The sequence below is a fragment of the Perissodus microlepis genome, chromosome 4, assembly GCF_051167445.1.
Source record: "Perissodus microlepis isolate ML-2025 ecotype Zambia chromosome 4, ASM5116744v1, whole genome shotgun sequence".
Taxonomy (NCBI): domain Eukaryota; kingdom Metazoa; phylum Chordata; class Actinopteri; order Cichliformes; family Cichlidae; genus Perissodus; species Perissodus microlepis.
Genome location: NC_140464.1, coordinates 1550124 through 1651370, shown reverse-complemented (window position 1 = coordinate 1651370; position 101247 = coordinate 1550124). Strand labels below are relative to the sequence as shown.

The following is a 101247-nucleotide window of genomic DNA, read 5'->3' as shown; positions in this document are numbered from 1 at the left end:
CACACTTTATTAACAGCTCTCAGTCACAGTTTCTGTCTCTGCGGCTGAAGCAGCTGCAGTTCCTCTGATGTCCACTAGAGGCTCCTATAATGAGTCAATCCCCACAGACTGTACAGAGAAGATGGAAGCAGTGCCTGTGACATCACCCAGTGGTTTTTGGCCCCCACCCTCCTCCACGGCGAGCTGCTGATCAGCTTTGGCTCTAAGTCGGCGCGCCGTCACTTCCGACGCCAAAAACCAACGTCACAGTAACAAAAACACGAATGTTTCGAAACCAGAGGATGACGTGACAGTGGCCACGTGCATCTTTTATCTACAGTCTATGCAGAAGCTTAATGACTCTGGAATAAAAGTTACACAGAATAAACTCCTAGAGGATAAAACATGAAAAGACTTTTATTAATCGGCGTTCCCTGAGCCGAGGCTGACCCGTCACAGACGCACCTGTCAAAATAAAACCGTAAGCTGTGGTGCGGCGAGCCTCACCCTGTGCGGCGGCGTGTGGATCAGCGCTCGGTAGAAGCAGGTGGTCTGAGGGTAAAGGGCCAGCACCAGCTGGTCCTTACTGAACAGCGCCTCAGGGTCCGTCTCCGGGTTGGCTTTCCACTGCGGCAGAGGGATGATCCGCCGTCTGCTCAGCATGTGCCGCCTGCTCGCTCAGAAAACACAGAAGAAGAAGAAGGAGGAGGAGGAGGAGCAGATTAGTCACTTTTAGAGAACAAGCTGCTGAGATTCTCCCACAGAGCCCGGCACAGTTTACTCCTCTGTGGCAAGATCAACACACGTTTCGCGCACTGAAACATACGAGCCCCGCCCACAATCACTGCATTCATGAATGAGTCAGAGGCGTGGCAATCAGGTTTAAACCGTCCCATATAAACCAGCCTCTGATTTTAACGTCTGTACACTGATCTGAATAACGATGGAAACTGAAAATGGAGGAAAGTCCACGAAAAACAGGCGAAGGGACGAAAATCTGCAGCACGAGAACGACTCTAAGAAGAAAGACGAAGAGGAAAAGGTGGAGAAGGAAAACACTGAGAAGAGACGAAGAACCAGAGCAGATTTAAAATCCTATAAACGCTTGCTTCTGGCTAAAGCTGGGAGTCGTACTCGGCCTCGCTCACAAAGCCTCGCTGCAGTCCGAGCTGTAACGTGAAAGCCCATCACGTTGTTCCTGTCAGAGAACATAACGAAGAGGAACTCACTCTTTGCCCTCCTCGTCGATGTCGTCCACTTCGTACCTGCAGGGGGAGCAGAGGAGGCGTCAGAGGCTGATGATCGCATTACACCACGCAGGCGTCGCCAAAAACGGTCACGTGTTCTTACTTGTTGGTGGAATGGTTGTAGCTGACCACCTCAGCCAGGATCCACTGCTCGTCGCCCTCCACGCTCTTCACCCTCGCCGCCACCTTGTCTCCCTGTTTGGCCACGTAGTCGCTGCTCGCAGGGGTCGCCCCGCACAGAGGAGGAGGGCTGGAGAGGGAGGAGTCACAGAGAAGATGCTACCTCAGAAAGTCAGCCGGAGCACACCTGAGCATCGGGTACAAGCTACCGACAAGAGCCGGTGCCGCTCGCTGCTCATGGCGGGAACAGAAGAGACACACGGCGGATAAACGTGACGTCCTCGATTTTAAAGATAAGATGCCTCACCACCACCGTTTAACGCGATGGTGAAAGAAACGCATAAAAAGCCTGAAATAAAGACGTGACCTCACAGGAAGCCTGGGCGGGGACGCAAAGCTGCTCTTTAACACCATCTGAGGTGTTTCCATGGCGCTGTGGGGACGTCACTAGAGCCCAATATTGTGGCCACCGGCGTTGGGGCAGTACCACCTACCTCTCCCCCGGCTTCCCGATCCACAGAGGAAGTGTCATGGCCGACTGCTGGAGGAGCGTCATGAGGACGCCACGCCTCATCGTCTTCCTGGGAGGGTCACTGTCGCTGTAAACGCCCGCCATCTTTGCAGCTGCAGACAGACAGACAGGTGAGTTTTGTGTCACATGAAACAGGAAGTCCAGCTGCAGATGTGAGAGGCCGAATACCGGACACGCACCTATCCGCCGCTCCTCCAGCAAAGACTTGATTTCTGCGATCTTATCGAGGGCGTGACGCAGAATGCTGAGAGGCGGAAGGAAAAGACACAAAAGAAGAAGAAAAAGGTGATTTTTCACTCACTCTTAGTAAAAATGTGAAAACGAACAGGCTAGAAACGCGACATGAACGGAAACTGGAGCTCAGGTTGTTGGACCGCCTGTTCGTGCAGTGACCTCACAGCAGCCATATTACTGGTCACATGATGTCATTAAAAAGGCTCCAACAGCACAGTCTCAGTCTGTACTCAGAGGAAATTACTGCTTATTGCGCTTCAGTCATGGTGTTCATGCATCTGTCCCCCTTTATTTTTTCATTTTTATAACCTTTATTTAAACAAAACAGTAACAAGCTTGAGACTGGAAGTCTCCTGTATAACATATAAGTGACATCACCATGATCTTTAAGGGTTAAAGGTCATGCTCAGTGGCCTCTCACCTGCACTCCGCCTCAGCGTCTGCCTTGGCCGTGGTGTAGAGCCCCCTCAGCTTGGTGCGGTAGTACGGAGAAGCTGCAGGAGACACACGTCCACGTTTAGGACCACACGACAATTCAGCACATGTGCTCAAAGCTGCTGACACTCACTCTTGTTCTCAGTCTGCATCCTCTCGTGTGTTTTCTGGATGTTGAGCAGGTTGTGTTCACTGCGTGACCTCTCCTCCTGAAGCGGGCCGAGTGCAGGTAATTAGGATGTGATCAAAGCTTGACCTGATCAATCACAAAGAAAGCGGATCAATACTGACCTGTGTCTGTTTGATGAGCTGGTGGAGCTCAGTGAGCAGCTCCGCAATCTTGGGGTCAGCGGACATGATTTAACCTGTGAGGATGTGGAGCATCAAACAGCAGCGCTTAGTTACAACATACAAAACCTCATTTAAAAAACGTCTACTTTAAGGCGGTTTTAATGACGGTGAACACTTCACAAAGCACAAATAGTCTGAACATTTCGATCACCGCGGTCATAACATACTGCATATAAAGTTCCGAATCAATACTCGTATGTAACATAACTGAAGTCGTGCTCTATGTGTGTTGGGTGTTGCCTGGAAAACACGGGATGTCTTAAATAAAAGATTTCTGAACGGGGTTTGGTGTAAAGTTCGCTACAGACAAAAACGGCTCGGAAATGCTTCGTAACGCCAAAAATCGGATTAAAGAAAAACATTAGCAATATATATTCAACTCAGATAGATCAATGATCGGAATAAGCGTCATATTTCCCTCAAAACCAGCTCCCAAACCTCCTCACCGAGCTGCTTTCTTCTATTATTTGCGCTCAACACAGGAACCGCAGGTACTGGCCTTCTGTTCTTCTTCTTTGGTGCTAATCGTGTGCAGCAGTTTCGGTGAACACACTGCCACCAACTGGGCGGAGTGTGGTACTGCAGACACGGGGCGCTTAAAAAACGTAAACATTTTACTTTAAAAATTGTATTTTTTTTGTTGTACTTATGTGACTTTATTATACCCCTTTGTAGCCATTCATTATTTATCTGTAATTTATTTGTGTGCAGTTATTTTGTGGTTTTTAAAGATTTTTCCAGCTCTTTGCTGTTATTTTTTTGTGTACAAACATTTTGTCTCTTTCCCGTTACCTGTGCTGTTTACAGTTGCCTCTGTGGTAATCTAGTGTTTCCTTGGAGGAAATTTGTGATCCTTTGTCAAGATATAGGCTGGGGTAAGAAGAAGGAGACAGAGCGAGTTTAAAAATGGAAATTTACAAGAAAGAAATATTTAAGAAATATTAAAAAGAAAAATGAAAAAAAAAGAAAATGTGTGTGTTTTTGTGAACTTGCAACTATAATGTCACAAATTCCAGTTTCTTCTCTCCTAGCCTGACCCTGTATTTTGATTTATGTTTTTTTACTGCGTAATCTGAATCTGGAGTCTGTCCCTGCCGTCACAGGGCGAGAGGAGGGATAAACCTTCCACAGATCACCTTCATGTTAAAAAAACCTGCATTTTTTTTAAAAAACAGACCAGCCCGATACCAGGATTCACCATGGCTACGAGTATATGAAGAGCAGAGCCACGGTTTTAACCCCTGGACTGAGAAATGTGAGTCACTGTGGACGACAAACAGGGGAAAAGTCATTCGGACCTCTCAGTTGTCGTTTCCAGTCTCATGATAAAGATGGAGTCCAGGGCTTTAAAGATTCAGCCATAAACTGAAGATAAAGATCAGATTCAGTTTTCTGGTGGACGTGTGATCCATGTGATCCACGTGTTTGATAACTGCACACATTCACACTCTGCAGCCTCCATTAAAAGCATCAACGCTCTTGGTTTCCTCGGGTTTGTCTCTATCACTGCGATTGATTACAGTGATGGACAGATGCAGTGATTGATCGCTGATCAGTGTTTCTGGGTCTGAAGCTTCATTAAACTCTGATTCCAGCAGTGAATGTTTCACAGGAGCACGTGAGGTCCTCACATCGATCACTGATCGATCATAAATACAGTTCATTAAGATTTCAATGTGCGAGCAGATGAAGGCCTCTGATTGGTTCTTTGATATCAGCTGCATGAAAGAGGAATAAACTTGTTCCAGGCTGAGGACAGAGTCTTCACCACTTCTGAATAGAGATGTGTCGGTCGCGAACGAAACGGCTCTTAGAGCCGGATCTTTGAAGTGAACGACGCGAGCCGGCTCCTCATTGGGAGCCGTGTTTTTTCTTTTCTTTCTCTCACCCTCTCTCTCTCTCTCTCTCTCACACTTTTTCCCGCTTCACTCCGCACGCGAGCCTTGTGCTTTGCGCTGGGCAGAGGGGGGAGGGGCGGTAGTTACACTCAGTAGCACAGGAACAGAGCGGGAGGGAGAGAGAGAGAAAGAGCCAGGGACAACAACGTCACATTACAAAGGTATAGTAATCATACACAACTATTTTCAGTTGCGGATGATAAAGGATTCAGAAAGTTTGTTCATGCAGGTCCATATGACAGAGAATATGCATCTTCTTTTTGTTTTCATATTTTAATTTATATTTAATTGTGTTGTGGTTTGCAGTGTTTTGTGTTGTTTCACTTTAAATTTGTTTAAAAGGAAAAAGCTGAAAATTTAAATAGTTAAAAGTTGAAATGTAAATAGCTGGTTTTTGTATTATATGATTTATTTATTAGATTTTATGTGGAGTGAATAAATAAAGTATATTTACGGTGGCCCCTACAGACAAAACACGTACAAAAGACAACAGAAGTGCTCCAGGATGCTAGGGGGCAGTGTTGAGCTTTTGTTACCTAGAGGCTACACAAGCCAGCAAGTACCAACGACTGGATTTGGTGTGTGGTAGTAACAGGTAAATGAACATTTTTTTTCAAATTATTTGAATACATATGAGTGCTTGTGTATAAATACACAAACAATACACATATGCTTTCAATTGTGTAATTTAAGTGATCTAGGTAGCTCTGTTTTTAAGTTCAGTTAACGCTAGAAATGTGTTTTGGAGTTTGTACGTGTTTTGTCTCTAGGGGCCACCGTTTATATTTATATATAAACATATATAAATAAAACCATGTTTTTTTTTTTACATTAGTAATTCCTTTTGTGATTAATTTTATATTATTGTTAATAAATTAATTAAAGCAACAAAACAACCTGAAGAGCCGGTTCTCTAAAAAGAGCCACAATCCCATCACTACTTCTGAAACAGGAAACCTGATTTCCTCGTGTCAGGTCTTCTCTAAACCTGCTGTCTGATAGCGGCCCTTTCAAAATAAAATCCTGCTGACTGTTGTTTTTCTGTTAGAAGAAATGGGTGGTTATCTCTCAGGTGAGAGGAGGAGGAGCCTGTTGTTGGGCGTGTGCTGCTGGTGTCGTCCGACACTGACACGACTCTGCAGGTAAACATCCTGACAGTTAATCATTACCATCTGTGGCGAGGTGACACGTCACTCTGAGGTCAGAGCAGCAACGTGCAGGAGACACTCAAAGGAAAAGCGCCGCAGATAAACACAGCGACTCTCTACCTGCAATCCAGATGTTATTGGTTTTATTTATTGATCCCTGAAGCAGTCAGAAGGTCAGCACACACCTGACAGATAACCAAAGTGACGCCCATGAACAGCAAATATCAAGTCCAGAGTCAGGCTCAGGCAGAGCTGTGCTGTGTGCGCTGATGGGAACCACAAGCAAACCTTTATTTAAGCTGTAAAATAACAAGTCCAAACTGTCCAAGCATGCGAACAGGCACATCCTTAAACTCACAGAGGACTCGGCCATCATTAGTCCTCTGACTTCAGAGAATCTCACCCTGGACTGCAGTCCAACATCACGCGCTCAGATACTGGAGGGAACAACAGAAACACTTTGGGCCGTCGCTGATGTGGAAGCAGAGGTCAGCAGGAGCCACGAGGCCTGGGCTTTTTCTGATAGAAGAGAAATGACGTTTTTAACTTTTGTTGAATCAGTTTGAATATTTTCCTTCATTGGTGGAAATGTTGGAAACAAACTAAATACTGTTTACGAGCAGCAGGCAGAGCAACAGGCCCGAGCTGCTGTGGATTCTACCGCATGAGTGACAGCACCAAAAACCTCTTTAAATCCTTTTATGTGCCATCGGAGCCATCGCCGCACCGTTTTAGTGGGTTTTACACACAGTAGTGATTTTTTTACTGCAGGATTACGTGTCATGATTTTGTATATTTGGTGTATTTTGGATGTGGAGTTCTTTCTGCTCTTTGTGGATCATTTCTCGACTGTCTGTAAAACAAGTTTCCAGTCAGGATAATGAAACGCCTGAATCCTGCACACAGGGAGACACAGGTGATAAGAATCAAGGCCAGGAGAGACTACCAAAATAAAACAGGAAGTGAGCAGCAATAACTACACATGTGGGAAGTGACAAAAGAGGAAGAGACAGGAAGCACCGAGGTGAAAATATCGCTCCATTTCTTCATGACCATCTTCAGTTTGAACAAAAATGTTACGGTCCAAAGTTTGAGCGGCTATAATGTGCACGGTGAAATTTTAGCTTCATACATCAAACACATTTTACAGAGTGGGACATTTATATGGATACAGCGTAATAACATGGGAATGGTTGGTGATATTAAAGTCCTGTTTGTGGCACATTAGTATAAGTGAGGGGGAAACTCCTCAAGATGGGTGGTGACCATGGTGGCCATTTAGAAGTCGGCCATCTTGGACACAACTTTTGTTTTTTCAATAGGAAGAGGGCCATGTGACACATCAAACTTATTGGTAATGTCACAAGAAAAACAATGGTGTGCTCGGTTTCAACGTAACTTTATTCTTTCATCAGTTATTTACAAGTTTCTCTTTGTTCACAGCCATTGACATGTCGAAGAGGTTAACACGTGAGGAGCGGATCGAAATCGTGTTGATATCTGGTGAACGCAGTAACCGGGTCATTGCAGCAGGTTTCAATGCAAGACACCCTACGTAAAGTAATGGGATTACTTTCTTGGAGAAGTAATCAGTAACAAGTAACTGATTACTATTTTCAAGTCATTTGACCAACACTGTTCAGCAGCAGATTAATGAGGCGTGACTGATGTCATCAGGACCTGCTTATGTTCACATCAGCTGAGTCGTTTAGACGTCGCTGTTTCAATTCCAAACGTCCAAAAATCAGAAGAACTAAAACGTTCAAGGTGTTTGAAAAATCTGAATTAAAACTGTTCAATCATTTCACGTTAAAATGATGCTTTGTTTTACATACATGGAATTCTATTATAAAGCATTTAGAAATCATCACTGTTCGTCTTTTGCACCGTACATTTTTCATCCGTGTTTTTTCATATTTAACCCGTCAGCACAAACTTTGGGCCCCGACTTTAGTAAATCAGAGGTGGCTGTGCTGGTTTGAGACGGATAAAAACTGGAAACACTGGTTCAAAGAAGCTGTAAAAAATAAAAACCAAAATGACTCCAGTGCACGAGAGGACGCACGTACACCCCAAACCCTCAGCATGTCCAACGATCAGTGGCCTCTCAGGTGAAGATTTCCTGCTTTTCTTGCTGATTTTTAGGGACTTTGATCGATAAATGAAACAATTTCAGGAGATTTAAAAGGAAACGTTTACAGCTGTGTTAGTGCGTGTAACGTGCAGTAAAAGGATTCATGAAGATGAAAACACCTGAGCGAGTTTCCAGCTGCGGTTAATGTTTACCTGCCAGCTGATATCTGTGAGCTGTGTGTTCTCTGGCAGCGCGACACGCCTCGCACATGTGACTGCGCACACGTCTGCAGCAAAGAAAACATCCTGAGCTCACATCCTGCAGATTACACACTCGGTTTAAAATGCGCAAACATGCAGCCGTGACTTAGAGCTGCGACATAAACATGATAAAAGGTTGATTTCATAAAAAAAGTCAGTTATTCATGAAATATTTCAAACTGTGAGATAAACAGTCAAACGCGAGGAGACAAAGTTTCCCCGATTCAGCAGAATAACGAGATTTCAGCTCGACGTCTGACATCACACTGACGAGCAAACGTCAAAGAATCCTGTTTCACTGAGTCTGCAGCACGAAGACGTGATCGTCCACAGTTTGCTGCTAAAAACACAAAATCATCATCGGAAAGATTCGTGAGTCAGAAAAGATTAAAATACATTTATAACATAAAACTTACAAATGACGAACAAACACACGTGTGATGAGCTTAGATCTAAAAAGCAGAAAGGTCAATTCAAAGGTTAAAAGTGTGTGTGTGTGTTTGTGTGTGTGTGTCTGTGTGTGTGTGTGTGTGTGTGACAGAAAGCGACACCTGTGCTGAGCTGAAGTGTTTTACAGCTCAAATGTAAAAATGTGCTGAATCTCAACCACGAGCAGAGAACAAAGCGCTCGTTCTTCTGTTTGTTCCTCTGAGACGCTCAGTCCAAAGTTTGTTCCACACAGATTAGATAACTCAGATTAAATGTGAACACAAGGACACTGAAACAAAGCTAATATAACTAACTAACTAATATAAGTAACTGCAGCGGTCCTTTCATGCTGCTTTGGATCTTCAGTTTTAGCTGCACGTTTTTCCAATAAAGTAAGTTTTTAAACTGATATGAAAAACAAAAGTGAAAACGGTTACGATCGTGTCTGAAAGGACCTCTGAGTGATGAGAGGAAACAGACCGAGGAGCCAGGCTCCAAGAGTCACAGTGAAGCTTCTGGAGAAGAGTCTGGGTCACATTAATGGAAACATTTCTGCAGGATGACTGTGATCTGCTGTCACAGCCTGCAGCGCAGGTGGAGCAGCTTTAGATAAACACCATGAACCAGGTCAGGGTCATGTGACCACATGTGACCATTCATGTGACCACAGCAGCTGCTGATAACCAAAGAAAACAGACCTGGGATCATCCGGGGGAACCAAGGTCGGGTCTCACAGTGAGTCGCAGGACCAGAGACCACGTACACAGGTGTCAGGTATTCACTGCACACCTGAGTGTCAGCATGTGATGAAGATAACACAAGCTTCATGGTCAGAAACAGGACAGGTGAAGGAAAGTTAGGATACCTTGGTGGGTATATAAAGAGTACCAAAACAAGAGTATCCAGTCAAATAAGTGAGAATTAGCTGTAAAAACCAACGAGAGCTAATAACTATGTAAACAAAGGTTTAAAACTATGAGAAGAAATACTGAATGTGACTTTACAAAAATAAAATGTAGAAATATGAAACAAAAAGTTGTGTATTTGACACAAAGAGTGTGTTCTTGTTATCCAGAGGCTGCAGCTCTGTGGCTGATGCAACATTAGTGCAGATGAAAGAGGAGCCCTGCAGGAGGAGTCGGGAGGAGGAGAAGGAGGAGGAGGTGCATGCTTCTCATATATAAACACAGAAAGACGAAAAACAGACAAACCTGCGAACACTGAGGCTTACTGCGCAGACGCAAAGATCTCAGACAAACTTGTGGAAAAACAAACATGAGTCACGTCGACGTGAAAAACATGAAGCCCACCAAGTTTGAGGACGAGTACTACGACGAGTACGAGTACTATAACCTGACGGATAAATACGCAGGTGAGCTAACCTGTCCTGGTTCGGTCCGGTTCGTGTTCCGGGCCCGGGAAACTCACTGCTTTAGTTTTTCTGTTGCAGAAGGTTCGGCTCGGAAGGGCAGGACAAAGAAGGAGGCCAGCGACAACACCAACAGACACAACCCCGCAGGACATGAGCGCAAGATCGTGGAGAAGCTCCAGAACAGCGAGAAGAAAGACAAGGAGTGAATATTGAGGTAAACCCAGGAAAACCGTGTTTGTGTGTCAGTAACTGTGCGCCGAAGTAAAGCAGGAATGCTGTTTCAGTCAGAGCAAAGGCGTCTGACTCACACGAGTCCGTTTGCACTGACAGAGGCCATAAACACTTCAAAACGGGCAGATTTCTGAATGCTGTCTGGTCTGTGGTTGTTTGGAACGCTGGAACTGGGCAAATGTGACGCCAGACGCGCCGCGTGCAGAACTTGAATTTAAGCCTCTACCGCAGCACTTTTGCTGCCACGCTTTGACTTTACAGCCCTCAGAAAAAAGTCCAAAGTTTCTTTTTATATCGAGTCCTGCGCCGAATTTTAGACAGCGTGTTTCCTGTGTAGGAGGTCCAGTTTGAATCCATATTCTCGGTTTCTTTGCTCGAGGATCGGTCTGAATCTGAAATCGTCGATTTTTAAACGAATGTTTGGAACACAGGATACTGAACCACATCAGGCCTTTTCCTAAACTGCGCTTGCTCCACAGTTATTATTAATAATTAACTGTTAATTAACAGCTGAATTTAAAGCCAGCTGTTCTTGTTACAGTTAAGGTTGAGGAGTAGTGACGTCATGTGTGAAAAGACAGCATAGCTGTTGTTTTAGCTAAAATATATGTAATATATGTAGAATACGAATTCCCTCAGAACAAAACTGTTTATTAACTCCTGCCCTTCGCCTCCTGCACGTCATCACCAGGTCCATAGTTTGAATGGGCAGATTTCCAGTAGAAGTTTGTACACTTCTACAATCCTCCTCCTTCTTATCTCCTCCTGCTGCTCCTCTCTCTTCCTCTCCTTCTTTGCCCCACCCCAAGCCTTCTCCATCCATCCTCCTTCTTTTCCACATCCCCGTTCGTCGTCTTCATGTTCTCCCTTGTCCTCCTCCTCCTCCTTCTTCCTCATCTCTTTTCTTCTTACGTGTCCTCCTGGTGGCCTGTGCAGGTACTGCAAGTCAGTTAGAAACGATGCAGTTCTTACATCATTTTTAAGCTTTATTATGATTTAATCCTACAGGATAAACTCATAGATGTACCTGACAGATCACCTAATGAAACTGTAGATGAAGAAAAACATGGAAAAGTTTAATTTTGGATTTTTTTTTTTTAATTTTTAACACATGGTGCTGCTGTTGGTAAATAGATGCTTGAACTCCTCGTGTTTATTTATTTTAATTAATTATTTTATATTTTTCTTTTCCACTTCAGGGAATCTCGGACGGCTCATCCCGGAAACCGACCATGGCGTCCTTGGCGACAGAACGACACGTGCAGATGGCAGGAGCATCTGAGCTCCGATGGGCCCGCAGGTGTTAGAGAGCTCTCACCTGAGGCGGCGTGCCCCTGGGTCCCCGCTTGGACCGCGACCGCGCACCGAGACTGCGGTGGCGGCAAATGGCTCATTATTAAGGATGTTTTTTAAAACTTGTTTTTACGATTAAAGACTTGTTAAACTGAAATGAGAGTGTTTATTGTTTCTTCCTTTTAGGCCTCAGTGAAAAAACACAGCCTGTATATAAAAGATGGATGTAGTGAGGTGCCAGGAAAGAGAGCCTGGAAAGTTCAGAGCCACACTGACGTGTTTAAATACCAACGTCTGAGCTTTTGTGGATGTTCTAAATGTGAAGCACACTCTGACAGCTTGTTGAAACAAAGCACCAGACTCCACTGACAAAAACAGGAATTAAAGCTTTCAGATCACAGGAGTGATGCACTGCTGCTGAGTGCTGCTAAGGGATCGGGAGGACATCTCTTATGACGGGTAAACAGGTGAAAATGTTCTACATATAACTGTTGCAGTTGGTGGGCTGTCATTTGAAGCAAGAAAGGTTTTAAAGCTAACCAATCACAGCAGAAGCAGACAACTCAGTTTATGAGGTAAAACTCTTGTTTTTGTGAATGGAGTCTGGTACGGCTAACACCAGCTGCACTTCCTCAGGCAGAGCTGTTTGAATGCAGGTGAAGAGGTGAAAATGTGCAGGTTAAAGGTCAATCTCATCTGCAAAGTGATGAAACAAAGTGATTGTGACGTGTTACACACCGGCCTGGGGGGCTGGAGTGCAACACAAGAAAAATAATAAAAAGAAGTAAATCACACAGCCACAGCTTTACAATGACTAGTCGTTTTATTAACTTGACAGGTAGCGAGCGTCAGGGTGGGCATGGCCAAAACAACAAACAAAACACACTGGAAATGAATCAGAACTAACTTACCTATAGTGAATCAACCCCAAAAGAAAATACAAACCTCTAACCTGTCTCCCTACCCGAAACAGGAGAAAAAGGTTGTAAAAGAAACGGCTTCCCACCCCTACAGCTACCATGTCCAGATACGACTCTCTAAACTGTTTTTATTGCAGCCCAGCTCTGTCACACGCCACGAAGGGCCCCAAACGCGCAGCTCACTGGAAACAGGAAGTAGTAGGAGAGGCTGCCGGCCCAGTCAGGTCCCAATTTGTAGCTGGCCTCATTCCCTCTTCCACCAATGGTCAGCCTCCACCTGGAAACTTACATAACAGAGTACAAACAATGCCCCCGCATGGTGTGGCGAGTAACAACACCACACGGCAACAATGACCTGGGTCATAACAGACGCCACGAAGATGGAAACAACTGAGAACGTGCAGCAGCGATGTAACTTCACCAGCAGCACTCACACAGGGTTACAGTGAGTTATAGTTAGAGTAAGGGGCTACTGTTAACTAAACGAGTAAAGTAAAGGATTACTATTGCAAAAAAGGTAATTAGATTACTGTTACTTTCCCATAAGCACGCTGCGTTACTGCGTTACTAAAACCGTGATTTCTTTGCGAGAATGTCTCATGACAATAACCGAGTGCGACGTTCGTGACAACAGCTGTGTGCAGATCAACAATGGATCATATATCGAGTGCGGGAGAGAGTATGAGCGTGCAGCGTTTAAAGCGTGGAAGTACTGACCTTACTTTGAGTTTGATTCCATAAAAAGTGACAAAAACATTAGCGTCCGTTGTGCGTGGGAAGAAAACTTCTTTTTACAGCAAAAAAACCCCTAAACTTCCGAGCAAGCACCGAGTAGCTATCACGTAATGGGAAACTCACAGAGAAACTCGCGGATTCTTCCACTGACCGCTGCACACCTGCACCAGGGTAAACCTCCGCCTGCCCCACTCCTGCTTTACAGGTGAAAATAGAGCAACAGGACCGCTAGTCTGTGACTTTATTTATTTTCTGCTGTGTTTCACTTGCATCTATTTGAAAGACTGAGTGTAAACACACAAAATATTTTATTTTATGTGCTGGAATGTGCAGAAAATAGGTTTAAATGTTAAACTAATTTCTTCCAGTCAGAGAATGTTGCAGATAATTTAATGTTTGCTTGATGCATAAAGTTAAAAGATTAAAACTAATAAAACAAGTTTTAAAAAGAGACTTTTTCATTTGATTACATTTTGTATGATGGATTATGCAGAAAAAGTAGAATTGGGCTGAAAGATCTATTTATCACCTATATAGGTTGTAAATCGTGTTTTTAAAAAGTCACTAACTAAGTAATTAATTACTTTTGAAAATAAGTCATCAGTAAAGTAACGGGATAAATTTTTTGGGGAAGTAATCAGTAATTAGTTACTGAGTACCTTTTTCAAGTAACTTGACCAACACTGGTGGAGAGCATGGATCCTCCAGCAGGGGGCAGCATCTCTCAGCCATTGAGAGTCTGGTATGTGTGAAGTGTGTGAGGACTTTACAGGTCACAGTGATGTGTTGCCTGGCTCCACTTGGACTCTGGCCTTGTTGTTCTGTGAGCACAGACTTTGAGCAGGACTCAGAGAAAAGTGTCTGATCACACTGAAGTTTATTGTGCTGCAGTTTTAGATGCGAGCTTATGCAACAGTGCGCCGTTACGTAACGCAGACACTGAAGCTCAGGACAAGCTGCAGAGCTGTGAGCAGCAGCAGGTGATGAAACCGCACTCAACGCTCAGACGTCCCCGCAATCAAAGACGTCCCCACAATCAAAGACGTCCCCACAATCAAAGATGCTCCGACGACCTTTTGGGTTTTTATGTGGAGTAAAAATCATCCCACAGGTTTCTACACTCAGCGAGCACTTCATTAGGAATTAGCATAGCAACCTTCAGCTTCTCATTTTTAATAGCACACAAACTGTATATAAATGATGGACATAGGCAAATATGACGTCATCCATGTCCTGCATTAACATTTGATCGTGTTTGTGGGTTTTTGTTTTAACTAATGAAACTGTTCAGAAAGAAGCACACGGGGGTAAAGAGCCCAGTCATTCAGGAGGAGCTCGGTGTGGAGTCGCTGCCTCTCCACATGGAGCCCGTGGAGGTGATTCAGGACGTTCTGGGCAGACCTGAGAGTATGTCTCAGCTGGCTTGGGAACCCCTCAGTACTCCAGAAGAAATAGCCTGAGGACCTGGGCAGGAGAGCGATGTGGGCGTATCTATGCTCGCCATTGTGATCCCTGTTATCACCAACTGGGGTTTAAGTTTAAGCCAGCTAACACAGAGCAGCCGGGCTGTGCTGAACTTCTTTTGAGTGCCCAGCCTCAGGAGTCCAGAACAAACCGTCCACATCACCTCGACCTGTTTGGGACTCCCTCTCAAAGCTGTTTTATTCTTCCTCATGGAAACATTTCGGGTCAATAATTTTTTGTAACTAATAAAAGGATCAAATCAGTCTTCGCTGGCTGGCGAGATCAGGTCTGTGACAGCGATGGTGGGTTGTTGTTTGCTTGTTTTTATAAAGAAATGTTTGATTAGTTTGATTAGGTGACAGTTTAAAAAAAGCTTTTCAGGTATGAGCTGGGTGTGGTCATGTGACCTGCAGGTTGACTGTGTGTTTGCAGCTGTGCAGATGTTTCTGGCCGTGTGTTTATTAAAGTGAAGCGCCGCGTACCTGCAGCAGCTCTCCTCCGCTCACGTCGGCTGAATCTGAACCATCGCTGTGATTGGTTCAATGCCCGCCTCGCTCCGTGTGAGCGCAGATACGGCGTGAGGCGGGATGCTTATTGAACACAGGCACTTTCGTGTGTGCCGTCAGGGCTTCAGCGGCGGAGACACTTTTTCATTATTATTTCATATCTGAAGTCTTTCCAGAAAAAACAGGAGCTCGCTACTCTGTACTTTTCCTCATCTCAACAACAAATCTCACGTGTGGCATAAACCCAGCTGTGCTCTGCTTGACCTTTGTTTCTTTAACAGCCTTAAAACTGGACTCAATAGAGACCCCAATACTCAATACAGAGTAATTTGCTGCTTTTTCCTGATTGGTTCCCCTTTATTACTCTTGTTTTTTAAACTGCAAAAACTGTTAATAATAGAAGCATGTAGGCACCCTTCAACATTAGTGTTTTGCCATATTTAGACAAGAAGGTGGAGTGCTGTTATCAGCTAATTCTAGCTAGCTTGTTAGACTGTATCTGGTCTTTAAGTGATGACGTATGAACCCTGGTTCCAAACTACTCTGTGTTTATTAAGGCTGTTGTGTTTTTAACATGTTTTAATGTTTGTATATGTATATAACCTGGTATTGTGGATGGATTATCTCAGTTGTTCTCCTGACTGAAGTTCGTTTACAGCATCCTGCCATGCGACTGCATTTAACTGTGTTGTTGGTCAGATGATGTCACTAAAAATGGATGTTAGAGGAACCTACAGGTGGCTGTTAGCTACAGGTGGCTGTTAGCTGCTAGCTCTCTGCAAAGACAGCTAGCAGCTAACTGCTAGCAAAACTTGTTAGCATCAGTAGTAACTTGTGGAAACTTTAAAAGGCAGAACTCAGAAACCTCTGGGTCACGTCACCATGGCGACATATATCTTTTATAAAGGTCTCTATTGAAGGCCCAAAGTTTAAAGAAGTTGACAAGTCAGATCTATAATTTAACATCCAACTCTGCACCGGCTTCACTTGCCTCAGCTGAGGGAGTCGGGAGTTAGCCGGGCGCCGGGCAGGATGTGGAAACTTCAGAGACTGGAGGCTGATTTGTGTCAGAGTGAAAACAGAACACGTTTCATCAAATCTACACCTGCAGGCTAAAGGATGCTCATCCAACTTTTTATCGGTCTCGGAAAGATACCTGTAAATGATTTATAGTTCTAGGTATTTTTGCCCCATCCGTGGAAAAACGACTTTGCTCCCTTTTTAATGGAGGCCTTCTTCAGTAAGAGGCTGGAACAAATAAATGGCTCCGTATCATCAAGATGCCATCAAAGGGACAAAAACATTCAGATAAATCTATTTACTCATTCATTTATGTAAACGGGCATGTTTGGAGTTTACCTTCATATTTAATTTAAAATGTAGTAATTTTTTATTTATAGCTGTCTTATTTGTGATTCTCACAAAACCAAACATGTATTATTATGTTTTATATTTTTGATGCATTTGATGGATTATTTATTCCTGTATTATTCATGACTTTGGCATCGTCTGCCTGTCACAGCATGAACCCTGCCGCTCTGATCAGCTGAGGGATTTGAGGGTTTTTCGGTCCACGGGCTGACGCGCAGCACACCTGAACCGTCTCACCTGTTTGCAGATCATGACCTTCAGTCCGGAGCCTTCATGGGCCTCCTGCTGCCGGGAAACCAGATCCCGAGCATTTAGTGAGACAGGATCAGTTCGTGCGGTGCGAACGGGGCCAACTAAACGGTCTATTTCTGCTTAATCCTGACTTCATGTTTGGCTCCACCACCGTTGTAAGCGATGCTGCTGGAAAAATCTGCTGCTGCTGGACGAGCGGGGAGCAGGACGGCTCGGATCCCCCGCACACCTGCAGGATTTGGCTCTGATGTGGAAACAGGGATCAGGAATATTTATACACGCTTACATAACCAGCCTCACCATTCAACATCCAGATCAGTGTTTCTGTACCACTATCTCACACACAATACCTCCCCCATCACCTCCCCCATCACCTCCCCCTCTGCAGAGGAGATACCAGTGCTTTTAGAAACTCCCCTGGTTGCCTAGCAACTGGTCCTGAGGATTGCCAAAGAGACAGAGATCATTCGTCTGTTATGAGTGGGTAATATGATATTGTGTAAGTGGGGGTGTAAGCTTTCATGTCCATGTTTGTGAGGACCGACTGAAGTTTTTTTGGAACCAGAGCGCGTTTGAGGGCTCAGCTGTGATGAGTCGGGACGCCGTCCACGTCTGCCCTCGACCGTCACTCGGTGCACCACATGTTCTGCATGTATGTACGCAAATCAGACATTTCATGGAGTTTCTGTAAAGTTGGGACACATTTTGTGTATTGGGGACAAACGTTTATCAAATATTGAACCATTAAAGAAAAATATTCATGATATAAACTGAAACATAACCAATAAAGTAAATTTCCTTTGATGAAATCTGATTATTTTTACATTGTGTTTATATAAATGTATCTGTTTGGGTGTATGAAGCCTGTTAAGTAAACTTCCAGCTTCGTTACAATTTCATCCTCTTTTTGCCCCACAGTGACACACAGGAACATTTAGGTCGAGGCTGAGTACTAAAGGTTCAGTCCTGGTTACTAATCTGGCCTCCATGTTTGTGGACAGCAGGTTAACAGCGGTTAAAGGTCAGAGAGGTCGGCCTAAAGCACAAAAATCTATAAACCTTTGTCATACAGTGAAATGAAAACAAAACACATCGACCGGCGAGGAGTCCGTCTTCGCATCATAACGAATCTCATATCGAGGCCGACGGTGATAAACACGCTTTCAGACGTGATGGAGACTCAGGCGGTGACGAGGATGTGGAGAGCTGAATGAAATCAGCCCAGATCGAACTTCCTGCTGCCGATGGTATCTGCTGTGTGAGCTGCTGGTTTTATTACAGGGAACAGCGGGCGAGAGGGAAAGGTCGCCCTGCAGACATTGTTTTCTCGTTCTCAGCAGCCTGCGGGTCACAAATATCGACTAGGCCGCTTCCTGTTATACGAATGAAACCGTGTTCGGGAGAGAGGACGCGAGCAGGCGGGCAGAGGGAGCTGAACACAAATAAACTTTAATGTTACAGTTTGGCTACAACGAACACGTAACATACGTGAACTGTCTGCAGAGTTTATGTCCTGTTGGATCAGCTGCGGCACATTCAGCACGAAGCTCTGAGGCAGCTGCTGTTAACAAAGGAGGCAAGAAAGTAAAAGAAAAGAAAGAAAGGAGGAAGTAAAGAAACCTAAGAAAGGAAAATGAAGAAAAGATGGAAGGAAGGAGGCAAAGAATGGAGAAAGAATAAAAAAGAAGGAAGAGAAAAGGTAAAAAGAAAAAGCAGCAAACGAAGGAATATGAGGAATGAAAAGGAAAAGGCGGGATGGAGGAGAGGAAGGAAGGAAGGAAGGAAGGAAGGGATGAATTCCTCAACCACTCGTCAAATATGCAGGTTTCATTTCAAAAATAAAAACATTGCTATGACCTGTTTTTGCTTGCACCACCTACACACTGCTATCACACCTGATGTAGCTGCTTTCAGGGATTAGATTGGAGGTGTGCAGTGCTGCATACGCTCGCTGCTACACGAAGATGCAGCGTTACAGGAGGAAGTGTGGTGGTGGTTGGGGGAAGATAACCATTTACAAAATCATCAAGCAAGAACAAATCCACACAGGCAGGAACACAATCTCCTCCACCGCAACAGGTAAGTGAACGAAGGGAACAGACGTAAACAGACCGGTTCTCATCCAGCGCTTTTCTGCTCATTCACACAAGAACGTTTGCTCTTTCTCTGTAAGTGCTTTCTAACAGTCACACTCTGATGGATGCATCAGCAACTTGGGGTTAGTGTCTTGCCCAAGGATATGTGGAAGGGTTAGGCAGGCTAAGGTGTGGTTAGAAGCACAAACACAAACACAGCTCTCTCTCCAAATATAGCCCAAACCCACGGGAATGTTCTGTTTGTGGTGACAACAGAAACTAAGCAGGAACTAGTACTGATCCTTGGGGAACACCACAAATAAAAGAACAGATAAGAGGGAAACCAAGCAGAAACTTAGCAGAGCTGCATTTCTGCAGATGATCACTGAGGACTTTGAGTGTCTGTGCTGTTAACGGTAGATTGACTTTCAGAGGACGCGTCCGAGCTCGCCGGCCATCCGAGGCCCTCGTTTCGTTCAGGGCTGTAACTTTTCAGGCTGAAGAAGCGTTCCTGTTCTCCTCATCTGTGAAAAAACATCCTAAATATCTGCTGGAACCATTTAATCCCAGCTACGATCATTTATTTACATCTGATTTACACAGTTTAAGATTCAGTTTCATCTGCTGAAAAGTAAAATCAGTTTCTCTTCACAGCTTTTAATCTACTGCTGCTTCAAAATAATCAGGTTTAAACCTGTTTCCACTTCCAGTAATCGTGTCGTCTTCTCTGTATCTTATACGTCTATTTGTTTTCCTCGGATTCTTCTCATTTGCATTTTAATGATTTGCTGTTTTTTTAAAAAAGTGCTTTGAAATGTCTTCCTGTATAAAATGTGTTAAATGATCTCGCCGTGGCCTGCAGTGGTAACAGATGACCGCAGCAAAGGCCTGAGCGTCTGGGTCACGTCAGTTTTAACTTCAGTTGTGAATATCTGACACTGTAATATAAATATTTGTTAAAGAAAAGGAAAAGCATCATAAAGAGGAAACAGAGGTTATTCTGACTAAAATGTTCCCGCCCTGAGATTGGAGCAGCAGTCGATGTGAGTCTGCAGTTAATCTCGTCCACAGTGCAGCCTGCAGGTCTTTACAGAAGTCATTATGGCTGCTAATAATAAGATGTTATGAAATGTTAAGTTCACCGCGCAGCGACTCCCCACGAAAGCAGTGAGCTGACTTTGGTCTTAGTGGAACGCGACGATCCCCGAACATCGAACGCTCACAAACACACACTGACACCCGCTGACTCGTGCATAATGACGATGATTAGAGCACGAGAGGAAAAAAGCTCCGCTTGAAGGTTTGCAAAAATAAAAACGCAAAAAACGCATAAACTCTTTTTCGTGTGCCAAACACTCGGCGTCGTCAGTGCTAGAAAATTAGACTTTAACTGTTTGAAAGATGAATTTAAACTCAAAGGATGTTCATGCGTGTGTTTGTTGTGGTCCCGCCTTCAGAGAGAAGCGTTCTCAGCTCCAGATCGTTTACTCTGGTCTGAATCCTTTGAGTTTGTCAGTTTTTACTTGTGGTTTAGTTTCTTGTCCACAAAGAAAGCTCAAAGCTAACTGCGAGTGAACCACGATGCAGCACTGCAAACACTCAGTGGGCTGAGGTCACACAGACTGAGCGTATGGGGTTAAATGTCCAGAAGACAGTGGAGATTATTGTGGACTTCAGGAAGCACACAGCCCCACTCCCCCCCATCATCCTGACTGACACCCTCGTCACCTCTGTGGACTCATTCCGCTTCCTGGGTACCACCATCACCCAGGACCTGAAGTGGGAGCCCACCATCACCTCCGTCATAAAGAAAGCCCAGCAGAGGATGTACTTCCTGAGGCAGCTGAAGAAATTCAACCTGCCAACACGGACGATGATGCAATTCTACACCGCAATCATCGAGTCCATCCTCACCTCCTCCATCACCGTGTGGTATGCTGGAGCCACTATCAGGGACAAACAGAGACTGCAGCGTGTTGTGCTGAGAAGGTGATTGGCTGCAGACTCCCATCTCTGCAGGACCTGTACACCTCCAGGACACTGGGGCGTGCAGCTCGGATCACAGCTGACCCTTCTCACCCTGGACACAGTCTGTTTGACCTGCTCCCCTCAGGCAGGAGGCTCCGGTCCATTCAGACCAGAACCGCCATAAGAACAGTTTCTTCCCCTCTGCTGTTGGACTCAAGAACAATAACCATATGACTGTTCCCACCACTAACACATGACGCTACACTGTGTTCACTGCATCATTCCATGTTTGGTACTGATCACCACCTGCATTCATGTATATATCATGTATATATCTATCTACTTAGCACTTTTAATTCTTATTTTTATTTTTATGTTTATTTAAGCGTTATCTGACAGCATGTTTGCACTAAGTACCGCAGCAATTTCCTAATGTTGTAAACCTGCTCAACATTTGGCAATAAAACCCTTTTTGATTCTGATTCTGATTCTGATTCTGATTCTGATTCTGAAAGCGTGCGCTCATATGGTTGCTGGTGTTTCTCTGCAGGACTGTTTCAAGTTTACAAGCATCGGGAGATTTGGGGTGTTGACACAAACATTGAGAGTACTGACACAGGTATTGGTGTTGAATCGATACTACCACGATGGGAACGATGTTTTAGTTTCACTGTGTTGCTCATCAGAAAGAAGCTCCTCCCCCTGACTGCAGGTAGGCTGCAGCGAGTGACAGCGAGCAGCTTCACATGGAGATATTTGATGGCGTACATGAAGCAAAACTCGACTGTGACAAGACTCAGACCTGCAGCTCAGAGGTCAGAGGTCACAGGCAGTTCTTTCAGAGAGGTAAAGAATCTCCAGGTAACTGATGACGATAACAGCGATGCTTCAGTAAATGTTATCGGTCATCATGCTGGTTCTTCAGCAGACTATATTCACACAGTCCAATAATACATTCAGCCCTCTGACACCAGTGTGTCGTTTTATTAGAGCTGGAATCCTAACCTGAAGCTCCATCTATGAAAGTGTGTGAAAATAAAACCCTTCTGTGTTAACTGTCAGGTCCATTTTTATTTGAAGAGCAGAAGCTGACCCACACGTCTCTCATTCAGGACTCCAGTAGGTTCAAAACACGTGTAAACCTGTGAACGGTGTATTTGTAACAGTGAAGAACAGCAATCACATCATTTAGTGATCATTAACATGTATGCAGATTTAGTATACTGATGGTCATTCACCTCAAATTATGACACGCTGCTCTCCCCTGCATAAGCTGCATTTATAAGTTAAAAATATTAGTGCTTGGTATCGGACTGTAATATCAGACACTCTTCCAGAGGTTTCCAGGAGTCGCTGGCCGGCCTCTACACCCGTGTGACGGAGGAAGCAGGTGCCTTGTTTGTTTGTTTGGTCGACAACATGGAGGATCCTCCTGCATCCCAGAATGCAAAGCATATCTGACTTCAGGAAGGTTCTTTGGTCGGGTCACCGCCTCACCATAAACAGTCACTGGGAACTGGACTGAGACCACTCCCCTCACAGCTGTGGTTGCCTCGAGTTACACGCCACATCTGCACAAATAAACTGCAGCGAGGGGGAAAGACTAAGCAGCGCACGTGTTAAACATCCCAATGCAAACACGTAAGAACTCAGACGAACCCCGATGTGGCTTCACTGAGGATTAAAGACGATTTTATACCTGCTGCGTTGTGCAAACAGCGCCGTTGGATGTCTAACATGCAAGCACTTGGTGACAGTGGGAAGGAAAAACAACAGGAAGAAACCTCCCGCAGGCTCAGGGAGGGGCGGGGCCATCTGCTGTGATTGGTTGGGGTGAGAGAAGGAAGACAGGATAAAGACATGCTGTGGAAGAGAGACAGAGGTTAATAACAGATATGATTCAGTGCAGAGAGGTCTGTTAACACACAGTGAGTGAAGACGAAAAACTCAATGCATCATGGGAATCCCCGGCAGCCTACGTCTATTGCAGCATAACTAAGGGAGGATTCAGGGTCACCTGGTCCAGCCCTAACTATATGCTTTAGCAAAAAGGAAAGTTTGAAGCCTAATCTTAAAAGTAGAGATAGTGTCTGTCTCCTGAATCCAAACTGGAAGCTGGTTCCACAGAAGAGGGGCCTGAAAACTGAAGGCTCTGCCTCCCATTCTACTTTTAAATACTCTAGAAACAACAAGTAGGCCTGCAGAGCGAGAGCGAAGTGCTCTAATAGGGTGATATGGTACTACAAGGTCATTAACAGATGCTTTGTTGTCATCACACTCTGAGGTGTCCAGTATGTAAACTGCTCTCTCAGCTGTTACAGACGGTGTTTACACATCAGCACATGGAGGCGAGCAGCGGAGAGGACTGGTGTTAGCGGCCTCGTCGTCGTTAATAATGATGATTTCCGAGCTTAAATCACCACATTAGCTGAAAACCTGATTAAATCCAGGCGGAGCGCAGGGCAAGAATCAGGGGAACATATTAAAAAAATGACAAAGTGAAGGTGATAAGCAGCAGCTGCGACTCCGTGCACTATATCTCCAACTAACCAAATCCCGTGGCGTGGAGCTCATTTACATGCGATGGTGTTAAAAACTCGTAAATTCATCCATGAATGAAGCGTCGAGACGTGAAGGAAAGATTGGAAACTCTGAATCTAATCACATGGTTGCTGATGTTGGACGCGGCTGTTTAACTGGGATTTGTTGCCTAGTCTCTGCAGACTATTAAAGAAATCAATCTGCACGTGGACACCGACGAGGTCATGACTGAATCGGGGAGATACGACCCTGTGTGAGCAGATAATAAATAAAACACGACGAGGGCGCTTTTCCTCCATTGTTTCTCTGTTAGAAGCTTTAGGCGTCAGAATGAAATGCAGTCCTCCTAATAATAAAAAAGGAATCTGATAATTCACGCTGTCCAGCAGCGGAGACCCTCTGAGGGCCACGGCGAGTCGACAAAGAGCAGCAAAGCAGAGGCGACAGGAAATCCAGCCGAACACGAGCGACGTAATGAGGCTCGGAGGGAGCGGGCGCTCATCAAAGAGTTTAAGGCTCGTGGGCTCGCGACCCGGCACGCGGGCAGGAGGACGTAAACACTGGGGAGCGTTACAAATGATCCTGCTCGTCTCTGTACAGCCGCGAGCTTCAGCTGAAGCACGAGCACAAACTGAAGTGGGTAAATTAACGGTTCATTAGCTCATCGGGACCTTTTCAACGAGCAAAGATTAAACAGCAGGAGAAAAAATCCTTCTGTGTTTCGTCTCATCCTCTCGTGTCAGTGTAGCTGAGCTGTCTCACTTCCTCTTTTATGTGTTTTGGTTTAGTTTGACTTCCTCGCCTGTGTCACCATCTTTATCTCCACCTGTGTTTTGTTAGCCCGTTGTGTTGTTTCTGATTATAGCGCCGTCTTCCTTCCCGTCTCAGCGTCGTTCACACTGTTTCCACTTTGAGTTAACTCGGCCTTTCTCTGAATCTTGCATTAGGGTCCACAGTAGACGACACACGTGACTCTACATCAACACAAAGTGATCCCTATGAGTGTCACCTACTCCAATCACAGACATTATCAGCTGATGATGATACAAATATATAAAAAACATACAATTAATTAAATTAACAATGAAATGCAAAGCTGCAGGAAATCTAGTGGTTTAGCAGCAAAACATTTTAAATCCACCGAATGATTTTCTGGCTCAGAGCTGCTTTTTATTCTTTAAACTGACAACAACCAAAAGACACAAAAGGAGCACAAAAAATCAGATAAAAGAATAAAAACAACGACAAAGTAAGAAGTACAGCTCGACTCCACAGAGGAGCCGGCTGAAGCCGAGCCTGTGCTCATCGGAGAAATTCATTCTCAATCAGTGAGTTTCTGTTTCTGCTAAAATAAAGGCTGATGTACGAGCAGACCTTTGTTCTCTGGAGAAGCTCTGCTCTACAAAAAACACACACCGAGTGTCAAAACACACCCTCACGGTGCCAAATAAAACCTGACGGCATTAGTTTCTGTCACCATGTGACACAAACTGCAACCAAAACTTCCCACTCAAAGCAACATTTGGCAGCAGGCACATGAAACCCTCTCAGAGCGTACATCAGCTCTGGTGCCAGCAAAGGCTTGATGAGCTTTATGAAACAATAACAGGACACTTCTGGGCACTTTTAATCTCCCCTCTCCCAGATGATGTTCAACGTGTTGGTTACTGCCTCAGCAGACAGGAGCACACAGATGGAGTCTGAAATGGAAATGCAGTGTAAGGAACCTCTGACTCAGTGACATTCAAGTGTTTTTCACCAGTCTGTCACTAATGGCTCAAAGAAATGATGTTCCTACACCACCGAGCTGCTTCGTCAGGTAGAGACGCAGAAAAAGCAGGGAGGAAATGTTCTGAATGAAGCTTCACCGTTCAGAACGACATAGGGAGGAGGCTGGGGTGGAGGATGGGTGGACAAAACACATGAACTACACACCAGAGACTGCACTTCCTTCACCCATCTGAGCTGTAGGCAGCTAAAGATGGCGTTAAAGCTGAACGTCACCGTCCCCAAAAACTGCGACACAGAACAGACAAAAACAAAAACTGAGCTGCAAGCGGCTCTGCAGCCCTCCCTCCCCCGGAGGACTACGGGACTACGAGCTGTGTCGAAGGAAAGTGGATCACTTTTTGCCTGGCGAAATCACCATGGTAACTGATGATGAATATATAACCTGGTCTGGAGCAGGTGATGTTCAGAGTTTTGATTTAAAATCAGCTGCAGAGCTGAATAAATCCACTGAATGAAGCACAGACAGCGTTACGAGAATGTTCATGTTTTAACACCACCAGTACCTGTTCAACCAGTCGCCTCCATTTCACCCTGATCTGAAAGGTTGGAGGGTGAAGGTGGTGTGATACCTGCTGGAGGCTGCAGAGCTGCTGAGGCAAACAAAGACACATTAGGAACAGTGACCGAACTTCAGCAACGAGAACATCTGAGACGATCCGTCCCTCACGGATGAGCTGCTGCGGGTTTTCTCGCGGCCCCGCGTTCGGAAGCCAAACATCCCCGATGGTGTGATGAGGATCTCAGTGGACGTTTGTTTTCTGTCATCACTGCAGATGCTGTCGGCACCGTGAGGAACTTCTAACTGAAGTTTTCACCCAGAGGTGAAACCGAATCAAAAGGTTTATAGTTTTACTTTCAGCTTTTTTAACAAATCAAAGTCTTCAGGGTGATTATCAACAAAGACATTAGTGTGAATTAATTAAGGCATGAATAACAAATGCTGTCACACAGAGCCTTAATTTAGGGGCTTACCAGGCGGCTGTGGATGATGGATATGAGCTAAGGGAGCAAAGTTTCAGCCAGTATCTTCTGCTGAGGGGGGTTGAAGTGTGGACCCACGCGGTGAAGCATTCAAAGACAGTCGATGCTGAGCAGTCACTCAGACGTGAGCTGAATCTCCAACAAACCGAGTGAGATTCAGGCGAGAAGATGAACCGACACAAAGCAGGATAAAGGCTCCACATGACAACAGGATCACAACACACAACCCGAGTGAATTCAGACTCTGGGTATTGCCTCATGTCTTCAGGGCCATCGGGGTTAATAACACTCAATCTGCATAATACACAACAATCCAGCAGCACCGCATGTCTCTAAGGCAGAGATCGGCACACACGAGCAGGCCGGTTAACATTTTCAATTACCTGAATCATTATCATCGGTAATTAACGGCATTGTTGGCCAGGAGAATGACTGAAGGAGAGAGGAGAAAAAGTAGAACAGGGTGAGGAAGTTTATTATACAGTGTGACCAGGTTTCTGACTATAGGCACGTCTGTCAGAGGGCGGCTGGACGTGGCCCGACGATCAAATATTTAACAGCTCTTATAGCGGACATCCTTCGTCCTGCAGGGCAGACGTTCAGAGGACAGACCTGCTGGAAGAAGCTAAATGAATCCTGCCCTGCTCTTCTTTCTCTCTGAGGTTTCCAACATTAAATCTACTTTAAAAAACTACACGACATCCACGAGACTGCAGATGTATAAAATATGGAGGCAGAGCTTTTTACAGGTTCTCATTCCTTCCACCAGAATTAAGATGATGAGAAGCAGCCAGGTGCTAATAATGAAATGCACCTGATTGGCTGATCATCATCAGTGTGAGCGTTAAGAGCGACACAGTCTTCCCAGGAGTGGAAGTCGCAGCAACTTCAGCCCAAGCAAAAACCCAGGAGCTCCATCTGAGACTCCACAGGCCTCAGTCAAAGGTTAAAGTTCATGACACCACATTTAGAAACAGCCTGAACAAGTACAGCTGCAGGAGGAAACGTCCTCAACATGGTGCCAAAGTTGAACTTTGCAAAGCTGCATCTGAACAAAACAAAGACTTCTGGAACAGACGAGGCTGAAGCGGACATGTTTGTCTGTAACACACAAAGTGAAGAGGAAGCCTCAGACCAGCTGGCAGCATAGTGGTGGAGCGACGATGGTTTGGGCTCCTCGCGGTCACCGAGTGGACCGTGAACTCCTCTGAACACCAAAGTGCTGCGGTGGGATCTTCAGAGGCTGCTCGGGTTCATATTGTACCGTCGTTACTTTGCAGTATGAAGAATACGAGAATTAAAACAACTTAAAAAGCCTGCCACAAACGGAGTGTTCAGTCTGTGCATACACGGAGCTCATTATTAAAAACTTTATGTTTAATATCCACGTCTACAAGAGGAGCAGCACATATGTGACAGGAAGTGAGGAAAAGCAGAAGACGTTTACTTCAAGTTTTGGATTTTCAAAGTTTTCTTTGGATCAAAGTCCAGGAAACAGACGAGAAAGTAAACAAGGAAGCAAAAGCTCTTTAATTACCACATGTTCACCCTCTGCTGTCTCAGCAAACAGCTTCTTTCTGCACACATTTCTAAATTTCATCATCATAAAACCCCTGCAGCTCTCAACCCTGAATGCTTTTTAGAAAAGACATTGTTGTTGCAGCTTTTGCAGTGCAAAATTTTTTGTGTAGCTCTGAAGGAAAAGACATAAAATCACACAAAATCACAACAGTCCCCTCAAGGTGCTTTACAATGTAAGGTAAAGACCTTAGAGTAATACAGAGAAAACCCAACAATCATATGACCACCTATGAGCAAGCACTTGGCGACAGTGGGAAGGAAAAACTCCCTTTTAACAGGAAGAAACCTGCGACCGGGTGGGGGGAGGAAGACGGGACAAAGACATGCTGTGGAAGAGATGAATAATAACTCAAGATTAAATGCAGAGAGGTGAATAAACACATAACACAGGAGCAAAAAGCGTGTCAGCTTTCTGAGGACAGCTTCAAGAAAAAGGGTGGGGCTAAAAGGGAGTGTGATTCATGTTGTTCTTGTGGGCGTGGCCACTCACTTCACTAGTCTGCTCTTCTACTTTTTCTAATTATTCACACGCACGCTGTTGCTCATTGGGTCAACGCTGACCAGAGCTGCTGACTCCACCTTACCCCAGCAGATGGCCCCGCCCCTCCCTGAGCCTGGTTCTGCTGGAGGTTTCTTCCTGTTAAAAGGGAGTTTTTCCTTCCCACTGTCGCCAAAGTGCTTACTCATAGTTGGGTCATGTGAATGTCGGGGTTTTCTGGATTATTGTGATTACTGTAGGACTTTACAGTATAAAGCACCTTGAAGCGACTGCTGTTCTGATTTGCTGCTATATAAATAAAACTTGGAAGTCATTAGTATTAATTAGTTAGCAGATTTAAAGTTCTTTCCTTTTGTGCAGTTGTAATAATAATTCAACTGCCCTACCTGCCCAGACTCCCCAACGCTCTCCACCTAATCCTCCACCCTGCTCACCTCCTCAAACCTCTGCCAGCCTCCAGAGCATCATCTCCATCTACCCACAGAGTTCAGTCGTTTCACTCAGTGTACTCATTACCGCCTCTTAAAAGGAAACTGTTCCATCTGGGCTCTTAAAAACAAGAACCAAGAACATCAGCAGCGGGAGCAGCTGTGGTACCTGCCCTCATTTTACCCTTGAAGTGGACTGCAGGGTTTCCTGTCATGTTGCACTTGAGACCAGAGGTGGAGAAGGAGAGAGGTGTGCATGAAACGTGAGAAATAATCACAGGGTTTCCTTGTCCATTTTGGCATGCATGGACGGAGAGAGAAAGACTCAGTGTGTGGGTGGATGAGATGCAGAGAGAAGAAGAAGAAGAGGAGGAGGAGGGATGGAGAGTGGCACATTCTCTCTCTCTCTTTTTAACAAGGGGTTCCTCTACCCCAGGGACACCTATCTGTGACCACAGGAGCGAGGAAGAGGAGGAACAAAGGGCCGAGGAGGTGGTGGGACGAGAAGGGTCGGGAGGAGGAGGAGGCCACATGTTCTACACCCTTTCCTGCAAGGGAGGAGGAAAAAAAATGCTATGTGTGATTGTATATGTGTGCTGGATGCACAAATGTATCATTAGGCATCATTAACCACAAATTATACAGAGAGAGAAAGACAGATGCTGCTGTTGGCACATTTTTCTGCTCCCTGCAATCTGCAGCCCTGGGAAGGAAAAGGAAGGGGAGAAAGAGGGGAGGGAGGGGGAGTTAATCTAATACATGTGTAGTGTGATTAAAGGAAGAGCTTCATCGCCGGTGACATTTCAGATGGATGTGAAGCCCGGCGAAAGGATATTAAACACACTTAAATACCGCACTGAAAACAGAGGCAGTGAGGAGGGGGTGGGGTGGGGGGCAGAAAGAGTTAAAAGTCCGAATCTATGAGAAGGAGCTCTCTCTCTCTCTCTCCTCCCTCCTACCTCTCTCGACCGCTCGGCTACTCGCTCCTCTCTCACCACCTGTTAGTGCGGACCCCTCATGCACTGACATCCACTTGTTTGTGCAGGAATCTCCTCCACTCACCATCAAAGGTACGAACATTTACTCTTTATTCTGCCTTAATGCTGCTGCGTGTCTCCTTCTTCTTTTATTGGGGGGGGGGATTATTCACTTCTCAGAAGCTTTTATTCCCGTTTATTCCAGTCTCCGCCTCCTCCTCAGTATCCCTCCATCCTCTCGTCTCTCAACAAAATTCTGTGTTTCTGCAAGTGGTGCAAAGTACATTTACTCTGATGCAGCGAGGTTTGCATGACGCGCTGTGCTGTTTTATTGCACTTTAATGCTTTAATTACAGTTTGGAGGTATTTTAGTAGCCATGGTTAATTTTTGAGTTTGAGAAAAAAATAAAACACTAACCACAGATGGTCTGTTTATTGATCATGTAGCTAAAAATTCACATTTTAAATCAGATTTAAATGTTGTTATCATCTTATTTTGGTGATGTGTGAGCTATGGAGGACTGAAAATGCAACAATATTATTAATATTGAGACAAAAAAATAAAAGAGAGGATAGAAGGAAATAATGTTGAAATATATGCGCACACAAGTCAGTTAATAAAGTGTGAAATCATTCATAGTTTGGCTTCCTCACAGAAATATTTACTGTCAAAATGACCTCTCATTCAGTTTCCTCCGTATACAACTGTAAGAATGAATTTGTTTAATTATTTCTGTAATAATTTACATTATTTGTTAATAATGACTCGTACATTATTGATACACGAGTACGGGACACGGTGTGAAGAGGGAAACAATTTGGGAAATAAATATTTACATTAATATATGTATAAATAAAATAAAATATTAAATGGGAGAGCAAAAATATGAACAAAAAGCGAAAACATACTAAAGCAAGTGATTAGTGATATGGTGTTTATTTATTTATTTTTTTTACTTATTCAGCTGGTTTCGACCTCCATACAAGACGAATCAGCTGTTTGAATTGTATTAAGGTTTACAGTTTGCATTATTAGGGGCGTGGCCTCTTTGACTGACAGGTGGATGGTGACACAGGCGGCTGTAGCTGCTAGCTGTCTGCTAGCTTCACCTGAGCTGGACCTCTGGACCATGTTTGTGCTGTTGGAGCGTTTTGGAGCATCTGACCAATAATATGGCTGCTGTGAGGTCACTATAGCAACAGACCGTGCAACGAGGCTGAGCTCCAGGTTTGATTAAATTCTGGGATTTTATTTGGATGTTAATCTGAATAAAGCCCAGAGACCAAACTGTGGCATCGCTGTGGTTAAGTTTTGTCTGTTGTTTGGATCTTTGTGCAGTTTAGTACGTCATGCATGTGTTGCATGCTGTGAATTATGATGATTTAAAACATTTATCTCAATAACTTTGCTCTGGTGGAAAAGTCGTCGTGAAATAAAGACAGAAAGAAGTAAGCACACATGATGACTCTGGAAATGATTCTGTATCATGTTCGTCACTGACTGACACCGTCTAGTTTAGACGCGATTGAAGCTGCGATGGTACCTCAGCTACTTTAAGCTGAAATCAATTTGCAAGTAGAAGAAAGTCTCCACAGGTTGCCTAGCCTGAAGAACATCTGTTCTCTCTGCAGAACTTTATTCCTTTGACCTCACTGTTCATTGACGAAACTTGGATAGCAGTACTGCAAAAGCACCAACACAGAGCTGCAGCACAAAAGTGGCATCAGGACCTTGGACTCATATTTAATCCTGTCCATGCTGATGCTTTCAGCTGCTGGACTTTTGGTCTGCTAAGGTCCGCTTCAAGCTTCTGATCCAGTGAAGAGACGAACGCGATGAGACTCTAACCAAACCTGAACTGAACAGGAAACCAGGAGAATCAGATTTCCTTCCTCTTCCTGTCTCGAAGTAAGAGCGGAGCTCGTCTGTTGTTATCCTGCGATGGTTAAAATGACATTAAGTGGAGGACTGGCACCACCCACTATTCAAAGAATGGATGAAAGTATGACGGAGGCCCTGTCACTTTTTTTTATTGAAATTACATGTTATATTATTTTAATAGTGAGCACCATGACAAAATAATGTGAGTTTACAGGCTTAAAGAGCAGAGCAAATTCCAGATGATGGGGATAAATAAGGAATGACTGACAGGTTGGAGACATCCTGATTGGCTCTGGTGAGGTCATGGCTGTTGTGCCATTTCTGGAGCAAGGACAGAAGAGGGATGGGTAAGAGGTGGTTAACGTAGGAGGGTGACCTGATGACGGGAGTTCTGGGTGGGCAGGTGGTTACAGGAGTCGTTGAGGTGGTCCTGCTCCTCGACCTCAGGTTTCAGGAAAAGGAAAAATCAACTGTAACATCAGCCACGCGACCTCTGCAGGGTTAAGGTTGGTTTTTGTTTCAGCCAAACTGATGCGTCACTAAATGATGTGTCCTTTAAACATTTCTGTCTGAGTCAGGCTCAATTAATCCCAACATCAATCTTCCACTGACCTGGACAGAGACATGAACTCCAATGGTTCAACTTATAACTTAATCAAAAGTTTATTTTTTATTGCGAGGTTATTGAGGAGCACTGAAAGCAACACGTTGGTAGATTTAACCTCCTAACTTCCAAACAGGTTTACCCTTAGCTTCAGGTTCATATCCACCCATTTATTTATTTTAATCCATTTAGCACCAAGTGGGAAATCTTAAACAGAAGTGAAGCCGAAGAACAAGAAAGAGATCTGATATGAACGTGTTCAGCATGAGGCTAAAACGCAACTTTAACCTTCCACCGTTTCTGCTGACCCGATGGAAGTGCAGTGCATTAACCACACTGTTGGGGCCAGAGTTCCTGTGTATAATGTAGCTACAAATAATCACTAATGCTGCCACAAAAACATATAAAATGAGCAGAAAATAAGATTTTATGCCTAAAAGATAAAAACAGCAGTATAGTGTACTGTGTGAGTGTGCTGTAGTTTGCTCACCACATTAATGGCATTTAGAATAAAGAACCTCGTGGATGGTTCTCCTTGTCGGGGCTGATCTATAGAGCGACGCGTGCAGTCATTAATGATTCACGGGACCTTCCTGTATACAGCTGTGCTGTAAAGGTCATCCACTGGCTTTGTTCTACAGGGAAAAACGGGAACTTCATGCTTCACCGTGTTTCTGTCGTACATTCCAGCCAGATTTCTTTATTCAGTTGTTCAGCTGCACAAACCGCCCCTCAGCAGGTTTCTGGATGTTAGCCAATCAGAGGAAAGTAGGCTTTTAGGGAAGGAGGTTCTTAAAGAGACAGGACCGAGCAGCACCTCGCGCGACTGCTGCTGATCTGCTGTGGCGCCATTTGGTCCCAAAGAAAACAGGCCAATTAAAATCAGCAGTTAAAACATCAAAGGAAGCTGCACCACCCTCCAACAGATGGGTGGATGCTACCAAGCCAGCGAATGTCCCAAATCTAATACTCGGCCCAGCCAGCTAATTTCATCTTAATTACTTAAAGAGGACAAAGATAAGTCTGATAATTATTAATGTGACAGACCTCGAACATGATGAAAACGAACTGGAAGCTTCTGCAGCGTCACACAGATGAACAATGAGATCAGAGACTGCGCGCTCATGGTCGTGCACACCTGCACACCGACCACCCGGCCTCGCTCAGCTTTTAATAAAGTTCAGTACAGTTTTTTTTTATATAGCAACCAATCACAGCAGCAGTTATAATGTGAACACAGAGAGACCCCAGCAATAGGCTGAGCCTCTATGACCAAGCAGTTGGTGACAGTGGGAAGGAAAAACTTCCGTTTAACAGGAAGAAACACCCGTCAGAACCAGGCTCAGGGAGGGGCCGTGTGAGGAAGACAGGACCGATGACACACAAGCTTCAGTGTGATGACGATGTGTTTGCTTCTGAGGCGAGCGAGCTGTGGTGTGTTCGTTAAACTCATTAAAATAATTACAACCTCTCCGCTGACTCCAACCAAACAACCACAACCGAAAAAACAAATGTCCAAATCCGTGTTTTTGGATCACGCTGCCTCCTGCTTCTGACTGCGTGTCGCTTTGTGATGGATGCTATGCTAATGTGTTGTTGCTCCCCCCCTTCCTCCTTTTTCTGTGCCAAAGCAGCTTCCTCACATCAGCCAGTAACATCAGGCCTGGGTATTGATTTGCATGCAGCTGGTTATGAATTTTGCCTCCAGCCATTATGAATGGCTGGAGGATTTCAAATCCCAGAGAGGAACAGAGATTTTTTTTGGCAGAACAACTGAATTATATTAGGTTTCCTCGTCTCTCCTCTCTGCAGCGCACGAGCTGATGCTCAGTTTAGGAAGAGAGGAAGCTGTGAGACAGAGAGAGAGTTATAATGAAAACCCTGCAATAATAATCAAATAATCATGAGTAATTAATGAAGTTATGGAGGAGCAGCGGGTGGTTCCTGTGTGTTTATGCTTATTCCAAATTTCAGATCTTTTGTCCCTACATTGACTTTGCATGAGTCACAGTTCAAAGTAATCCTCATGTCTGATGCTAATAAAAAACTCTTTGCACCATTAGGGGCGTGGCCTCCTTGGTGAAGGGGTGTATTGTGAAAACAGCTGATCTGTGACGTCATCATTAACAGAAAACTCCAGTGCATGACTGAATTAACGATGAACTTAATTATTGTCGTGCAGTTTGGTTTGAAACTGCAAGGAGCTGAAAAGTGACAGAATCTGTCCAATCACAGCGGCGTGTGCGGCTGCAGCTCCCCTCACACCTGTCACTCAGCCATCAGGTGAGCGTATATGAGGTGACAGGACTCTCTGACCACCGAGTCGCCTCTGCACAGCGAGGCTGAGACTGTTAATGCGGAGAGGAACATGAAACGGTGACAGGGCGAGTAAAAACAAGCGGGGAGGGGAGAGCGTCTGCAGACTCCAGGGTGGGAACGAGACCGGCACGAGTGAGTGGCGGCAGGGAGAGGCGTTTTGTGTGTCTTCATTAAGACCCTCCCCTGTGTCGAAGTCTCACCAGTAATCCTGCTGTGACTGCATATCTAACACTGGACGGGCACCAGGTTTCACTTTCATGTGGGAGAATGTTTTGGCTGATAAACGCCACCTCCCCCTGAATTAAACATGACGGCCTGAGCGCCACAGACACTCGGGAAGCAAACACACGTGACAGAGTGGGAAGGGCCCGAAAATCAAAACAGGAAGATTTAAACCCAGGAGACGGCGTCTCAGATGTGTGACTTCTAATTTATAATTACATCCTCATTACATTTTGAAATTTTACACGATGCCTGGAGATCTCCTCAGTGGGACAAAGTGATTAGCACACGTTCAACAACAGCCTAATAAATTTGACTTCTCATTAAATTAAGTTCAAATTAAATTCAGTAAAGTTAAAATGTTGATGCTGAAATGCCTCAGTATCTCAAAGCTCACTGTTCTTCCCTGGAAAATTAGGTGAATGAAGATAAGATAAGATAAACCTTTATTAGTCCCACAAGTGGGAAATTTGCTTGGTCACGGCAGAAAGTGGACAGTACAAAGTTAAGAGCAGCAAAAATTAAGAAAAACAATAGAATATAATAAATTAAATAGAATAAAATAGCTGATTAGAATTGAGATTTTATCTAGAAAACTTAGTTTTCCCCGTTAATAAAGCGCTATAGCCCAAACATTAGCATCTAAGGCTGAAAAATGAAGCCCCAGCACCTGCAGTTCCCCTGATGTCCAGCTGAGGCAGCTGTGAGTCAGTCCCCATAGACTCCCATGTTAAATCCTTACAGCAGAAATAAACACGTTTACAGCCTGATACACAAACAGTTTGGTCTCTGTGGATCATGTCCCCTTCATAACACCTGTTTTTATAACTCACCTTTTTAAATTGTAGTAAGGATTAAAGTTTGCATTATTAGGGGAGTGGCCTCTGTGACTGACAGGTGGATGGTGACACAGGTGACTCTAGTTGCTAACTGTCTGCTAGCTTCACCTGAACTGCACCTCTGGACCGAACTGCACCTCTGGACCTGTTTGTGCTGTTTGAATCTAACCATTGGGTTGATTATGACCGTCTTTCATATACAGGTGTTTTGCTGGTTGTTAGGTGTAGCTAACGTGTAAATTCGTGAGCTCTGTGTGTGTTTTTGTTTTGGGAACTGAAGGAGCATCACAGACACTTGCAATGCTTTGTGACCCTGCTGTTTATGTCCTGTGTGTTGCTAATAGGACTGCACTACTTCTGCCTGAAAACAAGCTTCAAGCTTCCTGCAGGCCGAACACACAGAATGAGGATTTATTCTGTTAATTTTATTTGGAGCTCTTCTCTGAGGGCCGAACCAAGCAACACAGCAGAATCTCTCCTCAGATCTCTGAGTAAAACACAAAAACAAAACTGGGGCATTCTCCAAACTGCATCCAGCAGCAGGTCGTTAGCTCTTAATCTCTTACCCTGTCTGCTCCACTGGTTTAAGATAATATTTAAGAACAATAAGCAACATCATGTGCAGGACGCGTCCAATCCTAAATCTTTACTTTGATCGGCGCGTGCATGTACGATTTGAGGTTCTGCTCCGGCTTTGTTAAGGACGCCCTGCAGAGTTTCTAAGGAGGAGACACTTAAACAAGCATGATCTCCTTCCAATTACACAGCGTGTGACATCTCCCACTGCTTAAATGTCCTGTCGGACATCTGAGTCGTCCTCTCTCTTTATGATCACTTAACAAGAAAGAAGCCGCAGGTCCAAGCTCAGGCGTTAGATAACTGGAGCCAGCTGTTGAACATTTTGGGCTAATGACGAGGCCCCTGCCTCCTTTCACTCTGAGGTGGTCTCAGAGCAGAAGGTGAACTAGTCATTACAACACTGTGTGTGTTTGTGAACATGGCCTCTTCTCAGCCTGGTGAAAACTGAGCTTTAAAACCCCCCCGAACGGTTTCTACACTTCATCGAAACCTAAACGAGCAGTTTGCATCTCCTTACAGCTGCATCGTCCTCGCCGCCGCGCTCATTTAACAGCAGAAGTCTTCAGTGTGTGGACACGAATCTCAACATAACACCGCTAAGCTGAAAAACACGCGCTCGTTAAACAGAAAATAAGGAGCACGATTAAATGTTGTCACAAACTGAACAGTTCTGTTCTGCAGCCTCGGCTCTCAGAGGTTTCAGTCCGGTCGTCTCTGAGCCGCACTACATTCAGTTTACCTCAGTGCTGTCATCAGTGCACGAACGAAGGCTGAAACCGCCAATATTATTATTATAATATTATTAAAACTATTACATTTTTATTCAATCTGCTGTAATGTAATGTGAGTTCATAACTGCAGGGGTTATCCACCCTCACACTCTGATGCAGTTTGCAGACGGGATGAGAATCAGCATCCACATCTGAGGCCACAGCTCGCAGTCAGAAAAGGGTGGATGCTGACTCCATGTTGGTGCAACAAATGCAGAAGTCGGAGTCAGGCTTCAAGAGTCAGAGAGGGAGGCAGTGGGAGATTTACAGACTGAACAGCATCTGTCAAAAACTACAGAGAGAGTTTCCTAACTCGAGTCGCAGAACGAAGGCGGCAGAGCTCAGGCACAAATATCAAACTTTTAATGTCAAAGACCCGGCTGTAAGGTCCAAGAGGGCATAGACAGGGACAGGACTATTTATACACAGGGACGAACACAGGAGGGCAACGAGAAACAGCTGAACACAATCAAGATAACGAGGAGGAAGTGAAACTCAAAAACAGAGACGACCAGCTATCAAAGTAAAACAGGAAATGAATGAGGTGGCTGACAGAGAGAGAGGGCTGCTGGTTCCCGTGAGATGGATATCTAATAAACAAAGTAATGGATTACACACAGAGTACATAAATAGAGGGAATATAGTGTAATACAACCAAAAGCAATAATAATGCATTTCATGGCATATTGATTCATTAATTAATCTATTTTAATAATTTTATGCGTGGCCTTCCATATAAGCCAGTAATAGAAGGAAATACAAATGTAATATTTTGAATTTTAGTCTTTGTGGAGTAAATAAAGCAGAAAAACGAGCGACACTGGTGGAAGCAGTGACTTGCGTACTTTTATTTTGCCTGTTGTGTATTTTTCTGGTTAAATCGAGTCGGCTCTCCTGAGGGTGGAGCTGGTTTGGAGTTGCATATTTATTGGTGTTGTTTAGCGTCCCCAGAGTGTTCGAGCAGAGGCAGCACTCGCTGCTTTATGCTCCACATTTCTGGAAGAAACTCTGAGAAAGCTTTTCTGCTTCATCATGGCCTTTAGTTAAAAGACTTTACCTTGAATAAGCAATCTTAAGCATTTCTTATAATCAGCACTTCAAGGCATGAGTCATACGTGTGCTGCAGCTGAAAAGACTGAAAAATAAAATGTGTTTTTATATCATAGTCACAGGTAAATGTTAAAGTGAATCATCGTGTAATACCTCTGACACTGTTTACCTCGACCTGTGCGGTCACTCAGCGTCCACTCGAGCCTGCAGCGGCGATCTGCACTCCTCGGGTCTGGAGGGCTGTTGGCGCCACATTTGACCACCAAAATCACTCTGAAAGGTCAAAGCGTGAGGATTCAGCTCTTTCACTCAGGAGCAAGATGACTAACTGACTTTGTGTTCAGGCTTTGGAACATAAAGTCTAGAAGGTTTTATTATGAAATGTAATCAGACGTTTTAATCTGCACAGTAAATAAAGATATTTTAAATAGCACAGGATGCTGACGTCATCAGCGTACATTTCTAAAAATAATAACAGTGCATGTTGAATTCAGAGGGACTTTGCATTTATCTATGTGGTTTTTATTCAGCCTGCAGATAAAACAATGTTCGAAATGAAGCCGACGCCTGCAGTTCATCTGACGTCCACTAGGGGCTCCAGCAGACTCCTATGTTAAATGTTGCAGCAGAAATAAACACGTTTCCAGCCTGATGCACAATGTGACGTGGTTTCTGGCGTGTACAGGGATGTAAACGTGATGGCAGAGCCTTTGCTTATTTACAGCAGATCTCTGAACTGTTTTCTTGGACTCGTTTAGCTCATCTGTAGCTCAGTATTTCTCCTCGAGCTTCCTTCACACAAACTAAATGAAAGTTGCACAAACGTGAGCCTGACTCAAAGATCTGTTTAATCTGAAAGCAAAGCTGCTCTAAAGCAAACACATTGGGGCTGATGTGAGCCGTTCTGACTGCGGTTTGTTCTCATTGGTAACTCTGCTGAGGCCTCGCTCTGCAGTCTGAGCTGCGTTCAGGCGTCTCACCTGTCTCGCTGTTGCAGCAGGTGGAGATCTTCCCTCAGGGACTCGCTGATTAAATATTCTGGCTCGAGGCCCAAGAAGCTGTTTGACTTCCCCCTGCTGTTCATGCAACCTGCAGGCTGTGCGTGTGTGTGTTGTTAGCGAGCTAACTTTTCACTCTCGGGTCGTTCTGGTCGTGTGATTTACCCCCCGTTATGTCCACACCTCCTTACAGGACTGTGGTTGTTAAACTTCCTGTTTTCATCGGCCCATGTGTGTTGGTGTCCTGCTGCGACACCTTTTCTTTGTGCTTTCTATGAACCCGGGCTTCCCTCTTTTTCATGTGTCAGACACACACACTCCTCATTAAACACCTGCTGTCAGCTGCTGCAGCGGCGTGGAGCTGCTGTCAGGACTACGATGTGTCAAATAGAAGAAAAGGGTTTCCTTTAACACGGGGGATCGAACATGCTCGCCTCCTGACTGTTAGCTCTGAGCTTAAACAGCTGCACTGATCCTTTTCTGCAGCTTTAGTATGGGCTCAAAATGTGGTCATAAATATTTTGTACTTGTAAATCAGGATTTGTATGTGTAAAAAGAATTTGTGTGTGTGTAAAAAAGATTTGTGTGTGTAAAAAAGATTTGTGTGTGCGTAAAAAAGATTTGTGTGTGCGTAAAAAAGATTTGTGTGTGTAAAAAAGATTTGTGTGTGTGTAAAAAAGATTTGTGTGTGTGTAAAAAAGATTTGTGTGTGGACTTAGCCAAAAAAAACCCTGCAAGTTACAAGTACGAATTTTGACCCTATTGTTCTTCCTTTCATCTGATTGGTCAATGTCATGTCAATCACAAATGTAACAATCCAATCAGAGAACAGATGGGTTTGGCTGTTGGAGGGGCGCTTTTTTGAACTGCAGGTCCTTGAAGGGAATAAATGCCCTTTTACATGCCAACCCAGCGTTTTCCTTCATCACCACGAAGGAAAACAGTCTGTGGTCGTCCGAGTTTGGTGATTTTTGTGTCACAGGACTACGTGTTTAATACAGGGACTTCCACAGCCTTTTCAACAGCCTGCGGACCGCGGGGGGGGGGCAGTGTTTTGGAAATGACAGTCTTCATTACAAAGCTTTCTTCGTTATGAATTAGCATACATGTTTTTATTGAACATTTGAAGAACCAGCAAAAAAAACAGAAACTCTTGTAGAGGACATAAAGTCAGAGATAGAAAAGACAAGGAGCAGGTGCATCTAGTACAGGTAGAGCTGCTGCAAAAACCCACAGAGCTCAGCAGCCAGCGCAACAAATTCTGGATCCTTGGCTTTTAGTTAGCAGTTAGCATTAGCAGCACATGCTGCGTCTGATGTGAAAGGACTTTTATGCTGCGCACTGTGACTCACAGCCATGGTCCCGGGTCAGCCCTGACTTTGTGTTAAACTAATCCTAAAGTAATAATGATATTTCTAACCACTGATATACCACAACTTTATCCTTTCAACAGCTGCTGAAAGTTAGGGGACCTAGCTGCTATCGGATATTTATATAGAGATTGCCCTTCAAGGACCTGCAGTTCAAAAAAGCGCCCCTCCGACAGCCAAACCCATCTGTTCTCTGATTGGATTGTTTAATTTGTGATTGACATGACATTGACCAATCAGCTTAAAGGAAGAAAAATAGGGTCAAAATTCGTACTTGTAACTTGCAGGGGTTTTTTTTGGCTAAGTCCACACACAAATCTTTTTTACACACACAAATCTTTTTTACGCACACACAAATTTTTTTTACACATACAAATCTTTTTTACAAGTACAAAACCAATTTACAAGTACAAAATATTTATGACCACATTTTGAGCCCATAGCTTTAGACAATAACTCCCTCGAGCACAGCCGAGCTGATGATGAACGCAGCAGCAGGTGTCCGTCCACACAGGTGTTTCTGTTTGTGTCGCTGAGGTCCAACACTCTGCTGTTGATGAAGGAGCTCACGGTCCACTCAGTGACCCCGAGGTACCCAAACCATCATCCCTCCAGCGCCGCGCTCACAGCTGCTCTGAGGTCTTATGAGTTTGGTTTTGTGCTTCATGGACAGACTTTCCATACTTGCTCAGTCTGTTTCTAACTGTGCTGCTACGTTTAACCTTTAACCTTTGACTGGGGCCTGTGGAGTCTGAGATGGAGCTCCTGGGTTTTTACTCAGGCTGAATTTGCTGGGACGTCCACTCCTGGGACGACTGTGTCGCTGTTAACACACCTGAACGCTCCAGACCTGCAAACATCAGAAACCTCAGCTCTACAGATGTGCTCACACTGATGATGATCAGCCAATCGGGTGCGTTTGATTAGCAGCACCTGGCTGAGACTTGGCCTCGTCATTCCTGTGGAGACAGACACCTGTGGAAAGGCTTCCACGACTTTCTGTCACTCTGTCAGCTCACTCATGTCACTCTGAGGAGTATCTCCATCTGCTTTCAGTGGCATCGACAGTTTTTCGTGTCTTCTTTTCATCAGCAAGACTTTGTCCCTCGTCCGGCAACACTTAAAGTTCAGCCTGGTTTTAACTTGATATTTAACTCACTCTGGTCTTGACTTTGGTTTGTTTGCTGTGTTTAATTTGGGATATTCTGCTCACGTGTTTGATGTGCCCTGACTTGTATGTATCTCGGTCTACGTCCTCTCAGCCCTGCTGATTTTCACTGCACCCGTCTCTCAGATGCCCCCCCGCCTTCCTGCCGCAGCTTTCTTCCTGTTAAAACAAAGTTTTTCCTTCTCACTGTCGCCAAAGTGCTCGGGGTCATATAATTGTTGGGTTTCATCTATATTATTGTGGACTTTGGGCACCTTGGGGTGACCGTTGTTGTAATTTGGTGCTGCATAAATAAAGTGGAGATCTTGAGCTTTGGTCTCGGCTTTTTGGTCTTGTTTTTCTTGCCTTGGTACTCCGACTATGACTCTGATCTTTCAGTGATGATGTGGGTTGCCTGGTTGGGTCTTGGATCTTGGACTGTACTCTTCCCCGTTAATCCAATGCTAGTTTTCTTGGCCTGCTGTTAGTCAGCTGGTCCAGATCTTCATCTCTGACCCGGCATGTTCATAGAGATCAGCAGCTGTAAAAGTGACAACAGGATTGAACATCTGTACATCTGTACACATCTGGATAAAGACGGGCTGTATCTGCAGGCTGCGATGAGGCTTCTTTGCAGAGTTTAGCTGATATTTCTCCTGCAGCTCGAGTCTATTCCTGTCTTTGGACCACAACAGTAGTCGCCTGCAGTTGGCTTAACATATTTATCAGTGTTACAGCCGGCTGTCAATAAAACTGCCTCCGTCTGTGTGAGATGTGCTGTTAGTGCCAAAATAAAACCGAGTTTCTGTCAAATGAAACACTGCATTTAATTTCAGGTCAGAGGATTATTGAACAAACTGCTGCAGCAGGAAAAGACATCCTTACTCGAGTTATCCAGAGACAGCTGAGGATGTTTTAAATAGCATAGGTTGGGAAAACAAAGTGTATAATTACAGTGCAGTTATTCAGAAAGGAGGAAAAGCTGGGCGGGGATAATAAGACCAAACAGAAGGAAGAGTCAAAGTGTTTCTTCCTCGTGGATTTTATTTTGTAATGAAATGCAGCTAACAGGGTGTGACTGACCGTCTGTCTCTGTGTTCACCCTGCGGCACATGGATAACCTGTCCAGGTGTGCGCCGCCTCTCACAGCTATGACTGCTGGGACAGGCTCCACTGCTCACTGCCATTATTTTACCTGATGTAACCTGAAGCTCGTCACATTCAGTTCTTAGAAAGCAGCGCCGTGTGATGAGGTATCTCTGATAGATAGCAGGTACAATTCACTACAAAGAACCCTTAAAATCACCGTGTCTTCAGGGCCGTGACTGTCAGAGATTCTCCTCAAAATATGACGACAATTTCTCCTTTCATTGCCAGGAAGAAAAATCTGGGATAATTAGTCATGAACCGCCTAAAATCTGAGGCTCCCTTCAAATTATTTTCATCTCCTGGTGGCTCAATTAAGTCCTGTGACAGCAGCAACACCTTTCCCATGACTAATTTCTCAAACGCCTCGTGCTATTTCCTTTGAAATCTGACATCAAACGCACTCAAGTGTTCCTCAGGTGTTCATCACAACAGATCTATTCAGCTTTTATTCAGTTTTTCTGTGAGTCACTTCAAACAAATGAGTCCTCGGATCCAAACGATATCCAGACCCGGCTTCATGAATGTCTTCTTAAGGACACGTAAAGAAAGTCACGTCAGATGTTTGCGTGTCAGTCAGTGTTCATAATGCTCGGTCAGGTTTAGGAAACTGTTGGGTTAAACACTTATTCTGGGTCTGTGACTAACTGGGTTAACGAACCAAAGCAGAGACAATAAACCAGACTACTAATCCAAACTAACCCAAATTTAAACTCAACTAAACCAACTTAATATAACTGTAACCAAAGTAAACTCAATTAAACCCACATAAAGTTAAACCAATAAATCAAAGTTATGTATCTAATTAATTATTATTAATCTAAATCTAATTCATCTGTATTTAAACCAATCTAGTTTAAACTAAAAAAAACCACAATAAACGAAATAATCTGAATTTAAATGCTGTTAATGTGCTGAGATCAAAGCTCTCAGTGAGTAAACATGTTTGTTTGTTTGTTTGTCTTCAGACTCTATGACGGTTCGGAGAGGAAAGAAGCTCAGCATCTCCATCCAGGAACACATGGCCATAGACGTTTGCCCCGGCCCCATCAGACCCATCCGCCAGATCTCCGCCTACTTCCCCCGCCTGTCCCCCACCTCCCCCACCCCCGTCTCCCCCAACCCCGCCGTGTCCTCGCCGCCGTCCCTCAGCCCCGGCTCGGTGGCCTCGGGAATGGGCGGGTCTCACCTCCTGTCTCCTCTGTTGGCCCAGGGCAGGCCTGGCGGGGGCGGGTCCCTATCCCTGACCAGCAGCGTGGACACGTCGGTGGAGATCAACAGCTCCGACAGCGACGACTGCAGTGAGCCTCGCTGTCGGCATGTGTCTGTGTGCGTGTGTCACCCTGCATCTGTACACATCTGTTTAACGTCACCCTGAGGCTGCTTCCTGCACGGCGCGCCGTCTCGAGTCTGTTTTCATACATTTCATGAGGCTCAAAAATATCACACAGGAAGTGCTCGTGACTCGCCACTGTCACGGTCCCAGTGATGCTTTTGGGGTTTGGATTTGTTTTTGCTTCTCGGTTATCCACCGTTAGGCCTGTAACACAGTACAGAGGACTTTAAAATACCATCACTGTGAGAGCTGTCAGTCTACAGTTACCCTTCATTCATTTATATTTTGCAGGAAAATGGCTTCAAAATTGTATTCAAACATGCAAACACAACACTATAGAGAACAAAAGCCTGCAATGAGTTTGAAAGTGAATGCGTGTTGTGAGCAGCTTCCTCCTCCAGCTCAGGCTCTGTCGGCTCGGTGAGGATCTCCAGATGTATCTCCAGGCTTCCTGGAGGACATCCAAAGCTCTTTTTGTATGTTTCTGCCTTTGCGCTGCTCCCTGTCAGGATGATCCCACTCATTGTTGCCCCTGTTGTTATTTTAATGAACACCAAAGCAGCTGAAACTCACGAACAACCCCTCTGCTACATGCCTGACCAGATCAACACCCCTGCGTGGATGCACAGTAGTGCAGATAAAGCAGGGCTGAGAAACCTCTGCGTGACATCACAGCATGTTTTGGTTCTGTCAGATGGACTGAAATATTTTCTCCACGTCTCTTAAATCTCTTAATTCTCTCTCTGAAGAACAAATCTGGGGCTGAATTATTTCTCGTCTTTTTTAGTGAATCATGTTGTTTACTGGAGGCTGAAAGCCGGCTTAGGCTGGAACGAAAACAAATATTTTCATTGTGAATTTCCTTCAGACAACAGTGCTCAAGTCTCCTTTGGCTAATGTGCCGTAATCACCTTTTATGGAGATGTCGATGTGGGTTTGGGATGAAAGGTCACAGAGTCTGCAGAAACACCATGAAGGTCGCTCGGAGTAACTGAGGGACCTAAAAACGCTGCAGCAGCTCCAGTCTGATCGTTTCATGTATTTAACCAGCAGCAACCCTAACAGCCGTTCCTGCACCGCTGCACCGTGGATACATAATTCATGTGTTTGCAGCTCACACATACGTAACCAACGCATTGACGCGTACGCCTCTCGTGCTGAAGCTCGGCCAGACTGCAGATGCTGAGCGTTTTTGGGGAGGCAGGTAAAAGAAACACGTCAACTTCAGAGATGGCTGAAATGTGACAGGACCGGCTCGTCTGGAGGAGCAGAAGGAGCGCGAGTGCGCCGATCGTCTCCTTCATCCTCTCCTTCATCCTCTCCTTCGTCGTCTCCTTCATCCTCTCCTTCATCCTCTCCTTCATCCTCTCCTTCATCGCCGCTTCAGTTACAAAACGTGAATAAATTGTGATAAATGAGTCAGGCTGAATGCTCTCAGAGCTGCTGACATGTTTTCAAGCTCCGCTGTGATTCAGAAAGCAAAGACTAATTAGAGGTTTTTACCATTTTTATCCCCTCATTAACATATATTTGTTTTGCAGTCACCACTTGATGATTTTTTTGTGCTTTTTAATAACGAGGCGTCAGATTCATCAGAGCGGGGAAAGCCTGAGGGAGGAGCGGAGCGCCAAAGTTTGACAGGCCGTCTCCTCGAACTGAAACTCCAGGCTTTGATCAAACATAAAAGAAACTCTGGCTAACAAAGAACGCCTTCACAGGGGCGCTCCTTTGTGCACGCGTGATCCCTGCAGCCTCGGGCTTCGCTGCTGCAGAGCGATGATTCCTGCGCAGGACGGTCACAGGGCGTTTTGAGGTTTTGCTGACATGTTCCAGCCGTCTCTGCCTTGGGCTGCTGTAAGTCAATGTAGGTGGGTGGAAGCAGGCTCGGAGTCTTTTTTATTTTTACTCAGTGTTCAGGACTGCAGTGGATTCAGCAGAGAGAGGACGACTATAGGATGGACTCAGAAAAGTGCATCCAACAGTCAGAAGCACTGGTTTAAGTTTCTGAGGACGACGTCTGATGTTTTACTTACAGAAAAAAAGGCCAAAAGACTCGAAATACAGAAACTGAAGTCTGCTTCTGCCTCGAGATACTAAAAGACATACAGACTTAAAATACAGCATCATTACACACTACGCTGCCTTTGTGGGACAGTTAGTTATCTTACACGATACAGAGTCGGTGCCACGAGATGCAAAGCTACCTGGATGTGACAGCGATCATGTCTTTGGGATGCAGAGTGAGCTATCACTGTGAGATACAAACAGGACCTTATGAGATATAAAGTCATCATTAACTGTTCTGTAAATGTGTCTCATAGTGTTGAGATTAGGGATGGGTATTGTTTAGGTTTTATCCGATACCGGTGCCAAACCGGTACTTTTGAAACGGTGCCGGTGCTTAAACGGTGCTCAAACCGGTGCTCAAACCGGTGCTTAAAGAATGGAGAACACAAAATTGGTCCAAAAACCTCTCATGTTCAGCTGTTTTTTTATAAAAAGATAACAATGTTAGCCTTTTTTGCAGCTATGGGGCATATATGGTATCACTCTTGGCTGGAAGCAGTGCTTAAACAATGGAAAAAACACAAACTTTGTCCAAAAACCTCTCATGTTTAACTGTTTTCCACTTTTTCTTTGGTCATTTTAGCCTTTTTGGCCAGGGTGAAGGGAGCATCTGCCATCAAACAAGAAGGCAGCCGCATGTAGCTATGATGATGTTTGCTAGTTCACCTTACATGCATTAATGTAATAACGTGGTTAGCTTACTCAACGTAAATTACACACGAACAACATTAAGCTACTCACGCAGAGAAGAACGGCTGCTGCTGCATCATCATCCTCATCATTTCTGCTACACTGGCAGGGCTAGGGGCCAGGACTCTCCTCTTCGGGTTTTTGGGGGATGTTGCTCACTCCGGGTCCGATAACAGGCAGCACACCCACAGTAGATGTGCATGGTGTGAGGTCTCGCAGCAAGCTATCAAATACGGCGCATTTCTCGGCTTTTAAAAAAACGCTATGCGTCGCCAGGTGTTTCATCGGATTTGAGGTGTTACTTCCTTTGGCAGTATCACAGTATCAGCTTAAAGCACTTGTTGCAGGCTGCTCAGTTTGCATATTTTGCTGTGAAGTACAGCCAGACTTTTGACCGCTTCGCCTTGGTCATTTTTAATCTGTAGCTCTGCTCTAAAAGAACATACGTACCTGGACCCGCCTACTATCCTCGGAAACGTAAAATGATTGGCTAGAATCTAAAGTGTATCACAGCTCAGGAAAAAAAAGCACCGAAATAAAGCACCGAAATGTGCGCTGCTTTTCGGTCTGGTTACTACCATTTATGTCAGAACCGGTGCCATCATGGCACCGGATACCGGTACCCATCCCTAGTTGAGATGCTGAGTTTTACTCTTATACAGGACAGACGTTGAGACTAAATCAACAGGCTTCCATGTCTGTGTCTCACGCTGGACAGCAGTTGGTTTTCCCGCCTTTTTCTGTACCAACTGTGTGCAGTTAGCTAAGCTAATCCGGTCGTTAAGTCTGACGTCACTAGCCGTGTCTGGACCTAAACTCCGCTGCAGGTCCGTATATCAAACGATCACTATGGCATTACTGAGAGTTGAAAAACTGTCTAAAGTCTTTCATCTTTAATAAAATGATCAGCGTTCTGCTCTACCAGGTGTAACAATTGAGTTTAACATCCAGGCGTCCATGAAAACGGAATTTATGACATTTAACGGAGTTAGAAGTTAGCAGGAAGTTAGCTCGCTAGCTTCTATCTAAATACAATATAGCATGTCCTGACTGCGGGGTTTTGGAAACAAATTCAAACGTACAGCTCTGTTATCACTTCCAACATAAATGAAGACAGAAAGCTAAACAGTAGTGACGTTTGTAGGGTTACTGAAGTTTGGCTAGCTGGTATATAATGATGTGCTACGTGACCGCTAGCGACACAGCTATGTTAGCATAATATAAACAAGCTAACTTTTTTCCCACTCGATAAAAGTTAACGTGAGTGTTCTCGGTGGTCAGGAACAAATGTAATCGCATGGCAGGATGCTGTAAAAGGACCAAACTTCAGCCAGGAGAACAACTGAGATAATCCATCCACAATACGAGGTTAGTCATTCATATACTGCTGCATGGGCTGGGCTGTAGTTACATCCTAAGGTTTTAAAAACTGAGCTTAAATAAATGATTAGCGGTAATAAAAGCCGAGGGAGGTCAACAGTGATCACTGACTGTTTTAGGAGCTTTTTGAGATTAAATAGAAGAAAATACAAAACATTAAACATGTTAACAACACAAAAGCCATATTAAACGCAGACTACTTTAGGCCCGGAAGTAGGATTCGTCACGTCATCACTTAAGGACCGGATTAGTTAGCCACATCATCTTTGTACTGAAGACATAATCCAGCCTCTGAGGGATTTACTTAAGCTTTACTTTCCTCGTGTTTTCCTAGTTTTTAAATTTTTAATTTTTTTCTCTATGTGGTCGATCGATAAGCGGCTTCTCCTCGAGAGATAGCGCCTCCGCCAAAAGTTGTGGAACAAACTCATTTTGGGTCCTTCTATGCCTTCTGGTATTCTCGTGATTCTTACATTATTCCTCCTGGATTGTGCCTCAAGAACTTCACATTTCTCATCTAACTTCTTTAACTCTGTAGACAAACGCTCCACAGTGGCCTGGAGAGTGGCGATGGTGTCAGAGTGGTTTGAGGCACAGGCCTGCAGTTCAGTCAAAGTGTTATCGTGCTTGGCCACGTCGCTTTTTATGTCCGAAATTGAGGCCTGGATGCTCTGGTTCAAGGACGATATCTCGCCTCTTATGGTGGTAGAAATCTCTAATATGTGAGTGTCCAGTGTGGCGCACAATTTGGGCTTGATCGTATTTATCTCTGAACACAAGCTAGTTATAGCAGTTAGTAGCAGTTTATTCGACGGCTCACATTCATCCTTTTCCAGTGCAGGCGTGGGGTCCCCACCAGCTGAGTCCGAAGAGGCTTCCAGGCCTACATCGATCGTTCTTCTGAAGTTTGGGCTTCACCATTGTTGAAAGGCTGCCAGAAATATATCCACAGTAATCAGCAGGTTGTGAATTTGGCGAAAAGATGGGTTTGACGTGCTTTTGAGAGTATTAAAAGATTTTCTTAAAGTAATTTTGACGAGGGACGTCTACACTCGCACATGCCTCTCTAGCGCCCCCTATTTCTCATTTTTTTTACATCTTTTTTTGTTTGAATATTTTGCTTCTAGAAGTGTTCGCTACGTTGATCTGCGTATGAGTACTATCTACAAATAAAATATCTGGGATTCTCAATTCATGGGCAGCACAGTGGCCTCACAGCAAGGTCCTGAGTTCAGGCCGGGGTCTTTCTGTGTGGAGTTTGCATGTTTGTGTGGGTTCTGTCCGGGTACTCCGGCGTCCTCCCACAGTCCAAACACATGCAGTTAGTGGGGTTAGGTTAATTGGCCACAGGTGTGAATGTGAGTGTGAATGGTTGTCTGTGTGTTAGCGACAGACTGGCGACCTGTCCGGGGTGTAAGACAGCTGGGATAGGCTCCAGCTCCCCACGACCCTGCAAAAGGATACGAGCGGAAAAGAATGCATGGATTTTCAATTCAACTCAATTTATTTTATTGTCTTTATTGTCCCACAGGGGAAATTAGTTTAGCAGCAAAGGCAACAATAAGAATAAATAAAAGTGATGGTGATGATGAAATGACTGTGGCTCAGGGGGTTGGGAAGCGCATCTGTAACCGGAAGGTCGCTGGTTTGATTCCTGGGTCGTTGTGTCCTCGGGCAAGACGCTTCACCTACTGGTGTTGGCCAGAGGGGCCGATGGTGCGATATGGCAGCCTCGCCTCTGTCAGTCTGCCCCAGGGCAGCTGTGGCTACAACTGTAGCTTGCCTCCACCAGTGTGTGAATGTGAGAGTGAATGAATAGTGGAATTGTAAAGCGCTTTGGGTGCCTTGAAAAGCGCTATATAAATCCAATCCATTATTATTATAAAAAGCCACACGACAGTTATTTGGATTATTTGCCATTAAGAAGACGAGTCGCAGTCGGGATAAAAGAGACCTGGTTGACCTCACAGGTAAAACTCGAAGGCAACGAGTCAAACTGAACACGAGCCTTCCTCAGCACGCGTTGTTATACATGGCCACAGGCCCTGACAGCTTTCTGGTAGTTTATAGCAAAACTCCCAACTGGTTCTTGTTCTTCAGAGTCATGTTACCAAACAGCGAATCACAGGCTCACACTCTGCACAATCTCAGTATCTTTAATGACAGCAGCTGATGAGCTATAAGAAGACTTCCCAAAATCAATAATCACGTCTTTTGATTTTGACGCCTTTAATGAAACGAAGGACTCATCACAACAACCCACAAAGTCCTGTACAACCTGCCCGTGGCCTGACTCGGTCCTGATCACTGTGTGTTGGGAGTTTACCTGATTACCTGAATTGAAACTGTGTAAAACTAAAACATTTTCATCAGAAGACTGAAATGTACGGAGCCCCTCTGATGACATGGTCCAAAAAATAAATAAATTGTGGCCATGAAATACTATTTCGTGAGCATGAAATGCTAATTTGTGGGCACGAAACACTTGACCGATAACCGTGATCCTTCAGGCCCTTGCAATTGGTTGACAATAAAATCCAGGTCCTACTTGCGTCTGTAAAGCAACTGGGCTCGCAGTATCCTGTTTAAATGTCTCTCCGTAATAATGGTTCCTTGCATTGCAGGTTTTTCAAAATGCATTTGTAGCTCATCCCCAGCCTAAAATAAAACTTCATCATACTGTCTCTGTCCACAGTGTATAGGTTTAGCCTACTCTCATGCTTATGTCTCTACGCAGCTGTCCAGGAATTGTATCAATATGATGTGCGTACGTTATCTATTTCGTTGCCACAAATGCGTAATTCGTTGCCACTTTATACCCATTTCGTGCCCTCGAAATAGTATTTTGTGGCCACAAATAAGTACTTCGTGGGCATGTTATACTATTTTGTGGCCACAATTTATTTCTTTTTTGGGACCATGTCATCGGAGGGGCTCCGTAGAAATGAACTTAATGCCAAAATCACGCCTTTGTGTTTGATTTTCTTTTTCTTTGTGTTACTGTGACTGCCAGCTCGTCCTGTGGCCTCTGCAGTCGTTTTCATGTCTTTCTGTCATTTGAACATTAAAATGTTCAGTCACAGCGGCCCTGAGCCGGGAGGTTCACTCAGTGAAGAAGAAAAACCAGGACGTGGCAGAGGCCGCTCTCGTTCACCGTGCAGCAGAGTAACGTAGCCGTTAGTCCGCTACACACAGCAGCTCATAGCGTATGAGTGCGGTTAGTTATGTAAGCAGTGATGTGTTAGTGTGAATCATACGTGTTATCTGAGCGAGCATGTGTGCCCTGTTACACGTGCACGGCTGTGAATGTTTGCTCTTCTTTGTAGGAAGACTGCGAGTCACGGGCACGTGCGCTCTCCTCCGAATTGGATTCCCATCTTCTGATTGCATGACATGCCTGACATGTTTCTCTGTTCTCTTGCATGCTTTCAATTAAATCTAACAGTTTTGATCTCTTGTGCTTGTTGACGCGAGGCTTGTAATCATGTTTGGCACTATATAAATAAAATTGAATTGAATTGAATGTTTTCTATTATGAATCATGGATGTTGTCTGTTTCCTCCCTCTGCCTGCGATGATTCCCCAGCTGCTCTGGGAACGCTGGAGTTCGAGCTGAGGTACGAGCAGAGCTCCAACAAGCTGCACTGCACCGTGCTCCGGGCCAAGGTGAGGACGCTCTGCAGACGCCGACACGCTCTTCTTCTCTGTTTTCATGCAACAGGAAGCATACAGCCCATATGGAGTAAAACCGATCAGCCGATTTACGCTGTGCAGTAACTTCAGTATATTTCATAAACCTTCATATCAGGAATGAAAGACACGTTTAAGGAGGATCCCAGGATTTTAAAGAAAAATCCGCCCCGAGCCCTTCACGTGAAAATCACTTTGTTTAGCTTTTTTAAGACAAGTTTCAATCCATGCAGACGCTGACAATAAGAGTAATAATAATATTAATATATGAGAAAGTTGCATAAAGCAGATTAAACACAGGGAACTATGTTATATAATAAGAATTAAAGTCTGCTCTCAGCTGTGGATTTTCACCACTCATCATAAATTAAATCTGCTCTAGTTTCATGAACTGCTACGAATTAGATTCCCTCCACAGAGTGAAGAATAATGAAGGCTGTGCTGTCAAAGATAAATATGAGCTCTAATAGTATTTCTGTGCAAATTCAGATTTATTGAGCTACTTGGACCTGTGGGTCTGCTGCACAGATTGTTATTTGGTCAGTAAATTTCACTCACACACACTTTTATTCGTCTGGATGCTGCTGCTGAGGAGCGAGAGTAATCTCTGATTATGGATCTGAGGAAGCTGCAGGAAAACGATGCATCTGCGTGCATCCTCAGCTCGTTGTTGACCCAGTAACAGTCCCAGAGCAGGTGTTAGGAGTCAGGAGGAGGTGAGATAAGAGGCAGCCGAGCCTCGGGCTGGAGACCCGTGTTTGGTGTGAAGAGCAGGTGTCGAGCTGGAGTCACCAAAGTGATTCTGATGGGCGTGCCGTGTGCTATATCCAGCAAACAGTCGCATCCGCCCAGCCTAAAGTGAGATGAAACATATGACATTTTCTGCTGTTTTACATCAGGATGCATTTGGTTTCACTGAGGTTTTACCTCAAAGTGCGATTATGAAAAACAACACGTAGTTCATCCCTTTTAAAACCGTTCCTCAGTTTATCTGACATTTTGTTTGAATATCAGCAGCGATACACATCACTACAAACATCAGACTGACAGACTAAACGTACTACTCCGCTGGCATCAGGTACAAGCGTCGCCCACTTTAACCAAAATACCTCCTCGTAGGCGTTTTGCATAATTGTCCAGCCGTGTCTGACATCGGCTCGCTGAAATCTTTGACCTCTCTTCTTTTTAAAATCCCTTCAGCTGCAAAATGTTTGAAGGTTTTTCTCCTTCACACCACGTGGGATTCATTCCTGGCTTTAAAGCCATCAAATCACACCATTTCCTGTTTTTGAGTCGTTCCTCGGAGTTATTTGAGCACCACAGACAGTCATCCTGCTTAAAGCCCGGGTGGACATGCCAGGAAAGGATGCATATTGTTGTGTATTTATGGAGAATCTGGCTCTTCACCAAAGATCACTCCTCCTTATGGTAGACGTGTGACGGCCTGCCTGTACCTGGCACAGGTTACACCGCACCTTGTTTTGGATTATCATCCGTCAGGCTTGCTCGGAGAATCATCTCACAGCTCACCATGACTGTTCACAGATATTACAAAAGATGGCGTCGCCTCTGCGTCTGACTGCGACAGCTGTAATTCTTTCTAATGTCAAACAGGAGGCGACTCTGTCAGATGCAAAAAGATTCCTGGTTGTGCAGAAGTCACATGACTTACTCTGTGACCTCAGTAAACACTCTCCTGATGGGGTTATGGGCTCGGTCACAAGTCTGAATAAAACATTGAATTTTGTAAATTATGGTCATTCTGAGAGTGAGAGGAGAATCATCCAGCTCTGTCTAACGAGCCATCAATCACAATCGCTACGAGCACCTGGTACTCCTGGTTTCGCACATCTTACACCAAGACGGTGATTTCAAACTCTCGGCTTGAGACGTCGTGAAGAGAGAGCTGAAGCTGAAAGGAAAGCTCTCCATTTACATTCCCACCCTCAGCACGAGCCCACAGAGATGGAGCAAACTTATCTGGGTTCAGCTTGTGGCAGAAGATGGGAAAAATCAGGAATATTTATTATAACTCTTATTCTCTATTTTATTCTCTTCCTGATAACTACTGCGCTCAGTGTGGCCAAACCACTCCATCCAACAGCTCCACCTTTGATCCATGTATCCAGAGCGGGGTGTTCCTAAAGATCTGACAGCTGCTAATCTGCACCACCTTTTTCAGAATGCAGATGGACCAACAGCAGCTCCGTGAGGATGATGTGGAGTTACTGTAGACGTCCCAACAGATACTTTTTGGTGCTGATTTTACTGAAACATCAACAAGCATCAGCTTTACAGGGCTAAAGAACCAAAATCTGCAGTTCCTCTAATGTCCACTAGAGGCTCCAACGTTTTATAGCCTGGCTCAATGTTTGCATTATTAGGGGCGTGGCCTCTGTAGCTGACACAGGTGGCTATAGCTGCTAGCTGTCTGCTAGCTTCATCTGACCTGGACCTCCAGTCTGTGTTTGTGCTGTTGGAGCCTTCAAATTATAATAATGACATTATTTGACCCGTAATATGGCAGCTGCGAGGTTATTGTACTAACTGTTCAAGAAGCCTGAGCTCCAGGTGTGCTGAGTGGAATTCTAGTATTTTACTTGCATGTTACTGGATGTAACACTCCACCCTCCATGAAGCTTTATAAAGTGGGATTTGCAAACCACAGTAGGCTGTGGAGTCCAGGAAGTGATGGGTTGGTGTTTGATGCCTTCAGACATCAACAAAAAATGTCTATGAAGTTTTAGGTGTTTATAAAAAGTGGATCTAAAGAGTTATTTTGAGTGAGGAAAGAAATGAAAGATTATTTTTGTCTGTCTCAGAGAACCTCTGAGTGGCGTCTCCCATCATTACAAACACAAATATGATGGAGACGTGTTTGTTTGCTGTCGCCGTGCGCACACTGCTGAGGCTGTTCAGCATTGCTAACCTGCACAAACGCAGCATATATTAAAGAGATTTCTCCTCCCTGCATGTTGGCGTGTGCTGCATGCACCGCTGTCTCAGTGTGCATGCACAGATCCAGTCAGTTACAGTGAGTGTGGGGAGCTGAACCTGCTCTGACTGCAGCCCGTCGTCTCTTTACAGCCTCCGTTTGTCTCCCTCTTGTTGTTTGTGACACTTAAATTGGACTCTGCTGTGACAGCTTGATCTGAATTATGGCGCAGGTGCTTCACCTCCTGCCTTTACCTTGTTTATCTGTCCAGAGACCGTTTGTTTGAAGCAGGTTTGTTTCGTCCCCTCGGGCTGCTGGCTTTATATTTCACGGTGAGAATAAACTCTTTGTTCTCATTACATAAACAACACAAAAGTGTTTGTATTTCACAAAAAGCTTTTCATTAGTCACACCAAAGTTAGCTTCAAAGAACCAGAAACAGATTTCAGCAAATTCAAAAAACTGCATTTTTTCTACTCAGCTCTCTGCCCGTGTTACACATGAGGACACGTGAGTGCACCTTTCACAAACTGTTTCCCCGACAAATTTCCAAACATCCCAGTTTTATTTTGGATGCATCCATAATTTCACTTTGCACACACAGGAACAAAAACCAGGAGCTACTAGGCTCAGAACGATGCTAACGGTCGTCCTTTGTGCTACGAGCTGCAGCGGTTCTCACACACTCCAGGTTTGATGGTGTTTTCACCATCAGTGGGGCTGAAGCCCATCAGTAACCTTCACTTTGGTCTTCTGGAGGTTGGTCTTCACCCCAAGACCAACGTGATGACCAAACGCACGTTTCTGGTTGTTGTTGTGCTGGAAGGCAAAGCCATGACCCTGGCATGAGAAAGATAACCGCTGTTTGTTTATCTGAACTCTTTCGTTTCTTAGACGAGCTGGAAGTTTCCCTTCTGCCACATGCGTATGTTTGAAGGTTCAGGGGGCACCGTGTGATGCCTGAACCCGAGTGCTTAAATCTAACTGGGGATGTTTAATGGCTTCCTGTAACAAACCAACAAATGAAAAGGAAATGAAAAAGTAAAAGCATCACAAAAACAACAGATTCAGCTTTATTTAATGTACACGGACAAAAAGCAGAAAGCTAACTTTAGGTCATAATGAACTACAGTCGAATTCTGAACACTTAATACAAATGAAAAGAATCTGGTCCCATTACTGAATCACACTTTGTGCTCCACAGCTGGTGACATAAAGTTGTTGGAGCTCAAAGCTGTTTCTGTCATTTATCGTTTGTGTCCTGAAGCTGCAAAGTCTTCAGATTTTAACGAAGCGGAGATCAGCACGAGCCGCTTCGAGCACAGAGGCAAAGCTCGACGTGCGCTTGTGAAAGCTGCCGACGGTCCTCTCCTTCCCTCTTAGATCACCGTGACACTGATGCAGTCGGCGCTGCTCTCGCTCTGCAGTGCAACACTAATAGAAACACATGTGAGAATGAAATTGCTTCATTTTGTGAGGGATGGGAGATAATCTGAGCACCTGCTGTATCCTTTGTTTCCTCTGCTGTTTTCTTAATTTGAGTACCTACTTGAATGTCAGTGATTTCCCTCCTGGCATCGACTCATTTCTGCAGCAGATGAAGGAGCAGTTTCAGATTCGAGCAGGTGGATTAACTCAGTGCTCACTGCTGCGTGCACACATTTCTTTCTGCAGGGACGAGGGAAAGCTGAGAATTTTTTAACACCTTTAACATCAGCAAATAAAAGACATGCCTGGTAACCGCTGCCAGAAACGTTCAGCAGAATAATCCACCAATTCTAAGGTTAAATATTTGATAGAAACATTAAGAAGCAGCTTTTTGTGCGGGCAGTGAATCCGACATTATTCAAACAGTCACAGATGAAGCACGATCCAGCTCTGACCAGAGTAATCCGATTACTTTTTTCAAGTAACGAGTAAAGTAAGGGATTACTATTGCAAAAACGGTAATTAGATTACCGTTACTTTCCCGTAGGAACGCTGCGTTACTGCGTTACTAAAACCGTGTTTTTTTTTGCGAGAATGTCTCATGACAGTGACGTAAGCGAGTGCAACATTCGTGACAACAGCTGTGTGCAGATCAACAATGGATCATATATCGAGTGCGGAGAGAGTATGAGCGTGCAGCGTTTAAAGCGTGGAAGTACTGACCTTACTTTGAGTTTGATTCCATAAAAAGTGACAAAAACATTAGTGTCCGTTGTGCGTGGGAAGAAAACTTCTTTTTACACCGAAAAAACCCCTAAACTTCCAAACAAGCACCGAGTAGCTACGGCGTGATGGGAAACTCAGAGAAACTCGCGGATTCTTCCACTGACCGCTGCGGCTCACCTGCACCAGGGTAAACCTCCGCCTGCCCCACTCCTGCTTTACAGGTGAAAATAGAGCAACAGGACCGCTAGTCTTTGATTTTATTTATTTTCTGCTGTTTTACTTGCATCTATTTGAAAGACTGAGTGTAAACACAAAAAAAATAAAATTTTATGTGCTGGAATGTGCAGAAAATAGGTTTAAATGTTAAACAAATTTCTTCCAGTCAGAGAATGTTGCAGATAATTAACTGTTTGCTTGATGCATAAAGTTAAAAGATTAAAACTAATAAAACAAGTTTTAAAAAGAGACTTTTCCATTTGATTACATTTTGTATGATGGATTATGCAGAAAAAGTAGAATTGGGCTGAAAGATCTATCACTTTATCATCTATTCAGGTTGTAAATCGTGTTTTTAAAAAGTAACTAAGTAATTAATTACTTTTGAAAATAAGTCATCAGCAAAGTAACGGGATTACTTTTTTGGGGAAGTAATCAGTAATTAGTTACTGATTACTTTTTTCAAGTAACTTGACCAACACTGGCTCTGACCCAATGTTGCCGTGGACACGGGACCTCTGACGGGTGCAGCGAGTCCCTCTCGTAGGTTTACACATGTGAACATTAACACTGCTCCTCCTGAATCCAAGATTCCAGAAGCAGCTGGAAACTCGACTCAACCAGAGAAGTCGCTGCTCCTTTGTTCTTAAACCATCTGGGAGAACCTCAGGATCCTCCAGGAGGACCTGGGGAGCTTTGCTGAGGTATATCCTGTTAAGCCTGACGCTGCCATGACCCAACTTTGGAAAAAGGGCAGCAGGTGGATGGTTTTGGCTCAGGCGAGTCAAGAGGTCAGGTCAAGACCCGTGCACTTCCTTAGGTTTTGTGTTATGGCGGCACCACTGTCCTGTGGGTCATGAACCTTTAATAACGTACTTTTGTGGCTTGAAAATATATTTTAGCCAAACGTTAGTAATGCTGATATGTCTTCACTTGTAATCATCTATTGTCCAGAAACATCTAATCAAAATATTTCTAGAGTTGGGGAATTTCACTCACCAAAACTGGACGGTCTGGGTTTGGACCTGTTGTTTTGAGGCTTCGTTATAGACTCACGATTCAGTCTTTTGGAGCTATATAATAATTAATATTCAAATTCTGTGTTAGTTGGTCCAGCATGTAGTTTTCCTGCTACCTCAGTCTTGTTAGTTCTGCTTCCTGGTTCCCTATTTTATTTCCTCAGTTCCCTTTCATGCCTTGGTCTCGTCTCTCCCTGGCGTCCCTCGTATTTGGTCAGTCTTGTTTCCGTGTTTGTTTACTTTTAAATAAATAAATAATAAATAAAATTGTATTTATACAGCACCTTTCTAGATAGACTCACAAAGTGCTGCACATAAGATAACAAGTCATGAAAAGATAAAAAAAAAAAAGACAATATAAAACAGGCAAAAATGAACCAAAAGCTGTTTTTGTCTCAGTGTCAAGTCTGTGTTTCTGTTCTGTTATTTCCTCTTTTACTTTATCAGCCCGTGTTCCTGTGCTGGTCCTGTCTCCACTGGTCCCATGTCTGAGTCTTACCTCGTCAGCTTCCTGGGTTGTGTTCAGTTTTGCTTCCAGCTTCTTGTTAGTCTGATTTAGTTCCCCTGTGTTCCCAGGTGTGTTTGATCCAAACTTCAAGCCTTTAAACAGGTATAGTGGTTATGAGTGGGGAACTTTTGTCTCGTGCTGTAAACATGTTTATTTCTGCTGTAAAGTTTTAACTACTCACTGCTGAAGCCTCTGCTGGACATTAGAGGAACTGCAGGTTTTTGAGCTTCAGCTTCAGCTGCTGGAGCCCAAAGTCAAAGCTTTAGGAGAGTCAGACACAAACGCGATGCGTCCACATGCTGCACTTTAATCTTCAGAGGTTGAAACTTGCATTGAATGACTGTGGCTGAACCAACTAACTGCTCACACCATTCAAATTAAACTGGATGTCTGACACTGATGAACAAAAGTACATGTAATGGAAACTCGAGGTATCATAGCTGTCACTTGTGACACTGGATTGTATTTCAGGTAGATGTGGAAGGTCAGATTCTGTGTGGTGCCTCAGTCTCATTAAAAATGCTGTGGGTGGGGGTGGAGGGGAATATGCACAGAAGAAGAAATTGCTTCATCTGCCGGCACTGCAAATGTCAAAGCTGTTGAAAGAGATTTAGGAGCAATTTGTCACGATGATCTGCTCCCACTGATGAGGTCAAGAGATTCAAATCAAGTGCTTCATCTGCCCGTGTGGAAAAATCATCTGTCCTGTCGCCTCTTTTAGTTTTTATACTCCCGAGATGTGAACAGATGTGGAGAAAATGTCAGGAATCACAGATTATAGCGGCTGGATTTATAGTAAAGTGGGAATTCTTGGTTTTGGGTTCCTGTTCTGATCCTGTATTTATTCTAATGATAAGTTTCAGGTGACATATTTCACTTCCTCTCTTAACTTTATTATTATGATTTTTTTATAACCTTTCCTGGGTTAGTCTCACGGTTCATGTAGAGGATAGCTGTACCTGCCGTGACGTTCCTCTCGCCATCTTCGTGATTGTAATCTGGATGCAATGAAACATCAAATAATAATAATGATATGCTCACTTGCTTCTGTTATCTGCAGGGTCTGAAGCCGATGGACTTCAACGGTTTAGCTGACCCGTACGTCAAACTGCACCTGCTGCCCGGAGCCTGTAAGGTGAGAGACCGTTCATAACCACAGAGGGTTGGTGTGACAGAGCGGGACGCTGGGATTGGGCAGGATGGAGGCAGACTGTGTGGACCTTAAAAGCTCCAGTTGAAAGAAGAAGAAAGTCCCACTGAGTGTTCAGGTGTTTCTGACCAACCTGCAGGCTGTGCCTCATGTTTCCAGCAAAGCGTTGCTCGATGAGGAGCACTACAGCACTTCTCAGGAAGGGAAAGAAAAAGAGGAAACACTCAGCTGACCTCCCATCATTCCACAGTGGGTGATGGCAAAAATGACTGATGACTTATTAGTGGCAGTAACTGAAGGATGCTTGTAAGGATGCTCCAGAGTATCCTCAGGTGAAGGAGGTCATCTTAATGTTGTTATGACTGCAGATGCCTCCAGATCACTTCACTCTGTTAGAAACCTTCATGAGAAATGCTTTACTTCCTGTTTTATTTTGAAAGTATTTTTCACCATGTGTGTCTCTGGTGTTTTTGCCTCCTCTGTCTTGTTTTCCTCTGACATCTTGCTTCACCACGGCACTAATCTCTGAGATTTCATGCTTTCACTTTCATACTTTGCTACCTGCCGGCTCGTCGCCCTCTTTGTGATCGATACCACAGGGTTATACCAGTAATACCAGTGAAACATGGCGAGGGCAAGATTTGAGTGTACCGACTAATTCAACATCCCAGACTATCAGACACTACTCGTCCTTTAGATCCTACTGTCTTTGGAGAGATGTGCACACGGAGGCATCAGTGCCCTGACGAAACAGCTGAAGGGATAATAACCATCCTGCAGATGCTACACATACTTCTGCTTATAGGGCTGTTCGATATAACCATATATATCAGATGACGATATAAAAACGTCTATCGTTTCATTTTACGCTATTGTTTGTTTTGTGGTGTCGCAAAATAAACTGTTTACGGCAATATGTTTTCATGGTTTTGATGTCACTGTAGTGGCTATATTCATTTCTTAAAGTTCTCTCTTTCTCTTATATTTAATATAACCACACTACAGACGGACAAGCGCCCGTTTTTATGCGTTGTCGTTAGCAACAACGACGGTAACACCATCGCGTGTCCGCTTGTTTATGTTCCACATAAACCTTTCACAATAAAGCTCAAGATCCTGTTGAGACTTTTCAAAATAAACTGAATCACGTGAAAGAGCAGATTATTTACGGATGAGAAGTAAAAAAGAGCCGCCAGGTGCTAAAAAATAAAGCTTAGACTCAAACGTTAGAACAGGCTTTTCCCCGCAGCACGCTGTGTAATAAATACTCACAAAGAAAACGGCGGCCGTTACAACTTATGTCTAAAAATGTATCGTTTCATGCATCGTTAAAACACTCGACTCCAGCTACATGACGCCCAGCTGGAAACACGTCACGCAAGTCGAGCTGCCCGAGATTCACAGAATTTACAGAAAATGTTACATTTTTGTGATTTATATCGTTATCGGACGATAGATGTCTTATATCGGGATATGAGATTTTGGTCATATCGCACAGCCCTAGCTGCTTATCTAGAACAAAGTTGCTGTTGACGTTAGACTTTGTGTTAGGGGAAGCCACACAGTTTGGTGCTGTAACGTAAATAAAGATGATGACTCGGTTACAACAATTCATCCCACATGAACATCAGCGTGAATTAAAGGTTTTGTTTGGAACAGTTTCACAGTAAAGCCAAACTGGGCCCTTTGAAGGACACGACAGCCTTCGTCATGAAAGACGGGCTTGAGTCTAAACCACTGTGGGCAGGTTAGAAACTCCTAAAAAGAATCTTATATGTGTTATAAATTGTTTTCTTTTATGTCACTAGTATGACCAAAGTACAAACTGTTTGCTTGGCGCTTGTTTCGTTTTCATTGCTGGATAAAGGAACAAGTGAAATTCTCTCCAGCGTGAGGATGAAGTAGCATCAGCAGAAAATGAACAGTCGACAGGCGTGTTTCTACACATGAAAATGGGAACTTAGTGGGCGGAGCAAACACCTACAGAGAGGTGCACAGCACAGCTAGTGCAACTGAACAAATAAGAGGACGAAGCATCGCCCTCTGACCTCTGTGTCACTTCCTGCTGCTTAAAATGGATGTCGTTTATTTCTCTCACACCAGATTTGGTCGAGTTGAGTTTTTGTTTTTTTTAGCAGCTTCGGTAACATCGGTGTCACTGACTCATTGTTTGGAGGCTGTTATTTTCTCTCTCTGAATTTTGATGAGCCGGAGGTAAAGGTGCCGCTCTGCTCTGCTCGTACAGCCACAGACCAGGTTTATTTTTCTGCTTTTTCTTATTTCCTCTCAAATATTTGCCGTTACAACGCCGTTCACAAATAATGAAGGTTCTAATAATGAAGTCAGTGTTCAGCGCATCAGTAAAGTATTCACAGCGCTTCACTTCAAGCTTCAAACTCCGCACATGCAGACATGAACCACTGTAGGCCTGACAGGTGGCGTGCTGTAGAAGCGGTCAGAGCGGCCGTCGGGTCACACCGAGTGTGTTCTGACAAAGTGGGACGTTTTTGAACTTCCCGTGTAACAAATAACACCAAACATGTTGTTTTTGGATAAAATTCATCCTCAACGTGAAGAAAAGTCGACCTCGTGGTCTGATTGGTCGAATCTGATTATTCAGGTTCAAAAAGTCGAGCTTAGTTATTAATAACTATTCATTTACCATTATGAACAGTTAGACTACAGAAGCTGTTGGGGACACTCAGCGCTGTCGAAGTTACAGGACATTACAGGAAGTTAGGAGGCTGGAATCACGTGACTGTTACCTTTTAATATCTATGCTTCAGAAAATCCAACTGACATCAGTTTGACAAAGTTGATCATGTTCAAAAAAGTGTCACAAGGTTTTGTTTCCCATGGAGGTTATTTTGTGTGAGTGCGCTTTACTTTGAGCAGGCAATGATGCAAAAACTGCTCTAAGAATAAAAATATGCAGCTGGAAATGAGAAGAACATTTCATTTCAGCTGAAATATGTAAAAAGTGATTTTATTCTGGTTTCGTGGCCTCTGTGTTTACGTAAAGCCTGAACTGTAGCGTCCACGGTTCAGTGGTGGTGCTGGCAGCACATTTTTGGCTTCAGCTCATTTCAGGATTTTCAGAAGCCGTTTCAAAGCCATGAAACGAAATCCTCCTCCTGACACGAGCAATGTGTAAAAATACTGAGGACAGATTGACTTTTATCCTGATGGTAGTTAAGTCTCTCGGCGGGTTTCCGGCACCTTCGCTGAAGTGATGCTTTGATTGTTGCTTTATTAATTGTGCAATCTTTGTGAACTTGTGTTTATTGCTGTGAGGAGACAGCAATGGGTCCCCAAATAACATTAAAGTTTATCTCCATCTTGGCTCTGGTGTGAAAAAGAAAATCTTCTCTCTGACCTGTTTTTCCTTTCGTCCTGTTGTTGATGGGATCTTATTTTTATTTTACTTTTGTCTTGAAGCGATGCAGCCATGAATTCAGTCTTTAATGAGATTTATACCTGAGTTTAAAAAGGTTTAAAGACATTTTCTGCACTGTTTGAACTTCTGTGCAGAGCTGCTGAAATGAAATGTCAAACTGTGTTAGTAATTACTAATATATCTGTGTGTGTGTGTGTGTGTGCGTGTGTGTGTCCTTCAGGCCAATAAGCTGAAAACGAGGACGATCCGTAACTCCCTGAATCCAGTGTGGAATGAAACGCTCACTTATGTCGGCATCACAGAGGAAGACATGCACAGGAAGACGCTCAGGTCTGTGTTTATATCTGTGTGTGTGACAAACACACACTGGGGATAATTCATCACATCTCATTTCAGAGCAATTACGCTCACAGCCATTAATCAGCTGCTGTTACATCCTGACATTCACATATGAAGCTCAGTTGTCACATTTCATTAGTTTAGCTGTCGGAGCAAAAAGCTGCACCAAGATGAAATTAAATGTTGTCTTTGCTGCATTTCGCAGCTATTAAACACTTTTTGTTGCCAATATTGTATCAAGATCCTTCCCCGACTCTCTGGCTGCCTCTAACAGTCTGATTGGACTGAATCAGTCCTTCACAGAGGAGTCAGAGACAACAGTAAAGAGCTCACAGCGAAGCAGTTTGTCAGAGTTATCAGATAAACAGCTGCAGCCAAAAAAGGCTTGTTGTAGTGAATGAAGCCATCGTAAAAAAAACCTACAGTAAACATCAGAAAGACTTTTGGTTTTAAATGACAAATGAGCCTCAGCCATCTTTATTCTGGCTGATGATGGCTAACACTAAGCTAACATGGACAAATAGCAAGTTGCCCTACAAAACCACAAGCTGTGATTTGGTAAATAAGTTTTACCCTGATGAAGGTAAAAACATGTGTCCCACCCCCAGATTTTTACACTGCAAACAAAAACCCAGAAATGAACTCTCAGTGTCCATGATCTGATGTCGGTGTGAGGGTCCAGCTGTGTGCCAAGCAGAGGTTGGACCCAAACGCAGCACTGCAGAGACAAGACATGAACTTGAACAGCTGCAGTGCTGAGAACTACAAAGTACAAAACAATAAACTCCTGGCTCCACAAACTCCACAAAACATGAAGCACACAGCACTGGAGGGGCGGCATGCAGACTGACGACAGACGGAGATAAACTGGAGACTTAAATACACAGGATGATGAGAGGAGGGGCAACAGCAGCAGGAATAAATCTGACTGACGAAACAGAGTTAGCAAAACTGAAGATAACACACCCGAGACAAGGTAGCTTCAAAATAAAACAGGAAGTGAGACAGACAAAGACATGTCAGCTTAACAATAGCAGAGGGACCCACAGAGGAGTGTGCTAAAGACCGAGCACTGAGACGAATAATGGACGGGACGTGACAACAAGACTGACAAACACAGGAAACACTGACGACAACACACGAGCAAAACGGTAAGGGAACGAAACCAGAGCCACTATGGAAAACCGAACTAGGAAATATGAGTCACTCTGGAAACACCATGATAATTAGTCAAGAAGTCCATAAACACAAAGCACTGGATCAGCGACCCAGGACAGCGTGTGCCTAACATTATTCATGAAATCACTAAACACCAGTTTCAGAGTGAAAACTACCATCAAGTAAATAAAAGAGCAATGACAAAGATTCAGACCACACTGAGACTCCCCACTTGCCTGATCAGGTGAAATCTGGGGCTTCTTATTTAAACTTGTTGTGAGTCCCTGCAGTTAGAAAGTCCTCGGTCATGGTTCATGAGAGAAACAACCACACGACTGAGTGAAAACCTAACCCTGACCAGGCTGTCATTCACTGCAGCAGTCACAGTTAGAAGCTGTGGTTTGTAGGGCTGAAACATGTTTAAACACATTATCACAGGATGTCACAGGATGTCACAGGGTGACACAGGGTGACACAGGGTGTCACAGGGTGACACAGGGTGACACAGTGGCAGCAGTAATAAATAGTCTGTCTGGGTTCAACGATGCAGCAGCGTCTGTACTGATTCTCTGATACTGTGCTGGTCTGAAGAAGAAGTTACTGTTTCCACAGCAGCATACAGAATAAAATAGTATAATTCACAAAATCAACACTGTTAAGAGTAAAGTGAAAGACTAATAATGCAGTAGTGCAAAATTTTATGTATAGCAGTGATAAAAATCAGACTCATGCTGAACTGTGCAGACGATGTAGCGTGCACTGAGATTGTGCAAGAGAGAGAGTGGTAGTGCAAGCGGCATTAATACAAATATATAGAGTGTAAACCTGAAGAGACAGCAGCATGAAGGGTGATCCAGAAATGTGTGTGGAGTCTGTCCTGACAGGAGTGTTCACCTGCAGAGAGAACAGCATCATCTCCTGCAGCGTTCCTCAGATGGGTTCTCCACGATGGGTTCTCCACGATGGGTTCTCCACGATGGGTTCTCCACGATGGGTTCTCACGATGGGTTCTCCACGATGGACAGCAGTGTGTTCAGTCCTGACCCTCACTGACTGACTGACCAGTGATTGAATCGTTCCAGCCTTGAGCCTGCTGGCACCTCTGGCACAAAAGCAGAGAAAACGGCTCTCACCTCTGGCGACTGGTAGAAGATCTCCAACATGTTGGTGCACACACTGAAGGATCTGAGCTTTGTCAGAAAGTAGAAGCAGAATACAGCGTGCTCTGCCCTCCAGGCTGTTGGCAACATGCGTGACGTACAGAACATATGACAGAGGCAACAGCTCCTTTCAACGTGATCATCCTGCTGCTTTTTCATTTGACTTCAGAGTGCAGCATAATCAGAAGTGTCCTGTGGAGAATTGTGGTGTGGTCTTCTAAACGATGGAGCCCCCCCTGTACTGATATACGTGTGTTTGCAGCACAGCGGGACGGTGAACGCAGCGGGAAGCCTTCGATTACGGAGCTCGGGAGCAAACGTGTGGAAAACACCGAAGCAAAGCTGTGAATGAACCTGTGAGGGAAACACAAGCTGGCCGACGTGCGTCTCACGGTTCCTCCTGAAGCAGTGACCTCCTCATCCTGGCTCCTTAACGGGATCCTGCACTCCAAAACTTTTCATCATCAAACACTTTGCTTCCTTCTTTACAAAGAAAGCTGTGATCTGCTTGGATTTAAAAGGATTTGGGATAATACATTCTGGCTGAGACAAGTTTTATTCTTTAGAGGTAAAACTTTGCTGTCTTGTTGCTTCGGGAGCTTTAACTTTCCCATGAGGACATCAGTCTCTGGCTTTAAGCTTCTGACATGCATCCGTGATTTGAAGCTGCATAAATAAAAGAGACTTATATTATATTTCATCCCATGGAGGTCCAGTACAGCCATGAAAGCAGACTGAACAGAGAGACGTTATCTGGTAATTGCAGCCTCAGGTGATTATCGGTCATTTCTGTCTGCGGCTCGGCTGTTCGGGGCCATTACCCGCTGTTTTTGTAGCCTTTCATTTCTTTACAATTTGAAGACTGAATCCACAGAATTAGCTTTTAATCGTTTCATCTGAGCCGTCACTGAAGTATAAAAACATGAAGACTCTCAGTGCTCTGATTTCTAAATGAGTTTGGACATCAGATGTAACGATACAGATGATATCGTTGGATCTGATGTGCAGCGTATGACTCTTCTGTCTCTGCTCCTCGCTCACAGCCTGAAAACCTCTGAAATCCAAATGAAAAAGTAGGCCGAGCAACAGCAGCCCAGTAAGTGCGGCGTTTCTTTGGCCTCCCGTGCACAGGAGTTGTTTGACTCTTTTCAGTTTGGCCCAAGCCAAAACTATAAGTGTCAAACCTTCGCTGGATTAAAGAGCTGAACATTGATGAAAACAGCTGTGATCTGGGTCTGATCTCAGTGCTGCGAAAACCTCGTTTTTCGAAGGTTTGGGAAAAAGTTGAAACTGTGTGTCATTCAAATACTCTCCTCATTATGCTGTAAAAGTCAGATGATGACACTTCTCACTTTTCAAAACTTGAAAAACTTCTAAGAATCCGTTGTATTAATGTCCTCACTTCCTAAAACAGTTCTTGGTTATAAAACTTCACATTTTAACAAACAGGTTTTTGCTTTCTGAGCAAAAACACCTGTTAGGAAAACAAGCTTAATTAAAGAGTCGGGGCTTAAGAACACAGCCTCTTACCCCGTCAGCTCAGGCATTGTGTAACCACACAGATGTGTACCTTTCGTGGACTCACTACATCATGGATTAATCTGTGGTTATACAGCAGTTTCTACTCTACGGGATCAGTCAAATAAAACGCGCCTCATTCACATAAGCACTTTTTTCTACACCTAAATACTTTCTGTCTGACAGTCACACTCTGATGAACACAACAGAGCAAACTGGGGTTCAGTATCTCACAAAAGGAGAAAATAAGGAAAGAAAAGAAAAATACTAATGATAGCATCAACACTCCTATTAGAGTGATTAGAGTGATTAGTAATAATAATAAGCCCATCCGGTCTGTATGTCTGACGTCATTAACTGTTTCCGGGTCCAAACTCTGCTGCAGGTCCCAAACGAACTCTGCAGCATCACTGAGCTACAAACTGCACTTTCATCTGTAATACAATGATAGCGTGGCTGCTTTACCAGGTTTAACATCCAGACAATGAAAACAGAATTTATTAAATTTGATGTGCTACGTGGTAGCTAGCGACACAGCTATGTTAGCATAAACACAGAGAAGCTGGAGGATGATGCTAACTTTCTTCCACTCGATAAAAGTTAACGTGAAGGTACCTGATGGTTAGTATTGATGGTAAATTTGATTATTTTTACCGTGTGAGTGATTCGTTCGCTCTATGATTCAGCACAGGAAGGAAGGGGGTGAGTAGCTCAAATGTGCTGTTAGCATGTTAGCAGCGCGATGCTACTGTGAACCGAGGAGCTATTTTCTTGATGTGAGCTTCTACTCAGGGTTTTTTCTTCCAGTTCAGAGCAGAAATTTTTTTGTTACGATACTGGATGTTGTGTTTTTCTCCACAATTTTAATTATAAGCTAGATACATTGCTGCTAACAGCAACAGGGATGAGTCAGTGAGTCAGTTGGGCTTGTGAATCATGATTCATGAGTCAGTAAAGTGATTCTCGAGTATTGAACGATTCGTTCATGATTCGCGCATCACTAATGGTTAGAGACAAATGCAATCGCATGGCAGGATGCTGTAAACGGACCAAACGTCAGTCAGAACAACTGAGATAATCCATCCACAATACGAGGTTAGTCATTAATATACTGCTGCTGGGCTGCAGTTCCACTGTCCTATCGTCTTTAAAAGAAGCTAAAGCCACTCTTAACAGCTGTGGTCTTATATATTAAACAATTCCTTATTTCTTCGTCTAGTTTCTTTTTAAAAAACAGTCCATATTTTCACTTTCTTTACAAATCTTATGAAAAATCCTCTTTTTCTAAAACTGTTCTCACAGCTTCTGTGGACCTCGCCTCATTAAGCTGCTGTTTAGAGGTCAGAGCAGGGCTTAGGTTCGTGGTCTGGGTCAGAGTTCACGTTTTCATTATGTTCAGATAAAGATGTCTCGATTTCTCAGTATTAGCTCTGCAGGCTTCCGACCTTTGAACCGATTTGATCCCCAGAAGCTGGAAATCTCAGACAGATTCAGGCTGTAAATAAAAATAAAAGCCTTGCTAAGGAGAGGTCAGTCACCCAAACACGCAGACCCACTCTCAGTGTCGACGCGCTCCACGCTGTGAATTTCATTTTTTATAAATATATCTGGTGGGCAGCAGTTTGGCGACACGCTCGGCTCACAGCACTCGCTGTCTCGATGTTTCCCGTCAGCATTCCCACATTGTTTGCATCCACATTTAAAATGCCGTTTGTATTAAGGTTTAATCCGAAGCTGTGCTGACGCCGTCTGTCGTCCTCAAACACGACGTTTGATCTGATGCAGTTTGATGAAAAGCAGAAACGTGTGTGTGCGTGTGTGAGTGTGGTTATGTGCATGTGTGTGTGTTTGCACACTGTCAGAACAGGAAGATGTAAACAGGTGAGAACTCCGACAGGTGAAACTCCAGCAGGGCGGATTAAATGAAGCCGTTCCTGCCTCTGGTCTCAGCACATGTTCCAAACCAACACTGCTCTCCTGTCTCCTCTCATGTTTCCTCTTACATTTCCTTAAACCTCCTATGTTTCCTCTGTTTTCCATCCTGTCTCGTTCCCACTTGTATTTCCACTCCTCCTGCTGTTCCATTTCTTCTCTTCTCACTTCCTTATTTTACTTCTGTGTTTCCTGTCGCCTTTGCTGTCGCTCCAGTTTCTCTTCTCCTGTGTCCTCTTCCTCTCTGGTCGTTTCCACGTCTCCTCATCTTTCTCCATCGTTTTTTTCTTTGATGTCTCCCCTGATGATGTTTCATTCACTGCCTGATTCGCATCATTTAGTCTACTGTCTACTTATCATTTCCCCTGTCACTTCCTGTTTCAGTGTTTTTTCCCTTTCTTTCCTCTCATTTCCATTTGCTTCCTGATTATTTCTCTTTTTTTGTTATGTTTCCTCTCCCATTTCCTTCCCAATGTCCTTTTCTTTTTCATGTTTGCTTATCCCATTTCCTGTTTCCTATAGTGTTTCCTCTGCTGTTTCTGCCTCTGTATCCTCTCCCATCTCCTGCTCTTTCCTTCATTACTTCCTCTTGTTTCCTGTTTCCTTTCTTGTCTGGTATGAACTAACCTCAGCAGGGCTCGATGTTAGAGCCTGCACGTTTCCCTCACTGTGTGCTAAATGTAAATGAACTGGACGAAGGCCTGCTGACGCTCAGCCTCGACACCACCCGACAGCCTGTGGAGGTGCCGTGTTTGATGGCTGGATGAGGAGGAGCGTGTCGGGAGTCGGCAGCTTCGTTTGATCTGACATTTTGCTTTTTCACTGGCAGCTTCTGCAGTTTGATCGCGATCACACTCGCGACCTTTTTCAGAGCTGCCGAGTGCTCGTCAGCAGCAGCGGGAGGAGGAAGAGGAGGACGATTAGGAGGAGGGTTTCCTCTCCTACGCCTGCTGCTGACGGAGGTTATGTATCAGGGCGTGAGGAGAAGCGTGAATCACTGTCAGAAATCCCAGAGGAAGCACGGGAATAATGATATTCTGAACTAGTTCCAGTCTAACGTTGAGCCCGAGGAGGTCGACTCTCCCTCTGTCTCCTGCTCGTGTCCAGATTTCTCCTACTGAATAAAGTATGAGATGCAAACACGGCCACGCGGTGGAAACTGAAACGCTCTAAAGATGATCATTAATCTCACTCTGAAAAGCAAAAGAAGAATAAAGCTGTTTTTGTTGGCTCATCACGGCAGCGGCGTGCGGGCGGAGGTTCATCTTGAACTCGGTTATTTTTGCATTTCTTAGAGGTGCATCTGTGTGTTTCCTGTGTCTGTGAAGTGCTTTGTGAGCTTGTGTTTAAACGTTCTCAGTGAGAAAAAAAGGTTGTTTTGAGCTTCAGACCTTTATGTACTTCCTTATTTTATTCCTCCTGTTTCCTGTTCCTCTCATGTTTCTTTTCAGCTTCCTCCTTTGATTCCTTTGTAATCTCCTCCTCTCCTTTCTTATTTAGTCTTTTTTCTTGTTCTATTTCTTCTGTTTCCCAATTGCTTTGTTGTTTCCTCTTTCGTTTCCTGTCTCCTTTCCCATTTTCATCTCCTTGCCAGGTCTTTTGTCTTCTTACACATTTCTGTTCCTTCTCTGGTCTTAGTTTCCTGATTCCTTATCCCTGTCCTATCCCTTTCTGTGTTTCCATTCCTATTTCCTCTTCTGCTTCTTCCCCTGTTTCCTCACTAGTCTCCTTTGCCATTCCCTCTCCTGTTTCCTCTTCTGTTTCATCTCTTTTGTCCTCTCTTGTTTCCTTATCCCATTCATTTTTCCTTTTCCTTCTGATTTGTTTCCTGCTTCCTTTCCTTCATTTGTTTTCTGATCCCTTTCCTGTCTGCTCTACTGTTTCATGCAATCTTTACTATATTCCTAATACATCTGCAGTTTCATCTCCTGTCTCCTAAATTCATTTTGTTTGTTTCCTCTGCTATGTCCTGGTTCCTTTCCTGCCTCTGGTGCTCTTTCACACTCCTCTCCTGTTTATTTGATTTCAACAGTCCTAGTTCTTCGTTTTTTTCCTACTTTTTCCTCTTTCCTCTCCTCCCCTTCCCTCCTAACTCCTTTGCTTCCTCTCCTTGTTCAGGTTGTCCGTGTGTGACGAGGACAAGTTGACTCATAATGAGTTAATCGGGGAGTCCCGAGTCCCTCTGAAGCGCGTGAAACCCGACCAGACAAAACATTTCCACACCTGCCTGGAGCATCCGCCACCGGTAGGACACACACACACGCACACACACACACGCACACACACACACACACACTGGAAAAAGACTCTAATATGAAAATGTTATTACACGTTTCCTAAAAGCTATAAAAAGATAAAATTTTGTGACTTTCAGAAACTGTCAAGAAATTTGGATCCCGTTGGGTTTATTTTCAAAAATTGTTCCTCGGTTGACGTTTGTGTTGCAGTCACACTAACAAAAACTGCAGCATGATGACAAAGATTGCAGCCGTATGTGATGAACTTGTAGAGCTTTAAGTGTTTGATCTGAAGATGGAGACCACGTCTGTGGTCACTTTCAATCAGGTCCTGCAGGCTGAGTCAGTGTGCAGCTGAATGGGATCAGGTCCACAGTTACATACACTCTGTGATAACGCGGCGATTAACGGTGATAAACTGGGAGACATCGCAAATCTGTTGCTATCTACATACACAAACACTGATGGCAACGTAACTGCAGGACGACACAGATGCTCAGCTACCTTGGTCACAACCAGAGGATTTAAGTTGCCCGTGGCAAAGAGATGTTGGTGACAAGTTGCTGTCATCAGCAGACTGACTGCAACATAAACATGGAATTTGTGGAATTGGTCACCCAACGTGAAAAAATTCAGCGTAATGCAATAAAATCACCAGGCAACGAATGACGTCTCCTTGTGACGAGGAGGTTACTGTCCTAGTGCACCTTCATGTGATTCACTTTAAAGATGGAATCCAGACTTTAAACAGGTTTTACAAAGAGAAAAATCTGCTGCAGTTCCACTAACGTCCAGCAGGCTCCAGCAGTGAGTCAGTCCCCTTAGACTCCCATGTTAAAACGTTACAGCAGAAAGAAACACGTTTACAGCCTGATACAGACTTCCATCTGCTATATACAGTCTATGATACGATGAAGCATTAAAAGTCATCCTCACTGTTTCCTCTCTCTGCTCTATTCTCGTCTCTCCCTCAGCTTCCCTCTCCGACTGCGATGGGTGAAGCCCTGAGAGGAATTTCCTGCTACTTACGAGAGGTAAAGCTTCAACTTTCCATCTGCCCAGTTAGAAGTGCAGGTCTGCAGGTCTCACAGCAGACTCAAAGTCATGTGATCACCACAGTCATCAGCTTTGTGAGGTGATCACATGACTATAGTACTCATGCTAAACACGCTGTGCTGTGCATACTCTTCATTCTTGTACAGCAGCAGGAGGCGTGCAGTAATGAATTATCACTGAGGTCTGATCGATAGCCAGCATCATCTGGCTGTGCTGTCTGTCTAAAACGAGCGCTCCTGCCTTTTTGAAATATTTATATGATGTTTTCTAAACGCGTGGCTGCAGATGCCTGTGCTCTGACAGGGAGGGTTTGATCTTTGGAGTTCCTTGTTGGCGTCCTGTGGTGCTGCTGAACACTCATCAGGACCTTACACCGACGCTCGCTCAGCAGAAACTGGTCCTTCTGTGGTGAGCTTAATCAAACGGACTTGTTTGGCGATGATTTTTACACAAACTGATCTTCTGGACCTCTCTGCAAAACTCAGCTGAGAGTATGTGTAATACTTTAATGCTCTGGGTGAGTACAGCGTAAATCAATCAGTTCTTTGATCCCAGCTTTAGGCCCTCTGGGGGGGCGGGGCCTGTTTCAGTGGAAACTGAAATGACACTGTGCACAATGTGTTGTGTTGTGGCTTTGATGACACAAACTCATGACACATCCAGTTTCACCGTCTGAAGCTACATAGGGGATGTCCAAGTTCATGGGCTGCGTCCTCCTGAGGCCGATTACGTCACAGCGACGCAACGAAGGCTGCCCTAATTCGTAGACTCCTCCGAATGCGGCCGACAAATGCGTCCTCCTTTTCCCCGAATTTGAAGGATGGGTCGGGTGTGTCCTTCGTGGCCCACCATATCCCAGAATTCATAGCGCGGCCCAGCCAATTCCAGTTTCCAACAATGGCGGCAGCTGCTTAGTTTTAATATTACTCTTATTAATCTTTCTGGGTCACAAAATAAACTTTTAACATATTTTCTGGTGAGAATGTAGCTGTGCAAACTTCAATTATCTGCTCGGTTTATCAAGATGTCGCATATTTGCAAAAGTTTATTAAACTCCACCCAGACAGCGGTGACGCAGATCTGAAGGCTCGACCGTCCCATTTCACAGCCGCTCACTTCCGGCCTACCCGACCTTCTGAGGACCCGGCCCACGTAGACCCCGAAGGCCAGGTCCTCAGGAAGATGCAGCCCATGAATTTGGACACGACCATAGAGCAGGTGAGCAGGGCAGGAAGTCAACCACAGGAACAGCAGAGAGAATCATATCAGTTTTCAAAATAAAAGACCCAGGACCAAAAACAGAAAGAGACTCAGAGTGGGTGTAGTTCAGAGGTCAAACCTGCAGAAAGGATTTGTTGTTATGGAGCGTATCCCAGCAGTCAAAGCACAAACAGCAGGTACACCTGAGACAGGTTCAATCCACAGTCTCAACAAACAAAAGCAGTTTCCAGTGGATCTACTTTCTGCTAAAGAAATAGTCCCACCAGTGACAAACCCCAGTTTAAGCCCAGATTACACCTCATTACTGCTGTTACTGGTTGCACAGCATTATTAGTTAGAGCTGTCGGTGCATCGGATCTCTGAAAGACGACTTCAGCTGTTCCCGTCCTGACGAGACGGTTGTCATGGGGAATAAGTCTCAGAGCTCGACCTTCCTGAATAAATCCAGCGTGTTGAGTCGAATGTGAGTCATGCTCTGAAACGCTGATAACAGGAGAGGTCGGAGGAATTAATGCTCTAATTAACCCCGTTTCTGTGTTTAGACCAGTGTGTTTCTTGAAGTCGGGGACGCTGCAGAGTGCTGACTCTCTCTGAGCTGCCAGGGCTCCTCGTCTTTATTCATCAGAACCCAGAGAGCTGCGAAGGAAGCATAATCTGCATGATGAGGAAGCTGAGAGAGAGAGTGTGTCTCTGTCTTTAAGTGATATTTGATGTGAAGTGGATTCGAAACATTTATAGAGGAGAGGCTCTTTGGAGTCCCCTCTGACATCATCGAGCTCTATGAGAGGCTCCTCAGGAGGAGGCGGTTAAAGATTTCCCTGCAGGGCTGTTTTCACATGTTGATGCTAATGAGAGGCTTTTTAATTGATGACTTTATTTTCAGCAAAATATTAAAATTAGATAAAAGTTCCCAGATGAAGGGAAAATAAAATCTGAGATATAAAACAGAAACATGAACGGCTCATCAGAGCAGGCCCTCCTCAAACCCCAAATATGCTGCTGCTCACAAACAACAAAACCTTCTGCTACTACAACCACGACCCAAAGTACTGCAGAAACTCACCGCTGGATCCACAGATTCAAGACAAAAAGATCATTTATTACATTTTACGCACACAAAGCTACGAGCATGCGTTTGGTCTTCCTCGGACGTGAAGTCCAAGGCCTCGAGTAACAACCCAGACTGTCAGCTGATTGGTTTTTGACTCCTTCGGAGCCCCCGGGGGTTTTGCCGTGTCTCACATTGTGCTGCAGTTTATTTAGATTCAGCTCCACCTCATTCAGTCTCCCTAAAATAAATTGCCTGCCAATTTCTTTTGAAAACAGGCAACTGCAAACTCGGTGTTCTCCACATCCTGCAGTGTTCTGCAGACCTCATTTTGGAGGAAGCAAATTCAAAGGCTGCTCCAAATGTTCTGATTATATCAGGAGCGAGTGTCGAAATGTAAAGTAACAGCTCCACGGGTGTGAAAACAAAACAAACCCAGGCTCTATCGATCTGTCTCCACCCGTCCTCTCAAAGTGCACCTCCAACCAAATCAACAGAAACAAAGTGCAGCGTGGCAGTAAGTTCAGTTTGAACAGTAAAAGGTGAAAGGTCGCCGTGTTAGGATCGTGGAGGCTACACATTTGGTTCACAGTCTACACCACACCTGGCGGCTCATTACCTGGACTGTGTCCCGTAATTAAAAAAACAAAAAACAGATGGTGAGAAACAAACAGCGCAGTTAGGACAGGATCTGTGGGACGGGATGACCGAGTTTGAGTAACCTGCAGGGTCGCTGTTATCAGACGATGTGTGGCCGATTGGAGCTTGCGGACTTCACAGTGCACCTGCAGTGCAGTCTGATCGTTAATGAACAGCTGTTAATTAGACTTATTTAAGAAAAATAGATAAAAGCAAATAAAAGAGGCCGCACAGATTCAAGGACGCACACCGAGGCAGGTTGGCTCCAATATTAAAAGTTTTATTTATAGTAAAAAAAATAAAGAGTAAAATATTAGGAAAAAGAAATGTAGTGTAGTTTACAGTGTCCTAAAGTTACGATAAAACAATCGTGGAACTGGGACTTACCAGCAGCCGTGGACCCAAAGGAAAATCACACAAAAAGAAAATCACTACAGCCGGCACCCAGTGCTGTACAAAAGAAAGTGTGAAACGACCCGACAATCAGACAACCTGTGAGCACTTGGCAAGAGTGGGAAGGAAAAACTCCCTGTTAATAATAACCCAGCAGTTATGATGCCTAACGTTAACCCAGCCACGTATTTGAAATGAATGAAGAATTAAAAAGTGAAGGTCTGTGGCAGCACCTCTAACCTCCAAATATTTTTTGTTTTCTGAACGTGGAAAATATTAAACTATTAATATTTAAACTTGTGATTATTTCATGAAGTGTGTGTTGTACATCAGGCACAGGAAATCCTCAGGGTCCTCCGGGGGAAGTGGAAAGTGTTTCGTTTACGATCGTAGTGTGACTCATCAGGGCTCTTAGACTAATTATTTGTCTCTCTGTTTCTGTCTCCTACATTTAAAACTTTAACTTTTTTAAAAAACACTTTACACGATTCAGTCCATTTACTCCACTAACTGGAATATTCCTGCGTGAATCTGGGGAAGTTTGTTATTAGAGGTTTGATGTCTGCAGTAATGATTTATCTTGGGCAGAATTTCTGTGTTGGGTTCAGAGAATGAGAAACTCCGAGCCAGGAAACAATAAGAGCTCAAACTAATGAGAAAAATCTGAGACAGCACAGGACCGAAGACGGGACGGGAGCACCGAGACAGGACGCGCCGCCGCCGCCGCTGGAGATACGTGTCATCAAAGAACCCGAGCCTGTGCCAGAAGCAGCAGGCCGGAGAGCATGAGTCTGCAGAAAAACGAGAGCTAATTCATCACCTGAGCTGAAAGTGACAGCGGGAGGAAAAAAGGCGACAGATGACGAGTTAAAACCCACCGAGAGGTCTGGATGGTCGGCGGGGAGCCCGCAGTGACTCGTGCTTCGTTCCTGAGTAGTCTGGAGACAAAGATGTCTTCCCCCCGCTGAGCTCACGGTTCAGGACATAAATACAGAGCGTAACATCTTCAGACTCAGTCAGACTGAAAGAAACCTCTCTGGGTTTTAACATTTCAGTCAGGCACAGTTTAATTTCACCTTTCCTGTTTGTTACAGGGTCGTTGAAGCGAGGCACGTGTAAACACAACCTCTGCTGAACGTTCGGTGTTTGTTTCTCCCACTTTCATGAGTTTATGCTCGCAGTTTAAAATGGAAGAAACTATTTTTTTACACTAATCAGATGTTGTAGTGGTCTCCCACAGACCTCCGAGGGCTTCCTCCGACATCCAGCTGCAGAAGTTGGTGGTAGATGCTTGAAGTCGGGTGGTTCACGGGCAGATCCTTGGACTTCATCTGCTCATCCCCAAACGGTCACGGCAGACTGCTCCTCCTTGATCCTAGTTCAGCTGAAGGTTTCTTCCTGTTAAAAGGGAGTTTTTCCTTCCCACTGTCACCAAAGTGCTGCTCATATGGGGTCATATGATTGTTGGGTTTTGTCTGTATCTGTTATTGTAGGGTCTACCTTACAATATAAAGCACCTGGAGGCGACTGTTGTGATTTGGCGCTTGTTCTAAAGTGTCCCATGGATGGGACTTGTGATCTGCTGTGGGACCGTGAGGCCACCAACTCTGAGCTGTGTTTAGCTAAGTCAGCAGCTAATCCTGCTAAACAGTGTGCATCCACAGACTGAGAGCATGACACAGACACACCTGTGGCTCAGTGACAACCAATCAAAATCCTAGAATTTCACTGCCCGCTAAAGCTGGAGCTCAGCCTTATTGGACAGTTTGTTACTACAGTAACCTCACAGCAGACATATGATTGGTCATTAAAGATGCTCCAAAAAGCTCCAACAGCACAAACGCGGTCCAGAGGTCCAGTTCAGGTGAAGCTAGCAGACAGCTACACCTGTGTCTCCATCCACCTGTCAGTCAGAGGCCACGCCCCTAATAATGCTAGCTTTAAACATGTGAGTTATACAAAACACGTTACTGTTGAAAAGTTTTAACAGGAGAGTCTATGGGGACTGACTCACTGCTGCCTCTGCTGGACATCAGAGGAACTGCAGCTTTGTTTCATCTGTCTGTACCTCAGGCCTCAGATTCATACTCACATCACAGTTAAAACAACATGAATCCCAGCTGCTGTGCTCTGAGGTGGAAGCCAAGGGGCAGATTTTGGTGCTGAAACATTGCCCTCACAAACACTTCGACAACTCTCGACTCCTGATTGTTTTTTCAGACACATTCGTGGCCCGTGTGTGAAATGTAGGGAGTGAGACTTCCTGAAGGAGTGTGACCTCATCACAGCCACTCCTCCTGCCCGGACGATTTCAGATCCTGACGTGTCTCTCACAGATTCCCGGGAGGTCACACCGAGGCTGTGAAGGTGGTTTAGAAGGAAAAGCTCACTGATCCAGGATCAGCAGCAAAGACGAGTCAGTGCATCCTTTACAATCATTTAAAAGCAAAACCATCTATGAAGATGTGACAATAAATATGGATGTCACATTTTATATTACATTACTCTTTTATTTACACATGAGGAGAACTGGCTCATGTGGCGTCGCAGACTCGGTGCAGATGTGTGTTTAGTTTTCCGGTTTGGACTCTGGAATCGTCCGCAGACCTTCCTGATCCGGCCATCGGGCTGATGTCCACGTGTGTCCCTGATGTGTTCTCCTGTGCTGAGCCCAGTCTGTCTGCCGTGGTCTGAGGAGCAAACTCAAGCAGAGTGATGTCACACAGGGAACTTGGTGACAGGCTTTAAGCTGAGAGCATTTTCATATTAAAATGAGGCGTTATCCACCTCACAGGTGATTTATGTTTGGGCCTCAGCGGGTCAGGCGCTCGGGGGCTCTGAGTCTATTTTCAGAGGTTCATTTCTGCTCTCTGCGATGCGCTCTTCATCACTCCTCTCCATGTGGGCAGATAAAGTTGGCAGAGCAGAGTGAAACCCATTATCCGAATTAGTCCTCATTATACGCTCTCTGACTGAGATCATTTCCAGTGAATTAAACCATCATGAGTTGAAACTACTTCTCATTTTCTCTTGGATGAGTCCTTCAGGACCTCTGGGCGTCTCCGAGCCGCAGGTTTGAAACGCGATGCCCCTCCCACCGACCCCAGGGACCCTCGGGACGTCGTGTTATAAGTCTGTCGCGTCGGTCACTAAACTGTACCTGCACATGTCCGAGGGCATGACCGTGTGCTCTGATCGCTAATAATGGCACCGAGTGTCATGTACAGCTTCAGATATTACAGTAATGTGCAAAAGAAGCGAGTCACCTCTCATCTCACAGGAGATGTGTGTGATCGTACGTGGAAATCCAGAGTTTGTACAGTTCTTGGAAGTCAACATTTAGTATTAAAGTTTTAAACAGTATTAAACAGAACGAGGTCTCAGTGCTAATAATAACAACAAGCGACACGTGAGGGGTCCTGACGGCGACACAAGAAACCTGAAATATGAACCTGTAAACCTGCATCTGTGATCATGTGACGTCGTACAGCACACGGGGAAACGAGACAACGTCCCTCCAAGACGACGATGCTACATATGACGAAAACCCCAAAAGAAAGACACAACAGTGCAACAGAAAAGTGCAACAATCACTGTGTGTTGTGCAAAAAGTAACTCGATGTATGAGCACAGAGCTGATTGATCCTAATCCATCTATATGTATAATCATATATATGATTATATCACTGTATATAGATTAGGTATATAAATCCCTGATTCTCACTTGTTGCTAATCGTCCTGCTGGTTAACGCTGACGCGTTGAACCTGCACTTCCTGTTCTGATTTTCTGGATGTTTCCCGTCTGTGACTGTTAAAAACATGGTGGAGGGGCTGCTGTCTTCGGGTGATTAAAGAAACATGTATTCAGAGCCGTGTCTTTGTTTGAAAGAAATGAGCTTCGGCGTCGAGTCGAACTCTTTTACAGATTAGTCTGGATTCACGCGGCGTGGATGACGCAGGCTCAGCTCGCTGCGGCTGTTGTTTTTTTATTTGTTTAAAGGGCTGCGAGCTCATTAGCCGCCTGCGCTCGCCTCCGCGGTCGTACAGGTGTTTTCACAAAGATGGACGCTCGGGGGTGTTTTACTGTTGCTGTTTTCAGCCAATTGGCCTCAGCGCGGAGACAAACAGATCTTTACCTAATGACTCACCTTCAGTCTGAAAATCCAACCCAGACACACACAGCTGCTCGGAGTCTCTCCGGGGATTAGAGGAGCTCCTTCTCCGGGCTCATTTTCCACGTTTTCTCTGTGGAAATGAAGTGATTTGATTGATTAGCAGTGCAATTAAAAGGCTGAGTGTTTTCCCTTTTAGAGGCTTACACAAAAAGTCCAATTAAACTAATGATAGCGACACAGAATATGTTTAATTACATCCCTCAGCTCAAAAAAGACATCAGTATTTATTACACATCATAATGTGTTGCAGTTAATGTTTGCTCTGCCATTAATATTTATTATTTTTTATGTGGACGGCTGGATGAAGATGGTTTAAATTCCCCCTGCAGCTGTAAAACAGGAGTTGGGGCTGCAGAGCCTCATGGCTTTGGCTTTGTAGTTTTGGCGTCTTCAGCCATGCAGACAAACTGGTTTGATTAATCCAGCTAAATTTACTCACAGCGTAATATATGATGACCGAGAGACGGAGAAAGCATCAGTTTATGTTACAGTGCATTCACATTTCCAACAACAACAAAAGAAACAATGTGTTCAAGCTGGTAAAATATCTTCTTTCAAGTTTTTCCTGTTGTGAAAAACACAGAATGAGTTGATGTTAGCGACCTCGTCTCACAGACAAAGACCGACGCAGTGGCCGTGACATCACTCGCTGGTCACTGAAGCCCTGCTTTGAAACCTTGACGTGCATCTCTGTGATGTGACTCGGAGGAGCGCCTCATTTTCAGGCTCATTGGAGTCATTGGACCTGAGCACGCAGTTTCACACCTCAGGTTTTTGAAACACAGCATGACGGAGCTGAAATAAACTTTAAGTTTTTATTCAGTATGACCAGAAACAAGCGACTGGGCAGATAAACCCAGCAGGACAGGTACACAGAGGTCAGAGGTTCTATCGGGTGGGAAGTCTTTCATCGCCACCTGGTGGCAAACGTTCCCTCAAGGCAGCAAACAGCAACCTTGAGGGAATGTTCCCTAAATGGTCCCTAAATGTTGCATTTCCAAATGTTCCCTGAAGGTTGTTTCTGTAGGATCTCTAAGGGAACTCTAAGGAGCCTTCAGGGAACGTTCCCTAAAGGTTTGCAACCAAGCAGCTGCTCTCTTATGGACATTCTAGGCTCTCGTTGCCTAGGTTACACTCTAATGTATTCATGGTAGCTCTTTCACTCGCGCCGCTGAAATCTGAGAAATGTTTATCGGAGTCCCGCCACTTCCTGTCACAAGCGTTTTTTTGCTGATGTCACTGAATGTCGTTTGCTTTCTGCGGTCTCTGGTTATCGGGTCACTCCTGGTGAGTACGCAGCTTCAAGCACCGCACTGATGTTTCCGAGCCCCGAATCCTCGTCCATGTTTTTCCCGTCTGTGTTGCGTGACTGTGAGCTAGCTTTCAGCCGCGTTAGCCAAAAGACAGCTGAAACCATACGTTCACTGAATCCTCTGTCAACATCTGTCAACATCTGTCAACATCAGTCCATAGTTTCCTTCCTGATGTGAACTCCGTGCTGATGCTGGGAGTAGAAGAAAGATGTCAAATCCTTTTTGGACTTAAGTGGAATATTCACAGAGCCGTTCACGTGGAGATCAGTTCGAGGCAGTCAAAAGCATTTAATACATGAAAAGTTGGGTGAAGCACACTGAAGCAGAGTTTGCAGCGTAAAAAACCGTCTCTCAGGTGTTTTTGCTGCTTTTCAGTCTCATGGAAAACATCAAACAGCAGATTTTAAATCCTTTCCTGCTGCCGGTTTATCTGGATGACCCGTGCGGCTCAGACCTTTCCCTTTCAAAGTCGAGCATGGAAGCTTCAGTCTGCGCGCCGGCTGTACGTCACCCACTCACCTGGAATGTGAACCTCCGGTGTGATGACATTTCCTGCAGCAGAGGAGTCATTGAAGTGTGGATGGGAGTTTCACTTTGTAGACTCTGATTTCAGCTGGGAGTGTTTACAAATTGCATCTCCCTCTGTTTGGTGGGTGGGAGAGAAATCCTGCCAGGCCCTGCTGGTTCCCAGTAAAAGCCATCGATCTGCTCATTCCCGACCTGTTTTCCTTTTTTTAGCTGCAGCTCTTCGTGTCAAATGGTGGAAAGTGAGCTCGCTGGAGCTGAATACCAACTCAGACCGTAGGAGGCGGTTAGTACACGACTTAAATAAAATCTCTGCCCTTTCATTTTCCCTTCACAGAGTTCAAAACTGAAGCTTTTGTCTTTTTAAAGCACAGTGAAAGGTCGAAGTGTGAATTAGGCCAAGGTCCAGGTGATAAACTGTGAGCGCGCTCAGTAGGGCTGTAATGAGAACGGCGGGAGTGATGGAGTGAACTCGTGGCATCTGACGGAGACAGGAAAGCTCCCCCCGGGAGAAGGGCGAGGCAGAGACGGAGGATTAAACTATCGATCTTCGTACCTTCTGCTGTGCCGTGATCAGAGAGATCAAATCGAAGACCTGCTGTGAGACGAGTTTTAACGAACGCCATCGCTGTGGAGACGCGTCTGTTTGACCTCCTCCATCTGTGGGAACATTTTAAAGAAACAAAAATCGATTTGTTTCTTTAATATGAGAATCTTGGACTTATGTTTTAGTAAGATTTCAGAAATGTGCAGTAATTTCAACCCTTTCATGATAAAACTGTGGCCTCTGTAGCGGACAGCAGGACTACAGGAGCAGGGATGAGGTGGAGGAGGGTCAGATGTTAGGAGGAGGAAGGTGAACGTTCAGAGGAGGTGGATCTGTGGCAAAATAATTACACCTGAAGTCCTGCAGAGGGAATCATCTGCACCATCTGCATCCTTGTTGCATACATCTTGGCCCACAGTCCAGGGCAGCCAAGGATCAAACCACCAACCTTTAAACCAGGGGTGTCCAACTGCAGGCCTCAAAGGCCGGTGTCCTGCAGGTTTTAGACGTGTCCTTGATCCAACACAGCTGTTTTAAATGTCTTGAAGTTCTGGTAATGAACTAATCATTAGATTCAGGTGTGTTGACCCAGGGTGAGCTCTAAACCCTGCAGGACCTGCAGTTCCCCACCCCCGCATGGCCTCCTAAGACTCAGCCTTCTTCACCTGCTGGTTCAGGCTGAGAGTAAAACCTGTGCTCCAGGTGAGGCTCGAACTCACAACCTCGGCATCGCTCTGCTGAATACTGTCGTATAAGTACCACGCGCTAACCGATTGTGCCACTGGAGCATCAGCTGCACTGGGCTGACCTGAAACTGTCTGTCAGGCGATCATCTGATGGCGTTTGAGCCTCTGATGACGTGGGACTGTGCATAAAAATGTCTGAAATACATAAGTCGAATTTTAATGCCACACTTTAGATAAAGCCCTGGGATTAAAGCTGCGTGTCTGCACTTCGATCACAGCTGATGGTTTAAAAGCTGCTGTGGCGAAGGACAGAGACAAAACAGCAATAACGCGTCAGCATTCAGACGCTCGTGGACCAAAGTGCTTCACAGCAGACAGACCTGTGCCCACTCCCACAGGTCACATGGGTATTGGACTCTGGATCACTGCCACTCTTTGCTTTCATAGACACACAGGGAACTGTTACAGATGTGAAATCCTCACCTGTCAAGCCAAAAACAGCATTCCTGCCTCACAGCGTGGCCTCTTCTGTGGAAATAATGAACAGAGCTCTTTGTAGACGCAGTCATTATAAATCTGGCAGCCTCACACTCAAAGAGAACACACAGGGCTTAATTAATCCAAAGCGTCTGATGTTAGATTCACATCAGGCAACTTTCCTCAAGTGTTCAACTTCTTTCTGCAGCAAGAGTCCTGACAGGGACTAGAAAGAGAGAGCAGATTTCTCCTGTTTTGGCTTCCCTTCATTGGCTTCCTGTTAAATCCAGAATTCAAAATCCTGCTCCTCACATACAAGGTCTTAAATAATCAGGCCCCATCTTATCTTAATGACCTTGTAGTACCATATCACCCTATTAGAGCACTTCGCTCTCGCTCTGCAGGCCTACTTGTTGTTCCTAGAGTATTTAAAAGTAGAATGGGAGGCAGAGCCTTCAGTTTTCAGGCCCCTCTTCTGTGGAACCAGCTTCCAGTTTGGATTCAGGAGACAGACACTATCTCTACTTTCAAGATCAGGCTTCAAACTTTCCTTTTTGCTAAAGCATATAGTTAGGGCTGGACCAGGTGACCTGAATCCTCCCTTAGTTATGCTGCAATAGACGTAGGCTGCCGGGGATTCCCATGATGCACTGGGTTTTTCGTCTTCACTCACTATGTGTTAACAGACCTCTCTGCATTGAATCATATCTGTTATTAACCTCTGTCTCTCTTCCACAGCATGTCTTTATCCTGTCTTCCTTCTCTCACCCCAACCAATCACAGCAGATGGCCCCGCCCCTCCCTGAGCCTGGTTCTGCCGGAGGTTTCTTCCTGTTAAAAGGGAGTTTTTCCTTCCCACTGTCGCCAAAGTGCTGCTCATAGGGGGTCATATGATTGCTGGGTTTTTCTCTGTTGTTGTGATTTGGCGCAGAATCACAAACATGGTTTCACAGGATGTTGTAATGTAAGCTGTCAGGTACAGAGCAGCAATGTCCAGCATAAATTGAGACTAGCTCAGAGAAACCTCTGCTGAAGTTTATTTCATGGTTAAGTTTTACATACATATGTTTATGAAGGGTCAGTGTTTTTCTCCTCAGGCACGGAGACTGTGCAGGAAAGACCACCAGCTTAATGTGACTCCACACGCTGTAGCTCATATACCTCTGCAATGAGATGATATGCATCTGTGTGTGAGTGTGTGTGTGTCTGTGTGTGTGTGTGTGTCCCTCTGTCTGCAAAGGCGATAGCTCGAAAACATTTTAATGAATTCTGATAAAACTCTGTGGGCGTGTTGAGCGAGCTCATGTTAACAACCATTAAAATTCCTTCCATCCACCGAGGTCAACGTCCTGATTTATTGGTGGAAAATGATAAAAAGGCCTTAAAACGTAGAAACTGTGATTGTTGTGTGTTGTCAGCATGTAGAAAGCATAAAGATTTAAAGCGAGCCCTGATAACAGCTCGCAATTCCATATTTTCCCCACTGACAGGAAAATAAAGGGAAATGTTCCCAGTTGTTCCAACACGTACTTACAGGTCTGCAGTTAATAACTATAATAATATAATAATTAATATAATTATAAATATAATTTGTTATATTATGAAGACATAACCAGGTCAGAGGGTGACATCATCACAGTGAGAGATCATTATTAAAAAACAGTTTCGCCTGCTTTACGTTTACACTGCGACAGAATCAGCTCAGTGTGGAAAAACGCCTCCTCCACATAATCCTGGTGAAAACGAGGCTGGGAGACTCTTCTTCTTCTCTGGGGTTTAATGGCAGCTGGCAATGGTGTGATGAACACCTGGTGCTGAGTTCAAATCTACATGTCCAGTAGCACATTCGTTGCTTTTGTATTTATTACATTTATACCCAAGACAAGAAATTAAAGCACAACCCTAAAACTTTCATTTGTTTAACCCGATGAAAAAACCCAGAGGATCTTCAGGGAACATTCCCGAAAGGTTCCCTGAATGTTACTGCTTGCTGGGGTAAAGGGTATAAACCATGGACGTTAAAATGAAGCGTAAATGCCTTAAACCCTGCTTCTACCTGAAGGCCACCAGGTGGCTGTGATTGCAGAAAGACTTCCTGTGCTGTGAGAAAACAGCTTAATGATGAGTTAGTTCCATCTTCATCGTCCTCTGCACACGTGAAAACCATCCCAGGCTAACCTGAGCTGTCACATGACGCACCTGACACGACTTCCCTGATAACGATGTAATCTTGTCCGCAGTGGGAGAACGAGCAGCTGCACAGCCTGGAGGAGCGAGGTCGTCTTCTCCTCTCCCTTCAGTTCCTGCCTCCGGTCAGTCTGGAGGATAAAGCCGTAGAAGGTGGAGGTGAAGGTCCTCGCAACGGGGGTCTCTGTGTGGGCGTGAAGCGCTGCGCCCACTTGGCAGCCATGGATGTTAACGGATTCTCCGATCCCTACGTGAAAATGTAAGAGCCCCACGTGTGTGTGTGTGTGTGTGAGTCCAAGACTAAATTCATTTTCCTTTGAAATCATGAACGGCGCTGTTCATTGGCTGTGGATGGGTCTGATTTAGACCAATCAGTTTGTGTATCAGGCTGTTTGTTTCAGCTGTGAAGCTTTAACAGTCTATGGGACTGACTCACAGCTGCCTCTGCTGGACACTAGGGGGACTGCAGATTTCATTGTTAGTTTTTATGTCCCAAAGGTGGAAAAAGATCCTAACCATAACCTGCAGGGGGCGCTGCAGTCCTGTGTTCATGCTGTCTTCAGCAGTAAAACTTTTTTGAAGAATTTTACAGATTAAGCGATCAGAGTGAAGACAAAGCTCAGAGTTCTCCAAAGGAATCAGACCAGAAAAAGTCTTTTTGAACTGATCTGAACTGCCGATCATTATAAAGAATTCTTCTGTAAATATATTTTGTATAACGAAACAAAAGGTCTTCATTCAGACACATTAAAAATAATTTTTTAGTTCAGTGTGTTTTGCTTTTAGGCACTAAGAGGTTACTTCTAATCAGTGAGAGCTTTTTAATTCCTAATTTGTACCTAAACTTTTGCATTTCCAGCCAGATATATTTATTTATTTAAAGAAGAAAAGTCATATTTTGGAGATATTTTGGCGTGTCTGGGCAGTGAAGTGGCTTTTTGTGGAAAAGCTTCTGTTAATGTTTCAGCATTTTGGCCGTTAACCAAAAAGATAATGGTCTCCCCGAGTAACTGTTTAAAAGCAGGACTGGTGAGTGGTGCTGGTCGGCACGTTGGTCCAGAATGGAAACAAAGATTTCTTTGTTTTTTTTCTGCGGTTTCCTCCCTGCAGCCATCGCTGAGGACTTAACCCGACACTTCTGCCTGAAAAAGACAATTAAAAGCTGGAGTTTTGCCATCTTATTAACTTTTGCAAATCAAGGAAGCAGTTATTGTTTAAAAGCTCCGTCTGTTTCCTGGCAGGAAGGATAATTAGCGTGAAGGAGAGAGCACTGCGAGTGGCGTCTCGGCTCTGTCAGAGGGAAACACTGGGGGCCGGAGCTTAAAGCTTCTCCTCTGCTTTTGTTTCGTCTCGAGGGACGCTCGCTTTGAAGAGGACGACAGTCGTTGTTTTTTTGTTTTTTCCTGTTGCACGCTCGCTGAATACAAACAGAGACGCAGCCAGAACAACCAGTCCTGGTTGGGAGGTTCACATCCCGATAAAGATCGACTTTTGCTTTGCCCGCACTCACAGTTTCTCCTCGCCTTCATCTGGCTGTTCTCCGTCTGTACAGCCCCTCAGAGCATCCTTTTACCTTCTGCTCTAAGAGTTCGGGGCATGATTAGGTTTGGGTTAATCACTTCGCAGTCAGCACTGTAAAACTGACTCGATTATTTCTGCATTACAGCTTCAATAACGATGACTTCCAGGATTTCATCAGACAGCAGCATGAAATTCATCCTGCGCAGAGCGACTGTCGCCTCGGGCTCCCACACACTCATTTAATTAAGCTTCATTTACAGTCTATGACTTCAGATCGCTTTGTTTTCTCTCATTAATGCATTTCTTATTAACAGCAACCACACACAACGGAAACATTCACCTCCTCTCCAAGTCACTGATATGATATGAAACTCCCAAACAGAGTAACTGAACAGATCTGTTTAATTAGCTGAATTCAGTCTTTATTTATTTATTATCCCCTTCCTCAGCATTCACAGGACTTTTCCACTGAAACTCTGCAGATATTTCTGTATATTAATAGTTTCTGCAGACATACATATTGATGTTTCTCCTCCTTTTCTGCTTCTGCTGTCAGATACCTGAAGCCCGACATAGAGAAGAAATCCAAGCACAAAACGGCCGTGATGAAAAGGACCCTGAACCCCGAATTTAACGAGGTAAGATCCCCGCAGCTGCTCCCCTCGGCCGAACGGCAGCTCTGCCCTCACACAGCAGTGCTGTTAACAAGCTCGCTCCATTCACCTCAGCGGTTAAAGTTTCATTTATATCTGGTCCGGCTCGCCAACGCCATCGCTGGAGGATGAATCTCCTGCATGTTGTTTTCCTCTCAGAGGAAATAACTCGTGTTTCTCCCACATCGGCGGATGATCGACCGACTGCGCTTCTCTGGCACTGAAACGAGTTTTTCTAGCTGGTGATGGAAAAAATTCAAGTGCAAACACTATTTCCTAATTTTATGGAAGAAAGTGTAAAATGTATTGCTTTGAAGTATCAATAGATGTTGCTAGAAACATTTTGTTGATGAGAAGACTTTGGTGAAGTTATTACAAAAAACAAACTTAGAATATGTGATTTAGGTGTTAAAAGTCCAGTCATGTGATGGCGGCCAATTAATCAGGGTATTCCAGTTTTAGTCACGGTAAAGACCCTGCAATAATACAGAGAATCAATAACATTAACAATCACACAAAGCCCTGTGAGCAAGTACTTGGTGACAGTGGGAAAGAAAAACTCCCTTTTAACAGGTTTTAACAGGAAGAAACCTTCAGCAGAACCAGGCTCAGGGAGGTCATGGGAGAGATGAATAAGACATCATTTTCCAGCAGCATTGTCTTCCAGTTCCTCCTGAAGCACTTCAAAGCCAAACAAGGTCTCTCTACCAAGTTCCAGATGTACCCCGGGTTCACCTTCTCGACAAAGACAAGGTGGGAGTGACAGACTGGTCTGAACAACGCCACAAAGACGACTTTTCAACACCGAGAGATGAGAACAGGTCGGAAAACTAGTTTGAGGTGTTGACTTGGCCTCTGAATTCCCAAGATCTCGATCCGACTGAGGAACTGTAGGGTCTGCTGGGAAAATGAGGCCGATCCATGGAGGGCAGAGAACACCTTCAGAAGTCCGCAGAGTTCTCGATGGGTCAGAGCGAGGAGGATCTGTAACATTAGGATCTGACCAATCAGTGAATTTTAGTTTCCTGATGGGGTTGGAGGGTCTGGTTGCCTCATCTGAGCTGCAGGTCCACCCAGCGTTGAGTATGCACTCCATCCCTGCATCTCTTCCTCTTGTTTCTGTGTTCACTGCAGGAGTTCTTCTATGAGATCTCCCTGTCAGAGCTGGCCAACAAGACTCTGGAGGTCACAGTGTGGGACTACGACCTGGGCCGCTCCAACGACTTCATAGGTGAGCGAGCGATCAGCCCCATCCACCACTCGCCTGAACCCTGCAGCTTCTTGGGAAGTTGTCAGAAATGTGTTTTGTACTTGCGTGGAGTGTCTCAGTACGTTTAACATCGTCCTCTGGCTCAGCTGTGAAAAACTGCTGTAAATATTCATGAGTCTAACACATGCTGAGATTAGTGTGTTTAAGCTTATCACTGCATATTTATCACAATTACCATCTGGATTACTGACTTAATTCTTCCGTTTTCATAAACGGTTCCTACTCTGTTAGTATTCTCATGTTTGTCCTCGAACAGCCAGAGAGCACACCTGAGGCGAGACTGTTACGCTAACTGCAGGAAGTCTTCCTGTGCTTCCTTCCTGTTGTTCAGGTGGCGTCTGTCTGAGCTCCAAGTCCCAGGGCGACGCCCTCCGTCACTGGACCGACTGCCTGAAGAACAAGGGCCAAAGGGTGGAGCGGTGGCACATCCTGACCAACGAGCTGCCGCGAACCCTCAGCCACGACTAACCCCGAGCAGCGGCGTCCACGCATGCAGACAGTCGCTGTCGATGTTCACAGAGATTCTCGGGGTTTTTACAGCACAGACGTGAGCGACTTCAGCACAGGAAACAGCGGTAACTTAATGGACGAGTGTATTATAATATGAGCCGCCATGAGAGCAGGGCGAGGCCGGAGCAGCATGGTGGTGTGCCTTCATTATTGATCTGTAAGTCATCTGGAGCAAAGAGGCCGTTGGGTCCATCAGCAGCGTCACATCTGAACTCAGCATCAGGTCACAAAAAACGGGGTCAATCTCCCGACTCATGAAGGGTGGAACTCTCCGATGACGCGATATGGCAAACAACACTTACAGAAGCTAAGGGGCTGGAAGAGGCATTACAATAAAATTAAAACAAAAACCTCAAAAGTTTTGAGAAAAGTTGCAAATTTGCCACAAAAAATTTACGTTTTGTAAACATTAATATTATCTTTGACATGTTTTGGCAGTTTTTCATGAACCTTGTTTTAAATTTTACTTAATTTTTTTGTAAATCTGCCCATTTTTCATAAAATTTGTGTATTTGTTTCTTTTTAGTTTGTTTGGTTTTCTTATATTTTCACATCAAAAGACTTTTGTCTTTGTTTTTTTTTTTCATTCTTATTCATACATTTTCCCTGTTTCCTCTTGAATTTTCCTTTTTTTGGAGAAGTTTAAATTCTAGTAAATATACAATTTTTTTCTCATATTTTTTGCTGTTTTTCTTCAGTAATTTTATATTTTCTCTTGTAAATTTGCCATTTTTTCCCTCATAATCTCGCTCCTCTGCCGAGCCCCTTAGTTGTGATTTTTGCCCTCTCTTGGCCTAATTCGCCATCATAGGAACTCATCAAAGTTAAGAGAAAATGTGTGGAATTTAATTAAGGCTAAAATGGATTTGCATGTTATTTTCCTGTGCATTACGTGTCTGGTGCTCTTTTAAAAAGTAAAAACGAGAAAGTCAAGCAGTCAGAAAATCTCTGTTCTCTGTTTACACTGAACTGTTGTTCCTTTGCTCGAGCACAGTTCAGTCCTGCAGTACTTACACAGCATGCTGTGCCAGGTTTACATGTACGTATAATCCAGACTGTGAGAAACATGCATGGACGTGTCTTGTGTTGCACTATAGCTAACGGCTAAAAGAGCTTTTGGGAGAAACTGAGCGCTAACGTTAGCTAAAAAGCTAATGGACTTGTAGCAAAGAACAGCTGAGCTGATCCACTTCCTGTTAATCCCATTTGACACAAAATGTCGGCAGTTCAGCAGGGGGCGCTCTGAATGATTTCCAACTGCTCCTGCACAAAAAGTCCAAATTTCATTTCAGTTTTAACCGACCTAGCATCCATAACGTGTCTGAACTGAAAGTCTTATGTGACAGTCGGTGCTTTGATAAACGGAATATTTCAGCTCGATGTGCTTCGGCATCGTGGAGTAACGTGTGGAGAGGAAGCTGAACCCATTTAAAGATGAAACATATCAAAATATGGACAACGTGAAGCTTTATGTTTGCTGGTGTAAAGTGGAGTCTTACAGTTGGTGGTGTTTTAACTCATGGGTTCAGGGAGTTTCAGCCCTCACACAGAGGACGTGGGGTTTCTGTTCGCTGTCGTGGATCATTTGGTTTAGTTTTGTGGGTAAAAAATGGTTGAAAATAATGACGAATGTAACTTCAGTTCAGTTACGACTCCAGTGTAACATTACGTCTGTGGTAATGAGACCTGTTTAAATCAGTGGGTAGCTTTTTCATGTGGTGTGTTGTTGGGGAAAAAGACTTGACGGGGTGCTTTTCCTTACTGTAGCTGTGGTTTGGGGCCAGAAACACTTTTGATGGAGTTTGGATGGAAAGCTTTATTTTGCGGAGCACCATGCAAATATCATCCTAACTGCATTTTAAAATAATCTCTGGTAAAAGTTTTTGTTCATATGTATTACTCTGTGGTGACTCAAGCATGTGCGTCAGCGAGCACTCCATCCACAGCAGTGACCACCAGTCTTAAAGGGGATCTATTGCAGTTTTATTCTCTCACATATATACAGATACGTTAAAAATAAGTTTATGGTTTTATTTAACTTTACCTGAAACTAATGACTGACACATAAACTCAGCAGGAAGGGAGGCGAGGGTCCTTTTCTGTGGCCATGACAAAGAATGCAGGTTCACTTCGCTGTGCAGACATGGAGGTAACGCCCTCGATTACTCTGTCTGCACTCACGAGTGATTAGTCACGTGGATGCTTACATGTCACTGGGACTGCTGGATAGTTGGTTAAATAAAGGATTAATCTTTAAACCAGGACCAGTTAATTATTGGTTATTAATTATTGGTCCTAAGATGTTAGGATGCCTCTCCCTCTGTGACAGGAAGTTACGTTTATCAGCTTAGTTCTGCAGAAACAGCTCATCTGTATTTAAACTGGGTCACATTGGACTGCAGACCTTTCTCTGAAATTCCCAAAGCAAATGAAGATTGACTCAGACCTCAGCTGTTCTTTAACCTGCCAGCTCCCGAATGCTGTCGAGCTGATAGTCCAGTGCCTTTACTGACCTGCGCCCCAGATGTTTTAATCTTGAATAACCGACAGCCGACCATCTTTTATCTATGTAGAGACTTGTTCCAGAATGAAAGTTGTGCTGATGCCGGAGATGTAAACACAACAAGTGCCAGCCTTCTTGGACTTTCTAACAAAGAGAAAGAGGAACAAACACGGTCCAGCATTACGAGTCTGCACACGTGAAGTGGACTCCATCACTTATTAAAGCATTAAATGAAGCAGACACGTACATTTTCTGTCTTCGCTGAAAGAATCGGATCGATTTCTTTGCTTTGGAAGAAGAAAAAAGGCTGAAACTCTGACATCATCTTTTGTTAATCCTGTTGATGAAAACCCAGCTGTGTCCCAAAACCTAGGCTGCATCCTTCGGTGGACCCGGTGGGTCCTTCGAAGGCCGGAAGTGAGCGGCTGTGAAATTGGACGGTCGAGCCTTCAGATTTGCGTCACCGCTGTCTCGGTGGAGGTAATAAACTCGGCCGTCTGCTCCTTGCTATCTAAAATATAACAGGACGCTGGAGTAAACTCTCGACCGTCTCACACTTCTGTTTAATCAGTTTTCTGTTTGACGTTTATTCAGCTGTGTGAAAATCCCGGAGGAACCCACCTGGGAGATTAATAAAGTTTTATTTTATCTAATCTAATAACTTTGATCTCAGCCAAACCGATTTACTCACGAACAAATAAAACACTGAAAAAAGCCAAACAATTACATTTTTAGGTTATCCGAGTGACGTATATATCATGTTTAACCTGAGTAACGAAAGATAACAGGGGGTCTGAAAACGATGAAGCTGGGAGTTCGCTGCTCTCGTCGGCTCCAGTGACCCTCGACCTCCCAGTCAGCGATCGAGCTGGTGGGTAACAGACGTCTCTGAAAACGTCAGAGCACTTTTGCAAATATGCGATGTCTTGATAAAACGAGCAGATATTTGAGGTTTACATAGCTACATTCTCACCTGAAAATATGTTAAAGCTTTATTTTGTGACCCAGAAAGATTAATAAGAGTAATATTAAAACTTAGTAGCTGCCACCATTGTTGGAAACTGGAATTGACTGGGCCGCGCTATGAATTCTGGGATATGGTGGACCATGAAGGACACACACGACCCATCCTTCAAATCTGGGGAAAAGGAGGACGCGTTTGTCGGCCGCATTCGGAGGAGTCTACGAATTTGGACAGCCTTCGTTGCGTCGCTGTGACGTAATCGGTCTACAAATGGGGCCTCAGGAGGACGCAGCCGACGTTTTGGGACACAGCTCTTGACTTGAAGCTGATCAGTTAGCTAGCTGGGATCAGAAATAGACTTTAGAGCATGAGGTTCAGGCCTATGACAGTGAATTATCTCCTCAAAGTTCAAGAAGCGAGTGAAGCAGACGTTGATGTCTCCAATATTAGCACAACTTTCATTTTTTGGAACAACTTTCCAACCAAGACGACAGATACAGCAAATAAAGTTATTGAATGAGTGAAACGAGCTGGAATAGACGGGCCCGCGTCCAGCTACAATGTAGCTAAATGTAGCTACATTTGGTAGCTACATTTAGCTAAATGTAGCTACATTTAGCCACATTTGGTAGCTACATTTAGCTACAATGTAGCTAAATGTAGCTACATTTGGTAGCTACATTTGGTACACACAGCGCTGCTTTTAAAACGAGGTCTGGTTATCGGAGAATGTGATCGACAGTTTCAAATACACACCGTGTTATCCTCAATCATTAGCTCAGAAGCTCTGGATGCTTCCAGAAAGAGGCCAATTAGGAGAAAGTGGGCTTTTAGGGAGGGGAACCTTAACGAGACAGTAGCTTGTTTCTGACAAAGACCATTTTTAAAAACTGTGAATCATGCAAAGCTACTCTAGAATAAAAATGTAAAGCTGAGCATAATGTGACAATAATAGGTCCCCTTTAACGCTGCAGGGGAGCTCCAGCTGTGAGGGGGAGAAACCAGAGTGCCTGACATCGTTTAAAGACGCTAACCAGAGCAGGTTCAACATGAAAACTGTGTGGGATAAAATCAGTTTCCTTCTCTGATGAGTCATAACGCACGGATCACACTTCTATTGCACTCTCCAGTAAGACTGTGACAAACAAAATGCATCCCGTCGACTGATGATGACGATATATACAAGTGGTTCTTCCTCGTTGTTGCATGATGCAATATGTTGATATACTTCTTTATATCTCTATACTCCGCCTGCCTGTTTTCTAATGGAAGTGAGACCTTCAGGGACGGCTCGTGTTCCAGACTCTCCTGTTTACGCTGTTGTTGGTCTTCTTTTATGCACGACTGAATGTACGAATGTGGCTTTCTATACGATATCGTTGTTTACACACTAAGCTCGTGCTTTACAGGTGTTCTTACATTTCTATCAGGTGTTGTATGTACGATGCAACAATAAATTTGGAATGCAATGCAGACAGGAGAGTGAGTGTGGATCTGTTCTCACGCCGGGATGGTCCTGGCTGGCGCCACGCCGCCCCCTGCTGCCTGAAAGCACAACAGCAGCTCGAATGCTGCCGTCTGTCAGCCGAGTTCATTCTCGCAGCAGGATGAATGAAACCACACTTGCAGCTTTTTCAGCTTATAAATGTGAAGAACCTTCTAACGCAACACAAACTCACCTCAAAGCTCCACAAAATCTTTTTTCAGATCCAAGCTTAATACTGGCTTTTACAAGCTCATATTTTTATAGAAATGTTATTGTGATTTACCTTTCTGACTCACATCAGCTGCTGAAGCAGGGCTGCTTTCTTACAGCAAAACTCATGTTTATCAAAGAATCTGGAAAAATTGTGTATTTATGAACTTTACTCATAATTCAGCCGACAAAACTAAAAGAAATGAATCAATGTGAACCGAACGAGAGCTGCCACAGGACAGAGAAGTGCTGAACAGAGAATATGACAATAATATATCAATAATTTATCTCAATTATATCGCTGGAAGCCAAACTTGTTGTTTAAATTAAAATTCTAAACTCAAAGTAACAAAACGTCCAATTTACAGTGAACACCTCATCTGTATCTGACACAGGGCTGAAGATATACCACGGGCCTTGAATGCAGCAGAGCTCTCATCAGGTAAGCACAGCAAGACACCTGGACTGCGTTTAATGTGGCGTCTGTATCGATGCTGCAGGAAGCAGCTTCAACTCTGAGAGAAGAATCTGAAAGGGTCACAACAAACTCAGAAAGGTTTCAATTTTTTGTTCAACATCAGGAACCAGGAAGTCCAGGAAGAGCAAGTTCTAGTTCTATCAAACAGATGCTCCAAGTTTCTCAGCTCAGTGAACCGACACAGATCTGCTCACCTCACAGGTTAACATGACGTCGACAAACAGATGCTGCGTTTGATGTTATTGATGCTTTTGGACCAACAAAACAGCTTTTTACACCTGCACTCGGAGCGATCTGATTGGTCAGTAGGTGATTTTGTTGAGGCCTGGTCTTGAACGCGACCGTCTTCAGCGCAGGTTAGGCCTCGACAGCGAGTCGGCACAACGGTCTCCTGATAGGCGGGACTTCAGGACTTCTCAGCCTCTGTACGCCGCGCTGATGAGCCGACGCTCTGACGGCGGTTGCAGCAGAAACACTGAAACCTTAATAAATAGACTGTACGATGTGATGGCCGACCTGGTGCAGACATGAACTCCACCTGGTTCCTGTGAGCTGCAGGTAAACACGGTGGACAGGTGAGTGTGCTGTGCAGGTGCTAGCACTGATCATTATTAGGGAGCTTCAGCATAATTCAGATAAAAATTCACTCGCTTGTATTTCCTGTTTTTCATCAGCCTTTCCGTTCGTCCTGTTGGGAATAACTGAGGAAACAAGGAGCATGCACACTTTCACTTTCACAGATTGTGGAATGAAATGTTTGAATAAAGGCTTTAAAATCTGATCCTAAAGCAGAGCAGCTGTTTGTACTCGCTGACTTACATGGTATTTGTCATGAACTCAGTTACTTTCCTCTCAGAGTTAAAAGCTGCGTCCTGAAATCTGTCAGATCTGATAGTTTAACAGAGTCTCACAGGTGGAGGCAGTTTTTTATACTTTTACATACATTTGAAGAGCTCAGGTGGGTCTCAGGAGTTTTACCAGGATCGCTGATTTGAGAGACTTGACCTGAGAAAATGAACTCAGCTGATCTCAGATCAGTGAACGTCTGAATAATAAACCAGGGGCGGAGACCTGTCAATCACAGACAGACCCGCCCACTTCCAAAACACTAAGATGGAGAAAACACTTCACTCGCAGTGTGATGTCACGGATCTATGCTCATCTGTTCTACTGTCTTATTTTACTAAACATCATGGTTACCAGCCCATCAGCGTATACTGCCCTCTGGTGGCATATCTGTGCTCTGCACACCGTGTGATGTCCTGATATTACCTGTAACCTCATCAGGTTTTTTTGTTTTGACTTTTTTAGCCTCACTGAGTCAAAATAAAACTTTTAGTTTTCAGAGTCAGGGTCCACGTGTGTCTTTTTACCTCGTTTATTAACAGCCACATTTAACCCTTTAACCACCCGAGCACACACCATGACCTCTTTACCTGTCAACTTCCTGTCCACAAACACAAACAGCCTCATTCGTGAGTTTAAAGACTATTTTCCTTTCATATCCCTTCAGGACTCTTAAGCTGCTTCCATGCTGGCACAGTGTCGGAGGTGAGCCCTGATAAGCTCCCCGACCAGCGTTAAGGTAGAGGCGTACCTAACAAACTGGCAGCTCAGTGAGGTGTTTCAGGAAGCGCCTCGCGGTGCAAAGTAAGCAGACAGTTGTGATAACAGACGGGTATATTTGTGATGGAAACAGAAGAAACAAAGCGCCACGCAGGAAGTGACCCGCGAGGAAAATAAATAGATAAATAACGATGTCCACGTAGCTGCCTTCAAACGCCGCCAAGTCCTGTTAGAGAGAAACCGTGTCAAAGACAGGAGGACGAGGAGGAGCGTGCTCTTCATCCTCTGCAGTTTCCCGTCGCTCGCCCACGTCTTCACACGTTGGCCCGCGGCGTCTCACTTTCAGTTCCTGCTGCAGCTCGCTCTGATCACACCTACAGACTCACAGCTGCAGCTCAGTCACATCCTCTGCTCTGATTGGTCAGCCGCTATCTGACCGACAGCTTCACCAGTTTTCTGTTGTTCACATGAATCCGTAAATCTGCTGACAGCAGCAGGGACGCACCGATCCGACGCTTCACCCACGAAAAACTGGCTTCAGGTGTTCCAAGTCTAAAGTTTCCTCGCCGGGAGGCAGAGAGCGAGCGTCGCCTACAGCAGCTGAAACACTCGCTGCAGGCTTCACGTCTAATTCTACGGTTTGTGTTTTGTGAGCTTTTATTTTTTTAAAGACCAGATTCCTCCAACCGCCAGTCGCTCTGATCCGGGATCTGTGGTCAGTGTTTAAAAAGCAGAAGCCCACAAACGGTGACGATCCGGAAAAATCTCCATCAGCCAGGATTTGTCCCAGAAACTGATCGAGCACGAAGACGGCTCATCGCTGCCAACGCTTTAAATAGATTTACTTAAGGTTCTGGAAAGTCCTAAAATGTCTGAGTGAGCTTGACGATGCCAGAACATAATCTGAATAAAAGCCGAAGGTAAAATCTAAAACACGGGTTAAAACGCCCTCTGCTGGCAGGTCCGTCACTCGCTCGCAATAAAAGTGATTTTTAATCTCACCGAGTGACAGATAAATACATAAATATAAAGTTTGTGCTCTGATTGGCGCTGAGTGCGGAGGATTTCCTGCGGCTCCTCACACATGGAGAGGAGCAGACAGCAGGAGCATGGAGCATGTTAGCATGGAGCTAAAAGCTAAAAAACAAGAGGAGAAGCTGGGATGGGAAACGCCATCGCTGAGTGTTTGAAGTTTTACACACACAGAAAGAAATCTGTGGGTGCATCAGCACGAAACGCTGCCGGCCCACCGTTCACACTGTTAGCGTGCTCTCTGCTGCGCCAGCTCGCCTGCTGCTAACGAGAGTAAACACAGAACACCTGAAACGGCTTCAGCTGTCTGAAACATCAGACCGGTGCATCCCTGCAAAGTGACGTCATCGGTCATACATCCAGCTTTCATTCGATGACTCTGATTGGCTGCTGTGTCTGAGCATTTCTGCCCGGTCATTCCGCTCTATCTTAACGGCGTCCATTCCCGAAGCGCCCAATCAGGCGTTAGCCACAAAGCACAAGTCCTTCTTCATGTGAATCTGCAGGCCGCTGGCGCTGGTGAAGGTCTTGGCGCACTGCGCGCAGCGGTATGGTTTCTCTCCCGAGTGCGTGCGCTTGTGCTTCTTCATGGTGTCGCCGTCGCTGAAGGTGCGGCAGCAGAACGGGCAGCTGTACGGCCGCTCGCCCGTGTGGATGCGCAGGTGCCGTCGCAGGTTTCCTCTCTGGCTGAAGCTCTTGGAGCAGAAGGTGCAGCGGTGCGGCCGCTCCCCTGTGTGCGTGCGCAGGTGACGCCGCAGGTCCGCCGACTGCGCAAACGACTTGCAGCACCAGTCGCAGGCGTAGGTCTTCCTCTTCTGCTCCAGGTGGAGGCGGAGGCTGGCGGCCTGTCCGAAGGCCTCACCGCAGCGCGGGCAGCGATGGACAAGTTCGGGGATGAAAGCGGAGGCTGTGCTGTCTCCGGCTGCCGGCTTCTCCTGGGAGGACTTCCTGCTCCACTCAGCTTCCTGCCTCTCAGCGCGCACCACCACCACCGTCCTCTCCGCCTCCGCCCTGCTCCAGAACTCTTCGGCGGCACCGTTTGAGGCCTCGGTCAGAGAGTCCGTGCGACCTTTGGGCTTGCTTACGCTGTACTCCTCTGGTTCGGCTTTGATGAGCGCAGGGGGCGGAGCCCGGGGCTCCTCCCTGAGCACTGCAGGAACTTCAATGTGAATTTTGGGGACAGAGACAGTGGGAGGGTTTAGGGAGGAGTGCGAGGTGACAGGTGAAGTTTTCCCAAACGCTTCCTGTAGACGGTCAGGCTTTGGTGCCACGTCCCGCAGCTCCAAGAGCTTCTTCTCCACAGGCAGGTGCACCGGCCCCGGAGAGGAGTCGCTGTGGACCACCTGCTCATGGGTGGGCTTGTCCACGTTAGGCGGCGGCGGTCTGGGTGGGTTCGGGCGAGAGTCCGGCTCTTCGGAGCGAGGCCTCCACTCGGGCTCACCAGGCTGGTCGGGAGCCGCCAAACCAAGACTGGACCTGGTGGACTCTGAAACACAGAAAGCAAACAGTTAATGCGACCGAACGACGTCCAGCACATCAGCAGAAACATTCGACTCACACCTGGAGCTCCAGAGTTTACACTTGTTTTGGGCCCCAAGAAAAGCTTTGCATGATTTACATTTCAAAATAAGCTCCCTTTGTGTTACACTGTCACTCCTGAATAGTGACAGCCCCTTGTCCTCTAAGCCAGCTGTCTTCAGATTGGCTGCTCTTCATAAACAGGAGGTGGGTGGGGCCATTTAAATTTTTTTTTTTTTTTAGCTCACAGGGATACATGTACTTATACTGACCTCAATATTTAAAACAGGACATAAAACAAAGCAGAACAGGTCCATGTTAAGCAGTAGTGCGACCAGGCGTCAGCCAGTTATCCTCATTATTTTAGAGGTTGACATATTTTCACAGGTTACCGAACATAAACAACTCCTTTGCTCTCACCGTCTGGTTTCTATGCAAATGTGTGTGTTTTTTTTACAGTTCAATGTGCTGTACCGTAAATATGTACGGAATTCCCCTTTAACAGAAACCCGAATGACCGAAAGTCCTTCAAACTTCCTGAAAGTCAGCTCTCCCCAACTGACACCTCACGCAAAGCTCCTCATACCAAAGTCAATGTGACAGTCTGTCAATTTAATGCTCAGCTGTGTTCCCCCCTTTATTTTTAATGGGGTAAATGAGATACGTTGCGTAAGTAAACTTTAAATGAAAACACTGCGTGAATAAAAGTGAAATGACTACCTACATCAGGTGACTCTCATTAGGCTCAAAGGCAAAAAGGAACTGACACGAAAAATGACAGAAAGTCACATCTATCGTAAAAATGTCGGTAAAATCAGACGGTTTGAATGATGCCGAATACACAAATCCGTCCTTAACAACACGTAAAACCGTGAAAATCTGCAGTTAAGCCTGAATTTAACGTTAAAACGGCGTATTTCTATTAAACAGGCGGATTTTCATCGCAGTTCTGAATGCGCGTTCTCTCGCGGAGCTAGCCGGCTAGTTCGGCCCTTACTCAGCCACTCGGTCCCGGCCTCCAGGAGCAGGATGTCCCGCAGCTGCCTCCGCAGGCTCTCGTTCTCCCGCTTGGCTCTGGCAGTCTCCTCCCGGTACTCGGCCACCGTGTCCTCCACCACGTCCAGGATCTCCTTCACCACCACCGTCAGCCGCTCCGTCAGGTAAGCGTTCAGCAGCTGCAGCTTGGTCATTTTGATGCTGGGACCTCCAACAGCTGCATCCACACCGGAAACAACAAACCCGACAGGAAACGCTCTTGCTCAGCTCCGGTCTTTCAAAATTAAAGCGTGGTCATCAGTTTCTGTCCGCAGACTCCATCACTGAAACTGGAGCTCAGCCTTGTTGGACGGCCTGTTGCTATAGTAACCTCATAGCAGAGATGTGACATATCTGATGATGTCATGAAAGATGCTCCAAAAGGCTCCAACAGCACAAACACGGTCCAGAGGTCCAGTTCAGGTGACTCTAGCAGAAAGCTAGCAGCTACAGCCGCCTGTATTAACTTCCACCTGTCGGTCAAAGAGGCCACGCCCCTAGTAATGCAAACTTTAGAGGGTGAGTTATAAAAACAGCTGTTATGACGGGGAAATGATCCACAGAGACCAAACAGTTTGTGTATCCGGCTGTAAACATGTTTATTACTGCCGTAAGGATTTAACATGGGAGTCTATGGGACTGGTTCCCCTCTTATTTTGAAAGAACTACCAGGAAAGCGTGTGTCAGACTGAGCACCTGTAACACGTTTGTAAATGCAGTTTCACACTG

General features: G+C 44.8%; 4 protein-coding genes and 1 non-coding gene across 5 annotated transcripts; 2 read left to right on the top strand and 3 right to left on the bottom strand.

Annotated features, from left to right (window-relative positions):
• Nucleotides 1-6: 6 nt before the first annotated feature.
• Nucleotides 7-3436, bottom strand: sgf29 (SAGA complex associated factor 29). The gene is made up of 9 exons (XM_084924985.1): nt 3345-3436; nt 2839-2912; nt 2681-2756; nt 2534-2606; nt 2058-2122; nt 1841-1970; nt 1330-1476; nt 1209-1244; nt 7-649 (listed from the first exon to the last, which is right to left on the bottom strand). Exons 2-9 carry the CDS (start codon nt 2902-2904, stop codon nt 448-450), a joined length of 795 nt encoding a protein of 264 aa, XP_084781111.1. The 5' UTR covers nt 2905-2912; nt 3345-3436; the 3' UTR covers nt 7-447.
• Nucleotides 3437-9844: 6408 nt separating this feature from the next.
• Nucleotides 9845-11760, top strand: nupr1b (nuclear protein 1b). Its single transcript, XM_084924984.1, has 3 exons — nt 9845-10079; nt 10158-10293; nt 11510-11760. Exons 1-2 carry the CDS (start codon nt 9983-9985, stop codon nt 10283-10285), a joined length of 225 nt encoding a protein of 74 aa, XP_084781110.1. The 5' UTR covers nt 9845-9982; the 3' UTR covers nt 10286-10293; nt 11510-11760.
• A 17309-nt stretch (nt 11761-29069) lies between these two features.
• doc2a (double C2-like domains, alpha) lies at nt 29070-94666 on the top strand. The gene is made up of 11 exons (XM_084924981.1): nt 29070-29785; nt 43587-43919; nt 51678-51757; nt 59674-59748; nt 63381-63490; nt 71386-71512; nt 72479-72538; nt 85826-86031; nt 87850-87931; nt 89081-89177; nt 89548-94666. Exons 2-11 carry the CDS (start codon nt 43592-43594, stop codon nt 89682-89684), a joined length of 1302 nt encoding a protein of 433 aa, XP_084781107.1. The 5' UTR covers nt 29070-29785; nt 43587-43591; the 3' UTR covers nt 89685-94666.
• On the bottom strand, nt 83117-83210 carry trnai-uau (transfer RNA isoleucine (anticodon UAU)). Its single transcript has 2 exons — nt 83173-83210; nt 83117-83152 (listed from the first exon to the last, which is right to left on the bottom strand). It is a non-coding gene; the product is annotated as a tRNA-Ile (tRNA).
• Nucleotides 94667-97029: 2363 nt separating the features above from the next.
• Nucleotides 97030-100998, bottom strand: LOC146387945 (uncharacterized). The gene is made up of 2 exons (XM_084924982.1): nt 100481-100998; nt 97030-99451 (listed from the first exon to the last, which is right to left on the bottom strand). Exons 1-2 carry the CDS (start codon nt 100671-100673, stop codon nt 98424-98426), a joined length of 1221 nt encoding a protein of 406 aa, XP_084781108.1. The 5' UTR covers nt 100674-100998; the 3' UTR covers nt 97030-98423.
• Nucleotides 100999-101247: the final 249 nt, after the last annotated feature.

What these genes read in the sequence shown, in the direction of transcription:
- sgf29 (XM_084924985.1), bottom strand. Translation starts at nt 2,904, where the DNA reads ATGTCCGCTGACCCCAAGATTGCGGAGCTGCTCACTGAGCTCCACCAG. An exon ending in GACGCTGAGGCGGAGTGCAG is followed by an intron (nt 2,123 to 2,533) that starts GTGAGAGGCCAC and finishes TCCGCCTCTCAG; the next exon opens with CATTCTGCGTCACGCCCTCG. An exon ending in ATCGACGAGGAGGGCAAAGA is followed by an intron (nt 650 to 1,208) that starts GTGAGTTCCTCT and finishes CTGAGCGAGCAG; the next exon opens with GCGGCACATGCTGAGCAGAC.
- doc2a (XM_084924981.1), top strand. Translation starts at nt 43,592, where the DNA reads ATGACGGTTCGGAGAGGAAAGAAGCTCAGCATCTCCATCCAGGAACAC. An exon ending in ATGCACAGGAAGACGCTCAG is followed by an intron (nt 63,491 to 71,385) that starts GTCTGTGTTTAT and finishes CTCCTTGTTCAG; the next exon opens with GTTGTCCGTGTGTGACGAGG. An exon ending in GCCTGGAGCATCCGCCACCG is followed by an intron (nt 71,513 to 72,478) that starts GTAGGACACACA and finishes TCTCTCCCTCAG; the next exon opens with CTTCCCTCTCCGACTGCGAT.
- LOC146387945 (XM_084924982.1), bottom strand. Translation starts at nt 100,673, where the DNA reads ATGACCAAGCTGCAGCTGCTGAACGCTTACCTGACGGAGCGGCTGACG. An exon ending in GGCCGGGACCGAGTGGCTGA is followed by an intron (nt 99,452 to 100,480) that starts GTAAGGGCCGAA and finishes TCTGTGTTTCAG; the next exon opens with AGTCCACCAGGTCCAGTCTT.
- nupr1b (XM_084924984.1), top strand. Translation starts at nt 9,983, where the DNA reads ATGAGTCACGTCGACGTGAAAAACATGAAGCCCACCAAGTTTGAGGAC. An exon ending in CCTGACGGATAAATACGCAG is followed by an intron (nt 10,080 to 10,157) that starts GTGAGCTAACCT and finishes TTTCTGTTGCAG; the next exon opens with AAGGTTCGGCTCGGAAGGGC.